This window comes from Strix aluco, chromosome 29, assembly GCF_031877795.1.
Source record: "Strix aluco isolate bStrAlu1 chromosome 29, bStrAlu1.hap1, whole genome shotgun sequence".
Taxonomy (NCBI): Eukaryota; Metazoa; Chordata; class Aves; order Strigiformes; family Strigidae; genus Strix; species Strix aluco.
Genome location: NC_133959.1, coordinates 3,530,635 through 3,647,009, shown reverse-complemented (window position 1 = coordinate 3,647,009; position 116,375 = coordinate 3,530,635). Strand labels below are relative to the sequence as shown.

Here is a 116,375-nt window from a genome sequence, read left to right as displayed (position 1 = left end):
CAAGGAGCCAAACTCGGTGTGACTGTATGACCCCACTGTATTAACTCTGGGGAGGGGTCGTCTGGGATGACCAATCATTTTAAAAATATGAAAGCCCTTAAGAATGCTTCTGTCTCTCTTTTTCTTTCCTCTGTTTTTGCTTCTAGAAAGGGAACGGCAGGACGGCGTCTTGGCACTTAGGGGCTGCTGCCTAAAACCATCCTCCACCAAGGCAGCAGGGACCCTACAGCTGGAAGAAGCTTTCGGGGCAGCCGGGGGAACTGAGGAATCCGTGCCATCATGGGGGTATTATGGCTGGCCAGGTTCATGCTGGGATGTACAGCAGTTATGTACGTGGAACAAGCCCAGGGTCAATATGAAGGGGACTTGCAGACAGACAGATTTGCAGGCTACGAGGAAAGACAGCCAGCAAACAGAGTGAGAAGAAGAGGCCAAGACACTTTACGAGGGTATGTTTAATGTTCTTTTCTATTTTACAAAGCAGAACTTGGGTTATTATCGTAGCACATAGAGAAGTGCTTGTAGCATTGCCTTTCCTGGAGCTCAGGAAGGAGTCTGCTCTACGGTAGGAGGAAAGCTTATGCCACAGAGACCAAGCAAGCAGACTCCCATGTGAGCAGAGAGCTGTGCGTGGAGCTCTGCTGCTTTGTTCAGAGGGTCACAGCACCTTAGGGCTCATCTGCAAGGACTGAGAACCATCCACACCCTGCCTGTTTGTGGGAGGGGTGCTGTGCATTTGGCTGGAGTGGTGGCTGTGGCTGGGCTTTCCACCGTCGCGCGTGGGGATGCTGTCAACTCAGGTTTTGACCCTGGAGTCGCTTTCAGCTCTGCTACCAGTCAATGCTCTGGGCTGTATCGAGAGGTTATTGCCTCTGATAGCTGCTTTTACAAGATGACTGTTGCTAACGGGAAGGTGTCACGCTACATCCCTTGTTGTGCAGCACAGCTGTGGCTTGTGGTCTCATCTATAGATAAATCAGTGTGAGAGCTGGACCCGTGAGTGTTTTCCACCTGAGGAGGGAGACAGGGCTCAGCTAGAAAATCCTGAAGCTTGTGCTGGAGCTCAGCTGTGTTTGCATGCTCTCAAGATGGTTCCTGGCCCCAGCACTGATTCTGGGTTATTTTAAGTCTGCCTGGCTGTAGTTCTTGGAAAGCATTCCTGTGTCAGTGGGCAGAATCAGAGCAGAACGTGATACACGCGCGAAGCCTGGACTGTGCCAGAGTCCTCCGGCACTTGCTGGGGAATGCTTCTTGAATGGGATGGAGTGCTGTGCTTTCAGCCCAGACAGTCAAATGTGCCGTGTTTGGGCTGGAGCTGGAACACAGAGCCTGGCCGTGGAGCTGCCAGGGGCAGGCCGTGGGGCTGGCGGCATCTGCTCTTGGAATTCAAACGTGCGTGGCCACTCCCTCCTGCTACGGCGGACTTGGAAAAGATGGACAGCAACTGTCCTGGGAGTTTGGTCTTCTCAAAACTAGCCACCAAAAGCAGCCATTACCTCGCTCACAGGGTAGGGACAGCCCATGTCTTCCCCAGTACGATCCATGCATACTGTCTCCATGCTCCTCTCTTTGAGTCCCTCATCCCTCAGATAAAACATCCCAAATATTTATGACTAACGGGGATGAAGGCCCTTTCTTGAAAAGGATGGGATCACAGTCTACCAGATCCAGAGACTCTTGTTCAGCCTGGCTGACCAGGGCTATATGTTATTGATTACTGTGCACATAGTTGGGATAGAAAGGATCGGAAGGAGTTGCTGTGTGCATGGATACTGCTGTCTCACACATCCCTGTGAAGAGAAAGGAAGGGCAGAGCAAGGAAATGATGAGTGTTTCCATTCCCCACAGGACTCAAGAGAAGGTCACTGGTGTCCAGTGGTCTTATGGCACTCAGTGACTTAGGTGACCAGATCCTGTTTTCAAAAATGATTTACAGCTTAAATCCTTTTGAATTTTGGTGAGTTTGAAGAGTCCAAATCCCAAGCGCATTTTAAAAATGAAGCCCAGATTCCCAAGTTAGAAATTACTTCTGAGAACTCTTCTCTACTTTAAAGCTTCAGACATGGACCAACATTTAAGTAAAGTAACACCAAATTATTGGTTATGTAAGTTTAGTGGCCACACAGTAAGTTCGATGCAGGATCAGAATCAGGCCTGAAGTGTCTGACTCCCAGTCCCCTGCAGAGAGCTGAGGACCACACTGCTACTTCCTTCATTTTCTCTTCTGCTTTCCTCATGCCTTCTGAAGCAATTGCTGTAGGAAAAGAGAAAACCCCACTGGGATAAGTGTAAGGTCTGTCTAAGGAAGTCTGGGCAACTGTAATTTAAGACAACTGAAGAATCATTGTTTCTTGGCCCTTGGGAGACCAGTCTTGTTTCAAGGGAGGGAATCATGGTGGGCAACACAGGAGAAGCTGGCAAAACTCAGAGTGGCTGGAGCTGCTGCCCCAGGCGCTTCCCATGCTCTGTGTCAAGTGACCCTGACAGTCTCCTAGGTTTTGTGTCCAAATCTCTCCTTCAGGATTTCCAGCCCTTCAGCAATCTCTCTTTAAAATCTCTACTTTACAAGCAGAGAAAACCACTTGAGATGAGAAATCTATTGAAGACTGATGTTTTAAATAATGTTCTACTGGGCTTGGAAAGCAGCTACAGATCTCACCAGCTACAATGCTGTGGATGGGTCTGGCAGCCAGTGAAAGGCGTCTCCTGCAGAGCCACAGACCCAGCGAATTTTGCTGTAGATTCCCCAAACAGCACTAGTCCCTCGTCCTTATGCTCTGGTTTGAAACAATTCTGGAGACTTGCAGCTGTGGATTAGTGTCTTCCCTGACCTGGGGTTTGCTGCCTTAAGGTATCAGGATTCTTTGCTGCTCTCAAATTTAACTGAGTTTGATACACTTTTCTGGGAAAATCAGATAAGTCATACTTTAAGCTTTGATCCACTCACAGACTACCACTGTAGTAGCAAAATAAATGAATGAACAGTGAGTTTTCTTGGTGCAGATTTAAATGTAAAGGAAGGTAGAGTTGTCTTTTTTTAATTTAGTGTTATTTTACAATGTAGGCATGCAGGTGGCTTCTCTCGACTATTGATGTTTGTGGAATCATCTGTTCTATAATGCCACACCTCTAAACACACACCTGAACCTCTAAACACGCTTATCTACGGTGTCTATTTTAATAGTTTATGGCAGCATTTCAGATATTTTCTTTGGCATTTGCTTTCGAAGACCCACAACTTTCTTTTTCAGATAGACTAATTTCAATCCAATTTTCAACGGAGACATCTTTGGTTCTGAGACTTTCTTTGCTCTGTGGCTTGCATGAAAAGGATTGAAATAGAACTGCAATTAAAACACGGCAAAGCTTAGCTGTGTCACATGGGCCTAAACTGGAAGCTTCCCTGGTGAGCCTTGGGCCACCACCCCCAGCCACTGTCCTGGACCCCTGGTTTCTGTGAGAATGTTCAGAAGTTTGTACGTCAGTTCTGAATGGGAGAAACAACAGATTTTGAGGATTTGCTGGTTAGATCTAATGATGAAGCAGTGCAGAGTCCTAACTTCTTCCTCTTCTTCTTTGTGGAAACCTTCTGCTCAGGGCTTCTGGACTGTCTGTAGCCCTGTCTTATTTGTTCCTTGAAATAATTTGTTTTCCTAACACAAGTTTAATAAATGTTTTTTGTAGAAGGGCTCCCTATGCTTGAGACCTTCTATCCTGCCAGATCTCAAAGCCTTTTACAATGTTAACATGCCATTCACAGATGACTTTGTCCATGACAGAGATGTTTTTACACCCAAAATTACTTTATGACAGACCAACCAATACATTAGGGGACTCAAAGGACAGTCACCTATCTTGACAGGCTAGATCTGGTGTTTGCTCTACCATTTATTCTTATATGTGTCTTCTTTTCTCTTGGGTGGGTGGAACCACAGATTGCCTCCATCTCTAAATTGTGTTATATCACAACTTGGAAAAGAAAATAGAATCACACCAGAACTGCACAGAGCAGTGTGACCCAAATGTTTTTCTAGGGAAATTTTTCCCAACTCTGGAAGAATCAAATACCCAAACATATCTGGTGCTCCTTCCTTCATTTCCTCCTAATATATTCTACTCCTGCACACAGCACAAATAACTTCCTCTGGGTTTTCCAGGAAAGTCTTGAGTAAGCCCAAGTAGCACAGGATATCTTCTCTCTTTTGGTGGCAAGTTACTTTGTGTGAAGTTTTAGTCAATTAGTACTAATTGATATTAGGAATACACAGAATGATTTAATATCCTAGAGCTCGTAGCGTGAAACTGCTCTCTAGTAACTCCGACCTGCCCAACACAAACTCTCCTTGCTGACATCTGGAGTGAACTGGCTGTGCATGAGGACAGTTGTAGATGTTGTGTTGGTAAAAGAGGCTTCAGCAATGCAGGAGGAAAGATTGTATATGTTTCTGCTGGAAACGTATTTATTTGGAGCTCTGTTCCCATCCCAGTCTCCTTTAATAAAGGGAAAAATATGAAATAAATGCAAAATAAACAAGCCTGTATTCATCAATGCTTTTAAAAATAACAATTATTAAAGTAATGTGGAGCAATAAATCACAGCCAGAGCCATGATTTAATCTGTCCTTAAACTCATTAAAGCAGAGACAATTTAAAATGACCGTCTCCTGAAAGGAACAGCACTGACAAATCCATTTATGAGGCAGGATTTGAATGGGATTATTAGTTTAATGAACTATTGAACAGTTTCCAAGAGCAAGAATGTGTTTAACAAAGGGGAAAGAAAAGATGATTAGTCTGCAGCCAGCTGAGCTGTTTGCTGGCAGGATGATTTCCTGTAAGTTCATGGCTGCCTGTTTTTTCAAGTAAGAATAAAGGCTCAGCTATAGCCTGACTTTAAACACAACTAATTATGTCAAGCCCATTAATTATGAAATGGCCACTGCAATTGAGAAGATGGATGGAGAGAGGATGTTTGGGGAGGCGTTTGTCATACCTCTCCCATTGCTCTGACTTATACAAAAAGACAGAGGTGTCTAAATGAACTGTGGGGGAACGGGGAATATGAGGAGTTTCCAAGCTGCTCTCCCATAGATTTTTGACACCTTCTTATTTTCCAACTTGACACTGGGGAATGGAGAGGAAAGGCACATTTGCAACTGCAAAACACGAGCAGAGGAGGAGTTGCTGGGATGTAGGTGAACTCTCCATCCACCACTCTAAGCTTGGCAGCTCAGATGAGGCAAAGCCACGGGCTGTGATTCTGGACCACACAGCACCAAGTTAAACTGAAGCTGACACTGGGATGATGTTTAATGTCAAGGGGAGATTGGACATAGCAGAGACGAGCTTCACCACTTTCACAGTTTACTCTGAGATGTGCACAGAGAGCAGATGATTTCCAGCAGCATTTTAATCCCACTCCATCCCTGACGTTGCAGTTCCACGAGCATCTCAGTACAGGACTTACAAAAGGTTTTTTAGGATCAGCAGCAATCGTAATTTTCTTCACTCTCGCTTTAGATTTATCAGAAACATGTGCCTTTAAAAAGAGCCCATGCCCAAAACACAACCAGCACTGTCAGATGTTTCATGATTCAGGCCCTGATTCTGCCTCTGCCAAGTTCAAGCATAACGTTTTAGCTGACTTTGTTGAAAGTAATAAGCCCTAAGTGGGAGTCTGCAAATCTTTTCTGCAGTGTTACCATCTCTGCTGCTACTGTAAATCTAGCGAGAGGTATTGATTTCCTCGGCGTCCCAGAGTGAAGTCCTTTAAATGCAGAAGTCCAGCTTTCATTCCTTATAAAAAATTGATTTCTTGACCTCGAAGTTGTAGAAAACTTGCTTGAAAATTAAATCCTGTTTAGACTAAGAAAGAGGATGCTACTAAGAGGCAGTGGAAGCTAAAATGTCCTGTTTCTTAACTTAATCCTATAGTTTAGGCAACCAGATTCTGTCCTACTGATTGTGTGGGTTGTTTATGAAAAAGAGCCAGTAACTATGGTGATTTAAATACTTAAAAAAGCAAATTTGTGGGGTATGTCACTAACTACACCAACTGAAACTACAAGCACATGTAGCCAAAGAGTAACAACAGGACTCCGGTACTTACTAAGAATTGTCTGAAACGGACTGTGCTGCTTGTGGTTGCCCACATGTCATCGCAGTTGGACTGAATGATCGTTGTAGGACCCTTCCAACTGAAATACTTTTCTATTCCATTCTAAATATTGGTTTTCTTACAAGACGGTGAAACGCGTGTTCATGCATGCGCAGAGGACTCTCCGTCTGCGCGGAGGCAGCTTTGGGGCATCGGCACTTAGAAACAATGAGGAAGAACATGGCAGGGAAGAGCGTGGTCAAACTCTAGCAGAGCGTTCTTGCCTTCCCCTGCCGCTTTCCTGCCCTCTCCGTGCCTCAAGGCTTGAGTTTAGAGTGAGCGTCCATCACTCAGTGAAGATGCAAATGGAGTGTCTGTCACTGTGATCCAGTCACCCCCCTGAGCACATTTTGGCTGCTTCCAGGTCCACGTACTCCACACATGTAAACCTTGATATTTATTCAGAGATGACATGCTACGAACAACAGAAGGAACAAAATTAAGGCAGCAGCTGGAAACTTCTGACTTAAGACTCTTGTTCCTAATTTTCCTTGTGTCTTGATTTATATTGTGAAATGGTTGATCTTGGACTTCTGGCCTAGGCTGGTTTCTCTTGTTATTGGCAGGAAACATGAAGGCGAGTATTGGCATGGCAAAAGATTATCTGGTGTAGAAGTTAACAGGTTATATGGGTTCTGTTTGGGAGTTTTAAGAACTGTATTTGAAGTTTTGATTTATTTCAGAATTTAAGGGAAAGAAAAAAGATGGAAGAGTTGGTAATGCTGCTTTCCAAATGAAAGTGTTAAGCAGTTCCTGGAAATCAGTTGCATTTTTAGTCTTTTTCAAAGGCAAGTCTTCTCTGTGGTTCCTTGCTGGTATATAGGATTTCAATTTAAATGTGCACAAATAAGGAAGGATTTTCTCTACCATCACTTACACAAAATGTGTGAAGATCTGAATAAAGGGGAAAAAAATACTATTATTGACAAAGAGAAGGTATATAACATAAGATTTTATAGACCTCCTTTGCTAAAAAATAATTGTAAACATTATTGGGCTTGAACTTGGCATTAACCTAAGCAGATGGAATCCAAAACCTATGGAGTCTTTGTAAGACTTCCCTTGCATTTTGCTTCATTCCTTTTATGAAACTGAATAATAATCATGATCTTTTAAAAATTATTTCAATCTCTCTTTTTTTTTCTTTTTTTTCTTTTTTTTTTTTTTTCATAAATTTCAGCTAAAATTCAGGTGTCTACCCTGGAGTCAGCTTTGCTTGGCTCAGGACACCTAAAGTTGTTGTAAGCATAGAGGTTTATTTTGGTGTGATCCAGTCACTTTGGTGACAGCCAGGCAACCTTCTCATCTTGGCTTTCTCTCTCTGTATATATGTGTCTGGAGTCCTCCTGTGTGAGGGGTCCTAGGGGACTTCTGCCTGAGGGCAGGGAGGATTTTTGAGCTGGAGCTGCAGTTTTGTACTGGGAATACAGAGGTCCCTGATGGGACTTCCCTTCACTGTACTCTCTTGCTCCATCACCTTGCTGATGACCTTACCGACAGCTGCATCTCAGCAGGAAAAGGAATGGGGCTGAGATACAGAGTTCTGCAATCTTTCAAGACTGCACCTCTGTGTTTGAGATGGCCTGTCCCCAAGGCACCCAAAGCTGCTCTCTGCTCTGAATTGTGGTAGGAAACTCAACCCTGGGCACAGAGACGGGAGAGGCACCATCAAACATTAATAAGATCCATTTAATGCTGTTTCAATTTCAATACAAAGATAATTTAGTATGTATTAGAAGGAGAAATGTAATAACCATCTGGAAAAAATAATTTAATTTCTCCCCATTTTCTAATAACATAAAAATGAAAACAGTAAACACCTGAGTAACTTTCTTTGAAACTACATAACTTCTCAGTTAAAAGGCGTGTATTTTGATCTCATGTGTTTTCCTGGTTAATTAAAGTGCGAAATTAGGTGTCAAGTCTTTCTTTAGTTTCCGATCATCCATTCTCTAAGAAAAAATAACAAAAACATAAAAACAGAGATTAAAATAACTGCTTAAATGAAGGCTTCCCTCCTGTTTACTAAAATAACAAAGGAAAAATAGTCTCTGTTCACTTAGCCCAATCTTTCTTGTCTAGAGCCCCTCCTAGGTTCTGGGAGGAGGAGCAGTCACTGATGCACTCTTCCACCTCTTCCCAAACCAAATGTAGAGCCGAAGTGGAGGATCAACAGCTGAATTCAGATGCTCGAAAGGCTCAGCTTTCTTCGAGCATCTTATGTCAAGGTCTTCTGAGTCCCAGCTGCTCAGCCTGGGCTCCAGCAGAGATCAGGTCAGCACTGCTGGGCAGCAGAGATGAGAGATGCTCAGTGATGCTCCCAGGGTTTGCTCAGGAGGGAGCTGTGCACCAGTTCACACCGCCTTTATCCCTGGGGATGGAGGTAGGGGTGCTCCTGGGGCCAGGGAAGGTAAAGGGTCTCCAGCAGGAATGTGAGAGAGATCATAAGTGGCTTTGGTGAGATCAGAGAAAAGTGTTTCTCTTGCCACAGATGTTACCGAGTTGAGTATTACAGGTATTGCTGAGAGTTTTAGGAAAGCGATCCATAGCTCAGCTCAGCAAACAGCTTCAGGATGTGCTGAATTCTGAATACTTTTGTGCTTGCAACACAGCAAAATAGCTGTTAACAGTTTTAAGGTGTGTGGCTTCTACTGGTGGTAACAGAAAGTTAGCATCTCTGCACCTTTCTTAGAACCAGAAGTATTTGAAATCTCTGGGACCTGAACTCATTCCTAAAAGCTAAACAGATGCGGGCTGCTTTGCAGAACACAGAATCACAGAATCACAGAATCATCTAGGTTGGAAAAGACCTTGAAGATCATCCAGTCCAACCGTTAACCCAGCACTGACAGATCCCAACTCCACCAGATCCCTCAGCGCTGGGTCAACCCGACTCTTCAACCCCTCCAGGGATGGGGACTCCACCACCTCCCTGGGCAGCCCATTCCAACACCCAACAGCCCCTTCTGCAAAGAAATCCTTCCTAAGAGCCAGTCTGACCCTGCCCTGGCACAACTTGAGGCCATTCCCTCTTGTCCTATCACTTATTACTTGGTTCAAGAGACTCATCCCCCCTCTCTGCACCCTCCTTTCAGGGAGTTGCAGAGGGCCATGAGGTCTCCCCTCAGCCTCCTCTTCTCAAGAGGATGATGTTTCGGGGCGGGGGGGCGGGGGGGATTAAGCACCTTCTTTGCAGAACGGAGTCAACATCCTCACATTAAATAGGGGGTTGCCTGGGGAGGAACAGCCGGTTTCTCCAGTGGTATTGCTCTACTTTCTCGTTTGCAGATTACTTATCAGACTGTATACGCTGCTTGAACACATACAGGCCTAGGGAAGTAAGCAGTGAACATACAGATAGCACAGTCCTAGACTCGTAAAACTGATAAATCACTGAAATAAATACTTGCAGTACATTTGGGGGATCTGGTCAGTCAAGAATGAGGAGGACACAAATATGTTCCCCTTTAGGCCAAGGATCCAAAAGTCAGCATTGTTTCAAATCTGTTCTCACGCCATGGCACAAACCCAAATCCCTCTGGGTGGGGAGACGCATTACCAAAAACCACTATCACATTTGGCAGTAATTATTGTCCCCCTGCTGATCTCTGCTGAGGCCAAGGGTGACTGATGCCTGCAATGGTGTCCCCCAGTTATTGTGAGAGATGATCCCTGGGGCCCAGCAAAGAGTCAGGCTAAGATCAAAACCAAAAAGAATCTTGAATTATAGGAAAAATTTCCAGCTCAGATGCAGAGGTAGGATCATTGTCCCTGGAAAAAGCCACATGCTTAAGTCACATAAAACTAGAGAGTGTAGTGGTGATACTCACACACATTCATTTTATTTGACTCTGCACAGTCATGAATTTTATGATAGGAGGAGGGCTGCAGGGGGGTGCTGCAAATAATCTACAAAGAAACTTCTATGTCTCCTCCCTAAAATAGTTCTTCTGTGGATAGCAGACAGCTTTCCTTTTTGCAGTATGAACCCAGAAATCCTCAACAGCCTGGCATTTTCACTTTTCATTTTCATGTACGTTTTCGCCGAGTTGGTGAATTTACAGCAAAGGGTAACTGTGAATGGTTTGGGGAAATCTAGAGCAGTATTTGGGCTGATGGCCATTCCTAAAGCTGAACAAGTAGAATTACATTGAGAATTGGCTAAATCTGTTGCTGGATGGTTTGATTTCCCCATAAGTATTTCTATGCTGAAACTTGAAGACAGAAAAAACCTGAAAATCAGGTAAGGGACAGGGAAGGTAGTGACTGTAAATGTTCCAAGGAATTTTCATTCATCCCACGTAAGTTGTCAGAGTTGTTGCACCCCGAACTGGATGTATTTGTAGAACAGGAGGGAGATTTTCATGTCTCAAGATACGCAGAGAATAGAAAGAGATGAGAACAGAAATAGAGAAGATTGGGCAAGCTTAATGGACTCTTAAAATTAGAAGATTGTGCTCAAGCAGAAGAGGGGGAAATAGCTCCCCTGGACCTGCTGGCCATGCTTCTCCTAATCCAGCCCAGGATGTGATCTGCTGCAGTTGTGGATTTCTCCTCTGATGAATCTGTCCCACCTATTCTGAGGACCAGTATCACGAAACAAGTCTCTTATCTCTTGATTATTAGGTCTGTGGCTGGATAGTTAGGCTGTGGTGCTTCTTATCCTGAAATCGCCAGGTGTTGATCCCATGTGCTGGTGGGAAAGTTGCTGCTCACCCTTTCATAAAACACTGGGCTCTGGCCCTACTACTAGCCTGCACAGTTGTACTTTGGCAGGGCAGGAGGGTGGGTTTTAGTGAGTGTTTTGTTTGAAACACTTAGAGAAAAAGGAATTTGTGCTTGGTCACTTGCCTGACTTACATCTGGGGCCTGGTAAAAGTGCAAGCCATATTTTTACTAACAAAGTCTTAGTTTACAAAGACAAAGTGGTATGAATTTCTGAGAGCACCTATTCTGTAACCTTGACGTGTTTTCATCAGGAGAACAGAGAAGACCTGCAAGAGATGTAAAGCGCTGGCATCTCTGCCCTTACCAAGAGACTCAAACTGGTCCAGAGAACCATTGCTCGGTGCAGCCAGACCCTCTTAGCTTGGACTCCTTTTCCCCGTTGAACAGAGAATATCTTGGAAAGTAGTGCTCAGGAGACAGTCACAGCACTGAGGACCTGTTTTGACCCAGCAGGAAGAAGTTTTAGGTTGTATCAAGGAGGGAAATAAGGAAAAGGGTCCCCGTGCTCAGGCAGCAGATACCCAGTCCAAGCAGTCACACAGAAAGCAATGAGCTGGGAGAAGCACTTACTGGACCACTGAGCATGCACCAAAGCAGACTAGTTCCAGGTTCACAGCTCAGGGAATCTCAGTCACTGGACAAGGGTCTCCACTTTGGCTGAGGGGAGACCTCATCGCCCTCTACAACTACCTGAAGGGAGGTTGCAGAAAGCTGGGGATGAGCCTCTTTAATCAAGTAAGTGATAGGACAAGAGGTAATGGCCTCAAGTTGCACCAGGGAAGGTTTAGACTAGATATTAGGAAGTATTTCTTTACAGAAGGGGTTGTTGGGTGTTGGAATGGGCTGCCCAGGGAGGTGGTGGAGTCCCCATCCCTGGAGGTGTTCAAGAGTCGGGTTGACCCAGCGCTGAGGGATCTGGTGTAGTTGGGATCTGTCAGTGCTGGGTTAACGGTTGGACTGGATGATCTTCAAGGTCCCTTCCAACCTGGATGATTCTGTGATTCTGAGAAGAGCAGGAAATTGGCCCAAAGTAATGAACTATAGTAAATTCTTCCTGAATTAGTATGTTGAATCCCAGTGAGAAGGAGAACATGTGAGCAGCCAGGGGAGCAATCCCTGTGCAGACCAGAGCAGCTCTGAGAATTACCCCAGCCCTGGCAACCCACCAATTTTTATTCACTTCTGTCTTCCTTTAATTTAAGGAATGGAAATACCACTTCTGAAGGCCAGTGACAACCGAGGTACACTGATTGCTCATGACAGGGGAGACACACCCTGGGCTGCTGTTCCTGCTGTCTGGAAAGCAGACACTGTGTGTAGCCAAGGGTTCATTAGCTGTGGGTCTTGCTGGATGGCAGGAGAAGTGTTCCTTGCAGGACACTGCAGTTATTACACAAACCAGCCCTTTAGTGACTGCAGAGCTTTCTGGAGAAGGTTTGGAGAGTTCATTCTAGCTGGGTAGTCTTTCTCCCATGGCTGGAGGAGTGGACAAAGACCTGTGTTCATGTGCATGTATCGAGGACATGGCTGTGGGTGAGCGGGAAGCTCGGGGTGGCTTGACTTAGGTTTTGTCTGGCACCTGAGTCTGCAAAGTGTTCTCAGCCTGGACTTCACACGCTGTGCCATCTGCCCTCTCCTACCTTCAACGATGTGTACAATTCTGCTCGGGTCACACTAGGCATCTGACAATAATTGGCAGGACCGAGTCCTTTTCAGCTCCTTGCTCAGCTAGTAGTCAACAATTCAGTGCTCTAGGCTGTCTTTCCCATGCTGCTGTAGCAACAGCCAGATGCTGCTTGTGTCCTGTCCCCACAGGCGGGCTGACAGCCCAAGCCTGTGGGCAGTTTGTGGTATGGACTGTCTCCCAGTCCTTGCTCATGCCTCTGACTCCATTGTGGATTTGGGAGAAAAGCTTCTCTTGCTAAGAGCCATGCATTTTCACATCTGATGGTCACAGCTCTGCTCCGCTCCAGTGGTTTTTTTCTTGGCATCTACCAGTTCTCAGATGGAGCCACTGCCACCGGGCAGCATTTGGTGCCATCGATTGAAATTCCTGCTTACTTTGTCCCTGCTTATCTATAAGCATATTGCATATTTAAAGTGGGCAAAGAAGATGCTATGGCCAGCACTGCTTTTCCCCCTGTCCTTTCTTAGCATCGCTCTTTTGGCCATATTCACTTTCATTAAAATAGTTCTCTTCAGCAGCTGAGCTGTTTCAGCCTTTCCCTAGGCTGCGCAGAAGGTGATAAGGGAAGAGCTGCTTCATACTGGCAGGTCTATTTTTGCATCAGCTGAACCATGGGAGTGGACCAGCAGCGCAGTCCTTTGCCAGAAAGCATTGCTAGAAAGGACTGGCAGAAACACGTCAGCTCTTATCTCTGTGGCTCTGACACCCAAAGGAAAAGTCACGCAGGCACTAGCACCATCTCGGCAGTATGACTATGTCTGTCCAGGACTGGGTAAGATCCCCTTGCTGCTGCTGGCTAGCAAGGAGGCAAAGCTGAGAGTGAGTAGGGTGAAAAAACCCTCTTGATTTTTAATTCAGGACTGATTGTTATGAAGTTTCTTGATAGTTCTGAAATGTCTGTGGATTTTGATTGCCAGAATGTTGTGGGCAAGTGTATTGAATTTAAATGGTTTTTCCTCTAACCTTGACATGCCCGTTCTTAGGAGCCCTTCACCACAAACTACAGTTGCGGTTTTCTATTAACAACTAAATGACATGCCTTTTATCCACACCTTCTTGCTGATGAGAACACGGGTTTCCAGTTTGTATTTCCCAGGATGGAGATAACTGCTATAAATTTTAAAAAGCAATTTTGTCACAACTTTGCTGAAGATGTTATTTTTTTTCTTACAAAACAGCATTCTCCTTATTGAGTGAGTTCTTGCTTTGGAATCTAATTTCATTCTCCCTCTAGGTCATTTCTGTGACACCATTAATTTCAACCCATTCAGAATGGATTCTCCCTCGTGTTCTGTTTTGAAACTCTGCTAATTTTTAGCATATGCTTATAAAGGTTCGGGTCTGGAGGAACAATTGTGATCTTGTAGTTTAGCCTCCTGTGTAACAGAGTGCCCAGGACCTCTCCCAAGATCCCTGCACAGAGCTTGATGAAATCCGTGGCTGACTGTCTTTTAGAAAGAGGTGGTACTTGCCACCATAGTTAAAAATACACACCTCGTTATCAATTTCATTCAGCTTCCACTTTCTTCTGTCTTAGTCTATGGGATTGGTGCCAGATACCTCTTCCTTCACTGATTTTGACAAAAAACCCCTCTTAGTCTTTTACCTGATAAAATGGCTATATAATATTCTTTAATCTTCAACAAGGCTTGAAGTAGCCTGAGGCCAGGGTGTACTAAGGTCAATGGCAACGTTCCTTGCAGAGCTGTTCAGGTCCCTGTGTTGAAAAGTGGGGACCAGCAACCAGTTTCAGGTGGAAGTCAAACTGCAATATTTGGTGTCTGGCTGTGAGTTGTCTGGGCTGCCCGCACACTGCATGGAGAGTCCTATATCAAAAAAAGATCATCCAGGCATCCATCCTGCATGCTGGCACTCTGAGGGCTGAAACTTAGGCTTTACAGGACCTCAATCTGCTCAGAGTGAGCTTATCTTCCCAGTTGATGCCAACCACAGACATATGTCTACATCTAAGTGGAGATTTACACTTGAGTATCAGTGGCAGTACGAGCTACTTCTGTGTTTTATCCAACCTAATTCAACCAGGAACTGCAACCCAAGATGTTCCCCCATCTGCAGGGAACCTTAATCCGTACCAGCAGAATCGGCTCTGCATTTAAGGTTTCCTTTTAACTTCGAAGCACAGGAGAAGCAACAGCTGCCCAGGCTTTTGGAAAATGTAGGCGCTTTTGAAATCAAAATACAGATTTACTCTCCCACTCCAACCATACCACCAAATTATTTTAGCAGAGCCCTTGATTCTATGTTTGCAGGGCTGGTGAAGTAGGCTCCACATAGCACTGGGCAAAAGCAGGTCATAAGGAAAAACAGTTGCCACAGTTTTTACAGAGGTCATTGTGTGCTCTGGGAAGATTAGAACTGGGAAAAGCAGAGCAGCACCCTTCATTTCACAGAAAGTCATCCAGCATGGGCTGTGCTGCTCAGGGATCTTCTAGTCACCGTGAAGAGTAGAAGCTAAGATTGCTTTTACGTGGGAACATCACTGCTTAGTAGAGGGTTCCTCAGAGTTTGCTCTCAGTCCAGCTCAGTGTTTTTGTCATTAATGCAAACAGTGCCCAGTTCCTTTTTCCACGGGAAAGCATTGTTCTCCAATGCCAATGGCATCCTGGCTTGTATCAGCACTAGCGTGGCCAGCAGGGACAGGGAAGGGATCTGACCCCTGCACTCGGCACTGGTGAGGCCGCACCTCGATGAGTGGGTTCAGTTTTGGGCCCCTCACTCCAAAAAGGCCATTGAATGACTCGAGCGTGTCCAGAGAAGGGCAACGGAGCTGGTGCAGGGTCTGGAGCACAGGTCTGATGGGGAGCGGCTGAGGGAACTGGGGGGGTTTAGTCTGGAGAAGAGGAGGCTGAGGGGAGACCTCCTGGCCCTCTACAACTCCCTGAAAGGAGGGTGCAGAGAGGGGGGATGAGTCTCTTGAACCAAGTAGTAAGTGATAGGACAAGAGGGAATGGCCTCAAGTTGTGCCAGGGAAGGTTTAGACTAGATATTAGGAAGTATTTCTTTACAGAATGGGTAGTCAGGCGTTGGAATGGGCTGCCCAGGGGGGTGGTGGAGTCCCCATCCCTGGAGGGGTTGAAGAGTCGGGTTGACCCAGCGCTGAGGGATCTGGTGTAGTTGGGATCTGTCAGTGCTGGGTTAACGGTTGGACTGGATGATCTTCAAGGTCCCTTCCAACCTCGATGATTCTGTGATTCTGTGATTCCTTCCGCTTCAGAAAGGTAAACCTGCAGTGTATCTGCTGCACATCTGCTGTGCCTGCTGCATCCCTGCTGCACATCTGCTCTGTACGGCTGCACATGTGCTGCACTTCTGCCGTGTCCTTGTTTTGTCTGCTGTGCCTCTGCTCTGTGTTTGCTGGATGTGCTCTGCACGTCTTCGCTGCGGCTGCAGTACATACACCGTGTTTCTGCTACATCTGCTGAGCATCCTCTGTCTATCTGCTGCATATCTGCTTTACGTCTGCTGGGTGTTTTCTGCACATGTATGTATGCTTTGTCTTTGCTTCGTGTCTTCTGTGTATCTCCCGTGCAGTCATGCTGAAGGTGGAAGACTCATGTATGCCTGGGTAGCTGGTTCGGGGTGTTCTGGGGTTCACTACCCTCTCCCAGCCAGAAAAGGTATCTACTGCCCTAAAGCACTACAAGTTATTGCCAAAATCCAGACTGGAATCTGGTAGAGGAGTCCTACAGCGCACCACTGGCTCTTGTGCCCAGGGTGCCCAGTCATCCCAGCACCCTGCGCCTTCCCACCCCTGGCTTGCTGCAGGAACTTGAGAATGGCAACCAGAGGAAGAAAATCTTCAAAAAATCTCCCCCACTCAGGCAAAATTTCCAGGCAGAGACAAAGGCAAGTTCAGTAAACAGAGTAATGGCACATCTACTGTAACAGACCTCAGGATTTGAGGGGGGACAAGCAAGACAAGTTCTGTAGTAAGCACTTCATGACACGGGAGGGAAGTAGAAACATCCATAGTTAAAGCAGTTTCTACACAGCTAGTTTCTACACAGAGGTAATGGTTGGGATGCTGTTTTAAAGAAATGGGGGGAAGCTGAAACAGTAACTGCCTCATGCATGTTCCTTGCTGGTGGCAGAATAACAGGGGAAAAAAAAAGATACTCTTCCCTGGAAAATGAAATTAATTTGCTGATCTAGCTGAAGAGGAGGGATGAATCAACACATTTTCAGAATAAAAAAATCCCCAAACAGATCAAGCAATACTTCTGGAGTTTTAAAAAATCGGATATTGTTGTTGCTCCAGTCTGCCAAATCCCTAAATTTGGTCCCATGCACCATATAGCTAGAGCCATGTCTGCAGGTACCTGTGTATATGCAAATAGTTGTGGACGTGTGTTTCACAATGAAATGAATTACAGTGAACGTAGAATCACAGAATCACAGCGTGGTTGAGGTTGGAAGGGACCTCTGGAGATCATCTGGCAGGGCCACCTGGTTGCCCAGGACCATGTCCAGACAGATTTTGAATATCTCCAAGGATGGAGACTCCATAACCTCTCTGAGCAACCTCTTGTTTCAGTACTCACTCACTCTCACAGTGAAATAGTGTTTCCTGATGTTCAGGTGGAACCTCCTGTGTTTCAGAAACATCCCAAACTTCATAGCAGAAAATGCAAAATCTGATTCATTCACATAATCCCATCCTGTCTGTGCAACGATGATGACAGTTACCATCACCAGCCCCAGGCAATCTGCTGAAGTGGTTGATGTAACAACTAACTAAAATTAGAATGAGGATACAGAAATTTTGGACAATAGATCCTTTCAAACTAATCTGGTATTTTCCTTGTCTTATCAAAGAGAAAATTAAAGGGTGATGTGACAACCTACACAGGTCTACTGGGCGAAGAGACTTTGTTAACAAAGGGTCCTTCAGTCCAGCAAGCAAAGATATAACGAGATCCAATGGCTGAAAGTAGAAGCTAGATAGATTCAGACCCCAAAATAAAGCACAGAATTTTAACAGTGGGGATTATTGCTCACTAGAAAACCTCCAAAGTGTATGCTCTTTCTCTGGTGTTCTGGTTAGTTCAAATTCTCATGCTTTTCAAAAAGATGTGATCCCTCAGCAAACCTCCAAGAAGAGGTTGGAGGATTATTGGCCAGGGTCCAGGCAAGGTCTAAACTCTCTGTCTACACTTAACCTCTTACTGCCTTCCCCCATCTGTCTGATCCCGTGTTAGAGCCCCAGCATCTCTGCAAGGGGCTGCTTTCTCATAACTCCACACTTGACAATGTCACAAGAGTATGAATATGACCTAGGTTTGTGGTTTTCATGTTTTCTTTTGGGAATTTTTCTTGGGAAGTTTGTTGGTCCATGTATGGATGTGTAGAATGGCACGACATGGTGTAAATGCCATGCTGAGGGATATGCTCGGGCTGGGTTTTCTGCCGTCTTTGCTGTGTGACATTGATTAAACCATCCAACAAACAAAGGAAGCCAAAGAAAACCACGGGCAGCCTGTCTGATGGACAAGTTGGAGTGTGCAGGAGTTAACTGCGGAGTCAGAAAGGAAGAGCAGGACTTTGTCCACCTTATACATAAACAGCACGGCTAAGCTACGTTCACAAGGGACAGATGTGCTCCTTCTGTTCAGGTTATCAAGACATTCCCTTGCCCGTGGTCTCTAGGGTTCTCTGGTGTCGAGCTCTCTCCCGTCTCACATGGAAACGCAGGTCTCCAACTGGCTGTGTCAAACCTTGTGGGTATGGTCCCGTGCCGTGGCTTCGTGTCAGGGTAGACCTGGCTGTGCCTCAGTTCCTCACTCCTCCATGTAGTCCTGAGAGGGTCACTGTAACATCAGAGCCCCAAAGCACAGGGAGGTCAGAAGTCAGTTATTAAAATAACATATGTTAGCTCCTGTTGGTGCGAATTAAACATGGCTTGTTCAAACTCACAGTGAGGGAATGGAGTTTGGCAGAGAAATGTCACACAAGAAGCTATTCAACTGCTCTCCTACAGCGATGATACATGCTGAATTTATCCAATTGCACTCCACAGAAACAGAGGAAAAAAATTGTTTTTAATTTTCAGACCCAATGTCTGTGGCTCGAGGTTCCACTCCTACTGCTGCCCCGGCTGGAAAACGCTGCCCGGAGGGAACCAGTGCATTGTCCGTGAGTATCCATTTTCCTGTTAAGGGCACCAAGGGAACTAACTGCTACGTGGGAAGGATTGCATATCTCTCACTTCAGCAGATGACAGAACATTTCATAATCTGCTGGGACAGGAGCAGCGATTGCTGGGAGTTCTCATCTCTGCTCGTCTTGATTAAAGCAGGGTGGTTGCAGTTGGTCCCGTTTAGTGCACGGCCTTTTATCTTCTGCCAAATTGCCACTGTGCTCCTTGTTGCTTGACACTTTGTGTGCCTGCTGTAGAAGATTAGCCTCAAAGGAAAGGTATTTGTGACTCCTGAGGAAGTTATTTAGAGCTGCTTGTTTAGATGAAATAATTTAGTTAGTTGTTAGAACAGCTAGATGCTGATTGCAGACATGATGTCATGAGTGTCTACAAGCAGGAATTTGCGTCTTTCTTTGAGTGGCCATCCAAAGCAGGATGCTGGTTTAGATAAATCACACCTCTGTTTTGGCAGGTAGCTTTCCTATTTGGAGTAGAGTGTTATTGGACTCTCAGCTGCTGATATACACCTATAAAATCCATTAAGGGGCTGATGTTTTGCATTTCTGTAGGTTAAAGACACGACCTATAGGGAGACGAAGGAGCCTGCTCTTTGGAGGATAATACCCATGGGAAGTGAAAGTCAGCTCAGGAGTAAATAAATGAGATTCTTATTGGAGACAATAGGGGTAATTGTACCTGCATGTGGTCATGTTTCATACTGAAACACAGTAAATACACAGTCTCCTGGAGATATTAACCCTAACCTGGACATACAAAATAGCAGACGGCATGATGGGATGCTTGTATCTCCCAGTATTTTAGCTTTCTGAATGAATCTTCTGCGTTAGAGCACACTTGGAATTGCACGTGAATGCCCTTTTTCAAAACTTCCTAAAGGTAATTGACAGTGGGAGGTTTCCAGTTGAGGAAAACAGTTGGCACCTCTAGTGGGATCTCCTGTGTAATACATATTTCAGTAGTAATTCTACCTTACTACTGGAATTTTGACTTACTGAGTTGAAAACTCAGTCGTCTTGGAGAGAAATGCCTTGTGTTTCCTAATACAGAGCTGTCTGGGACCTCAAATGTACAAAACTGAGTGCAGAGCTGCAAATATTCTTCTCTCAAAGGAAATGGTGTCTGTTGTATTACGAGTGATGAGGCCAGTTGATGTGTCCTTGCACACAATAAGTAACCAGTCCCATGGCATTTTGCTCACTCAAAAAAGAAGGGCAGTAAAGAGGTGTGATGTCTCAAGAGTTAAATGCATCCAACTTCACCCCAGGTGATGGTAAGGCATGGAGTCTGCGCCCTCTCCTTTCCCCATGAGAAGAGACAGGCAAACTCAAAACCCTCCTCACCATCCCTCGGACAGCGGATGCCCCACCAAGGATACAAGGCTTGAGTTTAATGCTGGCTGCAGCGAAGGGTTAAGGAACTCACAGCCAAAGAGCTGCTCAGTGGCATGCAGGGTTAGCGACATTCAGGGTTGTCTGCTGACTTTTCTCATAACTGTAAAACATGCCATCTGGGCTGGAGGTCCTCAGGGGACTGTGTGTTGTAATTGTATTTATAAAACACACAGAGATGAGATACTTTCATGGGGCTCTAATAAAATCTGTGCTTACACAGGTGGAACAATACTGCCAGCTATGCTTTTGGCTCCCATGGCACAGGAAGGGGAAGAGATTAGCAGGGGTCCCAGGCAAGAAAGGATGGGGATGGATAGGAAGACATCCTGCTGATGCATCTCTGGCTGAGCTGGGCTCAGCCCCTCATTCAGCAGGAGATACATCTCAATAATGGCCAGTTTCCTCAATGCCAGACTGTGCACTGCAAAATACATCATGGAAACACAAAAATTTCGAGGAAAAGTACAACCTGAGCATCACTTGTCTCTGCTGAGAAACATTTTGAGCAGGCAAAAGTAGTGAAATGTGCCTTCCCCATGCTCTGCTGCTGAAAAAGCAATGTGGCAGCAGGAGCAGCCGCAGTCTGTGATAACAGGAAGATGTCTCCAGGAACTCCCTGTGAACAACTGGGTCCTTCCCACTGTTGCTCTGCTCCCGCCAGGGTCCTCAAGAGGTGCCCCAGCTTCCTCCCCAGGTTATTATTCTTAAAAGAGATGAATTCACACCCTTGCAGCAGCCAAAACCACATCTGCAGCAAGTTCACAGACTAGCACATTGTGCTAATCGCTTTGTCCTTCTCTTCCTCCAGCAATTTGCAGGAATTCTTGTGGTGATGGATTTTGTTCACGGCCAAACATGTGTACGTGCTCCAATGGACAACTTTCTCCCAACTGTGGCTCAGCTGGAGGTAAGAGAACATTGGTGGCGATTCTCCTCCCTCCAGAGTAGTTATGTGCTCTCTTAAAAATTTCCCGGTCACAATGAAAGGAAATCTCTGAAATATTTTGTGTTTTGGCAGCCAGGCTCTAATCTGAATTGGGCAGTAGTCATAAAATCTTTCATTTCTTGTGGCGCTTTTACTAAGGGTCCTCACTGCCCCTGATACCTGGAGAAAACTGGCAACCTGCTTGCAATTTCTGCTACTTTGTTATGAGAAATCTTACAGGGTGCAGCTCAGAAACCGCATCTCACAGCAGCAAATAGCGACACTGCTGCCAAAGAGTCCATCCACCCCGGCTGTTCTTTGAAGTGGAATGAAATCTGTCACTGCTTTTGTTAACCAAATAAGTATTTTTTTTCCAATGGAAAAATTATTAAGTTTTTCTTGGGCTGTGACTTGGATGTCGGGGAGAATTGCCCAGCAGTTTTAGCAAACTGCAGTGACACAATGAAGTTGCGCACTGGCAGAGCTGGGAATGCAGAAATTGCCACTTTTTCTGCTTTGTTCTCCCATCTCAGACCTTCAGGACAAAAATCTGCAAAGCTCTGGGAAGAGGATTGGGTGGCTGAGGTTTCTGAAAAACAGTCTATGGAGGACTCAGCAACGTGACAGTCCCATATCCAGAAAGCATTTCCCATATCCCTCTGGTGATCCATGTGGGACGTACTCAAGACCAGGTCTTGCTTGCAACCACTCTGTTACCCTGCAGCACATGGCTCTGCACAGAAAACACTCCTCTTGCTTGAATCTAAATCCTGATTGCTAATGGTCTCGTGTACTTTCTGACAGCGAATTATTGCTCCTCTGTGCCCCGTTTTCCACTGGAAAGGACCTGGGAGTTATGGTAGACACCAGGCTGGATATGAGTCAATAGTCACTGGGGTGTGAGTAAAGCCGATCACACTAATTGGGGCTAGATTGAGGGAATCGTGGTGAAAAAGTCAAAAGAAGGTATGATCCCCTCTGCTTGGGGTAGCGAGGCTGTGGCTGGTTCTGGGCTGCCAGTTCAGGAGGGATGTGGGGAAAATGAAGATGGATCAGCAGCGAGCTGCAAAATGGTTGGGACTGGAGCACATGTTCTGAGAGGAGAAGCTGATGGATCTGGCCTGGTTTAGTCTAAGAAGAGTCAAAGAGGGATCTAATTCCAGTCTGTAACTACTGGAAGTGCAGCTACAAGGCAGTGAGGCCAAATCCCTCTCAGGAGGGGCAGGTGACAGAGGTCAGTGGCCACAAGTTGCCACTTGGGGTGTTCATTCAAGCCTGGGATCTTCAGGCATGAAGATTTCCTTAGACTGGAGGGTGGTGCAGTGCTGGGACAGGTAACCAGAGCTGGGGGGGATCACCTTCCCCGTGGGGTTTGAAGACTTAGCTAGACAAAGTCATAGCCAGCCTGATCTGCAGGGAGGCTAGATGGGGATGTCCAGCAAGTCCTTCCATCCTGTAAGCCAGCACAGCTACGCACAAGCCAACAGGTCTGTCCAAAAGGGCTTCAGTTGTTTCTAATGACAGTAGCAGTGTGTGAGCGAGGGCTGGCCTGTGCTCCTGATCTCCAGATGTGAGCAATGAGACTGGGTGAGCATTTGTACCTGACTGTATAAGCAGTCTACCCGTACATGACGGTGCTACTCAGACACACCAGTCAAAAAAACCCTGCAAGCAAAGGAACGGTGTTTTAAGAAGGTTAATTTTGCTAGTGCCCTATGTAAAATGCAGAAATTAATGAGATTTTATGGAGTCTTTTAAGGTGTCAGATGGCCATTGCTAGAGACAACCCAGAAAATTATTTTCCATTATCGCCCATCCGTAGGCAAGCTATTGTTAATAAAGTGACTTGCAGGCATCTGATTGAAGGCCAGAGGACTAGCCCCCTCAAACCTCAAAACCACATTCAGGGTGTGACTCAAAAGAAGGAAATTCCCAGAATCTGATTCCAAAGTGCCACGTTGTGCTACAGCCTTGCAGATGTCCCCAGCGGTGCTCAGCACCAGAGCCTGTGTGTGCGCTGCTCTCAGCCCTTCCCTGTGCTTTGCTGAGAGGAAGGTGCTGGAGACACAAAAGTTTCTGGAGTGAGGGTCCATATGTTAGCAATCACAGAGGAATGTGAGGAATGCTGTAAGCAGTATATACATTTGGGCACAGACCTGGCATTCCCCTGAGCCTCGGGTGGATTTCAGCATGCGCTCGAGGGGGGTAAGTTCCTCTGCAGGGGCTTCATCAAATCTGGCATTCATTGTGGGGATGTTTGGATCTGCATTTATCATGAATGCTTCAGGGAGGTAAAGCAGACAAATTGTGCATTCCAGAGGCAATAAAAGCCACTCTGCCTCTCTCTGTCATAACAAAAACTTGGTTTCCTACTTCAGGGAGTAAAGATATTTTAGGAGTAATTTGCAAGTGACTGTTTAGATAGTAGTAGTCAATAAGCAGACAGAAAACCTGCCTGCAAACTCCACTACTGATGGCTGGCAGAACAGCTGCAGCCACTGATCCTTTAAAGTAAGTTGTAGAACTAATCCAATCCAATCATGGGAAAAGTTAACTAGGGCGAGCTGTCATTCTCTTTTTCCTAGAATTTTAGTCTCTGCTACCCTGGAAAATCCTGACAAAGCGTAACAGGCCTTTAAATTCTTGGTTGAAAGATGTTCTTCTGCACTCCAAATCTGCAGTGGGTTCTAATAGTGCCAGCCTTGGAGATCAGTCAGATGGTGACAGGACCTCAGGGCGTTTGGGATCGTGGCAGAAGTGAGAAACGGGACCTGCTTTGTGCAGGTCCAGGAACAGTCTTTGCCAATTAGTTGGAAAGTTTCTGGATGAGCATCAGGGCTCTTCTTATGTCCAGACCCTGAACTCTCAAAATTTCTCAGCTTCACTAAACCTTACCCCTTGCTGAACGCGTTGACTGGGAGCCTCAGGATGCTGTGTAGGGAAGAGCTCCGACAGATGGACAGCTCTGACGGACAGACGCTTCCTAGCTCCCTCTGTCCTTGGGCAGCCCTCCCAGATTTGCTGTGTCTAATTGCTTTCCCAGGGCTGATTAATTGTAGTGAGGGGTGTAGGGTAAGCACGTGCTGGAAGCAGAGCCTTTCCCCAGAGAGACTGGTTTTATGTCTGACAATCTCGGCAACGCTTTGAAGCCTCAAGCTTAGTTTCCTTAATGATTAAGCTTTCATCTAAATTTGGCCTAATCTCTGGCCATAGAGCAGTGGGAAGGATAGTAGACATCATGACTAATTCAAACCACGCTAGCAATGCATGGATTAAATGTACAGCACGTGTGCTGAGCATTTTGAACGCGAAGCTCTGAGACTTCCCATTTCGCTCTTCCTTCCTTTTAGGCTTCCTATGAACAAGGCGTCAACCATATAATTATCCCTATTGGACACTTCTGAGTCCTACTACCTTTTGGACAGACATTTCACTTGTACTGGCCCCAACTCCTCTCTGCTTGGAACTGGTGTTGGATGCCTAGAGAAGACACAAGTCACAGCTGAGCATCCACTCACATATGCACTCTCCAGCCCCACCTTCATCAAGCTGCCAAGTCACAGCCCCTCCTATCCCTGGCAGACGTGAACTGTGGTGTACATGCTGAAAAGCAGTTTTCACATAACTTGCTATAACCTCAGGCACTTGCAATGTGAGTTGTCACATCTTACAAAGGAAGAATGCATTGTCCCAGGCGTTTCAGTAAAGAATGAAAGCTATTTGACCCATATTTGTAACAACGTTTAACAGTAACCCCCCCCACTTTTTGAGCTCTTCTACTTTAATACCACATTCCTTAAACATTGAATAGTGATGAAACAGTTAAAGCCAATTCTGGCTCTGTGTCCAGATGAGTATAAAACTTCCCGGCTCTTATTTATTGCTATTGTTTTCCTACAGTGCCTTAGTCACATTCAGCATGTCCTAATCTAGTGTGAAAGCTGAACTCTGACAGAGAAAAAATAGATGATACGTGCATTTCTTTTCAGATTTATTAAAAATCCCCTCTCATATTAAATGAATCTCACCAATAAGGCCACATAGTAATTGTGAAAGGAAGAGAAATATCTTAAAAGTTGATGGTTTTCCTCCACCGAAGAAATTCTATCCCCCCAAACATCTTGTAGGTCTTTTAATACGAAGGCATTTTAAAGATTAGACAGCCCAGAATGTGAAAAGCATGTTTTAAAATGGAGCAATAATCTAAAAGAATAATAAAAAGGGTATGAAAATATTTGGAAAGTGTAATATCCTAAAAGAAAGAATTGTTTAGAATGACAAGAGTTTTCAAAGAAAGGGAGATACCAGGAAATATGACCTTATCTGCAGTCACATGAGCTATGGCGGGACGTCCTGTGGAAAGGGCAAAGCTGCAGATGTTTAATCAAGGTAGATTCCTTAATGAAGTAGAATCACAGAATCATCCAGGTTGGAAGGGACCTTGAAGATCATCTGGTCCAACCATTAACCCAGCACTGACAGATCCCAACTACACCAGATCCCTCAGCGCTGGGTCAACCCGACTCTTCAACCCCTCCAGGGATGGGGACTCCCCCCCTGCCCTGGGCAGCCCATTCCAACGCCCAACAGCCCCTTCTGGAAAGAAATCCTTCCTAATATCTAGTCTAAATGAGTGAGTGTCTTTGGTTTCTGTGGAACGAGGTCTATTTATGTTACTCTAAAAGCTGTTTGCCGTAAGAGAACAATGATACCTTGCCCTGTATGAGATGGACTTAAAGAATTACATCCACTAAACTGCTCCTAGTTTCACACTGCCCATCGTGTTCGTGGCTTTTCCCTGTTGGAACAGTTCAGTGCTACCAGTTACAGGACTGATAAAAACATACGTCTAGGGAATAAAGAACGGACTATGGTATTTAATTCTGTAAGCCACTCTGAGGTAAGTATACCTCCGTAAAAGTGCAAGCCTTTAACCACACCATGGGCTTATATCTACCACGGGAAGTCAGCGGTGTCTCCATTTAACTTGAAGGACTTTGACACTAAACACCACCCTTAGATTCTGCCCCGAGACAGGAAGTTTTCGAGCATCCCTGACCCGTGAGGTGTTCACCTCCTGCCACAGCTGCATCGTCACGTAATATTTCCCTGCTCTTCTCCACAGTCCAAACCTGCAATGTGAGATGCATGAACGGTGGGAGCTGCAATGAGGAGTCCTGCCTCTGTCAGAAAGGCTATACTGGAACGTACTGTGGACAGCGTAAGTACCTGCCCCGCCTGCGGTCTACACGTGAGCCGAAGGGCGAGGCGAGGGTCATGCCACCTCATGGCTAGAGAGGTCACCTGGCACGCACTGGTTGCTCTTTGGTGGCATCACTACAGTCTCCTCTCCGTTGGAATCTCAACCCGCGCTCGTTAGGGGGTGTAGACATATATCTATAGAGAGATATATATAAAAGAGATATAATTTCACCGTAAATATATATATATAAATACAGATACAAATATAAATATATTAGATATCATTTCTCTGTAAATATTTTTAGACAAACAGCATATTCTCTTGGAATGGGCTTTTTGTGGGAAACCTTCATTTTAGCTCAAATGATGTCTTCTTTCAATTAGAAGAAAACCAAAATACTCCAAACAAACCAACATTTTTTCATTATAAATTACACCTAATTACGTTGGAGGGGGTTCAATTTTTACTTCTGTTTATTTGACAACACTGACTTTCTATAGGGAAACTTCAATATAGTAATTGAAAGAAATTTTTCAGTGTTTTCTATGACTTGGTTTTCTATTTTGTCAAAGCACCTATAGCTTTAATAGGGAGAAATTTAATTTTTCCCCTACTTTCCCATGAAATTTTAAATCGTTGCTCACGCACATTGTAGAATTAACAACCAAACAACTTAGGTGCCATCTTTAAGAAATGTCTGGTAAGCAAGTATGCACAATAGTTTTGAAAGAATCTCTGGTCAAATGGAACTTTCCAGGCAAATTTCAAATCCCTGTATCAATGTGAGAATCACTAAAGTTCTCAGTGAAGTCTATGAGAAATTTTTTTAAAGATGGGCAAAACACCATATTTCTCCTAAACTTATCCTCAGCTATGACTGATTCATTTTTGCTGAAACTTTCCAAAAAGTTCAACTAAATGCAGACACACCATATGGAAAATTTAATTCTGAACAGCTAAAGCTTGGGAAAATTATAAGTAACAGCAACCCGGGGCTTATAATGGAACGCGCTAGGCAACCGTAATTATGTGCTGCTACCAGCTCCACCTATAATATCCTCAGTAGAGCTTTCATAATGGTTCAGATATTGGCAAGACATCACTGACAGGGTGGGGAACAATGGAGAGTCCCACTGGCAGCATCCCAGCAGAGCAGATTTCGGCTTCCTCAGCTCTGCGATGGGTGTAGCCTTTGAAGTCTGTGAAGTGCAGCAGTACCTGGCCTCTCTGCAGCTCAGAGCTTGGCACTAGAGCAGCGAGGGCCACACTGACGTATCCTTCAAGATTGCTGTGGACTTCACCTTTCATGAGATTATATTCTCATCTTCAACGTGCCAGTGTTGGGCAACTGAGTAGCTCGGAGAGTGCAGCTCTGTATTGGACCTTTAGGAAGAGTCATAGCACTGCTCCTCTCATTAGTCATTACAGCTGCTGAGATTTTAATAGGTCAACGGCATCTGTCACAACCAGCAGTTGCTCATGTCATGTGCAGAAGTGTTCCTACACCCTGTTCAATTAGCTTAGTCTGCGTCCAGGACCTAATCAGCAACCTGCTCTTTTGACTTCAGTCCTAGACTATTGACTGCAGTTTTTCAACTAAGGGTAGCAGGTCTAATTTTAAGTCAATGAATACTTGTGTGCTGATCAGACCAGTTCTTCTTTGCTTTGGGTACGTGGGATTAAACGGCAAACAAGTCTCCTCTCCTCACGTTTCACTGTTGTCATACATTAAACATTTGCCTTTATGCACTTTCTCATTTGTATCAGTTCATCTTGACCTTGACATTTAAATCCCAATGCTGACCTGAATGAACTGAGATTCCAGAGCACAGGAAATCCTCTCAAGTGAAATAAGAGTTTATAGCCTTTTTATAAATGGGTTCATTCATAAACAGGAACTAATTTTCCAGGAAAAAATATCAGACTTTTCTCTGTATGTTCACTACATGGAGGAGATTCCTGATGGGTGAACAACACAAAGTAGGTGATATTCCAAGCCCTGCCAGCACTACACATCTCACACTGTTGTGTCCCTAAGAGCAGAAATCACTGATTTCTTTTTCTATTTCAAAACAGCTGTCTGTGAAAATGGCTGTCAGAATGGAGGTCGATGCATCGGGCCAAACCGTTGTGCTTGTGTCTATGGATTCACTGGTCCCCAGTGTGAGAGAGGTAAGGAACACATTTTCATATTATCACTGACAGAGCATAGGATCAGGAGTTGTATATTTAAGTATGTGTATTAAAGAGACTCCATTTTATGTGAATTTCCGCTCAATTCCTCTGCCTGATGATACAGCCTGTGATGACAACCTCATGCCCAAAGCACTTCCTGGGGTCCCTGGTTATTACACGTGCGGGATGTGAAGTGCCTGCTGGCTGCACGGCTGTTCAGTGTCTCTGGATCCTTCTTTCCACACGTGGCCCCTGGTAGCTGTTTGTTAAACATCAATAAACTCCCGCGCTGAGTACAAAAAGGTTATTTTTCTCTTGTGCATTTCCCTGGAAAATGGATAACCTGGGAGTGGCTTAGAAAGCCCCTTATCACAGCATCCTCATGAAGGGAAGGTGACACCATCAGTGCCTTTCTAAACACTAAGAGAGAAGGGAAAAGACATGTAAGCCAAAATTTTCAAATGAGCCAGTGCGATGGGTTGACCCCAGCCAGCAGCCAAACACCCATCCTGTGTCTCTCTCACTCCCCTCTCCCTGGGGGTGCGTAGAAGATAGAAGACAGTCAGAAAGACTCATGGATGGAGATGATGTCAGTTTAATAAGGAGAGCAAAATTTGTGTGTGGTAGCAACACGAAATAAGGAATGGATTCACTAACTCCCATTGGCAGGCAGATGTCCAGCCAATTCCTGGGAAACAGGACCTCAGCACCTGTAGTGGTGGCTTGGGGAGACAAACACCATAACCATCTTATATCTCCCCTTCCTCCTTCTTTCCCTGAGGTTTTATTGCTGAGCATGACGTGCTGTGGGGTGGAACATCCCTTTGGTCAGTTCGGGTCACTTGTCACAGCTGTGTCCACTCCCAGCCTCTTGCCCCGCCCCGGAGTGGGGCTGGAGAGCAAGACTTGACACTGTGCAAGCCCTGTTCAGCACAGCCGAAACACCGGGGGTGTTATCCACGCTGTTTTAGCTACAAAAACAAAACACAGCACCGCGATGAGGAAAGTTAACTCCATCCCAGTCAGACCCAATACAGCCAGGTAATTTTGGTGCCCACCTTGAGTTACTGAGCTGGGCTTGCAGGACTCTCAGTGTTCACTGATCCTGCTCAGCACCACAAGTACGACTCACTGCAGCTCTTGCTGAGGAGCGATGGCTGAGGACTTAGGGACCACACGCAGTTAGGGACCACATGCAAAACGCTGGTTTAAGGACTTGGCCAGCTCGCACAGGAACTCTGTCAGACACGGGTAGACGCAGTTCACCAGGCGAGCACTCAGCTCCCCTATCAGAAGGACCATTTCTGCAGTCTCCTGCCTCTCTCGCTATATAGAATCAAATTCCTGCAGCAACTCAATTTATTGCCTGAATATGACCTGTCCTGTGTGCTTTGGAAGACAGTTACTTCTGGGTGAAGGAGATCAATACTATGTACCATCACAAATTAAAACTGATGATGTCACCAGCTGATAATTTTCAAATGAACGTGGACCTGAAACCTCAAAAGTCAATATTCCAACCTTTGCAAAATTATTTGTATGGTTAGTACTATATTGAAAATTATGACCAGAACTTAAGGTTTTTCATGAAAGAACCTCCTTTTAGTAAAAATGTTACAAAGGGAAACATAAGCCAACTCTGGTTTATTGTAAACCTCACGCAGTTTGATGCCAGCTGCTCATCCAGTATGAATCAAAACAGCTCCAGTAAGAACCACAGTTTTCACCAGCTAAGAATATGGCTGTTAGTGACATGTGGCTTTGCTGTATTTCAGCCAGCCAGCATGCGATGAGTGGCTAGATCAGATTTACGTTTGGGCAGTGTGGGTATGACTGAGGTTTTGGCTGACACACGAAATTTCTCCCTTTCCTGTTGGCTTAGATGGACATCTCACGACACTGCTCTGATATGATTTTTGGCAAGGGTCAGAGTGGCACAGAGCAGAAATGAAACTGAAACACGAAGCCAATGGGCAAACTCCCAGGAGTAAGATCAAAGCACCCTGGAAATATTCTGCTTTTCTAGCCTCTCACTTTCCCAAGATTGGGCTAATTCTGTTTAACTCCATGTCCAAGGATTGGATTGTTCTTGCCTTTAATGTTTTTTTCCAAGTTGGGGATTCTTGGCAACGTGATTTAGAGGGTGAGATAGGAATAACAGTTGGTTTCCGGTAGCCCAGGCATCAGTCAGCCCTGCTTGAACAGTGGCCAGCAGAAATACGCAGAACTCAACATAGTTGTGCAATGTTCCCTGGGTTGCAAAAGTATCTACTGAACCTAATGGTGCAGGTGCCCCATAAAAGGCCTCTGCTGTGGTTTGAGCCTCACATTTATTGGATGCAGAGAAGGGAAAGCTCTTTAAAAGCCTCTACACACATTTACTGAAGTAACCTTTCGTTGTTCCAGTCTCCTTCTTTGGACTCTCCTGCAAACACAGCTATTGGTCAAGCACTGCAGTTATATAGTCTTTAAGCCCTCTCCTTGCCTTTTTCTAACACACACACACATGCAGATAGACATCGCTTCAGTTACGGAAAGGTATTATGATAACAACCTCTCTCTTTTGAAGGCTCTGCCTTGCAAGATTCCTTCCCCTAAAGCCCTAAACCCAAGCTCCAGAAATGTCTGTAGAACTGCTTGCTTTTTTTTTCTAGCTCATGGGGATCTGAAGTACTGAGATTCATAAATCAAAATGGACATTGGCTGTGTTTGAAAAGAAAGCTGGAAATTTCTTAAAGAAACTTCTGGATGCAACAGCGCCAGAAGGGACTGAAAAATCCAAGTGTCCTGACTCTGTGTGTGTGGTAGTGGTGTGGGTAGGAGAGAGAGTGGAAGAGGCAGGGAAAGAAGGGGTCTGAGCAGGGGCAGACTTTGGAGACATCTTGTAATGTATAAAATTCTTTAAATAAAGAGAGCATTTTTACAAAGCCTTTAGAGATTTGGTTTAGTCCAGACTTGTACTAAGAGACAAAACAAGCTCTCCAGCTGTGTATACACAGGTCTTCCCTGCCAAGACAAACAGAGCTCTTGCTTTGCTAAGAGATGTTAAAAGTTACACTTTTCAAAGAGGCTCCTGGCTGGGCAGTCTGTGAGTTTGCAGCCAGGTGAGGTGGTTGCAACCGACCTACCAAGAATAATTAGCGTGACAGCAAAGAACTTAACCCTTCCAAGGAGAAAATTAATTCCTGCTCCATCGCTAGGCCTGTTAAGATGAAGTCCCTAAGCACCAGACTTACTGGAGACATGACCAGTGCTGAATTTCTGCTCAGTTTCTCCATTTAAAGCAGCCATGGTATTTGACATGTTTACAAGCATCCTTGGGAGTTTCCAGTAACAAGACGCTCAAGTAGCATGCTTGGAAGCAACACAGATCATCTATAGCTCTCAGTTTAGCTCTGAGCCTTGTTCCTAAAGATTTTTCTGAAGAAAGATTAATTCAAAGCAGAGCCTGAAACCCACTGGCTTCATATGTGGGAATTTTACAGAAGGGGTTGTTGGGTGTTGAAATGGGCTGCCCAGGGAGGTGGTGGAGTCCCCATCCCTGGAGGTGTTTAAGAGTAGGGTCGACATAGCGCTGAGGGATCTGGTGTAGTTGGAAACTGCCAATGCTAGGTTGAAGGTTGGACTGGATGATCTTCAAGGTCCTTTCCAACCTGGATGATTCTGTGGTTCTGTACAGGTTTCAGCCCAAGGCTCCGTGGTGATGCTCTCATAGCACGGCTGGGTACATGGTTGAGTACTCTGGAAATTCCTCGGATTCCTGCCTGCACCTCTGCAGGCAGAGAGCTTCCACTAATGCCAGTTACTGTCTAGTGAGACATCATTCACCTTCCTCCTCCCCACACAGAGTAGCTCCTGTGGTATGTTGGGGGATGTGGTGTAGGGGAGAACTTTGTAGAGTAGAGCTGATGGTTGGACTCGATGATCCCAAGGGTCTTTTCCAACCTGAATGACTCTGTGATTCTGTATTTCTCATGGGGCAACCATTGCTAGCTCCTAAATGCAGTCTGCTGGCATTAGGCGATAAGAATGCACTCTTGGACTCCAGCATCCTTGTGTCTGCTGCTTCCAGAGCACGACATGAGAGACTGTCCTGGCTACAGAGCACTAAGAAAATGACAGGTAGTTTAAACTGGCTTTCACTGTCGTTCAGGAAAGAAAGCAGAGAGAATGGGATACGTGCAGTCATTTCCCTCAGTGCTGTGCTGAGATGTCTACTGATAGGAACCATCTGCATTGGCAGATCAGACCACACTCAGCCTGCAGAAGAGAGAACGTGTTGTAGGACACATCTCTCCATCTCTCCCAGCCCCATTACTGAAATGGGGCAGTTGGTTTGAACCATAGCTGGGTAACGTGGAGATTTTATGTTCTGAGCCTAGGACAGAGCAGTGTGAGCTCTGCTGCTCCATCCCACTGCTTGCGCTAGTTTGGGCAGCTCATTACATCACCCTGTTGTGTTTCTTTGTGGAATAATAGACATCTTGCTTCAGCAGGAGGACTGTGAGGAGTCACCAAAGGGTTGCAGGAGAGCTGGTAAATCGGCTGCTAACAGTGATAAGGGCATGATTGAGGCATGACTGTGTGTTGAGATACAGTCAATTGTGCATTTGCTCCTGATAAGCCACCTCCAGGCTGGAGCCACAGTGTTAAATAAACCATAAGATGCCTCAGACTGAAAAGTGTTAAGAAACCAGTTCATTAAGAAGGATGGACTCGCCTCACCTCATACTGCTGTGGCTGGCTGGCTTCTGGCCCAAGAGCTGGTTTGCTTCCAGCCAGCATGGAGACATCGGATATTTGATGATGTGCTTTTACAGGTGGAGATGTTACCTCAACCTAAGCAAAGACAGACTATTTTCAGTCTGAAATAAATGCCAGGAAATGTGGTTTTTTAAGAGCCCCTTTTTATCAAAATTCACCAGTATCTGTGTTTCAAGAGTAGCAGAAGCAGGCCAGATGACCCCTAGCACACAGATGACCTCTAACTGCTGACTCTTTGGCCTTGCAACTTGCTGTTGTATTTGGGGACCTCCTCTGTCTGCTCCTCTGCCACTCATCTGCTCCCCTACCAAAGAGCTCTGTAGGGGAAGCTTCTTGAGCTCAGCACAGGTATAACCAAGAGTTCCAATAGGATTTTCTTCACCCAGGAAAAATCCCTAAGTGGTTTGTCCAAGCTGAAGTGCCAGTCTTCCTCAGGGGCATTTCTTCCCAAGGACACCTGGGTACAATGGTGCCATTACTTCGGGAAGAGTCTTTGGTTAAACACACTTTATATCCTGAGGGCTGTACTCTCATCAGCAGTGCACACTGTCAGAAGTGGCTAGGTGACAGTGTGGGGGGGGATGTCCCTTTCCTGTAGAATATGACAACCTGTGAAAGCAGGCGCTGACCCAGGTTATTCTGCCGAAGCAAGGCAAAGCGAATGCAAACTGAAGGAAAATGAGTTTAAATTGGAAAAAATAGATCATGTTTTTAACAAGGAGCTCGGTTTCGACTGGCTGTTTTCCACAGGAATGTGCTGGACCCCCCCCTGCACTACATAAGCTCACTTCAGAGCTCTGTGGGGTAGATGTGTCCAGCTGAGCACAGCATGCCATGAAACCTCATAGATGATGGAGTGATAACAGCACTGAGGGGCAGGATTCACTGACCAAACACAGACATTGCCCTTAGGATGAATGTATACAGAGGGGTGATCAGTTCTGCCACAAACATATGGACTATGGACTTCTCTACGTTTAATCAAGTGAATCCCATCTATGGAGTCCTCAGATAAAAAGGGAAGGGCTTTCTGAGGATGTGTTGTGGCTAATCCATATGTAGTAGGGTTTAGGCAAGAGTCTCTGGTTGTTGTGCTTTGATGTTGGACTTCAGACCAATTCATTCTTACAGATTTAAAATCTATAAATGCCTGAACAGTGTAAAGATAGTTGTCTGGAGGCTTCTCTCTGCCGCAAGGCACAGCGTGGTGCCACCATCTCAGATTGTTATACGTACAGGAGGTAATACCACACCACGAGACTAACTTGTTTCAAAGAACGAAGAGCTGCATCAGTCCAGCTAATATCTCTGCTGAGGAGTCAGGATTCCCAGAAAGGCTCATTAGCTTTGTACGATTGCTGTTGTTTCCAGCGTGGCCGTTAGCTGTTCCTTTGCTCTCTGGAGGTGTGCTGTCCTACAGGGGCTGGGGTATCAGTTCAGAGTGGCAAGCACTGAAAAATGTGCCCATCTGTGTTGATGAAAAGAAGGCATTCAAACTCCACAAATCTATCCGATTACAGATTTATTTAGGCTTTTAATTTGACTTTATTTTGCCATAATCATAAAAAGAGATAATTTTACTTTTAAACTATAATAAACTAAATTCCTGAATGCTAAGCAACAGCTGCTGCTGCCGTACACTCAACAAGCTGCATGTTCAACAGCTTAGGGCTCCAGTAAGAGGCTGCTTTGTAATGGAGGCAATCTAACTACCTTCACACTTCATTCAGGAAATACTTCACTTCAGAGGTAAATACCTTAATAGCTAGGTACTCAAAGAATCTTAGCATCATTTCCTCTCTCTACTTGACATCTTCAGAGATGAAGAACTAGTGAATATGTTGTATAACCCCAGCAGCCTTTGGTAACATGAACTCACATTACATCAGTGTCAGAGGAAAAGCTGCAGTACAGAAAAAAATGAATCTGTGGGGAGAGAGGCCAATTTTTAAATAATAGTTTTACAGAAAAATTAAACATCTTGATGTCATGTCTCTGATTTCACCCTCTTTCAAGTAGGAAAAAATTTGTTGTAAAAAGTGACAACATTTGACTCAGGTGAAGGTGTAGAAGCTCCTCCTGTGTTCCAAGCATGAGGTTTAATTTGGGGTTTTTTCCATCCAAATGCTGAAGTCTTCACTGTGGATGCCAGTTGCTACCTCTCATGAAGGAAAGTCTTCTTTTACTTTGGAAAAAAAGATTTTGAGAGTAACATTCTCTATCTTTGTGGAGACTGTGGTTCCCATGATTTGTCTGGTCCAGAAAGCCCTTGCTGTGTCTGTATGTCCTCTCCTCTTAATTGGTGCAAGGTTTCCAAAAGCTCAACCAACGAACTCGTGGGGTGGTGTTCTTCAGTGCAAACACTTCTGGGCTGAGCCGTGCTCTTGAAGCCTTGCATGATTGCTCCCAAGTCCCACATGCCATGAAGAACCTTGGAAGGAATTGTGTCCAGGTAAAGATAATAGCAAACTTAAAACTGGCATCCAGTGTCTGAGTTCTGGCTCTTCATTAGCCAGTACAAGAAATCAAAGCCCTATCAACTGAATACAGTGTTTCAAACATGTGAACAAAAGCAAGGATTAGAGCCACAGCAGGTCCTAGGCGTGCAACGTCCATGGAAAAGGCAGTGAGTATCTCCTCTTCTTCCATAATCCTCACTACAGGACTGTTCTCTTTCCAAAACCATAACCAGGACTGGGTTGGATTGAAGCGAAAATGCTCCCAAGCAGCAGCTTCTCACCAACAGAATCCATGTCTTTCAACAATTCACAGCTGTTTTCAAGAGATTCTCATTTCTCCTATTTCTTTCCAAATACCTCAAGAACTACTGGCAACCATTGAGTGAGGAGGACACAGGCTTTCAAAAATTGCTGAGCTTAAAGGGGTTAAACACATGACAAAGAGGACGCCTGAGAGCATGTGTGTGGACCTTGATCCCATCCCATGGCAGAGTCTTGGTCAGTCTTTTCACAGCAGGTCTCCAGATGAAGCCACACCAGCAGTCGGTGAAGAGCAGATCCTGTCCTGCATGTCCAGCGCTTCTCCAAAAGTACTGTATAGTGTCAGGACCTTGGGATATAACCAGAGTGAGCAAAAGCAGGTCTTGGACCTAAACAAGACATAGTACATGCGGAAAAAGGAGAAATAGCATCTAAATCGCTACTCAATACCTTTTATTTTAAAGCTGTTGCTAATCTGCATCTGTTTTCTTCCCGCATCTCCGTTTTTCTGCTTAGCTCAAGCTACAGCTTTTTATATTTTAGCATGTACATAACATGAGGATCTGCTTTGATGTGCACTCAGGGAGGATTTCTGAGTCTCAGTAATGTGTCTGTGTCTGTAGATTCACCAAAGTTTCAAAAGGATTTTGATGTCTTTTTGCAGCGGGGTGGGGCTTGTGAACTCATGGTTCCTTATAACTCATACAATTCCAGTCCTGGAAGAAATCTCCATTAACAGTGAGTCAGACTAATGCAAGTCCCCAGATTAGCACATTTTTATATGCTGTATCAATTTCTCAAAGATCCTTACTGTATAGGACAACAGTTCCTCTCATCCTCATAATTTTATTTAATTTCTACCAGCCTAACTGCCACTCATCCATTGTCCTGAAATATTTAAACACTAGACAAAGTACATAAGGAGGCTGTGGATTTTCATATCTGTAGGTTCTTAAGAACAAGTTATGCAAATATTGGTTAGGTCTAATTCTGGTAGTCAGTCTTGTCTAAGGGAAAAAGAAATCCAAAATGATCTCTAGTGTTGCCTCCAGCCGTAACTTTTCTAGTGGCAGACACCCCATGCCGTATATAAACAGAATACGTGATCCAAAACACCGTCTTGTAACATACAGATGGATGCTAGTGAGTGTCTCAGCATAAACTGCACTTTAATCCACTCAGATTTCCAGATGGTGGGAATATTGCAGAATACTCCATTATTCTTACTTGTAAGGCTTCTCCAACCCCCCCGGAGAAGAGTTATTAAGAGTGGCTTTGTCTCAGCTTTTCTGTTTCCTCTTCATAATGATTTTTTCCCCCCAAATTTTCAGTCTAATTTGGAGGCTTAGGAGAAATGAAGCAGCCACACAGGATGTGTCTGATACCCATGTGTGCATGCAAAACCATAGCAGGAAGCAGCCAACGGTAACGTTGTCCTTTTACTCGCTCCTGTCTACTCAGGTCACAGTCCTGAACTTGTGCGGTGCTGCTCCCAGTGAAGCAATCAGGAGGGATGTACATATTTCATACCTTTAGTTGGAAATGCCCCCAGAGCCTAGGCATGAAAGAACATATATCATGCTAGCAAGAAAGGGACCACAAATAGTTCATGGAAATTTAATGATATAACTTGGAAAGGTCTTTAATCTCAGCCTTTGCATTTCAGATGAAGTTAAATTCATTAATTTGAGCTGCCCAGTAGAATTTCTGTTCTGGGGATGAATATCAGGTTGGCAAAAACATCTCCTCCATACAACCTCTGGCTGTGCCTGAGGTCCATGTACATGGTGAAACTGAGCCTCAGTCCAGCTGCTCTTCTGAAAGACCAGCACCAGTCCCAGAGGAATGGAGAGATCCCAGAATCATGGACTGGGATGTGGCTCCTGAGACCAAACTGAAATTTGCTTTGCCTTGACCTCCACATGCATCCCCTGAGGTGCAAGGCTGTTCCAGGGTGTCACGAACTCTTAGTCATTTCTTGGGTTTCAGTTCCCTGGGGTAGGAGAAAGGCAAGGGAAAGCACTGGCTGTGGGGGCTCCTTTCTGCCATGCCCACTCAAAGCCATTGGGGTGGCGTGAGGGTAGTACACAGCTGAGACACGAGTTTGCTGGACACTCGACAAGCCCTTCTTCCTATCAATTCCAGATTAAGCTTGAAATTACTTCAACCAAAAATCTTGTGGAAGAATGCTATTGGCAGTCATTAGGATTTCCCCCCCACCCCCCACCCCAGATGAGCTTTTTAATGAAAGACTGTGTTTACAAAGAGATTTCTCATCCTCATTAGAAACCAGGCGTTCGGCTGATTTTTCCTAGTGTTCTGCTAATCCAGATGTTAAGACATAAAGCAGAACTCATAGCTGAGATATGTGATGGAGTTCCTTCTCCTCAGCCTGCCTCCAAAGGTGAGGCATAAGCTCCCATTTCTCTACGTCGTGGTAGAAAAAGCGTTTTGATAATCAACTGTAGTCCAAAGAGTTCTGACATCTACTGCTATAACTTGCCTGTATTTATGCAGAAAGGTCTGGCAGAAACTTCACCATGAGTGGAATTCAACTCTGTACTCAATTGTAGGTTGCCATTTTCCTCCTGCAGACAGGTTTACTTGATAAAATAATTACAGTTCTGTGAAACCACATTTCCCTCTGATTTCTGCAGAAAGCCAGTCATAGTCTGCTGGGAGTACTGGCGGGATGTAGACGCATCCTGCACATACAATTTTTCTGCATGCCCATGGGCTTTATGGTACAATCTTTAATGAGACAATCACATACTACTTTTCCCCTGCCAGAGGGTGGGCAGCGCTCCCAAAGCACAGCTACTTAATACCTTTGTTTGCTGCTTGGTGTTCAGCGTGTGACTCAGAGGCCAGTTCCCTGCGCACAATGGGAACCGGCCTCTGGAAGCCGAATTAATTTCCTCCAGAGACCTTCATGGAAACAGCATTCCCAAGATTGATCTTTAAATCTGACAGGAATATTCTGACTGGAATTTTCCAAAACTGCTTATCCTGGGTACAAACCTCTTTCAGCCTGAATAGGTAAAATTTGGTAAAGGTACAAGTAATAACAAAGAAGGTCTTTGCAAAGAATCACAGAATTGTCTAGGTTGGAAAAGACCTTGAAGATCATCCAGTCCAACCATCAACCCAACATTAACAGTTCCCAACTCCACCATATCCCTCAGCGCTAAGTCAACCCTACTCTTAAACACCTCCAGGGATGGGGTCGCCCTTGTCCAAAGGCAAGCCATTGCATTGCCACTAAGAAGCACAGGAGCATCTGAGGCAGCTGTAGCTGAGTGAGCAGAGGAGGCTGGACCGTCTTGGGTTGGGACCTTCTTGTCTCTGCAGCTGGCATCTCATCCCCTGCTCTGGGTTGGGCAGGAAGGCGACTGCCTTATCTTCTGACCCTTCATTGCTTTTGGATGCAGTGACGTGGCTTTCTCTCATTCTCACTGTGGGGAGGGGTGTCCATAAGCAAGAGTATCCTGATGTTGTTGAACCTGCTGGTCCTTGTGGGAGAAAAGTGGTGTGAAGATAAATGCCTGTTTTCACATTTCACCCAAATCTGGAGACCCTCTCTGTGAGGGCTGTAAGCAGCCCTCTGCCAGCTGACCGTGGGGAGTGCAATGGAACATCCCATCACAGCCACAAGCTCAGTGGAGCACGTTTAGAGGTAGATGAGTGAACGGCTGCAGTTCCTGTGCACTGATATCAACCCAGGGTTGTGCATCAACCCTCTGTTCTCTGCAAGCCCATGAAGATGGACAAGGAGGAACACAGACTGGCAGGAGGGGCATTGCTTGGGCCACATCTACTCAAGACCCTTGGGCCTAGCGAATGGGCACTCAGGTCATGGTGGCACAGCAGCTCCAGGCCTGTCCAGCCAAGCAGGGTCCACATACCCCATTTGTGGCAGGGACTTGGAACGCTTCCTGTTGAATGCAAAGATGAAGCTTGCTAGAGTGTACTCTGCTAAGGAGAGCACAGCGTTAACACTTCCATTAATTCAGTCTGAGAAGAATCTAATAGCATGCTATTTGTGTCTGCTTGCTCATTTCTGAGACTTCTTTCAAGATACTTTAGGTGTGGATAAGCCTCTTCCAAAGAATGCCTTGCTCTGCCTATCACAAGCATTGCATTGCCACTTTGAAGTACAAAACCTTTGCTGAACGCAGCAACGGACGGATGAAGATGACTGCAGCTCATGCACAGTAACATTAAAACAATCAGTCAAGACCTGTAAAACCAACCGCATTGTTTGGAAGTCCTTCCTCGGTAGTGTCCTTGCCATCACTTCCTCCCAGCTCATTGTCCCCAGAGGAAGGTAGGCAAAGTCCATAAACCCTCTGCCCAAAAATGCTTCCTGCCTGGCAGACACAAATTTCTCCTTCCCTTACTCAGTGCTATAAGGAACACGCCATCAGCTGCCCAGGAGGAATCCCCCCAAATTCAGCCACAGCTCAGCCCAGCCCAGCCCAGCCACCACCTCCATATACTCTTTCCCCTGGTATCCAGGAGCCTGCCCATAACCACGATCTCTGCCAAAGAAGTCTGAGAGGTGCAGGGCTTCCACCTGGGGCAAGTGTGTGCATGGGAAAGAGTCTGGAGCTATCGAACCCCTATGTTACCCCCAGCACCTCCACTCCTGCACCTCCATCTCTGCACTACCTGACCAGGCAGCGATTCAACAGCCCACAGCATTCTGACCCCGTGGTCTCTTCCAGGATGGAGGACACAGCGTGGCAGTGCCAGCTCCTCGCTCCAACTCTCCCAGACATTTCCACAACTGCTGGAACTACTGGCCCCATGTTGTGTGTGCTTTGTGCCTCGGATACCGCTGCAGCAGAGAGCCCTTGGAGGAGGGTTGTGCGTGGAGCTCTATCTCAGGTTTCATCAGGCTAAGACTTTCACAGGAAACTGTAAAAATAGGACAGGAAAACTTAAAAAAGTTCTCCCTTTACTATTTCCTTTGAATATGTTTTTTCAGCACTTGGAATGTCTGGCCTTATAAACTGCCTCAGCCAGCTTTTTCTTTTCTGCAAAAGTCCAAACAGTTAAACATCAGGAATGTGGCTGTGTTTGTATGAGGTAAGGAAATGACTAGGTGGAGAAAGTATTCCATGAGAAAGGAGCCCTTTACGGAGACCCTCATGCTGTTCTCCCCGCATCCCCCATCCCCCCTCCCACCAAAGCTGTCACGTATCGACAGCCTGAGAGGCTTAGCAGATATTTAGAGTCGCGTTGTGTGCCGAGACCTACGACCAACGTTGTAAAATCTCTACGTTCACATTTAGTGCAGCAGAAATAATCACAGGATTTTTGGTTGGCTCCTTTCAGTTGGTTGGTTGGCTGGTGGCTTTTGGATGCCGTTCCCCTGTGTTCTTTCCCATATGTTCATGGTCTCTCTATGAGGAGGGCATGAATTGCTCCATTAAGCATTTAATCTGTAAGTTATCAGCTCTCCCAGCAGGTCCCAGAGGGCACAGCCAGCCCGCTCTGTGGGCTCTTTAGGGAACACCCCCACCACAAGCAGCCAGAGTTTGTGTGAGAATCTTTTTGGGGAGAAGTTTGCAGCGGGATCTGCCAGATTAGTGCCTTGCCTCGGTTGCATCGGCTCTCGCTCACTCCCAGAGCTGCCTATTTATCTTGCTCCAAAAACCCGGAAGGTTACAGACAGAAAGAATTGCAAAGCTGTGCTCCCGTGGCCTGGGGGACCAAACTTCCTGCTGATGGAAATCATTCATTGAAAATAGAAAAATAGATATTGGGCTTGATATCCACGCTCCTTACTCTCCTGTACTCGGTTGCTGGAGCTTTTAGAGAGCAGCGTGGAAGCCTGCCAAAGCCTGGGGCATGTGTTGTAGTGACCTCATCCCAGCGAGGTCTGTAGCTCCCCGGGGATTACTTACAGGCAACGTTTGTCCTTACTGTTTTAAGAAAAAGCCTTCAGCGAAAGCATTGTTTATTATGAGAAGGAATCTGATTTTTAGCAAAGAAAAATCTCTTCTTTCTTGCTGCTCTATTTATTTATTTTGTAAAGAAGGAATTCACCCAGCCCATGGCCTGTCCCATGAGGGGATTCCAGCCAAATGGTGCCAGAGAAGTGGCAGGCTGAAAGACGGGGTGGGAGTGCAGAGGAGAGCTCTTCAGTCCCTTCACCTTCCTTTTAGCCTGGACTCCACAGATCTGCGTACACGGCTGGAGTTAGGCATGTTCGTGTTTCTAGGATTGTGTTTTAAATAGCGAGGAAAGTAGTGCAATTGTTCCTGCTTTTGCATCTTTACCCGGGGATGTGAATTCCCACTGCAAGCATTAATTTACTCGGTGACACCCTGCTGGGTAGATAGATGTTACAGAAGTGGAGGAAGCTATCTTTTTTCTTGTGAAAACTTTCAAACAAAATACTTCTCCAAAGTTCTTTGTCAAAAACTGCCAATTTTCCCAAAGGGACAGTAAGAACCAGTTAAAAGGGAGTAAAATGTTAATTTTAAATGCCTTTTTTTCTCCCCACAGCAAAGCAGCAATTTAAATTAGATGAAATGAAGTTGTAAATATTTCAGGTTCAGATACTGTTTCAATTCAGGTGTTACAAAACATTTGAAAAACGCCCTTGTTTATGGAAATGTTCAGTTTGAGATCTCCTTCAAAGGAATCAGTCTGAGTTGCTGAAATGAACATTTCCCTGAAAAATAATGGCATTGAGTTATGCTGTATGTCCCGGGGAAACATTCCCTACAAAAGATTTCCATTGTTTTCATTTAGCATTGGGGAAACTGAGCAATAGAGATGGTGCCTTCCAACTGTTGTACATAAATGTTTGATAGCCTCAGAGTGGTAATTTTAAATAGTCTGAAACTGATTATTCTTTTTTAATGAGTCCAAGCTGCATTTCTGGCATAAATTATAGCCGTGGCTGGCAAAGAGTAGTGCCTCATTCTTCATTACCTCCTGTAGGAGGTGAGACAGGTTCTGGCAAGGTGAACTTGGGTTAAGTAGGGTAGACAAAGCCAGGGCAGCTTCCCTGGTCAGCACAGCACCCCAAGTGCTGGAAATGGGGAAACTACAAGGTTTTGTGTGCTGGTTCGGCTGAACGAGAAGTACTTGGACTCGCTTACAGCACTTTCATATCCCACCCCTTCCAGCAGGACTCCATGCAGCACGTGGGTGAAGGCAGATGTCCGCAGCAACCGTGAAGCATTTCTCCTAGACACACTAATTAGGGAAGTTAAAAACGTCTACAGGGATATTTTCAGAAAGCTGCTTGCAAGTGGAATAGCGTGGCTCAGCGTAAGAGCATGTGTAATGGCATGGATCCCACCATTAACTCCCCAAGGGTTTGCGGCTTGGAATTGTCAGGAATGACCATTCATTAGCTATAGGGGTTCCTAACGATCTCCATGACAACCAGCCAAACATGGAAACTGGGAACGAGGTCTATTCCTGTTACGCTTCCTCTTCTGAGCACATCTGGGGCCTGTGTTGGCCGCAGGATCGAGTAGGTAAGACTCATTGTAGCCCCAACATGGCTCTGCAGCATCTGCAGAAGTCCCTAGTTCAGGTTAGGTGGTGCTTCAAAGCCATACGTGGGGGGAGGCGAGGGTCTGAAAACAAAGAGCATAGCAAGGAGTCAGATTTCTTGTGGTTAATGCAAACACGTTGACACTTCAACTCTGATTCCATGGTGCCTTTTGCAATTTGAGCGCTCACTCTCCTTGCTGCCTGCTCAAGACAAGTAGGCATGAATAGTAACCTAATCTAACTCTACGGCGATAAGAAATCTACAGACTGAATGTGCTGAGCACAGTCCACTTCGCAATTAATAGGGCAAGAAAGAAAAATGAGGTCAGTGCATGGACGAGGCTGATGATAGATGCTGGGAGAGAAGCTGATGTCGGTCCTCTGCTGTGTGTTTACTGTTTGCAGAACTGTATTTGGAGAGGTTAAGTCAGGCAGTGAGCTGACGTTTTTTGCAGCCACAGGTGATTGGTAAAGTTCCAGATATGCATGGCCCTGCTGTGTTAAAAGTCTCTTCTGTAGAGGTGAAAGGATTCTGACTGTTCCCAAAATAAGCCTGATCCAGTATTTCTTGCAGTCACTTTAATGAGAACCTTACCTGCAGATGGAAAGGTGGAACTCATCCATATCCTACCACTGGACAGTTACTGTAAGGCTGAGTAAGCTTGAAAGAGGGAACAGGAAGAAATCTCAGCTTTCAGCGAGGAAGCCACCTCGTCTCTGTTTTTCCAAGAAATGTACCAGCAAAGACCACACTTCTGAAGGACAACTACCTGCCACAGGGTTCCTGGAAGATGGGATCCCATACATAGATTGTAAAAGGGCTTTAGACATCTCCTAAGCATGCATATTTCCTTAATAAAATTTGATTGGTGCCTCATTAAAAATTTAATAATTTGACCATTAAAATTAGCAACAGATGGGAGCTGGAATGCAGCCAGGCTTTCTGGACTCCAGACTGCGATTTCCTTGGCTTCATTCCCTCCAAAGAAGTAATCTACATATGAAAATCTATTTTTGTCAATTATTTTTTTAAAAGGGGGTGTTCTCCTTACAGTCGCGCTTTCATTATCAATCTCAAGGAATTCTTGCTGCAATGCATCCAGCCATGCCTCAGCAAGATGATGTGGGAGGTGCAAGTTTGCCCCTTTCCTCTCTGCACAGCGCTGCCGTGCCTCGGTTTTGGGTTATACAATGATGAGATCTCAGTCAGAGCCCTTTGTAGGTACACACCACAATGACATCAGCTGCCTGTTCTTCTCCATGCTCCTTCTGACTAGGAAAAGGGGAAAGCAAGCCCTCTTTATTAGGTGTTTCTGCATTATCCTAGAGTTAACAAGGCTTCAGAATAGCTCATAAACGTATGATATGTCACTGTGAGCACATAGGCACGTTCAAACAGAGCCGCAGCCCACCTAGTCGCAGTTATCCAACACAGAGGCTCCACCTGCAATGGTGCTGCAGGACAATACTGAACCAAAAACAACTCTAAAACGTGACTGCCTGGGAGGTTACGAAGTGGTATGAGGGTGGATTGAGGTCCCCTGGATGAGATGAGTTGGTACCTCAAAGCTCTGGCGGTGTCCGTAGGCGAATGTTTGGGGCACAGCATAGGAACAGGGCAATCCTGTACGATCATCCTCTGTAAGACTTGCCCAGGCACCCGTAGCTCACAATTTTTGACAATTCACAACATCTTCACTTAGAAGAGTTCCCCTTAACTTGTATGTTGCCTGAAGAACCACTTTCCTCAATTTATTTTGAGCCAGCATCACTTCTTCTCTGCCTATAATACCTCCCAGTCCTGGCTCTGCAAGTGAATAACCTGCTTCTCTGGCCACTCATGAGTTTCGTACCCTGCTACCACGTCTTCCTCCAGGCGTTTCTTTGTCCGACTGAGGACTGCTAACCAGTGCAGCTGTTCCTCATGTATAAGCCCTTCCACACCTTTAATCATCCATGTTGCCCTTTTCTGATTCTTTCCCAGTTCTGCTAGCTGCTTTCTGAGTTGGGGGCTAGGCCTGTCAGCAGCCCTTAGGATGGAAACAAACTTGAGTTTAGTGATGATGCTCTCTCTCTTTTTTTCTTTATTTCTCTCCTAATACTTTAGCAGAGTCTATTAGCTTTTTTTGTCTTTACTGAGTTGATCACTCCATTGAAATGGGATCACAAAGCCATTTCTTTCATAGTTCTTTAAGTATGATTGTTGAGAAGTTCTAAGTTGTTCACTGGCATGGCTATAAAGAGTTCTGCTTGGTCTTTTTCTCAAGGCTGAAAATTTGAGCAAGAACCTTTCAGTTTTATAAAAAAAGACAAGGGGTGAGAAAACAACTCAATTTTTGTTTATTTCTTTTCTAGGAATAAAGTAGAACAAACTAAAGCATTAAACTTGGCATGGCAGGGGACATTAATAAGGACCATGTGCTTTGGTATCTTGTTAAAATTTGGGTCAAAAAAAGATAATTATTTGGTAACTCACCATTGCAAACATAGTATATATTTCTGTTCTAATTTCCAAACAAAGGCATTTTTATGGGATTGTATCACCTTTATACCACTGTAACTTCAACAATCATTGCTCTCTTTTTTTTGGGTGTGAAATTCTTCTTGCTGTGACCCCTCGGTGACATCCGCAGACCAAACTTCTTTTGACACTTCTATCAGCATTAATGTTTGAGTATGACTCTGCTCCCAACTGCTCAAGAAATACAAATCAGAGGGAGCATTAAGCTGGAAATAAGCAATTATTGTGCTAATTGATCCTTTCCTAGAGATAGAGGAGGATTTCATGTGTGGTTTCTACGGAGCTTGTGCTGACCCTGATGCCAGGTGGGACACTTGTAACACAGATGAACCTCACACAGTTTTCACTCAGCACAAGCCACAGGACCGAGGGAGGCAGATCAGCACAGGCACTGGCAGTCTAAAGCCTGCAGAAATTGCCAGCATTTCCAGATGATCTTTTACAGCCCAGAATAAAGGCCCTCTGTCATGGCTTCATGCAAATGTAGGTTCTGCCAATGTGGCTGTCATGCAAACATACCCTATGGGAGAAAGCTTTCTGACTCAAACCATCTATTTAATGTTTTTTCTTGCTTTTTATTCTTTACACATGTGTGTCAGGATTTAAATAGAAGGGAGTTGATTGCAAAGATCATGTGTGGAAAGACTTATATCTGAGAATTTGCAGGCCAAGAAATGGAGCTTTGCTTTGTTGAGTGTCTATATCATGCTAAGACTTTTCTGGAAACAGAACTATTAATCTTTAGATGTGGGTGCCAGTGCTGCCCGTGGCTCATGATTTAGGTATAACCACCCTCCACACAAGTTTTTTGTTGCTTCACATGTCAAATCCAAATGTTTCACCACAAAGACAGCTGTGAGCTAATCTGGGTACTGATGCAGGGATTTGGGTTCACAGTCAATTACTAATTACTGGGCACTCCAACATCAAAATTCCCCAAGCAGATCTCAGCCAGACTATCTGAAATAACAGCTATTTGACCAACACCTAACTTCCTTAGACAGTTAATGTGGAATTTTCTGGTCTGACAATAACATGGTTAAAGGTCCTTTTTCCAGCCACAGATCAAACACTTACACGCAATCATCTATTCCCAGTAGAAGGAAAAAACCTCTTGTTTAAGAATTTTGTTTCCTGATGAATGCCTGCTGTGCTAATATCCCTAATCAAGGGTCATGAGAGCCCAGACAGTGGCAAAACCACATTCCTTAGTGCAAGCAAGCCCTCCAAAATCTTTTTGGTTTTAAGGGATAGGAGGATCCTTGTCGGGAATGGGAAACAGGCTGGTTGTTTCTGCAGCATCTGGGTTTTAAAGATTTAGTTAAAATTGCCAGGGGACCTTTAAGAGTTAAACCAAAGAAATTAATCACAATGACGTGTGTTACTGCAGGAGGTTGCCTTTACAGGGACTGTCAGAGAGCATAGAAATCCCTTTGCAGACATCATGGGGAAAAGGTTTGGGAATTCTCTCCCAGACTGTTTTGTGGGTGAGATCTAGGACTTACTCGGCAAGGCGAGTAGAAGTGATCTGACAGCAAGACATCTCCGTTATCCTCTGTGTTCACGTTATAGGAACTGTCAGGCCCTAAGGCTGTCCATGAGAGATGCTGGTACCACGTCATCTCCGTATGCATCTTTGCCCCTAACTAAAATTAAGTTTGATTGCTTTGCTGACCCCAGCAGTTCCACAGAACAGGTGATCTTGCAGCCCTTAAATTTTCCCTTTGCTGGAAAATGCATATTTTGAGTTCATTCTAGGGGCAGTACTTAAAGGGAGTGACTCAAGGCATAGAATAAGTATAGTTGATGGGATGAGCCTGAGGGAGACCAGGAAGAGCTGGCTTGGAGAACCTCCAGATGATCACATGAAACATATATCAGAGAGAAGGTCACCACCTCCAGTACTGGTCTCCAGCTTGGTCTTAAATTTTTGTTCTTTTCATGATTGCAGATCTTTTTTTTCCCCAGAACTTCTTGACTTTGCACCTGAATGGCTGTGCACCATTTTTTTTTTCCCAGGACTTCTTGACTTTGCACCTGAATGGAAGGGGAATAGGCACTCTGTTAGACAGAAAACCTTGTGTTTGTGTCTTGATCTAACCTGTAAATGTTATTGTTCTCCTTCAGACTATCGTACTGGTCCCTGCTTTAGCCAAGTAAATAACCAGATGTGCCAGGGACAACTCAGTGGGATCGTCTGCACCAAGACCATGTGTTGTGCCACCATTGGACGGGCCTGGGGTCACCCATGTGAGATGTGCCCTGCCCAACCTCACCCCTGCCGCCGAGGCTTCATTCCCAACATTCGTACTGGAGCCTGCCAAGGTAAATGCCATGAACATCTAAAGGACGTTCCGTTATCCATCCTCATGTGAACTGAAAGGGCGAGTGATGAATGCCTGCCAGGAGCTCCAATACAGAGAACAGTTCTCGCTGTAAACTTTGCTAAATCCATCGCTGTGTGTCACAGAGCGTCACCGTGGACCTTGGGTCCCATGGGATCATCTAAGATCAACTTCGCTCAGTTAAAGATTCTGGCCATACTGTGGTTCTCAGGTGACTTCCTCATCCCACAAGATGTAGTGAGTCAGGCTAGTGTTTCTCCAGGTTTAAAACTAAGTTACAACCTTCCACATACCCTCATTCTGTTGTGCTGCTGCTGTTGTTGGAGCTTCTGTCCCAGCTCTGGAACATGATCCACACTTGTATCAGGTGGCTAGTGCTCTGTAAATTGTATGATTGGTTCAAAACAGAAGCTCTGACTCCTTCAAGATCACACAGGCAATTACAATATACATAAATCACATGCTTAGGGGTTGCATTCAGTGTCTAGGACACCCAGGGAAAAATAGCAGAATGGTCCACTGAGCTCCTGTCAGCAGATCCTACTGGCAGCCTTTCTGGAGCTGCCGTTGCTTCTCCCTAGTCGTGGGTTGCAGGGGGCTCCATTTAGAGTTGCATGAATTCCTTTCTGCATCTGCAACTCATTTCAGTCTTTACCTGCCATGATCAAAAGCCAGAATTACAGTCCAAATCCCACACTGGCCAGTGTCTGTAGGATAAAACTGGGGAGGCTGAAGAGGAGAACTCTTGTCTGTTGTAATCTGTGTTTCATGGGCCAAATCTATTCAGGAGAGCTTGGCCTATTTAATAGATTTGTAAATCGCTGTTACTCCAAGCAGAACTGGAGTATAAATAGTATCTGCAACACATGAGCACACTGGTTCTAGCAGCAAGTACTGAGGCCTTCTGAGGTGCTTTGGAAAGCACAGTGTCCCTTCACCGGTGAGGAGACCACGGCTGCAGGATGAGCCTTCCTGGGATGGGGCTGCAGAACAAAACCTTACAGTCCATAGGTTCTCCTCTCTTCCCTACAGCAGATGTTGCTCTCTGAAGGCTGCAGGAGGACATCCCACCAAACCAACTCTCCTCCTCAACTCAGCTACCAGCCTGGAACAAACCACGTGGTGGTGGACACATTGATGTTTGCTTTGGAAAACATTACTCTACTTTTGTCTCCCTCTCACTTGCGTAGATAAGCCAGCAATACCTTTATGTCCATTTTCTGTCCTTCACCTTATCTCTGATGTTCTCTGCTGGGTAATTGCATTGTGAAATGTAAATCCACCTGCTTGGAGCAAAGCTGCTTCTTTCTCATAGCACTCCCACCATGCTGGGGTTGAACGTTCAGCGGTTGCAATGGCTGCACTTTCTAACGTCTTTGCTCTTCATCCTGTAGATGTGGATGAATGTCAAGCCATTCCTGGCCTCTGTCAAGGCGGTAACTGCATCAACACGGTGGGTTCTTACGAGTGCAAATGCCCTGCGGGACACAAGCAGAGCGAGACCAGCCACAGATGTGAAGGTAAGAGTGCAGACTCGTGCACGGCTTCACCAGACGGCTCCGCGCTGGGTTCCCAGATACGCTCTGAGAGCACAAGGGCATTTAAAAATGTGAGAATCCCTCTGCTCACAGGGCATCTCCAAGGCTGGCAGAGTGGAGATGTGAAAGAGCTCCTATGCCAGCCTTGATCCTGGCTTCCAATTAGGAGGGAGTACTGCAAGCATTGAGGCATGTTAGAAAATGTACTGCAAAATGAGTTTCTGGTCTGTTGATCTGCTTCCCAGAGTCCAAGGCAAGGAAATGAGGACTAGAGCTTGTCTGATCTTCTGATCTTCTCTTCAACTGGAAAGAGTTTTTTTTCATGCAGGTGTTTTCTGAAACATATTTTAATGGCAACAGACTCATTGAACAGAAGGGACCTCTGGAGGGCTTTAGATCTCTGCTTAAATCAGAACTGGCTTCAAAGTTTTATCAGGCTGCTCAGTCTGATCAAGTTTTGAAAACTCAAAGCCTTTTCTTTTGGGGCTCTTGTCCCAGGGTTGCACCACTGTCATGGTGAGGACTATTTTACTTATATCCACTTGATATTTATCTTTTTGCAGCTTGCAACTTGTTGCCTCTAGTTCAATAGCATAACTAGAAGGAAGGCAAGGCGGGTGGAGTCTGACTAGCTGGGATAGTGATGGAGTAAGACAACCAGAAATAACATCATGGTTCTCAGTGCACTGCAGAAGATCCGATTCCATGAGATGAGGGTATGGAGCAAGTAAATGCAGTGTTGCTTCACTGGCTTGGTGACATTTTCCCAAACTGACAGGTTGTCCAGAACCTGAACCTTGTCCTTGAGTACAAAGCAGGCACAAATGAAAATGTGGTATTAGAGACATGAAATGTCAGTCAGCAGCATGCCTGTGAGCATCCCTCCTTTGAGCCAGTGGCCTGATGCTGTCCCAGCCCCCCAGGGGAAGCATACCTCCCCGCCTACCCAGGGTTGTCTGCACACAGCCTGCCTGCTCTGCCTGGTTTTCCTGTCTTTCTGGTGACTTTGTAGGATGCACCTTGCTCATCTTCAACTGAGTTGTAAATGGGTGTGACCTTTTCAGGCCCAGCATCTCTTGGAAATGATACAGTGCTTCAGCAGCATGGTTTGTGCTTACAGTTTGGGATGCTCTAAAACCTTACTGTGGGCAGCCTGGGGAGTGCAGTCAACTTTCAAACTGGAGAAATTCCCAACCTGATGGAAGGGAACTTTGCAGAAACTACTCTTTGCCTCTTCTTCAGCACAGAATTTGGGGGAGTTTAAGTATTAACTACCTTCTAAAGACACATCAGTGAAGGACCCAGATGCTTTGCCCTGGTGTGCAGGTGCAACTCTGCTCTGAACATGTGGGCAAGCTGATCTGCAGTGTCGGCACTCAGACCCCCATGTCTGGAGGCAGGGCTGCAGGAGATGGAAAGGATCAGTCTCAACAGCTCAGCAGGGTCTGGTAAGATGGTGCAGAGAGCTCTTCCATTTTCAAGGGAAATATTTTCCAGGTGGTTAACAGAGTTGTTTAGAAATGGCCAAATACCTGATCCTCAGACCGGAGGACTAGTTTCATTTGGGGTGTAAACATTTAACAGTGTTAAGACTAGTTGTGGTGGTTAAGGCAGAACTCTGCCTGCTTCTGGAACCCCCTGGAACTGCTCTTTGCTCTTGGACTCAGGATAAATTGGTCCGCTGTGTTACTTAGTTAAACTCGGGACTCACCTAGGTAGTGAGAGGCAATGTCTTGGTCCATGCTGTAAGACACACACTTCTGTAGTAAAGTGTGGAGCGCAGGCAGGATGAGGTACAGTCAGTATGTTAAACATTCACAGTGCCACCAATCTGAGCCCTCTTCATGAGAGTCTGGCCCCAGCTCCTTAGGTCCAGTCTCAGCACCTCTTTTATCACTGCTCAGCACATCTCTGAGGTGTGCAGATAGGAAGGACACGCTCTTCCCAAGCATTTTGCAGCAGTTCTCGCGGGCCTGGCGCATACCTTGCTAGGCAGGCTGCACCTCTCGGAAGTAGGGGAATAAACATTTGTTGTATTTTCCAAACATCTGGCAAATGAAAAGGAAAACAGCATTAAACTTTTCCTGCCTTGGTTGTTAAAGCTCTTTCCCACATACCCTAATGAAACCCTGCTGGCCTGTGTTTGCCATTTTAGGGATAAACCGTGTTTGTTGTGCTGGTGTGACTGCGTCCCACCTAGTTTTCCTTCAGGAACTCCACTTCCCTTTCATTCCTCTCCAAGTCTCTGCTGTAACCAAGACAAGGGATGATGACTGTACTAGAATCCAGACGTTTAACCTGGAGTTTGTTTCCAGGGGGCAAAGTTATTTTCAGTGGCAGAACTGTAGGTAGTGAACTGTTACACAGAGAGTACACTTAAAGCAGCCACCATATAAGCATGGGAACTTAAGCAGTCACCATATAAGCATTAAAGCATCTCTGCGGCACTGTGGGTTTGATGGCGTATGTTGTCCCATGGGGTTTCTCCCAACAGTCAGTTCTTGGGGAAAGGAGCATCACTTCTTCCAGGTGACCGTTGCCATACCCCCACCTTCCTGCAATGCAGACATTTTCCTTGCTAGGATAATTCTAGCAGTCTCTGTGTCAGTGCATGCCATGTGACCTGGGTTCAGCCCTTCAGAAAAACTTTTCCAAAGTGAGACACCAGCTACAGAGGTTAATCCGTCGGTGGGGGATGGACATACTTTTATGTTGAAGACATCTGTGTCCATGGATCTTCCTTGGCAGGATGCCATGAGACTTTCTAGAATTTTAACAGAATGGTTTCTTGCAGTGCTCTGGCATCCAAGGACTTGGAACTGATAGAATCCAAACCAGCCCTTTTATGTGGCTCTCAGGTGAAGAACCAGTCCCCAAATCCAATGATGTCCCATGCAGTTTGGCTGGCCAATGGGCAAAGGTTGGACTGCACTAGAACCACGGGCCCAACCTTAGGACACAAAAAAATTGTTCTTGCCTAGGTCTGCTTCACCCATGCTGGCTGGGGACCAGGCAAAGCACATATGAAATCAGTTTAGCTGGAATCTCCTATATACCAAGATTAAAAACAATCCACTGTCTGAATCTGTCATCCAGATGCGAGGGGCCTCTGCATGGGTCCCCACTTCCCAGAACGCCTGCAAAAGCAGCATGATGTGGCCATAAACATCTTCCTTTCACTCTCCTTCCTGGATGGCCATAAAAAGACATCTCCAGCATCTACGGTGTCTGTTCCATCACTTATCTTACCTCAATTGCTAAGGAGACCACCAAAAGAGGAGGCTTTTCTTTGGTACGATTTACTGACCTAGGGGTCCTTCTGTGAGAGTGACATAAACATGAGGGATGCTCTAAACTGACAGAGATTGTTTTCGAGGGCTTGTTTCCCAGACATGAATCACCAGCACGTCCCCACCAGGCAGTCAGAAGGTGGGGAGGATAACCTTGTCTGGGTTATCACTGCTCCCTTCTAGGACATGTACCCCAAGTGAGTCACTAAGGCGATGTGAATAGGGGAATAGAAAGCCAACATCTTGTAAGGGGTTCCTCTGATGCTGAAACTTTATAAATACAGGGAGATCTGGGACCTGTCTCAGTTTGCTGCATGCTGTGATATGTCAGGAGCAAACTGTTTGGTATAGCTGATAGAGCACTGAAATCCTGATTTGCTGAAATTGTCTGTACTGCCAAAGTAGCTGTATCAGTCCAAGTAACCTCCTCACTGAGCTAAGGGTTTCAGTCAAAATAACAGCCACAAGCATAAGACGATGCTTTCTTTATCCAGGTGTACTCCAAGCCTAAAATCCCAAAGCTGCAGGAGTTCCCTTGTTGAGTCTGTTTGCGTTAACTTTATAGCTGGTGAAAGGAGTGATTTCTCAGCTTGCACTCAGACCATCTTGCTTTAGGAAGAGGAGATGGTTTCCTCTTGTTTTTGGATTCCTTATCCAAGCCTAGCATCCAGGAAATATTAAAACTAGATCAAATGTCTATGTTAAATTCTTCCCTAGTTCCCAGGAGCTTGTATTTTCTGCTTAGAAGATTCCTCCTGGGGAGTGAAGTCAGCAGATGGGATTGTGTTTGAGCCAAAGGTCAGAGCCCGTGTCACTGTCTGCTGATTAATGATGTCTCCCTCATTAACGCAGCAGCATGTACCACTAATCTTCTTTGGGCTGTTTATTGGTGGGAATAGGCAGGAGTAGAGATAATGTTGTTCGTTTCCCATAGTGATACTTATCTCTTAACACAAATGGCACCTGGAATTAAGGCTCCATTTTCAGTCCCTGAATCCCTGAAGAATAAAGATGCTTTTCTTATGCAAGATCTTCTATGCTGATAAAGGAGGCCAGCTCAGGCCCTGATCTCCCAAGCATGCAAGGGGGCTGCAGCTGGATGCACTGAATGAATTTTGGTCAGCTCCAGGAGGAAAATGATGTCCTTTTTCTATCCGCAAAACGTGAAAACATGCACACGACATTAAGTTTGGATTTGAACCTAAATATCCTCCAAGTTCAGTGCTGCTCAGTTCCAGAGTTATTTCTGCAGCTCATCTCTACTGAATGTGACACTTTCAAATAGTGGCTTATTTTATGCCTTTGTTCATTGTATTCTGAGGGAGCTCGAGGGATCAAGAGTGTCTGAGCTTGGGGCTGTGCCTGAGCTTGGGGCTGTGCAACTATAATGAGAAATTTTTGGCACAGAGAGTTGCCTGCTCACTTTCTGAAAGATAGAAGCAGTCTATGAAACGCAGTAGTGATGGGGGGGTGGACTGAGGGTGGGGAAGGGGAAGGCTGCTCTCTTAACCAGCGCTGGAGACAAGGCCAGCTTTGAAAGTGCTGAAGGATTGCATTTATATTGTGTTTGTATGAAAAGATGAGCGAGGAGGGCAGATATTGGCAGCCTAGGGCTAACTTGACAGGTACTATGCATGGCTTATGGAGAAACTGGAAAAAAGCAGGATCTGTTAAGGTCTGCAGGGGAACGAGAAGTGTGTGAGCCCTGGGAGAAGGGCATGCTTCTATCCAGCTGACTTCTTCACGCTGCTGGAAGGCAAGAATTGCTGAGGAGGACACAAGAAAGCACTCCTGGCACTAACGGTGCAAAATGAAGAAAAGAAACATCAAAGCTGAAATCAGACACATCCTCCTGATACAAAGACCTTTACCAATAAATCGTGGGGAAGTGGGGGGTTGTTACACAGAGCGACATTTTTAAATTATCCTGGAAGCAACCATAAAAATCACACTTAAGGGAACAATTCCACGGTATGTTCTTAAGGGTGGAGTCACTGACTGAATAAAGTTTTTCCTTCCATAATTTTAGTGGTTCTCTGCCAATAATGTAACTTTTCTTAATAGCCCTTCCTCTACTGCATAACAAAATGCTAAGCCAGCTCCGTTATCAGTGAAGTATGTAATGCCAGTACCTCACCCAGGGCGCTTTCCAATGCCCCAAAAGGAATAAGTGTCTTGCATCCAAAATTGTTCCAGCATGATAACATGCTAGGTACAAAAAACTACGTGGAGAAACACCAGGCAAGGGAGTGAAAGGCACTGCTTTGTGCAACAAGCTCTGTCCACATCCATCCAGGCTGGATCCTTTTTGACCTGTCTTCAGCATCTCCAGGAGACAGATTCTGCCAAGGGAGAACAAGTCCTTTAAGTACAAATCTCACCTCTTTTTACTCGCCCCTTTCTAGGGTACACGTAGGGTGACGTGTTAGATGCTACTTATGCCCCCGTGGGCTAGTCTTTTTTCACCACCGCACAAAATTCCGAATTTTCTAATGAAGACAAGGGTCTATTTTTTACTCTGTTGAGTCTCATTCATGTTTCTGAATTGGAGGGAGCTTTCCTGCATTTTCCATGAGCAGAGTGGGTAGGCTGGCCCACTTTCCTCACGAATGGAACATGATAGCCATTTTATTAGCATGTTTTCAATTTTCTTACAAAATGTCTACAGAAGAGCTCATTGTTTGGCTCCATTAAAAGCTCATTTCCATGGATTTGGTGTGGTTTGGAGGGTTCCATTACTCTCCTCTGTGGTTTCTTTGTGCTTTCTGGAAGGAAAGGTCTGAGAGTCCCGTGCGCTGCACGAGAGAGGGCTGATGAGGCATGACCTCTGCTACGTGACACAGAGATGTTTTCTCCATCAAGTCCTGTTTTTTTAGCAGATGGAAAGGTTGGGGTTTCAACATGTCTGTGGGCACCCGTGTTGGATGGGCTTTGCAGACTGCAACTCTCTTTCTGAAGCTCTGTAGGCTTTGGCTTCCAGCATTTTCAGCCTTAATGATCAGGCCAACTCCAACCCAGCGAGTTGGAGACCAGATCCAAAATCAACGTTTGCATTGAATTCTGCCATTGTCTGAAGAGCAGAGCGCACAGAATATTGCTTTAATTTTTAACAGAGAGTTGGAAAAGTCGTGAAGTAGCCAGGTTGGAGTTGGAAGAATTCCCTACCCAGAGCTGGCAGCTGGGTGTTAATGAGAGGTGTACATATCCATCCCACTGTGTCAAGCTCTCCATGGACTTCAGCTCTGAATGAATCAAAACTATGAGACACTTTACAAAGAGAAAATAAAGAAGGCAAATGTGGTGGGGAAGAACTGAAATAACAACAAAGCCCAGAGCTCAGTTTCTCAAAGTACAGGATGTGCAAGTAGTCTTGGGAAACTCTGGCTTTTTTTTTTTCTGCTTCTTGGGTTTCTAGCACTGCTCTCATCTGAGCTAGGATTTTCAAGGGGAAAAAAAATGTTGCAGTTTGATTTAACCTTTTGAATTAACTGTTTTTCCTTAAGAATGGAATGCAGTTGCTGCCCCCACAAACACACACTTTTTCTTGGATGACTGATGCTATGTCATAAGTATTGATCTAATAAGATGCCTGCCTGTCAGCTGGCCTCCAGATCTCTGATACAACAAACTTCAGAAGAGCTATGCAGAAGTTTTAAGCTGTTATTTCTAATAGCACAACCAGCTTTTGCTTCGTAAAGCTCTTTCCCTTCCAGTGTTCTGCAAATTGTAACCAAACACAGGCCTGTAATTAAATGACAGGGTAGGCTGTAGTGATAAAATCTCTTTCGCTGCAGGGGCCCAGGTGGGGGAAGTGTTTTCTGGAGATTTGCATTGCTGCCTTTCGAGGTTTCAAGTCATGTCTGTCTGTTGGAGGGGCTCTGAGCATCAAAGAGCTGAAGGAGCACTGCAAGGACAGAGGCCATGTCTCTGCTGCTTGCAAAAGGCGGGTGAAATCTTTGACTAGCTGAAAGCATAATTTTAGAGTTCCTAAGAAGCCAAACAGGAATGCATCTTCCCCCTTGATATATGAGCGTATAACCTGCCCTATGCACTTGGGCTTAATTTTGTGCATGTTGAAATCAAGGTTTCACTTGATTCCTCAGGTCTCAGATTCGCAGCCAAAGTAAAACAGAGGATAATTGTGTTTGTAACAGGTTGTGTGAGCAAGGAGGAGAGATTGAAGATTATTTCTTTGGCCACACGAAGCACCCATGGGGGGGTCTCTGTCCATACCATATGCCTCACTTCAGAAGGCAGCTTGGCTCATCTTACTTAAACACATACACTGTCAGTGTCTGTCACTGAGCTGAGGGGGATGAATTTCACTCTGTCCCACTTTGCAGGGAGAAATCATCACTGTTAGGGCACAACTCTTCTGCCCTGTTTAGACATTTCCATTCGGATGTGATGAATTACTGCCTGGATGAGATTATCTCTTTCTGCTGAGTGTAAATGGCATCTAGAAAAATCTCTGAAGGAGATGCTTGCTCTGTAACCCTCTAACCCATCTGACCACAACTCAACACGCACCACTGTCCGGATCATTTCTGCAGTCTTTTCCTCTAGAGGTCTAACAGTGTAGAACCTCTTATACCTCTTTTCCCTCAGAGCAAGGTGGGGGCGTTGGGGTGATACAAATTAACTGTCATCATCAGATGTCCGTGGCTGTCCCACCCTACAGCCAAAGGCTGGTGTAGTGGAGTCGCAGTACCTGGGGTGCAATGGCAGAAGGCTCTCGAATTTTAGAGAGAAGGATGAAGTTTATGAGGATGTTTCTAGAGACCGAGGGCAATGCTTGGTCCTTGAGAGTCACCTCTGTGCAGCCAGATTTCATGCCCCCTTGCCCTCCCTTGGATTTGTACCTATGCTAGGGAATCCTTTTTAGGTGAGTTGAATCCATCCCGAGCCTTGGAGAACTAGCCCTATCCCTGGGTACGTAGGCCAAAGATTATCTACCGTTGGTGTAAACCTGTCCAGTTCATTCCAGCCTGAATTTATAATGTCTCAGCTTCAGTTTTCATCTTCTCTTTTTGAGACTGCAGAGTACTGTGCTCTCAACATAATCATCGTGTGTCTCTTTTCTATGATCTCATCACATTCTCACAGTTTCTTGGATAAATGTAATTGAGTCCTTTAATGTCAGGTGGGTTTTTCCAGGCCTTGAATCGTCCCCACTAGACTCTGAACCCTTCCATTCTGTTAACACTCTTTTGGAAGAGCTGGCACCACACAGAGCTGTGGCATCCAGGAATGATCCTAGTTAAGAGGTACCATCACCTACCTGCTCCTGCTCAGCGTTTCTCCCATACATCTTCAGGGCTGCACTAGCATCACTAGCCACTGCATGGCACTGTGAGATTGCAGTCAGACATTTCCCTCCTAACTCAAATTTTTCTCAGTTTCACACTGGACAAGGACACAGGTCACCACCCCTCTGCGTAGCCCCCACCCATTTCTTGCAGAAATGTCTTGAGATTTCTCAGATCTGTCACTGTGGCTCATATCCATCATCACTGGGCTCCCAGCACAGATTTCTTCTGGTCCCTCCCTTGCCCTGATGGGGTGGGTTCAGGTAACTCTTCCCCATGTGTGTATGCTGCCTTCACCACTGAAGTATGCTAGATGAGCTCTTCCAAGGACATCCTCCATCCACACTCCCAGATGAGAGATCTTTGCTGTTCTGCCTTTTTTTTTTTTTTTCAGATTAGTCTTTGCCCTGCAGCAACTTAACCTCCACACATGCTAATGCCATCAGGCTGTGCAAGGCTGTTATGCTGTTCACATCAGAAAAATCCCCTCAAAGGAGCAGACTTTGACCAGTTCCTTTTCATTACTTTCCTGCCAGCCCCAGGCAGCATCTGAATTGCATATAAAAATCCCCTTATCCATTCACAACAGCACGATAGATTTAAAATACAATAAATAAAGTTGCTTAGCAGAAATAATTTATTTTGCCAATTGCCAACAAACTTTTTTTTTTTTTTTCGCCACTGTAAAAACTATTGGGCAAATATTCCGTCTGTCTTTTACCACCACCTGGACCACGACCACCAACCAACCTCTTTGGGTGGATTAATTAGAGGTTGGATCTAATTCCATCTCAGCTTCTGAAACAGATTTCTTTTAGCAATAGAAAAAAATCTACAAACCTGCTCCCAGACAAGTCCTTAGAGTCAAGTACCCCACAAACATGGCTGGGCCCTGTACATTTAATTATATTGACATTTTGGTCAAAATTTGTTGAAAACAGACTGCCTTTTTCAAACTAGCTGATTTGCCACTCTGTTCCCTTTGATTTTCCAAGTTTCAGGTCCCAGGTGATAGCTGCACACAAAAGCTATAGGCTGTCTCTCTCTGTATCATCTGTACAGGAACTTGTCGAATTTTCTCAAGGTTGTAATAGAAATGGCCTGGAAAGTTTGGAGAACCCTGTAGTGTCTCATCTTTACAACTCAGTTCTTCCAGTGTGGATTAATATCTCACTCTGAGCAAGATTTCCAATATAGATGCTTTGTTTCCGGATCCAGACCCAGGCATCCTTGGCAATGGGGCCAGTCTCCATGTCCAGCCTGTGGTGAGGGTCTGCCGTAGCTCCACACTAGACAAATGCCTGTAGAGCACATTGTGACTTCAAAGGGCAGAAGCTACATGACTGGGATGATTGTCTCTGAATTTTGGCACTTTTGTAACCTTTCTACAATTATTACCACATGTCTGTGCACTAGGGCTGCTTGGTCCCTCTGATGTCTGAGTCCAGCTGTTGAGCTTTGACAAAATCTTGTTGCAATGTCCTTATTTTCCATGCTCTTAAATCCAGAGAGATGCACCTCACTGGTATGTTCTGTTGTCACAGACGTGGCAGTGGGCTGCTGGAGAAGCAGTGTGTGGCAGGGCTTGCTAACATGGATGGTGTTTCTTTGATTGCCATGGATAATTAGGTGTGATCTCTCCAAGGACTCAATGTATATCTCTGTCTCATTAATATTTCCTGTGATGAGATAAATAGTTCAAACTATGGCATGCTCGTGGCATTGTTATGCAAATCACCCCACACTAAAATAGAACTGCTGATTGAGGAGTTGAACCCATAGAGTGATATGTCCAGACCCCCCCTTGCCTGACTGATAGTACAGAGGCCTTTCAGCTGGATTTAGATGCCTGAATGTACTTAAAATTGAAGAAATTTGGTGAATAATGCATGAGCCCAGTGCTTTTTTAAAACACATGGTGTTGTCTCTGATGTTGCATCTCTGCTTTCAGAGAGGCCTCCGAGACACACGGAGGGACCTGCTGTCCAGCCACAGACACATTTCTGTCCTGAAGCTTCCTTTGTACTCCAGGGAGCTACACGTTTTAGCTCAGCCTACCCAAAGACCTGCACTGTCAGTAGAGATAAGCAGAGGACTCCATGAAGCACCTCTGCGTCACTCCCTGGGGACTCTTGTTTTCCACACTGATCTACTGCCAGGAGGTCACTTATGGTCTCAGGCATCCCACGACAACCCGTAACACCAGATACTGCCCTCTGTGATCCCAGCTCTGGTCCTGGATCCACACTGCAGGTAGGAAAGTTGATGGTTTGCAGGGAAATATAATCACTGTTGATTTGTTCTTTTCTAGACGTGGATGAGTGTGGTGCAATCTCTGGCGTGTGTGATGGCGGCGAGTGCACCAACACAGCAGGCAGCTACGTGTGCACGTGTCCACGTGGTTTCATGACCAGCCCTGACGGATCACGCTGCATTGGTAAGATGCTAAATAGATCTCAGGACCACAGATATGGGGGGAGAGATCACACTCTGAAAACCAGACCTGGTGATTTGCAAATCACTATCTGGTGATCACCAGATTTGCACATCAAAGGGCACATTGTTCCTGCAATAGCTGGAAAATGCTCTTTTCCATGGGCTGTCCTTGCGTGTGCCATGGGCTGTCCTGGTCACAGGTTTTGATGCTGTTGCAGACCAGGGCTTTCCCTGTCTCCGTAACTTGGACTGCAGGTGCCCCAGTGCTTGAAGTGTTTGACGAGGGGCTGCTGAGGACACTAGAAGGAGGACTAGGGTGGAAGGTGTCTGGCTGGGATAGCGGTCTGTTTGAGGGAGGATTCTTGTGCTCCTGCTCACAGAACTGCACCAGCTAGCAGGAGAATCCCAGGCGCTACCCCTTTTCTCCTGCATTACATGTCAGCCAGGGAGAGACACCAGTACTCCCACTACAACTGAACTGCAGGCACAGCGTGTTGTTGTGGAGTGCGTAAGTCCAAGGGAAGGCTTGCAAGCCTTCCTGGAGCAAAGAGGGACCCAGTGATGGGGAACATCCCACAGCTGCACCTTCATCTGCTTGCTTTGCAGAGGTGAAGGGGGGAAGGTTTACTCCGAGTGTTTGCATAACCAGCACAAATAAAAGATGACTTTTACAATCTCCTCCTCCTTCCTGCTTAGACCACAGGTAATGGCTCATAAATCCCTACTGCCCCAAGCTGGTGGTCAGTAGGGCTGTGGGCTCAATTGGCTTCATCTCACTGAACTCAGCTTTTCAGGAGGGAGTTGATTTGCACTGAGCTGGTTGTCTGGATCCCCCCTGCACCCAGCGGAGAGAACAGGGTGCTGCCCAAGCACAGCACAGGGCACTGCAGGCACCTACTGTGCACCCGTGCAGGTTGACAAGGCTGTTGTGTAAGCTCTTGCACGTTACCTTGTAGCCCACCGACCTCCCGCAGTATCCAATTTCTAGCAACAAAATGACTCCCACTCTCCTGTCCTGCAGACCGGTCCCCTCACTCCAAAAAGGACATTGAATCACTTGAGCATGTCCAGAGAAGGGCAACGGAGCTGGTGCAGGGTCTGGAGCACAGGTCTGATGGGGAGCGGCTGAGGGAACTGGGGGGGGTTAGTCTGGAGAAGAGGAGGCTGAGGGGAGACCTCATGGCCCTCTACAACTCCCCGAAAGGAGGGTGCAGAGAGGGGGGATGAGTCTCTTGAGCCAAGGAACCAGCACCAGGACAAGAGGGAATGGCCTCAAGCTGCGCCAGGGCAGGGTCAGACTGGCTCTTAGGAAGGATTTCTTTGCAGAAGGGGCTGTTGGGCGTTGGAATGGGCTGCCCAGGGAGGTGGTGGAGTCCCCATCCCTGGAGGTGTTTAAGAGTCAGGTTGACATAGCACTTAGGGATATGCTGTAGTTGAGAACTGTCAGTGTTGGGTCAATGGTTGGACTGGATGATCTTCAAGGTCTTTTCCAACCTGGATGATTCTGTGATTCTGTGACTGCATGAAGGGCTTGGTGGGGCCAGTCTGTGCCGCGCCGCCGGCTCTGACGTACCTGTCCCAGTTGGGCTCAAGGTGTCTGTATTTCAAAACTTCCCAGAACTGGCGTTAGTCCAGCCAAGCTCTCCCCAGACTGATGAGCTGTCCTGCCTCCAGACTACAGAGCCTGGAGTAAATCTTGCATGTTTAACAGATCAAAATTCCTTTCCAAGCCTTGTAAATATTTGATGGTCCATTTCTCTTTGTAACAGACAACAGTTTCTGTGATAAATAGATCAGCTTTGTGTTTACTTGCTCTCAGCAGGGGCACTTATTTTAGTCACAATGAATCCCAGGGTTTGTCTCACTGTTCAGAAAGTTCATTCGCCTTTAGAAAGGCAAAGATGCAAGAATTTGTAAAGAGGAACCGTTACAGCAAAGGCAAAGATCGTTGTTAGTGCAATGGAAAATGTCAGGTACAGCCTTCTGTTGAAAGTCCTGGAAATTAATACAGAAAAAAATAATTTCCCAATTCTTTTATATCCACAGAACCTGGAGTAAAAATTAATCATGTTCTAGTTCCGGAAAGAAAAATGTTGTAAAGTATAACGTACGAGTCACCTTGTTTGGGAATCTGATAGATTTTAACGAGAATGAAATTCTTTTCCTCCCTGTTTCCCAGACCCTGCCATAAGCCCGGAGGGGTGTGACGGCTGTTGGATGAGTCATACGGACATTTCCTCACTTTCCTTGAAACCGAGTGCTTCAAGAAATGAAAACTAAATAAAATTAGAAAGCCCAAATTTAAAAATAGTCCAGAGCTTAGTTAGCTGCAGTGGACTATGACTGCATCTGAACTCAATACATCATGCTCTAGCCATTTCCCTGAGCTAATATATGCTGCTAGTGTGCTGTCACATTTTGGGACAGGCAATATTTTTTCTGGCAAAACGCACAGATACTATCGGGGTGTTGTTGCCCCAGGATCCATATGTTGCAAACCCTGCTTCTATCATTTGGGAGAGTTTAAGTGTTCCTTTTGAGAGTTTTTGGTAGTTTAGGCCCACAATTTATGTCCTATGAAAGAAATCAAATAAGTGGTTTGTAGAATTGAAAATTAATAAATAACGTGGCCACCCTTAAAGCACGAACAGCATCAGGAGAGAGCAGAAGAGTTTGTCACACTGCCACCTCCCAGATGTTTAGACTGGAAGTGACCGTGGTGTCTCATATATCGTGGGGCACCAGCACTGGCTATGTGGTGACTTTATGGTGGCAGGCTTGATATATTCCCATCCCTTTCCCCTCCCTTTTTAGTAAAGTAAACACCTTTTTATTACATTTGAATAATCTCCTGTAGTTTTTGCAGCTGAAACAGCAAGACACTGAGCTTGAGTTGATCCCAAATCTCATTAGCTGCTTTCACTGCCTTCCTCAGTAAAATGCAAACAGCAGTGTAGCTGGAGAAAGTCCGTCATAGCTTGAAATGAACATTTATTGAATGATTCAACCACCTGTGCTTGACATAAAGAATCCAGTTCCACACATGTTCATAACAGTTTCATTCATTTATGCTTGTAAAAGACAGGCTCAGTGTTTTGCAGGCAGCAAAAGGATCTGCTCCAGCAGGCTGTGATTTTTTTTTCTTCTTTTCAGTACGATGGGTTGCTTTTCAAGAACAGCTTAAAAGAATAATTTTCAAATGAGAAAAATGGCCTTTCAGATGCATTTCCAGACATGCACATGATGTTCCCTTGTTCGTTGCAAGTCAGCACTCCTGCACATTGCTTTCCTTGCTCTTTTTCCCTGATAGTGCAGCAGAGCTCTGAGAGATTTGGGTCTTATCTCTTCTTGGGCAACGTTGGCAGATTTGCTGCCTAAAGTTCTGGGTAGGACCAGATCTTGCTTATCGTTACAAAATCCTGGTCTTAGAGAAGGTTGGGAGGGTGTTACTGAGGAGTTTACCTGCCTGGAGAACCCTTTTTGCCCGCTTTGGCCATTATCCAGGAAAGGAAAAGAGCAAGAGGAAAAAGGAAATATGTGGAGGAAAGCAAATGAAAAAGGAAATTTGTGAGGGCAAGAAATGACAAAAGGGAAGTGGTGTGAGGATCACAGGCTCAAAACAGATTGATAAGGAGCTGGGAAAGGAACCTGAGCAGAGCCCCCCAACAGCTCCCAAGGCATCGAGGGAGCTGGCGATGCCGCCAAGCAGAGATCTGCCTGGACACCTGCAGGGACCAGAGGGTGTAGAAAGGCTCCGTAGTTGCTCCATAGTGTGGACCTGTGCAGGAACCTCGAGTGCAAACTGGGTCATTCAGTCCACCTTTGTAAAGCATTTCCCTCTAGAGAGAATCATTTTTTATCAGATCATTTCAGGGATGCATTTATACCTCAACCTTGTAACTGCTGAACTGGGAGGTGAATTTGGAAAAGAAAGAACAGCCAGGGAAGGAGTGAATTTATTATAGCATTTGCCAGCAAAGAAACTGTCCTGCAATAACACCCAGAGCTTCCCTGTTTGCACTGAAGCCCTCCTGCAGTGAGCCAGCGAGGTGCTGGTGGCCAAGGTGTGCGGTGGGTACTGCAGTTTGGTGGGAGCTGTGCACAGAGGGATGCTTTGTGCCTTTGTTCTGCATGACTCGTCACTGAGACAGACACCACGATCTACTCTTACCCAGACAAGAATGAAATTGCCAGCCGGCTGAACATGAGCCAGCAGTGTGCCCAGGTGGCCAAGAAGGCCAATGGCATCCTGGCTTGTATCAGCCATAGCGTGGCCAGCAGGGACAGGGAAGGGATCTGACCCCTGTGCTCGGCACTGGTGAGGCCACACCTTGATATCTGGGTTCAGTTTTGGGCCCCTCACTCCAAAAAGGCCATTGAATGACTCGAGCGTGTCCAGAGAAGGGCAACGGAGCTGGTGCAGGGTCTGGAGCACAGGTCTGATGGGGAGCAGCTGAGGGAACTGGGGGGGTTTAGTCTGGAGAAGAGGAGGCTGAGGGGAGACCTCATGGCCCTCTCCAACTCCCTGAAAGGAGGGTGCAGAGAGGGGGATGAGTCTCTTGAACCAAGGAACAAGTGATAGGACAAGAGGGAATGGCCTCAAGTTGCACCAGGGAAGGTTTAGACTAGATATTAGGAAGCATTTCTTTATGGAACGGGTAGTCAGGCGTTGGAATGGGCTGCCCAGGGAGGTGGTGGAGTCCCCATCCCTGGAGGTGTTTAAGAGTCGGGTTGGCATAGCGCTGAGGGATCTGGTGTAGTTGGGAACTGTCAATGTTAGGTTAATGGTTGGACTGGATGATCTTCAAGGTCTTTTCCAACCTGGATGATTCTGTGATTCTGATTCTGTGAAACTGGTCAGTTTTCCAGAAACAGGGAACGTATGGTGGCATCACTGGTCCAGACTGACTGTCCTCACCACAGTATGAGGCTCCTTTTTGCACCCTTCTCCCTTGCAAACCAAGCACATTGGACATCTTGGGTGGGAGACCTTTGGCTACGTGCTGCTGTGTTACAGCTCCCTTCTGAGCTAATAGCCCTCAGGTTCTTTGTAGTCAGAGCCAACTGCCTTTTGCAACCACTAGTTTGTCTGGGTTTGGTCACTTGATCTTCTCAGTTTCTGGGCATAACAAGAGACAAAGTGAGAGAAATACTCACCCTTTAAAGTTCTCTCCTGGGAAGCAGCACCAGTCTCTCCCTGCCCCTAACCCCCAGCCCAAAGAAACGAAGCAGGTTTTCAGCAGGAGGAACACTGCAAAATCCCTTGCAGATGCACAACGGATCTTAGACACCTTGTGCAGAGCATGAAGACGATGTCCACACTGAAGGGGAAGGTAGAGATTAGCCATGCTGGATAGTCACTCAGAGGGTGCAGCTGCTGGTGTGGGGCTTCTCCTGGGCGTCAGGACACACACAGCAGGACGTCATGGCCCAGCTGGAGGGGTGCAGACTCCATCAGAGCCCAGCAGGAAGGTCCAGCTTGGAGTGTCTCCTGTCCCATTATGATAAGCAGGCCAAACCCATCTCCTGCTCTGCCACACCTGGATGGACCTTGTGAAGCATCCACAGCCCCTCTGAATCCCTGACAGACCTGTGGCTCTACCCCCCACCTCTGTGCGCAGTCTAATCTCGTGTGGAATTTTACCTCCTTTCTCGCAGGCAGCATTATCTGATTTAGTGAGGTTATTGTGCAAACCTGTTCCCTTAACAGCTGCAGAGGAAGGCAGAACAAAACCACGAGGGCTTTGTGCTCGTACCTCCAGCGTGTGGGTGGTCCTGCTGGAGGTCACAGAGAGACTGCAGGGACCCACTGTTCTTTCCATCCACCCTCTCTCTGCCCAAGGCAGCTCCAGATGAGTTTTCAATTAATCCTGACCTTCATTTCTGAGAGAGATTATTGCAGACTGCAGCAAAAACAGCTGAATTTAATAAACATTTGTGCAGATGAATAAGGGCTGGACCATTCCCTCTGTTACACAAACTGTTGTGACCTCCCTGCCTTGTCAAACTTGTCAGCACATGTCTGTCTGTGGGGAAGGAGGCTGCGTTCTCCGAATCACCCCTTGCCCATTAACTGGCTGGCTGTCACCGTGTATCACAGCTTTTGGGACAGCAACCACCCCACAGAAGAACAGAAGGAGCCGGGTGGGATCTGTCCTCTCTAATGCCCAAAGGGTTTATTCCAAACTCCCACCCTCAGATCTAGAAGTTCACTTAAGCTCAGCTCTAAACCCTCACTTAGCTAAACTCCCATCTAGAGTTTGAGGTGCAGCTTTTCCAAATGGACCCACTATCCTGCCCTGGCTTGTTCACAGAGCAGCTTCTTTCTGGAATAAGAAGGGGCTACATCCTGATGCTAAGTACCATCAACCTGTCAACGTGCTGTGGAAACACAGCCCTCTTCTACACTCCATCATCTGCTGAAGCCTGCAAAGATGTGGGCATTGCTCTTGCACTCTTGCCAGAGATCAAGGGCTCGGGATGACCCAAACACCCATGTGGCTGGTACTTCCCTTCGTTAGGATTAGGAGCTAATCCAGTGTTACATTCAATCCTCTCACTCAAGTTTCCCTTCTCCTAGTCTCTGCAGTCTTTCTGCAAGTCTCTTTGGGGATAAAGTTTCCTAAAAGGGAATAGTTCATGCTGATCTCAGTGCATGGCGGAAAGGATGTATCTGAGAAAAGACCTGCTGGTTTAGTCACCCTGGCTTTAAATGGGGTCACTGTCCTCTGCAAGTCACTGAGCTGTGATTAGAGAAGAAATGTAACCACAGCCCACAGATCAAACAGCTCCATGCAATTAATTTCAATTATATTTCAGGAAAGTGTCAGCCTGCTGGCTAATGTCAGTCTAGAGGCACAGATGACAAATCAGACTAGACTTTCCCCCTCATTAATTTACTTGAGAAACAAGGACGGGAGATGAATGAGTGGAAGATTCCAGGTTTTCCTACAGGAATTGGTGCCAGACAGAGCCTGCTAGACATGTGAAAGACCCTCAGTCTCCTGGGCCTTGTCCAGAAGCCACACACACGAAACACCGGTGCCAGGCTTGGTGTCTGTGGCTTTGGCCAGGCTCACGGACTTTGACCACCATCCAGGGCTCGTTCTCCTCCCAGCTCAGTCCGGGCTGTGGGAACTAACCCGTGACCTAAAACAGGCATCCACTGGGAATGGTAGCGATCAGGTTGGGGGGATGTGGAATTGGGAACAACTCCATTTGTTTAGCGAGAGATGCTGGGGCCACTGGGACCTGGCAGGGAATGCTTCCTCATGGGAATCCTGGGACATGGGACATTTGCCATTAAATCAGTTCTGGGAAGGAGAGGCAGGTCCTTGCCAGGCCTGAGATGTGCAGGACCACATCCCCAATGTGTCAGCATCGGGGATCACTGACTAACGCTGGAAGGGTTGTACCTGGATCCCCACCCTGACCAAAGTGGTGTAGGAAATGGCCAACCACCTTGGTCTTCCAGCTCTGTCCTGCAACAAGGGAGAACAAGGGGAAGGACTGTTGCAGCCAAGGCTTCAGCCTAGAGCAGGAACGGCTGGGGAATGCCCACTTGCTGTCTGGGAACCCTCAAAATAGTAGCAGGCAACGCTGCATTGTTTTTATCACAGGGAAGTGTTTTTAGTGGCAGAAGTTAGAGGGAAATAAATCATGCTGGGTCTAACAGCCCAGGAGAGGAGAAGACACTGCTCTCCCTGTTGCCAAGTTCAGGGCCTGTTGTACTGTTACATTGGCACTGATGGCCAACTCTTGGTCACAAATATAATATAAATAAGCAAGACAGATGCTAACATCAGAGGAGGAACCTGAAGAATGGACAACTCAGCCCAAGGATGCGATTTTGTTGAATAATGTATTTAGTCTGGAACAGTTTATCTGTCCCCACTGAGGGGACAGGTCAGGCTGTCCAGTAGTGGAAGTGTCAGTGTTTGCTTGCCGTGGTCTCCTGCAGACCACCTCCCCTCAGCCTGTTCCCTCTCCCAGCAGGTGTGTTAGGTCAGTGGGGGAACCTGTCCCTGACATCTCTCATCAGAGCAGAAACTCTAGTGAGAGAAGGGAGAGACCTCTAAATAATCCCCTTTCTTTGGGAACGTGGGGAAGCAGGGCAAGGAAGGCAGCTCCCAATGGAGAATCCGATGAGGAGGGATTGCCCACCTACTGCCTGTTTCTGGCTCTTGGTCAGGCTGTTTATAATATTTAAGAGCCTAAAGGGGAATGTGAGATCTAATACTGGGGAATGAGGCCTGGCCCTACAGCCTTGATGTGCTCCAGATGGAGGTGCTGGAGAACCTCATGATCTGGGAGGATGAGGCAGAACAGGAGGTCAGACTGGGACATTGGACGGCCAGAAGAGATGCCACTGGGAATGGGCACTCAGGACCTGACCAAGAGTATGGTGATGACACGTTGTGAATGTGTCTCCTTCTCTCCCCCTCTGCAGACCAGCGGATTGGGACGTGTTTCTCTGCTCTGATCGGGGGCCGCTGTGCCGGGGACCTTCCTGGCCAGTACACCAAGATGCAGTGCTGCTGTGACTCGGGGCGTTGCTGGGCCATTGGCCAGACTCCAGAGATGTGCCCTGTCCGGGGGTCTGGTAAGTGCAACACGAAGGGCCTCCACCTGCTGCTGGGCCAACCTGTGGCTCTGATGGCCCTAGTGGTACCCCAGGCTTGATGTGGAGAATCATCAACGTAACACCCAGAGAAAGGTCACATGGGGATGCTGGATCTCCTGCTTGGGTCTCATCTGAAGTTGAGCCAGATGAGTTCAGCCAAGGCAAGAATTTATCCCTTTCCTCTTCAGCTCTCTTTGGCTCCCACCATAACTGAACCTGGGGCTAAGCGAGGGTGAGCCCAGGCAGCAGGAGGCCTTGCGGAGGCACGGCACTGTAGATCTATCTCTCTGCCTCTCTCATCACGAGCTCTGAGCAGGGCAGAGCTTTACAGTGTCTGGCACCCTCCTGAGTCCTGTCCTTTCCTGCATGAGGGGATCCCATGGTGCCAGCTGTCCCACGCACCCTGAGAAGCCGTTACCAAACACCCCGGCAAGCTGTGTCTCATCATCTGCTCCAGAGCGAAGGGTGTTAAAGCCCTCCTCACCCATCTGCCCTGTTCCCATCAGCACCCACCCTCTTTGCTGCCTGCCGGTCTCCATCCCTCTGTTCTCTGCACTCTGGCAGAGGCAGGAGGGGGATTCAGGCACTCTTGGAAAAGCACTAAGGCAGCTGTTTTGTTTCAGATGAGTACCGCAGGCTTTGCATCGAAGGACTCCCAGTCGTGCCAGGGTTCCCTGGGAGCTTTCCAGGAATTCCTGGATTCGGGCCCAATGGTGTTGGGCCGGGACTCAACGGGCCTGGAGGCATCGGACCAAATGGGGCAAATGGACAAGGCGGGATCCCAGGTCTGCCTGGAATGGGCCCAGGAAGTTCAAGCATTGGTAATTAAAATTACTTTCTTACTGTGCTGACCCAATTTGGCTGCCTGTCTCAGAACACAGGCAGCGTGTCTGCCTGCGTGCCGGCCCACTTCTCTGAGCCGTGCACACATGAGCAAAGCGCCTGTGCTCTTAGCCAGCTACAAGGTTTATTTTGACACGGGGGGAGTGATGGGATGTGACACTAATGCTGTGCAGGATGCTGAGCCCAGAAGCAGATCAAACAGCGTCTGCTGGCAGAGCAAGGCAGCCGAGGCTGGCTCCAGTGCAGAATATCTTTCTAATTACCAAATGGGAATGAAGCTTTCACGTCACCGCCTCAGTCTCTGCCTCCCCAAACCAAAACTGTTTTTACCACCACCTTGGACACCCCTCTCATATGCATCCCCATATAGCTCCTTGCTAAGGGCTGAGTTTGTGAAAATGCCCTGGATGTCAATAAATATTGATCCCCACCTTGCTTCTGAGAGGCTCTGCCATCTTGTGCATGTCAGTGGGGTAGGGGCATGCCAGAGATTTCTGAGGCAGCTGAGTTTGTGTCTGCAGCCCCATGCTTGTCCAGGACCATCACAGATCTGTCGTGGTGCTTGGACGCACCGACCCTGCTTCCTGGGAACAATCAAGGGAGCTGTGATCCTCTACTTGATGCTGTCTCTGTGCTTTCCAGGAACTGCCACTTTGAATCAGACCATTGACATCTGCAAGCATTTCACTAACCTCTGCCTGAATGGACGCTGCATCCCCACCCCATCCAGCTACCGCTGCGAGTGCAACATGGGGTACAAGCAGGATGTGCGTGGAGAGTGCATTGGTGAGTAGGCTCAGCTTGACACACAGGGTCAGTTCCAGCTGTGCCCCATGCCTGCTCCTAACAGCAGCTCCAGCTGCTGCCCCAACAGCCCCTGGCCCAGTCAGAGCTCCCCACAAGAGGCTGGAGATAGAGGGCTTGTGTCAGGTAACGAGGCAGCGTGATGGAAGGGGTATGTCTGCCCCTCAAGGAGTACCCAGGGTGACAACTCTCTTCTGGTAGCCACAACATTGCCATTGGCTTAGCTGCTTGTCACTGCTCGGACAGAGCCCCAGCACCAGGGCAGTGCGGGTGGTCCCCGTGGCCAGTTCACGGTGTGGGAAGCCCCATACAACCAGCACCAGTGATCAGGGAGCAGCAGGAAGGGCAGCGTGCTCTGCCAGTTACTGGGCTGCTGCCTGCCCTGCTTACCCCCCAGGCTTAGGCTGCAGCCCCGACAGTCACCCCAGCTAGCTGGTGGCTGTCATGCCTACTCGGAAGGTTGAGGTCTCCAAGGAATTAGAAGGATGGCATCTTTCAGAAGAATTATCATTTTATAAGCAAGTGGGCTATTTTTTCTGAAACTATAAGGAGACTCTCCTGCTGAAAGGAAATGGTATCCACCCACTACATCTGCAAAGAACAGCCTTCCTAATGGAAGATGTAGGTGATTAGAGACAGCCAACATGGCTTCACCAAGGGCAAATTGTGCCTGACTAATCTAGTGGCCTTTGATGATAGAGTGACTGCATCAGTGGAAAAGAGAAGAGTTACGGATGTCACCTCTGTGGACTTCTGTAAGGCTTTTGATACAGTTCCCCAGAACATTCTTACCTCTAAATTGGAGTGATACAGGTTTGGTGGATGGACTGTTGGATGGATAAGGAATTGGCTGGAGGACTGTGTCCAGAGAGTTACAGTCAATGGCTCAATGTCCAAGTAGAAACCAGTAACAAGTGGTGTTCCTCAAGGGTCCATACTGGGACCAATACTATTTAATATCTTCACCAGTGACAGAGATAGTGGGATCGAGTGCACCCTCAACAGGTTTGCAGCTGACACCAAGCTGAGTGGTGCAGTTGATTCACTTGAGGGAGGAGATGCCATCCTGAGGGACCTTGCTGGCCACGCTGTCGGGACACTGAGCACTGGAGGTGGAAGGATGGGCTCAGAAGCTCACAGGAGGCAGCTTTTGTCACCTGTCCCGGTAGCTAGCTGGGTATAATGGTGACTCACAGGTTTAGGCTTTTCTTCTTGCAGATGTGGATGAGTGCTCCAGCAGCCCCTGCGTGCATGGCGACTGCGTGAACACACCTGGCTCCTACCACTGCAAGTGCCACGAAGGCTTCCAGAGCACCCCCACAAAGCAGGCTTGCATCGGTCAGTATTTTCTGTCTCTCCCTTTCTGTGCTGCAAGAGTGTCAGCAGGGTTATCGGAGACCTACGTACCAAAGGAAAATGGTTGTAAAGGGGACACAGAGTGAGGAGTCCCCAGCACCAACCCACCTCCCAGCCAGGTGTGTGATGGGATTTCAGAACGACTTAGTTGAGCTGCCAGTAGTGTCCTGGAATCTGTCTAGGAGAAATTTCCTCTACCTTTATCTACCTTAAAATCCACTAGCGGCAATCAAGGAACTCACAGAGTCCTTTTCAAGAGCAGAACTCTATTTAAAGGTGACAACATTTTGTTTTGACAAAAGATAGGATTTTGAGGATGTTTGTATCAATGTAGGGATTGTGATTTCTAGCAAAGTTGTTCTGTTAGTGTCTTGCAGCAAGATGGTGCTCTAGATGAAGGACTGCTAAGAAAGAATGATGGGAAGGTAATGTTCCATGTGAGCAAGAAGCAAACGCAGATTTCCCTATCAGTGCCCGACCTTTGATTTTTTTATTTTTCTGTCGAGTGGCTTCTGATGAAGGGGTTTCCAAAGGATCCCCCAACTGCCTGACAATGTGAAAGGCTTTCCTAATTTTCAAACTAAATCTTGTAAACTGAATTCTTTTTGTGGTTCTCTTTCTGGCCATGAATATTGGTTCATCGCTGTATCCTTTACATTTTTTACATGTTGGGGGACTACAACTTGTAACCCCCCTGTCATTTCCCTCCTAGACTAAACAAATGTAAGTCTCTCAATCTCCTCTCATTGATAATGTTTCTAAGCTTCTCATTGTCCCTGTTTTTATCTTCCCAACTTCCTCCATTTGGTCTTTATCTTTTCTCATGTGTGGTGCCAAAATTGGATGTCATTTTTCAGCTGTGACCTCTCTAGCTGATAGGACAAGAAACGGTCCCATGTGGCTTACGCACAGCTCTTCTGTTGATATAGCCCAAAAGGAGGTTTCCTTCTGTGCAGGGCCACCCCATTTCATCTGTGATTCAGACCTTTTTCTGCCAGGCTGCTCTCAAGCTAACTTCTCCACATTAAGAGAAGTCTGAAAAGTGCCTGGATTGTCCATTGCTTCTGGGGCCAGACTAATGGTTTTCTGTAATTTGCTGATAAAATAGTTCTGTCTTCCCCAACTCTTGACAAAGGGTCAGTAACAACACCCCATCTGAGATAGTCCCCTTCCTTTCTTTCATCTTTACTCGGAGGCATTCAGTGGCCTGTCTCCCAGAGCGAGCGGACATCACATTCTTGATGTGCAACACGGCACCTCCCCTGCTGCCGTACGTCAGTCCCATTGTACCCCAACTTCTGTCCTGGAATTCATTTTGCTGAGGCACTTGGACCACATCTCTGTGGCAGGCCTGAGTCCATGGCTGTTGGTCTGAGGGATTTTGCTGTCTACTGTGGACTTGAACAGCCCTAGGAGAATTTGAGTTGCAAAGGGGGCCCTGGGGCTGGAGATTGACAAAGACATCATGGAGGGTCTGAGATCCCTGAACTCTAACCTCACAAATGTTGTGCTGCTTCCAGAGCATGCAGAAAGCTTTTCCCACATCTCTTCCATCTCCTGTAGTTTGTACAGAGGGAAAGAACTTGTTCCTGCAGCAGGGCACACTCTGAGTGTCTGAGAGCACTTGTCTGGGTTTCTCATGGCGTGTATTAAGCTGGAACTGCTTCTCACTTCACCTGCTGCTACTTTCTAATGTTTATTTCCCTGCCAGATATTGATGAATGTATCATGAACGGAGTGATGTGTAGGAACGGCCGCTGTGTGAACACTGATGGCAGCTTCCAGTGTATCTGCAACGCTGGCTTTGAAATCACCCCTGATGGCAAGAACTGTGTTGGTAAGCTATTTCCTGATGTGCCTGGGGAGGGTGGGACTCAGCTGAGACTATGTGCTCCCTAGGGGTTGGTGGTTACTTTAATCTGTGCTGTGCTCCCTTCATCTCTAGGGCAGAGCGCATCTTAAAATGGGAGGACTGAAATAGGAAGGTGTTTTTATAAGTGTGCTAGTGCTCCTGGAGTCCTCCTGAAGGTTTTTGGGTCCAGGAGCATGAGCAGGGCAGGGTCTGGAAGTAGGACATTCTTCCAGCAGCCAGTGTCTGAGTCCTGCTGGGAGCTGCACTGGCTGACCAGGGTACTGAGAGTGTCAGGGACACAGCAGGACAGCTCTCACCAGGAGAAGCAGTGGGAGATCTGCCTTGAGGATTAGCACCCACTGCTGTAAGAAGCAATTTGACCATGAGATGGGGGACAGAGAGTTTTTGAGCACAGAAGAGTCTTGCTGCGGCTCTTAGGCTCAGCTCATGTTTTCTGTTTGTCCTCTCCAGATCACGATGAATGTGCCACGACCAACATGTGCCTCAATGGGATGTGTATCAATGAGGATGGCAGCTTCAAATGTATCTGCAAGCCTGGTTTTGTGCTGGCTCCCAATGGGCGGTACTGTGTCGGTGCGTAGGTCCCCAAACTTGGTCTCTGCCCTCTTCCCATCCTGCTGTCCATGTCCTGGAGACTTGCAATGTGTCTGAGGCCAAGGGGAGCTGAGAAAAACCAAGGCTGTTGCCAGGCATCTCCTGCTCTGCCACCGAAATTACCCCCCTCACAGCAGAATAGGCACAAGGGAAAATGTGGAAACGTTCTTGCACCTCCATTACTTCATCACAAACTGGAGTTTAAATCCTCTTTCTGAAGGAGGTTAAGCAGGGCTGTGAAGCTTTGCATGGCCAATGTGGGCTGGCAACAGTCATCTCCACAGCTTTCCCAGCCCTTTCCCAACACGTTCCACTGCAGTTTGTGTGCCACCTCCCAAAGCCAGGAAGGTTAGGATGTGAAGTCAGAGTGGAGAATGGAGGCGGAGGAGGAGAGCATAGCATTTCTTCGATATGCTGCTGTGACATGGGGTGAATCTCTGGGCCACTGCCCCATTAACAGAGCTGAGACCAGCCCCTGCTACTCTGAGCAGGGGTTGGGTCTCAGGAGACTGAAGAGCCCAGATCCCTGTTCCTTCCCTTGAACCATCAGGGACAGCCAGCAGAGCATGCAGGGGATGTGATGCTCTAAACTGCACCTCTGGCTCCCTCTTAGTCTCCAAGTCTCCCTGCAAAATAGTCCAAAACCCCTGTCTGTGTGTCCTGCTGCCTGTGGGTCGGTAACGGCCAGTTTGTTCTTCCTCTTTCAGACATCGACGAGTGCGAGACACCAGGAATCTGCATGAATGGCTGGTGCATTAACACAGAGGGCTCCTTCCGCTGCGAGTGCCTCGGGGGCTTGGCTATCGGGGTGGACGGACGGGTCTGCGTGGACACCCACATGCGTAGCACATGTTACGGAGGCATTAAAAAGGGCACGTGTGCTCGTCCCTTTCCAGGAGCGGTCACCAAGTCTGAGTGCTGCTGTGCTAACCCAGACCACGGCTTCGGAGAGCCCTGCCAACCCTGTCCAGCCAAAAACTCCGGTGAGCTCCTCTTCCATTTGAGTTTGTGGAAAGCCAGGAAGGTGCTCAGAGACATTCTGGGTTCCTGACACCTCCCTGAGATCATAGAATCACAGAATCATTCACGTTGGAAAAGACCCTTGGGATCATCGAGTCCAACCCTCAGCCCGACTCTACAAAGTTCTCCCCTACCCCACATCCCCCAACAGCTCATCCAAACGACCCTTAAACACACCCAGGGATGGTGACTCCACCCCCTCCCTGGGCAGCCTATTCCACTCTCTGACCACTCTTTATGTGAAAAATTTTTTCCTCCTGTCCAGTCTGAACCTCCCCTGTTGCAGTTTAAAGCCATTCCCTCTTGTTCTGTCACTAATTCCCTGTGAGAAGAGACCAGCACCAACCTCTCTACAACGTCCTTTCAGGGAGCTGTAGAGAGTGATGAGGTCTCCCCTCAGCCTTCTCCTCCTCACACTAAACAGACCCAGCTCCATCAATCGCTCGATGGCCCAGGCAGCTTGGCAGTGACATGGGAAAGCCGTAGGCGAGGGGAAAAGGGATGCCATGCAGTCAACAAACTCAGGCTGGATCCACAGATCCGATGCTGATCTCATTGCAGGGATTCTCACAGTGTTGGACTAACTGCGAGTATCAGCTCTAAAATACACGTTGCATAAGTATAAACAGACACTGCTTGGAAGCCCACAGCTGACATTCTAACAAACAAACAATAAATCCAGCGTTACTCAGAATTAATGTCACTGCGCGTGAACTGTCTAGAAAAGCTAATGGCTCTGTTGTGCTCTCTACGCAGCTGAATTCCAGGCACTCTGCAGCAGCGGCATCGGAATAACAGCTGATGGCAGAGGTATGTGCATCCCGTGTACCAGATTGTAGACAGACACTTTTAATCACACAGAATCACAGAATCATCCAGGTTGGAAGGGACCTTGAAGATCATCCAGTCCAACCGTTAACCCAGCACTGACAGATCCCAACTCCACCAGATCCCTCAGCGCTGGGTCAACCCGACTCTTGAACACCTCCAGGGATGGGGACTCCACCACCTCCCTGGGCAGCCCATTCCAACGCTGACTACCCGTTCTGTGAAGAAATACTTCTTAATATCTAGTCTAAACCTTCCCTGGTGCAACTTGAGGCCATTCCCTCTTGTCCTATCACTTATTACTTGATTAAAGAGGCTCATCCCCCCTCTCTGCACCCTCCTTTCAGGGAGTTGTAGAGGGCCATGAGGTCTCCCCTCAGCCTCCTCTTCTCCAGACTAAACCCCCCCAGTTCCCTCAGCCGCTCCCCATCAGACCTGTGCTCCAGACCCTGCACCAGCTCCGTTGCCCTTCTCTGGACACGCTCGAGTCATTCAATGGCCTTTTTGTAGTGAGGGGCCCAAAACTGAACCCACAGTAATCGAGGTGCAGCCTTACCAGTGTCACTCTCCCTCTTTCTTAATGTCACTCTCAGCTCTTTCTTTCAGCTGCTTTTAATGGCGTGTGCGTGTGTCTGTGTGCCCGTGGGAGCGTGTGCCACGAGAGACTTGGCACTGCGGAGGGTGCGCTGGAGAGTTAGCGCGTTACACCCATGTGTGTGAGAGCTGGTTGTGAGTAAGCGCAGGAGAGCATGGCCTGGGGGGGGGGGGGGTAAGTGCAGGCAAGAGCCTACCTCTGCGTTAGTGTCTGTGGGTGGGACGTGAGCTTGGGCACAGGGGGAGAGGGGTGCTCTGTGTCTTTTCTTCTCCCTAAAGCCCCACGAGTTACTGTTGAGCAAGCATCCCTGAGGACTGTGTATTGAATCAAATGGTTGATTCCTGGCACCCTGTGGGAACTGCATTGCTGGGGATGCACACACAGAGTTTGGCTTTACTCCCTGCTTTGATGGGAATGAAGAGCGTGACCAATTGCATCCTCTTGCTTGTTTCCCTCCTCTGCCCTCCAGCTCCTTGGTCACAGAAGAAGAGGGTTCACAGTCTCCCAGGGAGAGGGAGGTGATAAGCGCGTGTTGGGATGAGTTGCCAAGGGGCTGCTTTGAATTAGACAGCTGTGCAAGAGGTCAGGCAGGCGGCTGCGCTGCCAGCCCTGGGCAGTGCTTGGATCAGCAGGAAGAGCACAGAGCAGCCAGATAGCTACGGCCTTTCAAAACTTTCCAAATGGGAATGAGCCAGAGGCAAAACCCTGGTGGCTTCTTGGGCTTCCTTCCAGGGCACCGTGTCTTGGCCGAAATTGGTCTCAGGCTAACGATAAGACACTTTCTAGCAAGAAGCTAACGTCAGACATGCTCTGGTCAGCCCGTCGCTGCCCGCAGCCAGGACTATATGCACATACAGCACTCTCCAGGGTTGCGTTTCCCTGGGGATGTAACTGAACTCCAACTGCGTGGAGCCAAAGGCCAGCAGTGTCTGGGAAGCCCTGGCCTGGGCTGCTTGCCATCTGGCACTATGGCACTGTGAGGACACTGCTGTACAAACACGAACCTGCCCTGTTCTGTGGGGAGGCTGGTTCTTGCCAGGGTAAAATTGCTTTGCCTGGGCACCAGAGCTTTACTCCAAAAAGGCAGTGAGATGATGCTGATGCAGAGGAAGAGATGCTGCCCACCTGGCTGCCACCCTTCTGGGTTACTCTCCGCATGCACAGGGCACTTGGTGCTGTTGACAGGGTGGGCAGGCAGGAGGTGGGTGATGGCAGAGATGCCCACGGCTCTCCCTGCCAGACCTGAGCCCAACCACCATGCTCATGAGCAGCAGGGGCTGTGGTACCCACTGCACCTTGCTGTGGAACTGTCCAAAAATGTCTCAGTTTGGGGCAGATTTGTTCAAGGCACTCTGCAAGTCTTTGAAGCTGAGGTTTTGACATCCTGCAGGACTTGGCCTCTGTCCCAGGCCCTGCCCTCCCCCAAACATAACACTCCCCTCTCTCCCTGCCCCAGCACCACAACATGTTCTCCAGGGCCAGGAACCAGGCAGAGGCCACAGGTCCTCACTTCTCTCTTTCCAGGCTTCACAGGCTACTTTCAGACAGTTCTTTATGTCAGCAGTAGGGAAGGGAAATTTACTTTGGCCTGATCAGGACCTCTTCCAGCCTGGCAGCAGTGTGGTCAGGGAGCCTGTACAAGCTCTCAGCTTGGGGACCATGGGTAGACTGGGAGATACAGGGACTTTGCCATTGGAAGGGCTTTGCTGTGACCATCCAGCCATGGACACGACCCTCTGCCAGCCCAGGTGCCCACAGCGTGCTCTCCAGTATGTCTGAGCACTCTGTGCCCTGTTCTGCCCCCAGCAATGGTCCCCTGTGGCAGGGCTGGGTATGCACAGGCAGGTTGTCCATCACACTTTGCCCTTACCCCAGTTGGCTCCAGCATCCTGCTCACAGCACCTTACAAACAACATCTTCCTCCACCTTTTCCAGTAGGAGGGATAATTAAATGGTCTGACCTGAGTACCTGGGATGGAGATACTGTAAGGAGTCTCAGGAACAAAACAGAAGGATCTGAGAGCCCTTGATATGGAACTGAGCCTGGGTTTAACTCAACCCTTTGTCCAGTTCTCTCCTCCTGAGCTCAGAACCCTATGCTAGGTCAGCTGTGTATCCCCAGGACAAAGATGCCCAGCTCCACAGCACCAGGAGGAGAGGAATAAGGCTCTCCAGGACATACTGGGTCAAACCAGGAGGGTAGGTAGGACGGGAAGGAGGGATTTCTGCAGAGGGGTGGCCTGGCTGGCTATCGACACTGAGGAGCAATGAAGAATTAGGGCCTGGAACTTTTCTGTATTTGCGTTTGCCATGGAGGATCTAATTTGACTTGTTCCTCTGTGCAGACATCAATGAATGTGCCCTCAACCCAGACATCTGCCCCAACGGCATGTGCGAGAACCTGCGTGGGAGCTACCGCTGCATCTGCAACCTGGGCTACGAGTCAGATCCCACGGGCAAGAACTGTGTGGGTGAGTCCAGGGCAGCCCAGGCTCCCTGTGGCACAGGGAACCAGAAGCTCAGGGCTGGTGGGGAGGGGGTGGCATGCACTCGGTGTGTGAGGCTGGCAGCCAGATGCAGACCTTCAGCTGCACAGGAGCCCGAGGTGATGCAGCAGCTGATGCCCTCAAGCACTGTCCCCATTCAGGGCTGCCTTGTCCACATGGAAGAGCACAAGGTGCTTTGTGAGAAACTACACGTGTGTGATGTATCGTACTTTCCACACTGTAGTGCCTTGAGGACAGTACTGCATTTCTGTGCCTCTCAGGCTGCCAGAGCTCTGTAGGGCTGGTAGAGTAGAAGAGTGGACGCTGGTGTTGTAGCTCAGAAACCCCATCTCTCTGCCCACAGACGTTGATGAATGCACTGTCAATCGTTTGCTGTGTGACAACGGACTGTGCCGCAACACACCCGGCAGCTACACCTGCACCTGCCCCAAGGGCTTTGTCTTCAGGACGGAGACAGACACCTGTGAAGGTAATGTGACTCTGAAGGCAAAGGAGAACATCTTCACTAGATGTAAAGAGCTATGGCCTGAGGTCCTGCCTGAAAGGGAGCTCAAGGTCTAACGTGTCTTTGGTTCCCTTTTGGCCGCAGTGGTTTGAACTGGAGCAGGTCCACGCTTTGGGTTTGTGGGTTTGGGTTTTTTTTCCTGGGGGGAAATTTCACACTTCATTCAAAATAGTGGACATCCAAACCCAGAACATCTGGGCTTTTCACTGACTGAAAACCAAAACAATTTCCTCTAGGCCCCCAAAATTTTAGCTAAAACCTGACCAAAATTGCAAGTTTCGGAGATTTGATTGAAAGCTTACAGTTTGGAGTGGAGGAAATTGTTTCCTGACCACAAAGTCCTCAGACATTTGAGAACTGGCACTTTGCACATAAATGTCTGTTTAGAGAAAAAAGCCGATTTTCTGTAAAGAGGGTGAAAAATGCTACGTAGCCTCACATCTGGTTCCGGCAGGTACACGAGGGCCATATTGATCACTGTGGCTGCTCACACCTTAGCCAAGAGCAGCCCTGAGCAAGCAAGTCCATCATTCCCCAGTAGTTGCACCAACCATTCCCTCAATCCTGAAGAAGTTCACTAATAGAGTGTCTGCTGTCAGCGCCCACCCCCCCTGAGATGGTGCATCCTTGAGTTGTACGTGCAGAACTCCTTTGGCCTGGACTGGTGATCCTCTGAACAGCTGAACAACTCCTTTCTTCATGTTCCGTGCTTCTCATCTCCCCCAGTCTCTGGCCCAGAACACTGGGTCCCATGGCAGTGACAGTCCCTTTCTTCCCGCAGATATCAATGAGTGCACCTCTAACCCTTGTGTGAACGGTGTCTGCAGGAACAATGCTGGCTCCTTTGCTTGCGAGTGCTCCCCAGGCAGCAAGCTGGACCCCAGTGGCACCATCTGCGTGGGTAAGGATGCGACCTTCTACAGGCAGCTCTGGGACAGCGACTGGCACCAGCAGTGCCCATCATCACCCCTTGCTGTTCATCTGAAGCAAGTTCCCGGCTTAGGGATGGGGATCCTTTGACACCTCTCTTTATCACCTAGTGTTTCCTTGGGTGTTGGTAACAATTAATGTGTCTCTTACGCATCCAGGGGGCCTGAAAAGCTGCAGCCTCAGGCAGGGCTCTGAACAGTGTGTGGTGGACACAGAAATCCCCAACTGTGCTGCAGCAAGATAAAGCACAGACATGGGCTCCCAGGGCATCCTGCAGGGCTGGATGGTGGGTTCTCACTCGCCAGATGGGCATGTAGTGTGCTGACATTAAGGCACATCAAGATGAAATAGAACCCTTCTCATCAAGATGATGAGAAGGTACCCACTTCCCACTCCTAGATGGTCAGGGCCTTATGAAGCGTTACAGGGACAGATGGAGAGAAAGGACTATTTCTACCCAGAAGAGGAGCAGGCTGGGACTAGGAAAAGGGCAGGACACAGAACTGACACAATAGTGTTGTATCAGAGAGCACAGAAATGCTGCTCCACGGCACAGCAGTGGGACAGGGCTCTAGGGAGCAGCACGGTCTGTGTCCACGTTGCAAAGTCCTTGGCCCCACAGCCTAAAAGATAAAGTGACGCCGGAGAACAACAGGCACATTGCAGCTCAGGGAGAGTTCCTCCCAGCTGCTTCTCGTGGCAGCCTGGCTGCCGTGAAGCTGGGAACCTCCCTCAAGGAGCAGCTCTTCACTCATGCTGTGTCTGCCCCTACAGACAGCATGAAAGGGACGTGCTGGCTGAACATCCAGGATGGGCGTTGCGAGGTGAACATCAACGGGGCCACGCTGAAATCGGAGTGCTGCGCTACCCTGGGGGCAGCGTGGGGCAGCCCCTGTGAGCGCTGCGAGATCGGTAAGGCTCTGCTTGGCACAGAGATCAGGAAGGCAGGAGGCAGCCCATTTCTTTGCTGACGTTCCTCTGTTTTCTTGCAGACACTGCCTGTCCCCGGGGATATGCTAGAATGAAGGGGGTCACGTGTGAAGGTAAAGTGCTGCAGGACACAAGACTTTTTTTATTGGGAACAAGGATATTGTTTAATTGTTACTATCCTGCATCTTTGAATCTGGTGGGGGATCTGCACTTTCTGACCCTTTATTGGACTCTCTCCAGTATGTCCATCTCTCTCTTGTACTGAGGAGCCAAGAACTGGACACAGTACTTCAGCTGTGGCCTCACTTCCCTCATCCAGCTGACAACACTCCTCCTAATGCAGCCCAGGATACCATCAGCCCTCTCTGCAGCAAGGGCACATTGCTGCCTCATGTTCAACTTGGTGTCTACCAGGACCCCCAGGTCCTTTTCTGCCAAGCTGCTTTCCAGCTGGGTGACCTCCCCAGGTGCAGGATTTTGCACTTCTTGTTGAACTGCATGAGGTTCCTGGCAGCCCATTTCTCCAGCCTGCCAAGGTCCCTCTGGATGGCAGCATGACCTTCTGGCGTATCAGCCACTCTTCCCAGTTTTATCAACAAATTTGCTGAGGGTACGCTTTACCCCATCATCCAGATAACTAATGATGTTAAACAGAATCTGACCCAGTATTGATCCCTGGGGTACGCCGCTAGTTGCCGGCCTCCAACTAGACTTTGTGCCACTGAACACCACTCTCTGGGCCCAGCCATTTGGCCAATTTTCAATCTACCTCACTGTCTGCTCAAAGAGCCCGCACATCAACAGCTTGTCTATGAGGATCTGATGTAAGACAGTGCCAAAGGCCTTCTGAAGGCTAGGTAGACAAAATCCACCACTCTTCCCTCACCTACCAGGCCAGTCATTTCATCACAGAATTTTAGCAAGCTCATCAGTCATGACTTGCCCTTGGTCAATCCGTGCTGACTACTGCTGATGACTTTCTTGTCATTCAAGTGCTTGGAAGCGGGTTTCCAGTTTTAGTTGCTCCATCAGCAGTACTCATGTTTGTGAGTCCTGGTGCTACTCTGTCAGCGCTGTGTCAACCATGGACATGTGCAACAGGGCCACCCTGTCTATCTGTCCCCAACAAGGCTTTGTAATGCAGCCTCCTTGCAAAAGTGTCTGGGCATGGCTGTGGCTGTGCATGGTTTTCATTGTGACAAGTTGCCAGTTTTAGTCTGATGGGCAGCTCTGGGCTCCTCCCATCTCCTCCAGGAGCCCCTTGAGGACATACTGGGCCTGTCTCATGCCTGTCTCTTGCTTTTGTGCCAACAGATGTGAATGAGTGTGAGGTCTTCCCTGGCGTCTGCCCAAATGGACGCTGTGTGAACACTGCTGGCTCCTTTCGGTGCGAGTGTCCAGAAGGACTGACCCTTGATGGCACTGCTAGGACATGTGTGGGTAAGGACACCCCATCTCACCCAGATCCTGGCCTCTGTTCAACCTTCTCTACAGAGGTCCAACCACCCCCTACCCACCACGTGCAGCAGTCTTGGGAATTGAGTGGTGGCACATCATACCCAGTAAGGGCTCCCAGACCTAGCAGCCTAACCAAGGCAAGGTTGCCATAATTTCGTGTCCCCAGGTCCAGCCAATAATGCAATTGTTCTCCTTGGGTGGACTTCAGGGGTAGCCAAATAGATAACCTAACTGGTTAATGACACAGCCCAGCAGCCCTAAAACAACTCCTGGCTGCTTTCTGGACACACAGACAAACCTCTGCCCTTCACAGGGGCCATCTGCACTATGAACTACCCCATGGAGGGTCCATTCTCTGGCCCTGTTGCCAACAGCACAGGTTGGCCATGCCCATACTACTAAACCTCTCACAGCATCCCAAACAAGGTGGCCTCATCCAAATGGCCCCTACCTGGGGATTGTTTGGAGGATGCCTCAGCCAAAGCTCTCCCAGGAACCTTGCTAATTATGTCACAGAAAATGATATCTCTGGTTTTACCAGAGGTTAGGTGCTGCAGGCAAGGGCTCAGCTCTGCTCTCTCACCAGACGTGCGTGTGGAACAGTGCTACATGAAATGGGATGAAGATGAGTGCACGGAGCCTCTGCCAGGCAAGTACCGGATCGACATGTGCTGCTGTTCTGTGGGCTCAGCCTGGGGCATCGACTGTGAAGAATGTCCCAAGGTCGGCTCCAGCGAGTACAAGGCCATCTGCCCGAGGGGACCCGGCTTTGCCAACCGAGGAGACGTGCTTTCAGGAAGGCCCTTCTACAAAGGTGAGAAGAAAGAGGGGAGCTGCTGATTGTGGGGTGTGCTCAGCCCATCTCAGCTACAGTCCAAGGAACCTGCTGCCTGCCCTGGGACTGTAGGTTCGTTGCAGACTTCCCCTCCCTGAAACACTGCTGTTCTGCCTCCACCCACAGATGTGAATGAATGTAAGGTCTTCTCTGGCCTGTGCACTCATGGGACCTGTCGGAACACCATTGGCAGCTTCAGGTGTATCTGTGGCAACGGCTTTGCTTTGGATGCTGAGGAAAGGAACTGCACAGGTAAGAGAAGAGTAGCCCCCTCCGGACCACTCTTGCCCATGTTGCTGCCTTGCCTGCCTTGTGGGATGCTTAGCATGAGGGTGGTGCCCAGAGGAGTAATGGCAGTTATCTCAGGGACGTGCTGAGAAGCCAAGGGCAGGACCATGAGCACAAGGCTCTTCCTGCTCGTGGGATGAAGGATCAGTCCTGCACCAGAGAGAAAGCTTAACTGCTGCCTCTCCCTTCAGGAAGAGGAGTTCCTTGGTCTGCCGGCTCAGACTTGCCAGTCCTTGTTCTTTGAATTTGATGTGCACTACAGGCAGCCGGGTGCCAGCTGTAGTGGTGCTCGTAGTCTGTCCTGCCTCCACTAGCTGATCTTCATTCCCACAGACATCGACGAGTGCCGCATCTCACCAGACCTGTGTGGCCATGGCACCTGTGTCAACACGCCGGGCAGCTTTGAGTGCGAGTGCTTTGAAGGTTACGAGAGTGGCTTCATGATGATGAAGAACTGCATGGGTAAGGACTCGTCTCTGGGGCGGGACAGCACCCTTACTCTTTTGCAACAGGGAGGAAAGTAGCTGGTGCCAGATCTGACAAAGGGCTTCGTGCCAAGCTGCTCCCTGTGTGTCTTGCTGCTCCACTACCTGTCTGGCTGGCTCACTGTTCCCTGCTATCAAGCCACATCTCCTCATTGCCCCCTGGGAGAGCTGTGGGAGTCCCTGTGCTGCAGAGAGCCCTGGCAGCCTCTGCTCTCCCCAGGGTAATGAGTCTTCTGCCTTGCTCTAATTGCAAAGACAGAGCTGGGCTGAAGGGCAGCACGTGTAGAGAGAGGAATGCTGGGTGTGTAGCTGAGGGCACCCATAGATGTAACCCTGGGAAGACAGCAAAGCATAAGAAAAGTGAAGTCGGGCATTCATGAGACACAGCACAGGCTTTCTAAGCTGGAGGACATAAAGGGAGAGGCCGGGCCCCAGCAAGGCTTGGCTTGAGCCCAAGACCCCTCCAGAGAAAGAGGGCAAAGAGACAGAGCTGTAGCCTCTGCCTCCTGCACGGATGCTGAGCCTTATGTGGGCCAATAGTCCATCAGTGACTGGCCCCATGCTGTCTCTGCTAGCACTGCCCCAGGGCTCTGTACCATGCAGAGCAAGGACAGACTGTGACAAGGTTGCCCGACTGGGGGCCAAAACTGGGGCCTTCCCTCAGAGACCAGAAACCAGAGCCTGTGCCCAGCACCTGGGCTGGTGGTGCCCCATGAGCTGGGGAAGGAGACTGTGAGCCCAGGTCAGCATCAGGGAGGACTCCTGGGTATAGTGCCAGGCCCAGGGGAGCATCCTGGGCTCTTCCTGCTATGACACTCATGGGACATCGTTGGTCCTGCCCTGCCACCTCCTGGCCACCGTTACGTCGGCTGTGGGAGCCCACAGGGGAGCCCACGCTGGGAGCCCCTGGGCCAGCTTTTCTCAAGTTCTTTCCCATCCCTTTCCTGCTTGCTATACCCAAAGGGCATTTCCCTGCAATCCCAGTGCAATGGTGCCTTTCTTTCTTCACATAAAACTAATGCCTTGTATTTTCTTTTTCATCTTATACTTGTTCATGTACTTGTACAATGTTCATTCTTCATTTTGTACTCTTCCTTCACTTGGACCTTCCCTTGCACCAAACCTTGGCCACTAACCTTTCCTCTTGTTTCAGCCACCAGCAGCTGGAGCTTGAGCCTGGCATTGCCACTGAGCTGGGACACCATCCATGCCTGGTATTTTCATTCCTGCTACGTAGGGTGACGGCAACCTTTCTACTGGGGATTGGCTAGTACACAGTGGAGCTCTGCCAGGCCAGCAGCTTGAACTCAATGGCTGTGAGCTCCAATTCTCCTACACACTTGGCTGTTTCCTTTGTGTGACGTCTCATCTCCTTCTACTTCTTTTCAGCCTTGCGTTACCTATCTATTATTTATTCTGCCACTGATTATTTACATATCCACACTCTGAACGTACACCCATCTCCAGACGTTATTCATATCAACCAATGTTCAACCCTTACATTAAGCCATGTATTTACAAACATCACTGCAGAACGTTTCTCAACTTATAGATCTTTTTGTGTGGTACCCTATCCATGCCACCACAGTTATCTTTCTTTTTAACTTGGTTCATCTACCTGCGCTAAGTTATGTCTCACATACCACATCAGTCATTTTAATCCAGTTACATGTAGCTTGGTCCATTTTCTAGATAATATATGTTCCTTGCAAGTAACTGTCAGTTATATCATTATTAGATCACTGCTGAGATTCGTAAACCTATTCTTTTCACTCCTATATTAGGACACATATTAATCTTTGGTCTTTATAGCACCACTTGGTGTCATTGCACATCCTACATCCATGTGCTGTTAAATGCCTCCGCTGGCATGAGAACATGGAGATACACCTTGCTCAGCAAGAGGTTGACCATTTGATAACTTGAGTCTCTTCTAGCTCTGAATCTTGCTGATTCATCCAATTTTTCTTGGGCTGCTTTGCACTGAATCTTTTCTAAAATGACTTTCAACCTGGTCTCACTTATATGTGGTATCGAATCAACTGTTGCTGTTTCTGCACCTTTCCTTGAATCTGCAGCAACTTCATACCAACCTCAACCATTAATCAGTCCCCTCTCCACTACCCCAAACATTTGCGCAGATCAAGTCCTTCATGAGAAGTTCTGGTAGACCATCTGCATTCTTCTACCCCCCTCTATTTCCAGTTATAATTGTAAAGGCTCCCTTTCACCTGCCCATTTAATCGTCCTTTATCCTCAGATAATTCTTTACAGCTCCTCCCATCTGGCCATTGCTTGTTTTTATTCTGTCAGATTCTCATCTGTTTTCAATTTAATAATTCTTGTTTGTAGCTTAAAAAATCCCATCAATGACCTCAGTACCTCAGTTCGTCTCCAACAAGTCAGCCAGACTGTTACTGTCCTCTAATTCCTGGCATACCATGTTCCACTTCTCGTCTGTCTAGCCAGACTAACTTGTCTGACTGACCTAGTCTCAATATTCTGCTCTTTCTGCTTTGGCTTGGACTTTCAAACCACTTCAATCTGTGGCATGATTCAATACCATTTATTTATTTTTCATATTTGATTCTCTGGATTCTTTAAAATATATCACCGCCCTGCCACTGGCATGGTTTTCTGTCTTTTCCATACAATTTGTAGCGTGGGTTACCACAGCTCACACTGATCATCTTACTCCTTCTCCTGCTCCATTTCTGAGATACTGAGAATGTCAGAGTCCCCACTGATGGCCTGCTATCTTCTTTCAGTAATGAGATTTCTGATATCATTATATAAGGACATTGTGTTTTCCTGCTTGTCTTTTTTTTTTTTTTTTTTAAGTTTATCTGCACAATTCCACCTTACCATTTTTTCTAAGTGACAGGGGATTGAGTCATTTCACCCCAAAAGCTGTTGTGACACTATGCCGTTTCCCATAGTCTTAACTTCTTCCTGCCTGTGTTTGGCAAAAGAACTTGGCTTCAGCCTCACGAGGGAGGATTTCTTGCCAGCCCCTGGCAATAAACATCAGCATGAACCTACATCCTGCAGTTAATTAGGAACCGTCTCCCACCATGGAGAACTGGAGGTATGGGTCCTGTGGGACTGTTTGATAGCGGCCCGTCACCCCCCTTGTCAGATGTATCGCGGCCCACTTTAGCTGTAGATAAGCTGAAAACACTCAACAGAGTGTTTTATTCCAGTAAGGTGAAAGTTTCCATTCTTAATTATAAGGTTGGAGTCAGAAAAATAAACATACGAGAAGAAAATGGGGTTTTTAAATATATCTGACATCACTCTCTGTCTGCTGTCACTGAGGGGTTCATGGGGGCGGTTTTTAGCTCCCTCAGGTCATTTATGTTGCATTATGAAAGCACATTTCTCAGAGTGCAGTTATGGACAGGTGAATCCTCTGAGCAGTTCCAGGCAGACTTCCCTTTTTTTGCTCTCTTACTCTCAGTGCAGCACATCTTGAGTCAATTCTAGGGGCAGGAAAGAATGCAAAACCTTTTGAATCTATTCTGGGACCAAAACAGAGAACCTCATTCTCAGATTCCTGTTTCCAAAGTTAGAGGATCGGATTCATCCAGCATTTGTCCTTCCAAAAAGCATAACTTGCACTGTGAAACACCACAAGTCTCACAAAGACTGTTACCTGTGCACTATCGTAGTAGATCACAAGGAGCTTTCTCCAGGGGCTGTGGGTAACGAATCAATAATAAAGCTTCCCAGTTTTGATACTTGCAGTGCTTCATCTCCTCCTTCTGTTGGTTTTTGTTTCCAACCATTACCAGAGCACCATTCCAGTAGTTTCCCTGGTTTGGGTTTTTTAGTCTGGGATTTATGAACTTCTCTATCACTTTTTTTTTTTTTTTCTTCATTTTTGATGCTAGCAGCCTGGTTTCATCTTTGGCTGGGTCACATCCCTCTCACAGCAGTTTAATCTATTTCAGGAATTTCTCCAGTTCCTAGTAAATTCAATCCCTTTGTCCATATGTGATTTTTTTTCCAAAATGTAGAGATTATTTCTTAGCCCTGTGTGTGATACTGGAACTACTCTGAAGGCTGTAACCAGAAAGCCTGTCTGTTAGTCTTCTATCAGACTACACATTTTCTGAGGAACTCTTCCTCTGCTGATGGGATTTGTGAAAACGTACTAAGATAGGAGGGATGGGAGCTAGGGACTATCCTTCTAGTCCTTGCTGGCTGATCTGCACAAATAACTTCTCCTGATGTTACACTTTACATTCTACTGAGGCCAAAGCAAGAGTTGTGGTTTCCCAAAACGCATACTTCAGCTGTAAGCACGCTGGACTCACCCAAGCCCTGGATTCACTGCCCTGTTCATTTGGTGAAGTCTCTCTGTTCTGGGATATATCCTGGTGATGGGACTGTGGTGTATGGCACCACCACCACCCCATTATCTGGAAGGCCCAGCTGAAGGGGACAATCCGCCACGTTTCACGTCGTTCTCTGCAGATATCAATGAGTGTGAGCGGGACCCGCTGCTGTGCCGAGGTGGGATCTGCATGAACACAGATGGGAGCTTTGAATGCATCTGCCCTCCGGGACATGAGCTGACTTCTGAAGGGAACACTTGCATAGGTGAGGTGATGGAAAGCTGTGTTATGACCAGAGCCTGTTCAAGGGTAATGGTACAGGGAGACTTGGATCTCATGCTGGGCGCATGAAACTCTCCTTCCAATCCCATATGTGGGTAGAACACACTCATCCAGGAGGGACCGAGGCCACTCCCAGGGTTTCATTGCATTTATGATGTCTGTTGTTCTACCTGCTCTTCGCTGAAGGCTGACCAATGGGGCAATGACAAATTCAGTTTGGAGACAGCAGTGGGTGGGGGGGTACCCGGGGATGGGTACAAAATGGTGCTCAGTGTGGCATCAGCATTGCTCGAACTGTTCTTCCCACCACAGATATCAACGAATGCTCCCTCAGTGACAACCTGTGTCGCAACGGACGCTGCGTCAACGTCATTGGTACCTACCAGTGCACGTGTGATTCAGGCTTCCAGGCCACGCTGGACAGGCAGGGCTGTGTCGGTGAGTGCTCCCCTTTGCCAAATAGCCGTGCCAAGACCCTGGTACGCATCTAGAACCCTCCTGGCCTCACACCTCTTGTAATGATCACTGGGTGTCTGAGGGTAAGGCAAGGTGGGAACCTCCTGGCTGAGCTACAGCCAGATTGACACTTTTGGTAAGGGGCTGTCGTCAGCTGTGAAGCTACTCTGAGCTGCAAGTGGTTGGCAGAGAAGACAAGAGGCGCTTTCTTCTAGCTGGGGGAGCTTTGTTTCCTCTTCAGCACCTCTCCCACTTTGTTACTGAGCAGCTCCACGGCGAGGCAGGTATCCCAGCCTGAGACCCTCGCAGCCGCCTAACCTCTCCCTTCTCCCCCAGACATTGATGAGTGCACCATAACCAACGGTGGCTGTGACACACACTGCTCCAACTCGGAGGGCAGCTATGAGTGCAGCTGCAGTGAAGGCTACGCGTTGATGCCGGACAAGAGATCGTGTGCAGGTGAGAGGACAGCTTGGCTCTCATAGGCGCTGCCCCAGGGACCTCTGTGTCCATTTCCAGTCAGCCATAGTGTTGGCTTCAGGGTGAGGGCCTCTCATTTTTAAGTCACGTCCAGAGAGGTGATTTCCCTGGCCAGATGTTTGTGCTTTGCACTGCAATGTCCAGCCCCTCATTACAGGCTCCAGAGTCCTGGAACTACATGATTTGGAGCAAAGCCCCTCCTGCAACTCCTTCCTGACCCCTCCTGCTCCCACAATACTCTTTCGCTGGCCCTAACGTCTTTCCTTTGGTGACGGTCTCCTCTCTCTAGATATTGATGAATGTGAGGATAATCCGGATATCTGTGATGGTGGACAGTGCACTAACATCCCCGGGGAGTACCGTTGCCTCTGCTTCGATGGCTTCATGGCATCCCTGGACATGAAGACCTGCATTGGTGAGGACAGGGCTGTGCCCTGGGCATGTGCCAGCACTGCATCACAAGGATGATGTTGGATGGAGGAAGGGATCTGTATCTGGTTGCCCCAGAATCACATCATAGTTCTTGTGGTGTTCCAAGCAAGTCCTTTTTCTCCTGCAGATGTGAATGAGTGTGATCTCAACCCTAACATCTGCCTGCACGGCGAGTGTGAGAACACGAAGGGCTCCTTCATCTGTCACTGCCAGCTGGGCTACTTTGTCAAGAAGGGAACCACAGGCTGCACAGGTGGGAACTCACCAGACCTGGAGCTAGGGGTGCTGGTGGGAGTCCTCACAAACCCCTCCCACAGCTGTCATGGAGAGAACACCATCCCTGTGCTGGGGGATGCTGCGGACACCCTGGGATGTGGTTGTGGGCTGGGAGCCCCTCCTGGGCAGGCAGAGATGGCCGTGAAGGCAGACTGCAGGCAAGGATTGATACCTTCCTAGTTTATAGCCAAGCCAGGGGCCTGCCCTTCTTTTTGTTTTCATCTTCCTGGGGTGAGCACAGATCAGCTCTTCAGCTCAAGGGTACAACTCCAGGCAGCCTGTTCCCCAAAGCACCTTGTTCCCATCCCCTGGGGTTCAGACTCCCAGGAGCCACTGGTACCCAGACCAGTTAACAGGATTGTACTCGGCGGCCCCCTCCTCTCCTGGGGGAGCTGAGCTGTGTCAGCTCTGATGTCCTTCCTTCCTGCAGATATCGATGAATGTGAGATCGGGGCTCACAACTGTGACATGCATGCCTCCTGCATCAATGTGCCTGGGAGCTTCAAATGCAAGTGTCGCACAGGCTGGCTTGGAGATGGGCTGAAGTGCAACGGTAAGTTCTCATCCCAGGAGAGGATGTTTGTGTGTCCGGGTGCTCTGTGGGCACCTGTGAAGGCTGAGCTGAGCTGGCATTTAAAATGCTCTTGAGCCCCAGGAACTCTGTGTGAGGATTTATGGAAGTGTGGAGAGATGTGGGTGTGTGACAGAGGTGGGCTGCAGGTGTGGGCATACACTGCACTGTCAGGCTCTGCAACCCTGTCTGTGAAGCCACGAATGTGGGAGCGAGGACATGGATTTGTGGGATGTGGAGTGGGTGGGCACGGTATTGAGATGAGTGCGGATGAATGTCGCTGTCAGACTGGCGCCGTGGCTGTGTGGTGATGTGTTGGGGCACGGTGTGGTACGTGTGCAGGGGTACACAGCTGTGGGCGGTGTGTGTGTGTGAGTCCAGGGACTTACTGGCATGTGTGTGGTGTGTATGAAGGGATGCAAGGGTATGGATACACACGTCTGAACTGGGGAGGTACTGGGAACGTGGGTATGTGTGTGTGAAAGCGTCCCACTGCCATATTGTCTGTGTCAGCACTGCCAGGGTTGTCTCATGGCCATAGAGGCTCGTGGAGATGTGTTGGAGCCTCACGAGTGCTCCAGCTGCCTTGGGGCTGCAGTCTCCTGGGCCATCTACACGCCCCCCCTGGGCCCTACACGAGCTGCCCAGGCTTGGAGGAAAAGCCAGAGGCCAAGCACTGACGGGGTGTTCTCCCTGAACAGATCTGGACGAGTGTGCAACTGAAGAGCACAAGTGCAACCTGAACGCCAACTGCGTCAACACGCCAGGCTCCTACCGCTGTGCCTGCCGAGAAGGCTTCAACGGGGACGGCTTCTCCTGCTCAGGTGAGGCCCACAGACTCAGCTGGCAGCAGGAGCATGGCTTGGGCATCCTCCCGGGACAGGGAGTCACCCCCTCTCAACCACCTGGCTCAGCTTCCCCAAACCAGATGTCCCCCAAAAGCCACTGCAGCCTGCCCTGCCCCACAGCCTGCTCAGACACCTTCCGCAGAGATCCACCTTCCTCCCAGCAGGTCTTTGGGGACGATCAAGGCAATGAGAAGTATTGCAGCCCCCTACTCCCAGCCTCCCAGTGGAGGAGTGGGAACAAGCTTGTGGGAATTCTCTGGGCAACCTGAGGGCAGCTCCCATCTTCGGGTGGACACCATGTCACTCTCGTGCTTGACTCTCTCTAGATGTCGACGAGTGTGCGGACAACGTGAACCTGTGTGAGAATGGGCAGTGTCTCAATGCACCTGGGGGTTACCGCTGCGAGTGTGAGATGGGCTTCAATCCCACAGAGGACAGCAAGGCCTGCCAGGGTAAGTCCCCAGTTTTGACTGCTGCTTCAGGAGACCCAGTGGCCACCCCCTTTCTGGCCTTGGTCTCTCCACTGCACTGTCACTGCCTGATCCATTACTAAGCAAGATCCAGCATCACCTGGAGGTGCAAGGCTCCTGAGGTGCCAGCTCTTCCCCTTCCAGGAGTTGGTCCCCAGCCTGCAGAGAGGCTGGGCTAAGCCAAGGATCCATGCAAGATGTGGACAATCAACAAAACAGGGGTGAGGGGAGAGGGCATACACACAGCATGCCTGGTCCTGCTCACCCAGGAGATGGTATCCCATGGCACTAAAACCATCCTGAGATGGGTTACCCACAGCTGAACTGTGGCTCTGCTTTGAGATGGGAGCAGGAGAGGCCTGTCCTGGCCCTCACTCTGCCAGATCCTGAATACCCAGCTTTCCCTGTTTTGCAGACATTGATGAATGCACCTTCCAGAATATCTGTGTCTTTGGGACCTGCCAGAACCTGCCGGGGATGTTCCGCTGTGCCTGTGACGATGGCTATGAACTGGACAGGAGTGGAGGCAACTGCACAGGTATGGGACTTTCACAGGGCTGTTGGATGAGGATCTGCTGGTGTCATCTTGCCCCAGCCATGACAAGGAGTGGCACTAGCAGCCTAAAGCCAGTCAAGCATCCCTGTGTGATGTGGTGATGTGTCTTTGCTCTTAGCAAGGCCTTGACGCTGCTGTGAGGTGGGCCTTCATGGATGGGAGGGAAAGCTTGGTGTGGCTCTGCTCCTTTCTTCTGACTCTGGGCAGGGTGGTATGAGGTAGGACAAGGCAAGGTCTGCTTGTAGAAAAGCTTTGCCTACCATCGCATGAAGAGCCTTAGAAACACCATGGTTGTGGGGATACACCCAGAACACACACTACAGAGCTTAGGGCTGGGGCTGTGGTTTCTGTGGCAGTCTTCCTCTTTTTTTTTCAGTCTTCATCTTTCCATCCTTTCAGACATTAATGAATGTGCAGACCCTGTGAACTGTATCAACGGCCTGTGTGTCAACACCCCTGGCAGCTACCTGTGCAACTGTCCACAGGACTTCGAGCTGAACCCCACTGGTGTGGGCTGTGTGGGTGAGTGGGGACCTGTGTGGAGGGCACACCTTCCATCCAAGACCTTGGTGGTCCCACCTAGCTGGAACTGGCCACTACCAGAGACTGGGATGACTGACCACTCTCTGCCCTGCCAAATACCTGGCTGTTCATGATGGGCTTAACCCTGCAGCAGCAGAGTACCTACCTCCTGTTAAGCCTAGCCCACCTTGTGTGACCATTGTGGGTGCTCTCCTGGTTGAAGCAATGTTATTCCTGAGCAGCTCTGGAGCTATTCTTAAGTGTTTGTTTCTTGCAAGGCCCTGGGTTACTGATAACATTATTTGGGTCATGCTCCCTAACCATACTGAAGACAGGCCACCATGCTGTCACCCCTGTACGATATAGTGTGGCTTTTACCAGACAAGCTGGGCAGACTTTGTTCTTGAAGGGTTCCCAAAGTCATGAGCTGCAAGGACAGACTGGACGTGGTTTGCTACAACACAGGTGGACATCTGGGACAGGACTGGGGCCTTATCCCTCTCCCTGCTTCTTGAGGCAATAGTGCCATTCACTCTTCCTGTGCACACAAATCTTTACCGGCTTTGCTCACCCACTACTGTCTCTGTGCAGATACCCGTGTTGGGAACTGCTTCCTGGACACCCAGGATCGAGGAGATGGGGGGATCTCCTGCAGCGCAGAAATCGGAGTTGGGGTCACTCGGGCATCCTGCTGCTGCTCGCTGGGTCGTGCATGGGGCAACCCCTGTGAGCTTTGTCCTCCAGCCAACACGAGTGAGTTGGGAAAATGTCTGGGGTGAACTTGAACAGGGGCTGGATGGGCAGTGTAGAGCAGAGAAGAGACAGGGGGCCACTTCCCTGTTGGCTTCTCAACTCAGTCCGGGGGTCCTGGGTCCAGGATATGTGATCATCACAATAGAGCAAGGGAGGCTGAGGGAGAAGAAGGCAACGCTGTTTGTCAGTGCAGGGCTAGACAGGTGGACCAGGACAGGGGGGAGGTGAGGTGGGGTGGGAGACACCAGGCTGGTTGTGCCTGGGGGATGCAGGTTGGGATCCTTTGTTCCTAGTCCAGTGGGCTGGGGGGGGCAGCAGACCTAAACTAACCCTATTCAAGGGTTAGAAGAGGTTAGACAAGGGTTCAAGGGTTAGAAGGGTTAGGCAGGGCAGCTAAGTTAGCTCAGCATGCAGTGGGAGTCAGGCTGCTCCATCTGGACCCCTGACACCATCCTCACGGCCTATTTCTCCTGGGTTTCTCCTGGTTCTCCCTACCCCTTCTGCTTTATGGGAGCCCACTCAGCTCAGGATCCCCCTGACTAACTTTTTCCGCAGCTGAGTACAAGACCTTGTGCCCTGGAGGAGAAGGTTTCCGGCCCAACCCCATCACGGTCATCCTGGAAGGTAAGTCAACCCGGCCCCCATGCCCCCTCACCAGTGACTTGGGTGCTGGGGGACCCCAGCCCCATATGGGCACTGTCTGCTGTGGCACAGGGCTGGCGGGGTGCCCGCCAAGCCCCCCTCCACCAAATGTTAAGCAGCAAGTGTGTGGTCTCCTCGGACATCCTCCAGCCCCATGGCTGAGCCGCTCGGGCACCAGCAAGGGCTGGAGGTGGTGGGATGAGCCCGCTGGGGATCCTGGGGTGAAGGCGCCGCCCGGGCTGGGCTCAGGCAGTGAACACCCCCGCGACTGCTCTCCCTCCTCAGACATCGACGAGTGCCAGGAGCTGCCGGGCCTCTGCCAGGGCGGCAACTGCGTGAACACTTTTGGCAGCTTCCAGTGTGAGTGCCCCCTTGGCTACTACCTCAATGAGGACACGCGCATCTGTGAAGGTAACTGCACCGCGGGGCCTGTGCTTGCCTGTGTGCCTGGTGTGTATGGCACACGTCCATGTGCGTGCTCGTGTGTGCAACAGAGTTGTGCGTGTATCGGGGCTGCCCTAAGAGTGGTTGGCAGAATCCCTTCCCCTTTCCATTTCAGACTTCCCACCCTCATCACAAACCCTTTCCCCTTTCCCCTTTCCCAGTGCCAGGCCAGCCTGGTCGCTGTGCCAGTCCCATCCATACCCTATGCCAAGCCTACCCCCAACGCCATGGCAGGCCCTTCTCTACCTGTGCCCAGTGCTTTGACCTCCAATCTCCTTTATTCGGCAGATATTGATGAGTGCTCTGCTCACATTGGGATCTGTGGCCCTGGGACCTGCTACAACACCCTCGGCAACTACACCTGCGTGTGCCCCCCTGAGTACATGCAAGTCAATGGAGGAAATAACTGCATGGGTACGGATGCACGGTCCGAATCTGCGGGAGGGGGTCTGGCAGTGCCCTGCCTGTGTGCGAACCCTGGGTTGTGCTGTGGGCAGCAACGTGGCTGAGTGGACAGAGCAGAAGGGCTGGGAGCGAGGGCTGGGACTCGGGATGCCTGAGCTCACCAGTGCCTCACCCCATCCCTGCCCCTACGCCGCGCACATTCCCGTGCCAGAGGGGCTGACGCTCGCCCTGACAGCGGTTATAGGGAGAGCGGCTGGCACGGGGCGGTGAGGGACCCAGCAGAGCATTGCCACTGCCTGCTGCGGGGCAGGACCCCACGCTCTCGCTGGAGCAGGGCTTCAGCCCATCACTGCAGCCGCTTTGCTGGGCTGCCCTGTGTGTCACCTGTGGTCCCCAGGACAGGACAGGGTGGCATACCCTCAGCAATGAGCTCCCCGGGGCTGGCAGCACCCCTTCCTGGGGCTGGCACAAGACGCTGTCTGGGCTCTCTTTGCAGACATGAGGAAGAGCGTGTGCTATCGCAACTACAACGACACGTGTGAGAACGAGCTCTCCTTCAACATGACCAAGAAGATGTGCTGCTGCTCCTACAACATTGGCAAGGCCTGGAACAAGCCATGCGAACCCTGCCCCACACCAGCCAGCCGTAAGTCAAGCTTTTGGGAAGAACGTCTTGATCCTGTGGCTGCCCCCTCACTTCTCCAGCAGGCCCACGTGCACTTTGAGTGCAAAATAGAGGGGGACAAGGGAGAGCATCAAGTCTGGCAGGTGGCACCTGGCGGGGGGAGCGCTGCGGGGACGTGCGTGGCAGTAGAAGGACACAGGGGACTGGGACAGTATGTGCGGCGAGGAGATGATGTGTGGGCTGCATGGGCAGTGGTGTGGGTGTCAGCGTTGTGTGGAGGAGTGAGTCTGTACCTGCCTGCAAGGTGTGCAGACGCCACGTGTGCACGTGCCATTAATTGTGTGTGTGTGTGCCCTGCAGTGCAGGTGCGTGTAACCTTTGCCTGGTGCCATACGTGTTCTTGGCCCCTGTGACTCCTGACCGAGCACCATGCAGATCCCCTCCTGCCTGTCAGATCACCTCTCCGCTCACTCCAGCCTTAGTTGGCCCTTGTCCCTCTCGTCCCTCATGCCACTGGGCATGGCCATGACCTTGGTGTTCCCCTTCCAGCCGAGTACCAGATCCTGTGTGGGAACCAGGCCCCTGGATTTATCATCGACATCCACACAGGAAAGCCGATCGGTGAGTAGAGCCCCCGTGCCCAGGAGATCCAGGTCTGCTCTCTGCCCCTCTGCTTTCTCCCCATGGTGCTTGTGAGCCTGTTCCCTTCTCCTCCCTTAGTAAATTAAGCCCCGAGCAGAAAAGAGACAAGGAAAAGAGGTGGCACACATGGCTGCAAGCAGCTGGCCAAACCTTCCTGAGTGGCTGGGCTGCTCAGACCTCCCTACATTTGCAATTATGCCTTGGTTTCCATCCCACCACGAGAGACAAGTGGCCAGTGACCACAGGCAGTGGCCAGTGGCCAGGTAGATCCAGACCTGTGATAGCCCTGGTGCTCACACTGGCAGCAGGGCACCTCTGAGAGCCAAGGTTTCAGGTTTGTGTTTTGGTGGATGGAAAGCCAGAGGAGCTGTTGAAAATCCTGGGATTTGTGAGCTGTCTAGAGATGTTTTGCAGTCTTGAAAGATGGACTCGCTGGTAGTTTGTGAGACAAACAGATAATCATTGCTTCACCTGGCCTTGGCAATATCAACCAGGGGACTGAAGAGGAAGGAGATGAGTTCATCTTCCGCTCCCAGAAAGAAAGTGCAGCAGAGGGTATCAGGGCAGGGCTGCAGGGCTGGCAGGGCTGGTGGTGGATTGTGCTGGGCACAGCAACAGAGTCAGGGACCCTGGAGGCATCTCAGTATTTCAGTGACCCCCTGGACGTCCCATTTGCAGCCTGGTCCCAGAGCCTTAGTGAGTAACTGTGTTACTGCAGAGACACACTCAGAGAAACACGGTGGGTGTCTGGGGTAGGACCCCTCCCCTGTGCTGTGCAGGCTCTGCCAGAAATCCTGTGGCTCCTACTACTTGGAGTCTTATGTGGCTCTGTTGTGTACCCAGATCTCTGCAGAGCAGCCCTGGCCTGGCAGGATCTGCAGATCCAGTATCAGTCCTCCAAGAGTTGCTCCACTGTTTGGTGGCCCCTTCCTGACAGTCTTCTTTTTAGGATGAACAAGGGCAGCAGCCTCCCAGCCCCCAGCTATGGGGGATGCTTTCCTCCCTGCTGCCTTCCCAGGATGCTGAGAGATGTTGTCTGTGTGCAGATATCGATGAGTGCAGCGAGATCCCTGCTATCTGCACGAACGGTGTCTGCATCAACCAAATCGGCAGCTTCAGGTGCGAGTGTCCCATCGGATTCAGCTACAACAACATCCTGCTCATCTGCGAAGGTAACGGGGCAGCCGGGGCAGCGCTGCCAGGGGCGCCCAGGAGGGTGGGGGCTCTCCGCATGGCACTAGCATCTCCCCACCTTGTGGGGCACCAGGATGTGGGCTGTCAGCAGACATGGACAGAGTCTACACGTTCTCAGCCTTCTTGAAATCTTCTTCATTTTCCGCATCAATGGTTGGACAAAAATTGCTGATTTTCATTCATGCTCCTTTCTGGCTTTCCCTTCCTCTCTTTTTTGGCTTTTTTTAGAAAAAGTTTGCAAATGTGTGTGTTTCAAAGTTTTAAGTTGTAACTAAAATTCCCATTATTTTCTTGCAAAGCAATAAAAAAAAAAAAAAGTTGAAAATTGACCCCAATTGGAGCAAACCCAGGGTTAAAATTCAGTTGACTGCACTGAGCCACTCCAGCCCTTCCAGGATGATGGTGCCTGGTGAGGGCTCGTCACTCTGCACAGTCCAGGTTTGCCCTGCTCTCCTCCCACAGACATCGACGAGTGCAGCAGTGGGGAGAACCTCTGCCAGCGCAACGCTGACTGCATCAACATCCCGGGCAGTTACAGGTGCGAATGCTCAACCGGATACAAGCTGTCGCCTAGCGGAGCCTGCGTGGGTAAGATGGGAGCTCTTTGCTACCTATTCCAGAGACACGTGTGCGAGGCGCTGACACCCCTGCCTAGGCTCTTCAGATGGTTGTGCAGACCCAAGGAAGGACGGGATGAAGGACTTGCCGGTCCCACGCGTGGGTCTTTTGTCAAGCCTGGGCACTATGACCTGGCTGTGCTGTGATTATGGGATATCTGTACCTTTGGAACAATTCCCAGGGACTGTGGGCTCCTGAGGGAGGAGAAAAGGTCACTGTGATGTGCAGCTTTAGTCTGACAACTCAGGCCACTTTCTCCAGCAAAATTTATTTATTTAGAGATGGCAGCGCACAAATCTTATTCTCTGTGAAGCCACCTCTCAGAAAACAGAGCCGGTTCTGCTGTGCTGCTGCTCACAGACACAGCTGCCCACCAGCAAGCCGGGCTCTGCAAAAGGCTGGTGCCTCGGCTCTTCCCGTTTGGTCCATCCCTTCTCCTCACCAGTGCCACTTTGCTTTGTTTCAGGTCGCAACGAGTGCCAGGAGATCCCCAACGTCTGCAGCCACGGGGACTGCGTTGACACCGAGGGCAGCTACGTCTGCATCTGCCACAACGGCTTCAAGGCCACGGGGGAACAGACCATGTGCATGGGTCAGTGTGGCTGCCGCAGCCCTGCCGTGAATCAGATATCAGGATGGACACGAGCTGGATAGTGCCAAGGACAGCCAAGGGCCACGGTGTCCTCTTGATCCCAGGCTGCCCCTGGAAGCCACAGGGGTGTTGTGCAGCTGCCTGGACCCTGTCTGCACACCCAAGACAGTGGCTCTCAGCTCACTCAGCCCCTGAGTCAGCTGCGACCTTCTCTCTGCAGATATTGATGAGTGTGACCGACAGCCCTGCGGAAACGGGACCTGCAAGAACACAGTTGGCTCCTACAACTGCCTCTGCTTCCCTGGCTTTGAGCTAACGCACAATAACGACTGCATGGGTGAGCTGCATGGAATCCTGACCGCAGGGATTGCTGCCTGGGGTCAACGCGGTAGCAGCTCAGGGACATGGAGTGTCACACAGGGACATACAGGGTGTCAGCTCTGGGTGTCACCTGGCAATGGCTGTAGAAGTGACCTCTGGGTGTCACCTGGCAGTGACTGTAGGGGTATTTGTATGTGTCAGAGGTGTAGGGCTGGCTAAGGCAGCGCGCTGACACTCATGCTGTGCATATCTCTTCCTGTTGTGCTTATCCTTTCCCTCCCACAGACATTGATGAGTGTTCATCCCTGGTGGGGCAGGTGTGTCGAAACGGCCAGTGCATCAACAGCATCGGCTCCTTCCAGTGCCTGTGCCAAGAGGGGTATGACCGGACCCCTGATGGGAAGAACTGTGTAGGTGAGTGTCTGGGCAGCAGGCTGGCCCCCCTCAGCAGGTTGAGCCGTGTGTTGGCGTGGCTGGCACTGTGCAGTGCTATAAGACGTGGTCCCCAAGCTGGTCCCATCAGAGGCAACTGAGCAGTGGACTCTCCAAATCCGCTCACAAGGTCCCAAGTCCTCTGGAGCCAAAGTCTGGTCATTTGACTGCCCATGGAGAGCTGGACTGGGCCCCACTCTGCCTGCATCTCCCTTCCAGCAGTGCAGGGAACAGTCAAGCCAGTCCCTTTCCATGTGCTGAGACCTGCAGGCAGTGAGGAGAAATGTGGTCCTGTCCATGCCCCTCAAGCATGCAGAGTTGTACCAGGGATGCCTTGGGAACCATCTTGCAGGCAGGGGCTGTGGGGGCAGACAGGCACGTTGTGCTCTGGTTACTTGTGTCCCCCACTCTGCCTCCTGCAGCACCAGGTCCTGCAGGGCTGAGTCCATGTTCCCAGGGTACACAAGGTAGAACGTCCTGGAAAATGTCTTACCTGCTTCTCTTGCATCTTTTGGGCAAAGCATGGTGCAGCTGCAGGAAGGACCTGGGTGCAGTAAGGTACCCTGCACCCTAGTCCTCCAAGCTGAGCACAGACACTATCACTGGTTATTTTCCCTCCTCTGCAGACATCAATGAGTGCGTGAGCCTGCCTGGGACCTGCTCCCCGGGCACCTGCCAGAACCTGGAGGGCTCCTTCCGCTGCATCTGCCCCCCGGGGTACGAGGTGCAGAACGACAACTGCATCGGTAATGTTGGCTCCCTGCTTCCTCCATTTCCACCACAGCATGTGACCACCTTGGACTATTCCCAGAACAACCGTATTCCTCCTGAGTGGGCAGGGGCATGCATCACCACCCCCAAATATCTTCTTGAAAGCAATTGGACACAGAGCAAGGCAAGGCCTGCTCCCATGGTGGAGGAGGCTCAGTGGTTTTCCTATGCCCTGGCCTCTTCATTGTCCCATTTGCCCCGGGGGTGTGTTAAGGGATTTAGGGCCGGGGTGATGTCCTGCAGGCATCAGAGCTCCCCAGACATCACAGCTTCAGCTGGTTTTAATGCAGTGAGGAAAGGAGTGACCTTTAGCTGCTCTGTAATATATCCCTGGTGCTCTCAGATATCAACGAGTGTGAAGAGGAGCCCAACATCTGCCTTTTCGGGACATGCACCAATACCCCTGGCAGCTTCCAGTGTGTCTGCCCTCCAGGCTTTGTGCTGTCTGATAACGGCCGACGGTGCTTCGGTGAGTGCAGCTCATCGCGGTGGGGAGGGGAGCATGACCATCCCAGATGTCTGCGATGACCTGTGCATTTCCCCATCTCCTACAGATACTCGCCAGAGCTTCTGCTTCACTCGTTTTGACAACGGAAAGTGCTCTGTCCCCAAGGCCTTCAACACCACCAAGGCTCGGTGTTGCTGCAGCAAGATGCCAGGAGAAGGCTGGGGAGACCCGTGTGAGCTCTGCCCGCAGGAGGGGAACGGTAGGTGTGCTGGGACCCAGCTCCACGGGAGAGATGTCTGCAAGTGTCTCTGACATGAGCGGAGTGTGGGGAAGGTGTGCAGGTCAGGCAAGGCAACCAGCGACGCGAGTGTCCAGCAAAGTGGTCTCCTCCATCTGGAGAGCAGCCCTTACTGGGCTGCAGTATTCCCTGGGTCTCCAGCCAACCACAGCCAGGCTTATTTCTGCTTTGGATCTGCTCTCAGTTCTCTGCAGGGCTTTAGATAAGGCAAAAGTATCTCAGAGCCTCCAGATCCAAGGCAAGCACAGGCGTTTTCCAGCCAGCTGGGGTTTTGTGGCCTCCCATGGGCAGTGAGCTGTCAAGATCTCGGTCATGCTCTAGAAGCCTCCAAAGCACATTTCAGCTTCTGTGAGTAGAAGCATTTGTAAGCATATCTCACGTTTCTACTTTCTTCCAGTTGCCTTCCAGGAGCTGTGTCCATATGGCCATGGAGCCATCCCAGGCCCAGGTGACACCCGAGAAGGTAAGGTCTGATCTAGGGATGAGAAGAAATTTGGTTTGGGATGGGGGGTATTGTCTAGAAGCAACCAGGCCTAGGCTATCTGGAGAGTAGGGTTGAACCCCAGTGGCGGGAGGGACTGGGTGCCCTCCCAAGCTCATGGTCTCTGACTGCTCACCAAAGGTTCAGCCCCCAGCTCTGGAGAGGGATTGTCTGGGATTGCAGGTCAGTCCTGAGAGGATGGGGATAAGTTTCTGCCTATGTGCTCACATGAAGTTTCATGGCCTTGGTTTCCCTTCTAGATGTTAATGAATGTTCAGAGAACCTGGGTGTCTGCATAAACGGGGCCTGCATTAACACTGATGGGTCCTTCCGCTGCGAGTGCCCCTTTGGGTACAACCTGGACTACACAGGAGTCAACTGTGTGGGTAAGGGTCTGCACAGGGAGCACCTGCTCCCTCTTGCTTTTATCCTCCTTATGTCAGAGGCTACGAGCATGTGCGTCGTGTGTGTGTGTGTGTGTGTGGAGAGAAGGAACTTGCTTCTCCCCTGCCCCTTTGCATTTTACCCCCGGCTCCTGGCTTTGCTGGGCTTGTTTGAATGCTCTGGCTGCCGGAAGAGACCAGCCTGCACCTTTCCTATCTAACTCATCCACCTGACGTGGTCCCGGCTTCCTCCAGATACCGACGAGTGCTCCATCGGCAACCCCTGTGGGAACGGCACCTGCACCAACGTGGTGGGAGGCTTCGAGTGCGCCTGTGACGAGGGCTTTGAGCCGGGTCCCATGATGACATGTGAAGGTAATGCTGCTGTGAGGCAATCCCGTCACCCCCATTGCATACTGGGCCGTGTGTGTGACCCCACCGGGTCACTGCCTGGGTGAGCAGTAGTCAGGTCAGCCTCCAGTGGACAGTGCAGAAAAGCTGCCTGGGGCTCCTCTCCACATGAGTGTATACATCAGTGCTGGTCCCCTTCGGCTTCCTCTGAGGCTGGAGCCCCAGAGGAGGTCTGGAGACCTGCCTAAATGCAGGAGCTGCCTCACCAAGGAGCCAGGACCCTGTCCCCATCAAAGCTGCTGAGACATCATGTGTCTGTCCCTCTGCAACTGAAGACCATGACAGGAAGCCTTGGTGGAATGATGTTCTCATGACATGGTTGCATGGCGGGGGGGAATGTGTCCTGGGGAGGTCCACCACTGTTACTGCCCAGCTGAGTCTGCTGAGAGCACAGAGTCGAGCTCTCTCCTCTCTCCTGCCTCCCAGACATCAACGAATGCTCACTGAATCCCCTGCTCTGTGCCTTCCGCTGCATCAACACCTTCGGCTCCTACGAGTGCACCTGCCCATCTGGATACGCCCTCCGAGAAGACAGAAGAATGTGCAGAGGTAGAATCCCCTTCTGCACCCATCAGGGGAGCTCCCACACTCTCCCCAGCCCCCTGCACTTAGCCGGTCTCTGATGCTGCCCAGAGAGGAGGCAGGACTTCTGAGCTGGCATCTCTGGGCTTGGGCTCACTCTCACCTACCTTGGTGTCTCTTCTGTGTGCCAGCCAGCCCGGGCCGAGGCCGTAGGGACTGGCAGAGCATTGCAGATGTCAGCACTCAGTTCCTAGTTGCCCCCTCAGTGCTGCTGAGCTGGTGGGTTGACCATGGTCTCATGAGGTTCTTGGTTGCAGATCTGGATGAGTGTGCAGAGGGCCTGCACGACTGCGAGTCTCGAGGGATGCTGTGCAAGAATCTCATCGGCACCTTCATGTGCATCTGCCCACCAGGAATGCAACGCAGGCCCGATGGAGAGGGCTGCACAGGTACCAAGGACCAGGCTGGGAGGGATTCCCAGTGGGGCTGGAGAACATCCTCTTCTAGGCATTGTCCATGTAGCTTTATTTTATGTCCTTCTGTCAAACAGCTCCTCCCCAGGGTTTACCATGTTTCAGAACTTCCTGTATGGCCTACTAGATGCCTACACACACAAAACCTCTGTTCATCTCTGGACCCGTGGGTCTACACAGTTCCAGCACAGGGTGACACAGCGTTATGCCATGTGTCCCTTCTGTTGAGTCTTTCCATGCCTGTGTCAAGCTGCTTTGCACTGGGCTGCTTTTGGAAGGGCCAGCACGGAACAGCCCAGACCTACACAGTATTAGGCACAGCAGGAATGTGGAGTGAGCCCAGCTCTACTCCTAGCCCAGCAGCTTGGCCACTTGCAGGTGGAGAATGTGCAAACCCGGGAAGCTGGGTACTCAGCCACCCTGCTTCGGGAGAGGTCCAGAGCGGGTGGATGTGTTTCTCAGCTGCCTAAGGGTGTGGAAATGGTCCTCAAGGACTATGTGATGGCATTTCAAACTGAGTAATAGCATGAGGACTCATGGAAAGCTGAAATGTGTCCTGTGCCTCACTGCAGCCCTTTGTGGTTCTTTCATTCCTAGATGAGAACGAGTGTCGCACCAAGCCTGGAATCTGCCCCAATGGCCGCTGCATCAACACAGTGGGAAGTTACCGCTGTGACTGCAACGAAGGTTTTGAAGTCAGCCCCTCTGGCACAGAGTGTATTGGTAATGACCGAGTCCTGATGGGTTTTGAGCAGCCTCTCCTTACTAGCAGATGATGCTTCTCAGGTGGTTCAGGGTTTCTGAGTGGAGAGGTTGTTGAGGCATCACCTTTGCATTGAGCATTATCCAAACCACACTACCCTCCATGCTGGAACTGGGACAGGCTGGACAGGCTGCTCAGTTATCCCTGGTGCTGACACCGACTCAGATCCTGAACTTGTATCCCCACTCTCTCTCTCCAGACACCCGCCAAGGATTCTGCTTCACGGAAGTACTGCAAACCATGTGCCAGATGTCCTCCACCAACCGCAACCTGGTCACCAAATCTGAGTGTTGCTGCAACAGTGGGCGCAGCTGGGGCCCCCAGTGTGAACTCTGCCCCCTTCCTGGAACCGCCCAGTACAAGAAAATGTGTCCTCATGGGCCAGGGTACTCCACTGATGGGAGAGGTGAGCTGGGGCCCAAATCACCTTCAGTGCAGAGGGGACATGTGGGTACAGGCAGAATTCCCCTGGAAACTGGCTGGGACAGACCTACACAGTGCCTGGAGCAGACAAGAAGCCTCTGCGACATTATCTTACAGATCCCTGAATGTAGCCTCTGGCTCCCTGGGAGAGTCTGAGCTGCCCTGGCACAGTGCTGGCACAGGAGCATGGGGCCAGAGGCAGCACTGGCACTAACGGATCCTTCCCTCCCTCCCGCAGACATCGACGAGTGCAAGGTACTGCCCAACCTCTGCAAGAACGGACAGTGCATCAACAGCATCGGCTCCTTCCGCTGCCACTGCAGGCTGGGCTACACCGCGGATATCACAGGCACAGCCTGTGTGGGTGAGTTGGGAGAAGGAAACTCATGTCTTGGCCTCGGCAGACTTCCACACCTACTTTTCAGCTGCAAAGGGAGGGTCCTGTAACCCCCACCTGGGAGCTGCCCTCACCTCTGGCCATACCATCCTACGTATCTGTAGCAGGGCTCTGGTCGCTTTGCCCTATTGTGTGGTCCTCTGTACATCACAGCTGTCACTTTGTGTTGTTTAACTCCTTATCTTCTCCCTGTGACCCTGGGAGTCACAGGGACTGGCAGGGAGTGTGATCCAGAGGTGAAAGTCTGTGAGCAGCCAAACCTTTCGCTGGCAGGGCAGCTGGTTCTAGCCAGCCCGAGTGCCACGTTGGGAATCCAGATGTTGACATAAAAGGCACCCCCAGAATCACAGCTGCAAGCATCTGGGGAAGTACCAAAGGGGTTGAGGATGTGCTGTACTTCCAGTATTGAGATGGTGTTCAGGACCATGCCAGCAGCTGTGTGTCTTAGACACGGAGTGGGAAAAAGTCCCACAGAAACCAAGCTTAGGAGCAGAGCAGATAAGCCCTTGAGCACCAGGACAGGATTCCTCTCTAAACATCCTTGCCCTTTCTCCAGCTTTGTGCCCTCCAGCCTGGCTCAAAGTTATGGCCTTTGTCAGAGCCATGGCTGCTACTTCCTGCCGGGCAGAGGTGACAAAGCTCCAGAAGTACAGGGCTGGCCCCATCCCTGATGTTCCCAGTACTCGGGAGGAGCATCTACCCATCTCTTCAGCTAGGAAGGGGCTGGGAAAGACATCACTCAGACCCCCCCGGTCACACAACATCCCATGTCTGAGCAGGGAGGTGATTCAGCTCTTTTTCTGCAGGAGATCTCCCACGTTTTTCGTGGTGGCTCAAACTAAGGTGCTCCCTCAAAGCCCTTGTCCCTGCTCACCTGCTTCCTGCAGAGTGGAAAAGATGCATTTATCTGGGTCAGGGCATGCCAGGATCCATAGGGCCATCTGACCACTTCGTTATGTGGGGCCGTGAAACCTGGGGTCACCTTGTGTTCAGGAGCCCCTTGGTAGGCTGAATGGTCCAAGGGGTGTTGGGGCCCCAGGCCAGCAGCACAACCTGGGAAGGCTGATGTGTCTTGTCTCTCGAGTCTAGATTTGGATGAGTGTAACCAGTCCCCTAAACCATGTAACTTCATCTGCAAGAACACAGAAGGCAGCTACCAGTGCTCCTGCCCCCGAGGGTACATTCTGCAAGAAGATGGGAAGATCTGCAAAGGTATTCACCCAGGAGAAGGCAGAACCCAGAAGGAGGCAGCTGCCTCATCTCTGGCAGCAGGGGGGATGGCAAGAGTCGATTAACATGGGACAGAAGAGTCAGGTTCTTCTGTTCAGCCACAGAACAAGGCTAGACATGGAAAAAGGTGCTGTGCTGGACTTTCATGGATATGCATTAGGGTTTCATCCTTCCACAGACACTCTAGACCTGTCTCATTAGGAAAAAAAATACTCCTTGCCCTTTCCTGCAGACTGCACAGCATATCCCAAGCTGTGCTGAGCTCAGGGGGCCTTGAACCTGCATGGCTCTTCCTGGGTGGGTGGGCTGCGGGTGGTGGAGTCCCTGCCAGGGCTCCTCCTGGCGCTGGCAGCTGCCGGGCTGGGCCTTTGCCCACCTCTCGCAGTGCTGATGCATCAGACTGTGAGGAGAGTGGCCTCAGAATCTGGGAGAGTCCAGGATTTGTGGATTACAGGAGAAAAATCTCTGCATCCCCAAATGTGTCTGTACATGAGGCTGAAGTGGGAGAGGCTCCCTGGACTTGTTATTCTCATGTAAGAATTTTGTGTGTGTTGTTCCTGAGGCTGGTCCATGTCAGGTCCTGGTCTGTCCAGGAGCACTGTGCATCGCTGTGTACATCCAGGTTTCACAGACTCAGCCCACAAAGATATCTCAGTACCCTGAGACACATGTTCTTGATCTTGTTGCTTTAGACTTGGATGAATGTTCCACCAAGCAGCACAACTGCCAGTTCCTCTGCGTGAACATTATCGGAGGATTCAACTGCAAATGCCCCCCAGGCTTCACTCAGCACCACTCATCCTGCATCGGTGAGTAGAGGCATCCACTGCTCTGCTATAGAGCACCAGCAAGGTCCCCATGGGTGAGATTTAAGCCCAGGAGAGTCTCTCCAGCCCCCCAGCTCTGGCTCCAGAGCACTTCCCCTCTCCAGTCAGCCTGGGGTTGTGCAGCTGACTTCTCTGTCCACGATGCAAGGTAGCTGTCTGCAAAGCTGCACACAGCCACATCTTTGGGGATGGACTTACAAGTGGCCACCGGTGTTTTGCAGATAATAATGAGTGCACAGCTCAGCCCTCTCTGTGTGGAGCTAAAGGACAGTGTCTGAACACGCCAGGCAGCTACAACTGTGAGTGCCAGAAAGGATTCTCCCTGGACAGCTCTGGTGTCAACTGTGAAGGTGGGTCTGTATCTCTGGGGCTTTGACAGACACGTGTTCCATGGGGGAGAGTTCCTAGTTCACTCACAGTCTCTAAGCAGCTCAGTCCAGCCAAGAAGGGACTACTCCTTACTGTGGGGCACCAGAAACCCACACAGGAAGCCCTGGTGCAAAGGAGAGATCAGTGTCTGACCTGCCTGGAGGAACACTGGCTCTTGGACAAGTAGCTGAAGGTCTCAGTGCTGCAACCGTGGCAGCCAAAGCTGGGAAAGGAATGGTCCTGTATCTCATCAGGGGAGATCTCACGCCAGCCAAAACCCCCCATGTGCTGTGCTAAAGAAAATCCTATCTTCAGCACAGGCAGCCTGAAGCAGAGCAGATCTGGTAACGGTCCAGGCCAGACCTTAAATCAAAAAACATCCAAGCAGGGGCTGCAAGGGGGGGTGTATGTGGGCCTTGGGGCTGAGGGTGTTACTCAATTCCAAGCTGCAGAGACATAATTAGGCAGAAGAACCTCCCACCTGCGTGAGAACCCTCAAGGATGCTGGCTGGCAGGCAGGTACCACGTGCACATGGTCCCTGTGCACCCAGCGCTGCCCACAAGACAGGGAGGAGTTGTCTCACCACCATCTGTGTTCCATTGCTGCAGATGTGGACGAGTGTGATGGAAACCATCGGTGCCAGCATGGCTGCCAGAACGTGCTGGGAGGCTACCGCTGCGGCTGTCCCCAGGGCTACGTGCAGCACTACCAGTGGAATCAGTGTGTGGGTGAGTGTGGGATGGGGCTCTGGTAGCCTGTAGCTGTGGGACAGGGGATTGAGGGCAGCTGAGCCCCGAGTCCTTCTCCAGCCACCCCTGGCCACCTCTGACACTGGATTCTGGGTTCATCTCTGCCAACCCAGCACTGATTTTCCTGCCCTGCCCCAGAGACAGACCGTGCCTGTGCCCAGAGACAGTGCCCCTGCCCTGACCTGCACCACCCCGGGTTCTCTCTGCAACAGGCAACGTCAGCAGGCTGCTCTGCAGAGCGATGAGCTCCCGGTGTTCCTGACACCAGCAGCTCCCTGCGTTGCAGGAGATAAAAAATCAAGGCAGTCCTTCAGGGACCTGCATGGGATAAGGTCTCACAGGCAGCCAGGAGAAGGAAGCCTGCCACCAGCTCAGCGATGGCCACGGGCAGATTTCCTTGGCCGTGCGGGGTGGGGAGAACCAGCAGCACAGGAGCTCCCTCCCACTAAGTTTCTGACTAGTTCTGCTGTCTTTGGGTGCAGATGAAAACGAGTGCTCCAGCCCGACTGCCTGCGGCTCTGCCTCCTGCTACAACACTCTGGGAAGTTTCAAGTGTGTCTGCCCATCTGGCTTTGATTTTGACCAAGCCTTTGGTGGGTGCCAGGATGTGGATGAATGCTCAGCAGGTGGCAGCCCCTGCAGTTATGGCTGCTCCAACACAGATGGAGGCTACCTCTGCGGCTGTCCTGGAGGCTACTTCCGAGCAGGACAAGGGTAAGAGAGCAGCCAGCAGGTCACAGAATCACAGAATCACAGAATCATCTAGGTTGGAAGGGACCTTGAAGATCGTCTAGTCCAACCGTTAACCCAGCACTGACAGATCCCAACTACACCAGATCCCTCAGCGCTGGGTCAACCCGACTCTTGAACACCTCCAGGGATGGGGACTCCACCACCTCCCTGGGCAGCCCATTCCAACGCCTGACTACCCGTTCCATAAAGAAATGCTTCCTAATATCTAGTCTAAACCTTCCCTGGTGCAACTTGAGGCCATTCCCTCTTGTCCTATCACTTATTACTTGATTAAAGAGGCTCATCCCCCCTCTCTGCACCTTCCTTTCAGGGAGTTGTAGAGGGTGATGAGGTCTCCCCTCAGCCTCCTCTTCTCCAGACTAAACAACCCCAGTTCCCTCAGCACGACATGTGCTCCAGACCGTTCACGAGCTTCGTTGCCCACGTCCCCACAGGCACCTGAATGTTCCTGGGGGATATTGCAGGCTGCCAAGTGCATGGTGCCCCCAGACATGCTCCATCACCACTCTTCTGCTCTCTGCCACCAGTGCAATTTGAAGGAGCCCCAGGAGCCAGTAAGCTCCCATTCCCACATGAGTCCTCAGCTTCTCCATGCCAGACTGTTCCTCACCCATCTCAAGATCCTCATGCTAACGTGCCTCTCCTCTTCCATTTCACTAATCCAATGGTTAGTGCAGCTGCTAGCACTGTAGCAGATGCTCCGCAGACCCATCTAGTCCAGGGTGCAGACAGATTAAACCTACTGGCCACATCTAAACAAGACAGGGCCTGACCTCTCTCAGGCATGTCCTGTGTACAAGCCATTCTGTACAAGCCATGTCCTATACCCAGGCATGATCCTCCATGTGTCTCTGGGTGCCACGTGGAGGATCTGTGAGGGCAATGGTAAGATTTCCTTCTGGAAGCATGGATCTGAGATGGGTCTCTCTGCTCTTCTGCCACCAGACACTGTATTTCTGGCTTGGGTTTTGGGAAAGGTTCCTACCTTCCTGCCCCCCAAGAAGAGGATGAAGACAACCTGCTCTCCCCTGAAACCTGCTACGAGTGCAAGATAAACGGCTACCCCAAGAGGGGTCGGCAGCGACGCAGCGTCAACGGCACTGAGAACCACCAGGTATGAAATCCATGGCATCTGGGGTGGGGTGGAGCAAGGCAAGAGCTGGGTCACTTGGGGGATAGCTGCCTGGAGTGGATCCCGTGCAGCGTGCCCGTTCCTGTGGGGCTGCCTCAGTCCAGGCAGAGAGAGCAGCTCACTCTGTACCTGCCCGTGCAGGGTGCTGGGGTGTTTGTGGATGCCACTGACTCCACAGTCCTGCAGAAATGGAAGGTCTTTCACAATGCATTAGAGGTCAGGACAGTCTTAAGTGACACAGACTTGTGTGGTTTGGCCACAGATGTCTGAGGATCCATGCGACCAAGAAATAAAGCACACACATTTCCTTGCAAGGGGAGCTAACGGGGGAGCAGCTCCCTAGGGCCATAGAGGACTGTCAGCACTTACTGTCTGACTCCACACTGGACCTGTCACTATAAATACAGGTTATTCCTTGGAGGGAAGTTCTGGCTTCTGTCCAAGGCTCCCCCAAGAAGTTCACAGGCCTGGGCAGGACAGGTTGGTCTGGGAGGTCATTATGGGCCCTTCAGGCCTTGGGAGGAAAGTGCCTCTGGAGCTATTGGTTCTTCCCCTGAAGATGAGGGCTGTGTACTGGCTGGTTCAGTCTCAGAGACACAAACAGGGTACCAAGGAACACTTGGAGGAAAGCAAGGACCATAGAGTCATAGCTACTTCTCAGAGCTGCTTTGTGGTGGCTCATGGGGCAGAACTCCTCTAAATCAAGTCCTCCTTCACCTGGCCATGAGCTGTTCTTGGTATCTGTAAGTAACATGCCTGGTTCCTTTTGAAGGATCACACTGTGAACTTGGCCAGCATGGATGTGGATGCTCCTCTGTCCATGATGCTGAACCTCTCTGACCTGGCTCACAAGGAGCACATCCTGGAGCTCCTGCCAGCTGTGGAGCCCCTGGAGAACCGTGTGCGGTACCTGATCTCCCACGGGAATGAGGATGGCTACTTCCGCATCCACCAAAAAGAGGGGCTCAGCTACCTGCACCTCGGCCGCAAGAAAATAGTTCCTGGCACCTACCTGCTGGAAATCGTCAGCGTGCCCCTGTACCGCAAGAGGGAACTGCAGAAACTAGAGGCCAAGAACCACCTCAACTACTTAGCAGGGGAGCTGGGCCAAGCACTGAGGATGAAGCTCCAGCTCCAGCTCTACTAACAGCCATGAGATCCACCCACCCAACCGACAGTACAGTCCTTAGCCTTGCCATCCACACCTGGAAACAACTGCCTCCTCTCTCGCTGCACCCCCTGCCACCGCCTCCCCCCCTGCACTGTACAACTGATGGGAAATGTCCCTCTGGGCTCAGCACTCCCCTTGGCCATGCAGGGATGCTCCGCTTCATGGGGTGCTTGAGTCAAAACCAAGCCACACCGCAAAAGAGCTCATGAAATCTTAGCCAAAGGTTCAAACCTTGTTAGCAGGGACTCCCTCCCTCTGCTCAGCTCTTGCCCGTCTCCTTTAACCAAGATACTGTTAGTCCGAGCTGGCAAGGGCAGTACCATGGGGAAGCTGCCTGTCCTTCATGGTCACAGGCCATATACCGCCCCACAGCCCAGGAAATGTTGGGGGCAGCTGTGGAAGGAGCTCTGGCACGGTGGGGTGTCAGTACATTTCCCAGCAGCTCTTGTTCCTCCTTTGCTTCTGCATTGTCATGATGGTGCTGCAGAAACCATCCCATACCTACACTGGCTGTGCTCTGTCTTTCTCTATCCTCTCCATGTCCTCTGGTCCTTTTGGGCTCCTCTGTCAAACAGAAAAGGTCACCTCTGGTTTAAGGGGCAGTTCAGGTTGCTAACCTCACATCACGAAGCAGCCAGGCCACGGGACCACAGGCTTCTGTAGGCAACCTGGGGTTTTCACACGGCTGGACACGTGCATGCCCTGCAAAGATTGGAGCTGGAAGGGCTTTTCCAGAGCTCCAGCAAGTCCAGGGGTTAAGGTGTCCTTCTGTGAATGAGGAGGAGCTCTGGGGAAAGGCAAATAATTGCATTGTTGAATGCAGTTGTGGAACGGACAAACTAAACTGGCAGGAAAAATGTCATGAGTCTGGTAGAGAGCGTTTGGATGCTTCCCATGCCAGAGGGGATGGAGGGCTTGGCAGGAGCGATGTGGCATGCTGCAGGGGCAGATTTCCTGGCCACCACCCATATGAGTGTTTGAAAAATCCTGTGAAAAGTTTCCCACCAGCAGGAGCAAGATGGGGATGGGGGGAGGTCTCTGCAGCCTGGCAGGAGGAAAGAGGCAGGGACAGCCAGAGCTTCATTTTTACAACCAGTCCTTGACTCCGAGCCGCCCCGTCTGTGTGACTCTGGTGCTTACGGCCAGACCCCCCACAGTCAGGAGCACTTCTGAACCAGGGGCTGCAAGTCACTCCCCTCTGGTTGTCGCACACATCTTGGTCAGTCCAAGGTGACAACCGAGATGGACAGTCTCTGGTTAATGCAGACAATCGAAATGCACTAAAAAGAGTCTGGAAAATATTAATTAAGTGAATTGAGGTCTCCCTGCTGCCTCAAGTAGCCTGTCCAGACCGTTCTGTCCAGGTGGGCTTTTCTTCCTCCCTCAAGAGTGTTCTTCACACAGCTGGTCTCTGCAATGCCGTTTCCTAGTTTTTGCATGAATCTGTTTTCAGTTCTGCATCAGCCCTGTGCATCATCACAGGAAAGAAAGGTGCTAATTCTCTCTGGTGACACACAAGACTACCTTATCAACCAATCTGAGGTGCTTTCAGCTTTCAGAAGCTGGTGCTGGTATTGAATCGTCAGCGTTAGTGCACTGTATCCATCCACCCTTTCATATTTATGTATAACCACCAAAGTTACGATTGCTCGTTGTTGTGAGGAGTGCATATTCCTGTAGCTTTTTTTTTTGGTACTTGGGGGGGGGTTGTTTTTTTCCTGGTACGCTGCCGCCGCATGGGGTGGGGGAAGTGTATGTATACTGTATTTGGGCTAATGTCAAACTTGAAAACTCTTTTGCATAATGCAGCTCCAGACTCTGGATTTTGGAAGAGTCCCAGAGCTTGTGACAGGATGGGTGGCCTGATGTTTGGGGGTTTTTTTATTATTTTGTTTTGGTTTGTTTTGTTTTTCCAACAGGTGCTTTTTTTAAAAAAAAAAAAAAACTATTAATAATAATAAATTAGCAGAGATGGGTTTGTGTGTGTGTGTTGAGCCAAAATCTCAAATGAAAAAGCTCAAGGTTTCCTTCATTCCTCTCTGGTGCGGTGTTTTTTTTTTTTTTTTTATGTATTGACATTTTCTTGCTGGTTGTTTTTCTGGGAAGCGTTGAAACCCAAAACCTGTGCCCCCTTGTCCCGCACAGAGAGGTGGCTCTTTGTGGAATTCCTTTTTGTATCAGAAGCAACAGCAACAATAAAATTATTTTGGGTTAAGTGTTTCTGTGTCTTCCTCCTCGTCTGGGTGCAGCTGCTGGGGTCGAGGGGCCGTGGGGAGGCCACGTCGGAGGCAGCCCAGGAGGGTGGCAGGACCCGTCCTGGCTCCGATGTGGAGGAAGCCTGAGCTGGTTTCTTCTCTGTGCTCCTCAGGGACACAGTTTCGCTCTTACAGCCTCCCTCAGCTCTCCCACCCCTGGCTGTCTCAGCCCCCAGGGGGGCTCTGGGGTCCTTCCCAAAGCCTTGGAGCAGGAGGCAGATGAGGGAGGAGGGACAGCCGCATCATCAGGGCCTCTCCCCTCCCCATCCTTTGCTCTCTTCCAGCAAGGGGAGTGGAAGGAGAGTGATGTCCAAGGGCTGAGCTGGAGACCAGACCGCTGAGCCCAGAGGAGGGGGTGTCTGCACCCCATCATTGCTGCTGGGCTGCGGAGAGGTCACAGTGGCCAAGACAGGGATGGGGGGGCACAAGAAGGGCTGGTGGCAAGGAGGCAGAGGGGATGCAGGAGAGCAGAGGCAAACCTCCTGCTACCACCCGGCTCACCCACCTGGTGCTGTGGCCAGCGAAGACGCTGGCTCTGCCTGTGTTACGGTCACCCTTGGCACCTGGCTCGCCCCGCTTTGAGGGGCAGCACCACTTTTGCAGCTTGCTGGTGGTTTTGCCGAGCTGTGGTTGTGCGGCGCAGAGGTTGTGCACTGCCGGGCTTGTCTAGACCGTGCAGCGACTGTGATGTGCAGGGTGTGCGATGTGGGGTGTGCAGGGTCCCACGTGTCCCGGAGTCAGGGTCCAGCTGGCTGAGTTCAGCTCAAACCCTCGTTCCAGGCTGACATTCTCGTTTCCAGCAAGTCCCTCCCGGCGTCCCAGCCCAGCCGCAGAGCCATGTGCCACAAGAGGGCAGGCAGGGCCGCAGCATCCCTGCGCCCAGGAGGGAGCCCACCGCCTTGTTGGGTGGGGGGAGAGCAGGGGACCGCTGTGAGTGGGGGGGACAGTCTCGCCGTGAAACCTGGGCAAAGGAAAACACGCTCTCATTGAGCTCAGACAGCTGGAAACTGTCCCCCACACAGGTTCCTGAGCTTGGGAGTAGGTGAATAGTGGTAGACCTGTGTCCGACAGTGGGGAGAGGGTGTCGGAGGAGGTGCAGAAGCTGGGTGCTGGGCACCCACGTCCTGCCAGTCGCTTCTCTGCAGCACCCAGCAGTGACTCCTTGCAGCTTCCTCCATGTCAGTGCGACTGCGGGGACTCTCCAGGGGTGACCTGCACCCACACATCCAGAAGGTCCCTCTGGATGCAGCAGAAC

General features: G+C 49.1%; 1 protein-coding gene across 1 annotated transcript; it reads left to right on the top strand.

The window, feature by feature from the left end:
• Positions 1 to 279: 279 nt before the first annotated feature.
• LOC141916199 (fibrillin-2-like) lies at positions 280 to 113,977 on the top strand. Its single transcript, XM_074808453.1, has 64 exons — positions 280 to 449; positions 18,643 to 18,725; positions 20,950 to 21,048; positions 26,192 to 26,287; positions 28,346 to 28,441; positions 48,098 to 48,295; positions 49,710 to 49,835; positions 60,764 to 60,889; positions 69,338 to 69,490; positions 70,135 to 70,332; positions 70,997 to 71,140; positions 72,377 to 72,496; positions 74,226 to 74,351; positions 74,838 to 74,960; positions 75,689 to 75,964; positions 76,758 to 76,811; positions 79,770 to 79,895; positions 80,275 to 80,400; positions 81,218 to 81,337; positions 82,141 to 82,278; positions 82,359 to 82,409; positions 83,611 to 83,736; positions 84,341 to 84,568; positions 84,716 to 84,841; positions 85,211 to 85,339; positions 89,842 to 89,967; positions 90,297 to 90,422; positions 90,777 to 90,899; positions 91,210 to 91,335; positions 91,480 to 91,605; positions 92,059 to 92,181; positions 92,901 to 93,023; positions 93,374 to 93,499; positions 93,933 to 94,055; positions 94,473 to 94,595; positions 95,187 to 95,348; positions 95,904 to 95,972; positions 96,276 to 96,401; positions 96,723 to 96,848; positions 97,336 to 97,485; positions 98,014 to 98,085; positions 99,153 to 99,278; positions 99,763 to 99,888; positions 100,385 to 100,510; positions 100,731 to 100,847; positions 101,117 to 101,245; positions 101,890 to 102,009; positions 102,378 to 102,503; positions 102,589 to 102,741; positions 103,178 to 103,243; positions 103,522 to 103,647; positions 103,900 to 104,019; positions 104,482 to 104,604; positions 104,895 to 105,026; positions 105,648 to 105,773; positions 106,013 to 106,219; positions 106,475 to 106,600; positions 107,723 to 107,845; positions 108,556 to 108,672; positions 108,912 to 109,040; positions 109,669 to 109,788; positions 110,292 to 110,523; positions 111,508 to 111,676; positions 112,467 to 113,977. Exons 1-64 carry the CDS (start codon positions 280 to 282, stop codon positions 112,839 to 112,841), a joined length of 8,622 nt encoding a protein of 2,873 aa, XP_074664554.1. The 3' UTR covers positions 112,842 to 113,977.
• The last annotated feature ends 2,398 nt before the right edge of the window (positions 113,978 to 116,375 follow it).

What these genes read in the sequence shown, in the direction of transcription:
- LOC141916199 (XM_074808453.1), top strand. Translation starts at nt 280, where the DNA reads ATGGGGGTATTATGGCTGGCCAGGTTCATGCTGGGATGTACAGCAGTT. An exon ending in GGACACGCGCATCTGTGAAG is followed by an intron (nt 96,402 to 96,722) that starts GTAACTGCACCG and finishes TTTATTCGGCAG; the next exon opens with ATATTGATGAGTGCTCTGCT. An exon ending in CTCTGGTGTCAACTGTGAAG is followed by an intron (nt 109,041 to 109,668) that starts GTGGGTCTGTAT and finishes CCATTGCTGCAG; the next exon opens with ATGTGGACGAGTGTGATGGA.